At 37.6% G+C, this 144,179-nt stretch overlaps 7 protein-coding genes across 15 annotated transcripts in view; 5 read left to right on the top strand and 2 right to left on the bottom strand.

The window, feature by feature from the left end:
- The window catches only part of LOC115423686 (syntaxin-binding protein 4), a 129,838-nt gene extending 112,976 nt beyond the window's left edge, over positions 1–16,862 (bottom strand). The window contains exon 1 of the mRNA XM_030140632.1: positions 16,414–16,862. Within this exon, the coding sequence (XP_029996492.1) occupies positions 16,414–16,478 (65 nt within the window). The 5' untranslated portion in view covers positions 16,479–16,862. The remainder of the gene's footprint in view (positions 1–16,413) is intronic.
- Positions 16,863–52,553: 35,691 nt separating this feature from the next.
- ppl (periplakin) lies at positions 52,554–78,404 on the top strand. Its single transcript, XM_030142409.1, has 22 exons — positions 52,554–52,784; positions 59,106–59,205; positions 59,452–59,606; positions 60,725–60,845; positions 60,936–61,061; positions 61,247–61,288; positions 61,700–61,861; positions 61,957–62,064; positions 63,944–64,039; positions 64,136–64,258; positions 64,787–64,933; positions 67,272–67,423; positions 67,544–67,647; positions 69,076–69,233; positions 69,322–69,500; positions 70,154–70,292; positions 70,913–71,106; positions 73,260–73,410; positions 73,504–73,587; positions 73,672–73,788; positions 75,108–75,200; positions 75,286–78,404. Exons 1-22 carry the CDS (start codon positions 52,735–52,737, stop codon positions 77,956–77,958), a joined length of 5,274 nt encoding a protein of 1,757 aa, XP_029998269.1. The 5' UTR covers positions 52,554–52,734; the 3' UTR covers positions 77,959–78,404.
- Positions 78,405–84,434: 6,030 nt separating this feature from the next.
- Positions 84,435–104,309, top strand: glyr1 (glyoxylate reductase 1 homolog (Arabidopsis)). 2 transcript variants are annotated; one of them, XM_030142412.1, is made up of 16 exons: positions 84,435–84,548; positions 86,873–86,909; positions 87,037–87,116; positions 87,207–87,345; positions 89,867–89,977; positions 90,814–90,897; positions 93,183–93,236; positions 94,283–94,333; positions 95,545–95,618; positions 96,252–96,351; positions 97,990–98,100; positions 98,432–98,533; positions 98,616–98,778; positions 99,856–100,035; positions 100,151–100,275; positions 101,839–104,309. In XM_030142412.1, the coding sequence occupies exons 1-16, from the start codon at positions 84,511–84,513 to the stop codon at positions 101,911–101,913; spliced, it is 1,524 nt and encodes a 507-aa protein (XP_029998272.1). In that variant the 5' UTR covers positions 84,435–84,510; the 3' UTR covers positions 101,914–104,309. The 2 variants fall into 2 exon arrangements, with proteins under 2 accessions (XP_029998272.1, XP_029998273.1); XM_030142413.1 differs by lacking the exon at positions 90,814–90,897 and having other exon boundaries at positions 84,442–84,548.
- Positions 104,310–107,033: 2,724 nt separating this feature from the next.
- Positions 107,034–116,633, top strand: rogdi (rogdi atypical leucine zipper). Of its 2 annotated transcripts, none has more exons than XM_030142414.1 (11): positions 107,034–107,220; positions 110,921–110,992; positions 111,105–111,187; positions 111,456–111,510; positions 111,631–111,711; positions 111,892–111,987; positions 112,646–112,744; positions 112,916–113,029; positions 113,116–113,165; positions 114,176–114,302; positions 115,409–116,633. In XM_030142414.1, the coding sequence occupies exons 1-11, from the start codon at positions 107,146–107,148 to the stop codon at positions 115,448–115,450; spliced, it is 894 nt and encodes a 297-aa protein (XP_029998274.1). In that variant the 5' UTR covers positions 107,034–107,145; the 3' UTR covers positions 115,451–116,633. The 2 variants fall into 2 exon arrangements, with proteins under 2 accessions (XP_029998274.1, XP_029998275.1); XM_030142415.1 differs by lacking the exon at positions 107,034–107,220 and adding an exon at positions 109,341–109,556.
- A 3,988-nt stretch (positions 116,634–120,621) lies between these two features.
- Positions 120,622–124,275, top strand: LOC115424985 (E3 ubiquitin-protein ligase TRIM39-like). 2 transcript variants are annotated; one of them, XM_030142410.1, is made up of 2 exons: positions 120,622–120,896; positions 121,929–124,274. In XM_030142410.1, exon 2 carries the CDS (start codon positions 121,931–121,933, stop codon positions 123,569–123,571), a length of 1,641 nt encoding a protein of 546 aa, XP_029998270.1. In that variant the 5' UTR covers positions 120,622–120,896; positions 121,929–121,930; the 3' UTR covers positions 123,572–124,274. The 2 variants fall into 2 exon arrangements, with proteins under 2 accessions (XP_029998270.1, XP_029998271.1); XM_030142411.1 differs by lacking the exon at positions 120,622–120,896 and adding an exon at positions 121,729–121,843 and having other exon boundaries at positions 121,929–124,275.
- Positions 124,276–125,617: 1,342 nt separating this feature from the next.
- Positions 125,618–134,860, bottom strand: smim22 (small integral membrane protein 22). Its single transcript, XM_030141547.1, has 5 exons — positions 134,762–134,860; positions 134,523–134,580; positions 130,150–130,287; positions 128,368–128,438; positions 125,618–126,429 (listed from the first exon to the last, which is right to left on the bottom strand). Exons 3-5 carry the CDS (start codon positions 130,277–130,279, stop codon positions 126,382–126,384), a joined length of 249 nt encoding a protein of 82 aa, XP_029997407.1. The 5' UTR covers positions 130,280–130,287; positions 134,523–134,580; positions 134,762–134,860; the 3' UTR covers positions 125,618–126,381.
- Positions 134,861–143,406: 8,546 nt separating this feature from the next.
- cog1 (component of oligomeric golgi complex 1) overlaps positions 143,407–144,179 on the top strand; it is a 19,793-nt gene continuing 19,020 nt past the window's right edge. For all 6 annotated transcript variants that reach the window (XM_030141511.1, XM_030141510.1, XM_030141509.1 and 3 more), the window contains exon 1: positions 143,407–143,770. In XM_030141511.1, the coding sequence (XP_029997371.1) occupies positions 143,465–143,770 (306 nt within the window). In that variant the 5' untranslated portion in view covers positions 143,407–143,464. The remainder of the gene's footprint in view (positions 143,771–144,179) is intronic.

Below are 144,179 nucleotides of genomic sequence, written 5' to 3'. Positions count from 1 at the left end.
AATCTCTCAGATGCACTGATATAACAGAAACAAAGGGCATATGCCCATCATGACCACAGCAGGTCCCACATAAGAAGACAGAAGCTAAAGCTAGGTGACTTAATGAGAGCACGCAGTTTTCCTTTGTCACAGTACAACTGAAGTGATGTTTGTTGCCACCAGAGGCCTGAATTCCACCAGACACAGGGCGAGTAAATAAACTGTCAGAGTGCATCCACTCACACCTAGTGCCACTGTCACAGCCTGTGGTCAGATTCACAGTAAACAGTCTGGTCAAGACACAGACACAAAGGCAAACACTGGCAAATAGTGGAACTGATGTTCTAGACAAGGTTGTAAATGTATGGCAAAATACAATGAGTGCAGAAAATAGCAACACTACCTCTACTGTGTTCCGGCTCCGCCCACAAACAGAGGTCACAGACGTTGGGAGAAACGCAGCAGGAAGCTAGTGACGCTGAAAGCTGGGTTGGCACACTCTCCTGCCACTTTGTTCATAGACACCGTGTTGGCATAGTGTCATTATGTGGCGCTCCTCAGCTCCTCCTCCATCATCTGGTTCCTGTGACTGGCGTGGATAAGGGTTAACAGAACCATCTATCTCCTGACATCCGTGAGTGAACTTTGTTAGACTGGTTTAGGTCCTACCTAACAGAGAAAAGTGTTTATGTCTGTCATGGAGTTACTGATTGCCTGTCATTGTGCCTCAGGTTTCAGTTCTTGGGCCTCTTCTCTTCTCCCTGTAGTTACTTCTTCTTGGATCACTTCTCTGGAAACATCACATCTCTTTCTGTTTTTCTGCCAGTTACAGTCGAATCTATGTGCCTTTAAAACTGGAGAATGTATACTGTGTCAATGAACTGCTAGAGTGCATTGAAGAAATTTCGATGAATTTTTTTGCACTTAAATGAAAAGAAGATGGAGGTCATGCTGTTGGGCCTAATAATTCCTCCAGAGATGAAGGAGACCAGGCTTTTTTTAACTAAATGTTTGAAACCTGCACCAGAAAATCTGGGTCTGAGACTAGAGAGAGATTTTAAACTCGATGCACAGATAAGCTCAGTGGTCAAGTCCAGCTTTTTTCAATTGTGATGACTGGCCAAAGCTAAATCACTTTTTTGCTGTATCACTTTGAGATTTTAATCCATGCTTTTGTCACAACTCAATTATTCCCCGTTTCCACTCCATGGTATTGGCCCGACTCGACTCAACTCGGCCTTTTTGCGTTTCCATTACGAAAAAGGTCCTGGAATCTGGTTCCCGGAACTAGTTTTTTGGTATTGCCTCCGCCGAGGTTCCAGGACTGGGGACCAGATACTAAAACGTGACGTGTAAACACTGCAGACCACTGATTGGTCAGACAGTCGTCTGGGCCATTATTGTAGCAATATTATTTGCAAATGCTTGTGGAGAGTTGAGTGTCCGTATTTCAATCTGTCTGTGTGCAGTCGGATTTGCAAATGTGTAAATGAATCTGTAAATGCGTGATGAGATTTGTGTGTCTGCACAACAATCTGCAAATGTGTAAGCCAACTTGTGTGTGTGTAATCAGATTTGAAAAGTCAAAGTACTTTCACTACAAGACCCAGAAATACAGACAAATCACTGGTTACAAGTCAAGTGGCTTCTCGATTGGCTCTCTTTACACACGTGAATTTTGATACACTTCTGCCGTGAGAGATCCACAAATGCGTAGCGGGATTTGTCTGTAAAACCAGGGTTTGTGTGCCTGGGCTCAGGCTGCCCTGGGCTCAGGCTCACAGGCTCCCTCATTCCGGCTGCGTTTGGCTTTGCTCATTCTTGGGTAAATCGCTTACCCATGGATTATTCGTAGCCCCAAACGTCTGACCCGTCTCTTCGTTTGCAGCCATCTTTCCTTGCCCAGGTGAATCTTCTCCTTCTTCTTCTTCGATTTTTAGTGGCAGTTGGTGAACCTTGCAAGCACAACTCACGTAAACTCATGTCAGGTACAAGAACGAGCAAAGCCGAACGCAGCCGGAATGAGGGAGCCTGTGAGCCTGAGCCCAGGGCAGCCTGAGCCCAGGCACACAAACCCTGGTTTTACAGACAAATCCCGCTGCGCATTTGTGGATCTCTCTCGGCAGAAGTGTAGCAAAATTCACGTGTGTAAAGAGAGCCAATCGAGAAGCCGCTTGACTTGTAACCAATGATTTGTCTGTATTTCTGGGTCTTGTAGTGAAAATACTTTGACTTTTCAAATCTGATTACACACACACAAGTTGGTTTACACATTTGCAGATTGTTGTACAGACACAAATCTCATCACGCATTTACAGATTCATTTACACATTTGCAAATCCGACTGCACACAGATTGAAATACGGACACTCAACTCTCCACACGCATTTGCAAATAATATTGCTACAATAATGGCCCCATAGTCGTCTCTGTGATCCGCCATTTTACAAAAAACAGATGCAGAAGTTTACAGTAAATATAGAGGTACATTAATCCACATGATGACAGCCCGCAAAACTACACCATGGTTTGTCAAGGAGGTTCAGATGTAAAAATTCAGCATGAACTTGATGAGACAACACGCAATGAGCGAGTTTATCAGCAACTCTCTGAGCAGACGACACGGAAGTAACGCGCCACATCGCTATGACGTCCAGGTACGGTAAAGTTGGTAGTATGCTGTAATGGAAATGGTCTCCAGAAATAGGACCTGGTACCCGAGTTGAGTCGAGTCAAGCCGAGTCGAGTTGGTTCCATGTAGTGGAAACGCGGCATTAGATTATTGCAATGAACTTTATGTTGGGTTTAGCCAGATGTCACTTGCCCAACTGAAGGGGTTTCAAAATGCAACTGCTCTGCTTTTAACTGGTGCAAAAAAACAAGAGCACGACTCCAATTTTAGTGTCACTTCTTTGGCTCCCAGCTGGCTTTCACAGTGATCTTAACATTTTTCTGTTTTTAAATGTCTTCATGGTCTCATCTCACAGTATGTGTCCAACCTGCCCCGGCCCTATTCTCCCTCCAGCTCTCTCAGGTCGGCAGATCAGTCATCACAGCACTTCTGTTCCGGGAATATTTCACCTTTATTCTGGAACGACGTCAGTGTTAACGAAATGGTGGGATCATTTGGTCCCACCTCTGTCACAGCTCTGTAACACCTCTGGAGGTAGTCACAGAGCCGTGATAAAGGTGGAATCATGATTCTGGAATGCTATATAAAAAAGAACACCTCTCGTTCCACAACCAAGGCGTGACGTTATGATGATGAATTGTGTGTGCGACCCAGTACAGTAAACAAGCATATCAACGTGACCAGAAAGATGTCATACTGGGGAGATGCCAAGATCCGCGAGCTGTTGTCATTTTGGGCAGATGATTCAATCCATGCCAACATTTGTGGAATGGTGAAAGACAAGCCAACTCCAGAGAGGTTAGCAACACCGCTATGCTTGGAGTATTTCCGACACGCAAGTTAGCCTATACGTCACACTATATGCTGCGCTACATCACCACCCCTTTGATTCCGGAACACAGGTCCACTGCATAAAAGACCAGCCTGTCTCACCTCTCTCTGGCAAAAAGGTGGGATCACCATCTCACCTTTGTTCAGGGATCTCTGTGTAAAAGTGGCTATTGTTAGTCGTCCTCAAGATAAAGAGAAAACTGGAAAAACCCTTGAATCACCTGACAGAAAACTAATGCTAACATGTTGCTGTCACAGTCAGTTTTAGTGGTGAATCAGAGTGACAGTTTGATATTTCAAAGGCCTGCTTCCTCTGCATAACCCTTACATCCACAGCCAAATGCAAAATGTGAAACTCAAGTAGAAGAGACAGAGATAGGAAAAGAAAAGAACAGCTTTATACTCCGCAGAGCACTGTCTGTCTGACTGATCTCTGTTGACACTTGCATCATATGATTTATGGCCCACAGTTCAAACAGTTCAGAAACTACTTTTTAAGATTATTTGTTGAGGCATTTTATGACTTTATCTAAAATTGGACAGAGATGGCAAAGAATGACAGGTATCAAACCCTGTATATGCCCTTAGCTATCAGGTCACCCCAAATGTTCTAGGCACTTACAATGGTAATTGAGAACTACTGGTGTCAAAAGTGAACAGCCAGTACCAGAAATAATGTTCAAACCAGCTTTATATCGCTTTACAGTATATCTTGTAGATTGGATAGGATTAGGACAGGGCAGTGGTTTTGGTTTTAAGTAGACAGTTTCAAAATCAGATGAGATAGTTGCTTATCTTGCTTAAAATAAGAAAGTTACAGCCTTTGCTTTTTTTTTTATTCCACTACATTCATCCTCAACCAGCTTTTTGCAAGGTTTGTTCCTAGATACATTACAAATATATTAAAGCTGCAGTGCTTGTTGATAAAAAATTCCATATCATCACCTTCCTAAAATAATTGATATTTTTTCAGATTTTTCAGGAGACACAAAAAACTTAACTAGAAACTGAGTATTTGATGATTTAGGCAAAAAAATCTTTTTTGTCAAAAAATAAAATTTACTTAGGTAATTATTTTAGAAAGGTGACAGTATGATGTTTTATCAACAGGTCTGAGAGGACACAAAGCATGCATCTATCACCTGTCTGTGTTCTCAGTATATAGAAAATCTACCCAGTGATCTAGAGTTTGGTTAATCACATCACAGGGGTTTTATGACTAGAGGTAGACCGATATATTGGTTGACCAATATATTGTGCCAATATATTGATTTTTTTCAATATCGGCCATCGGCCTTAATTTTTTTTTTTGAAAGCCGATATTTGATCAATAGTAAAAATGTTATGAGACATTTGATCAGGCACCTGTGTGGGCAGCACTTCAAGTTCAGTAAATGTTAAGAGTACTATGTGTATGTGCATTAATAATTTCATTTACATTGCTGCATAAAAATCTTAATTATCTGAGTGTTTTAATTGTATTTTACAGTCAATGTGCTGTAAAAAAAAAAAAAAAAAAAAGAAAGAAAAAGAAACAGCTGTAGACATCAGCCATCAGCTGACCAAATTAAAAAAAAAAAAAAAAAATCAGCCTTAGAAAAACCCATATCGCTCTACCTCTATTTTAGACAGTTCAAGAACAAACATCAAATGGGGGACCAGATACAGACTGATAAGAGTGACAGCAACATCAGGAAGAAGGAATATGAGAAACTCGACAAATATCAAGAGCTGAAGGAGAAGACAGAGAAAATGTGGGGTGAGGGCAAGAATGGTGTCAGTAGTGATCATGGCACTAGGGGCAGAAACCCCCAAGCTGGGTGGATGGCTCCAGCAGATACCAGGAACAACATCTGAGATCTCATTCTAAAAGACAGTCCTAGAACCACCTAAGATCCTGCACAAAGCCCTCGGCTGTGTACGTGTGTACGTGTGTGTGTGTGTGTGTGTGTGTGTGTGTGTGTGTGTGTGTGTGTGTGTGTGTGTGTGTACATGCATGTGTGATTTCACTGATGGTATCAGCTCAGGTCACCTCTACTGGAATTTACTTGGCTCTGTTTGGCCAGCCGCATGCTTCATTTCCACCAGAGGTATAGTACTACTTCAGGATGGTAGGTCATCTTGGCCAGTGCAGCGTAAACCAATTGTGATATCTTCAGTTACAAGCAACACAACAATGGAGAAGCATAAAGCTTAAAACTAAGTTATAATTCTCAAAATAAAATGTCATTTCTAATGCAAGAATATAATTGTTAGAGAGTATAGAGTATAGTAGTTGTTGTTACATATAGTTGTTCAGGCACAACTTTGCAGGTAAATAACCTTCCAAACAAGACAGAGCTGACTTGACAGTTTGCTCCAACATTTTCAGAGATATCCCACTGGCTGGGCTTGATACCCCCCACAACATGTCAACACACATAGGAACTGATATACCATCGCTTGAGGATTGACCAATCTGTGATCTCTGTGACTTGATGTCAGGTTTAGTTACTTTGGCTCATCTACTTTGGAAACTCAGCAAAGGTGGTACAAGGAGTAGTATCTGATGGTACCTGGTGGTCCCTGCTTTCATGCAGCAGAAGTGCCAAAAAATCTGACAGTATCAGCTTGACTCACTTTGACACAGCAGTATCAAAGGCCTTAGACTCCAATAGCTTTTGCAAAGCAGTTGCTATTTTTCCTGGAGTCATACAGTTTATATGGTAACAACACAAAATATACATCATTACTCATCCCAATACAATATCATAACACAGTACCATCAGTACCATGTGAAGAACACAAACAACAAAAGGTAATTTGTAATAGGTACTGAGAGCTGATCAGATAATATGGACACAATTCTAGTGCTCTACTCCAGGTGGGGAGAGCTGAAGAACACATCTATGCATTCTCAAATTCTTGCATTTTCCTCTTGATTTCAGCTCGTGCAGCTTTAATGTCACTTGATCTACACCTACATTTTCATTTTTCCTACATTAATTTACATTTTCACACAACAAGAAGTTGCCAAATGACCACAGGGCACATAAATATTACACAATCTAATCTGCTTCCTTTATTTGCCCTTAGGCTGCTGTGTCCCTGATCTGCTGTCAATCACATGCATTTCATTCTAGTAAACACAGATCACTGATAATGTTAGATGAAAGCCAAAAAAATAAAAAAGTTAAGTGTTTACCTCTATTTGTGGTGAGTGTATACAACCACAACAGAAAGAACTGTTGGATTCTTAACAAAGAGGTAACAAAGTGAGCTTTTAATGATGATACTGTATGTTAGAGGATCCAAAGTATTGGCATTTCAATTAGTCTGAGCTGAGGCGCTCCATCAATAGGATCAATACATGATAATGGAACAAATAATGTCCAGTTTACGCAAGCCATAAGCTGTAAACCATATATTTTTCGATACTACTTAAAATGATTTGAATCATTAAGTGAAAATGAAATACATATGAATGCGATTTTAGTTATGCATTTCCTGTACATCCTGTGTAATATGACACATGATTCTCCATGTACACTACACTACAAGTCAGGGATATTAATTCATGTTACCAGGTACAGATTGTTTTGATTTAGTTGACTTTATACTTGCTTAAAGTTGTCACCGTAGGAAATGTCACTTTCCTCCCACCCAGAGTTCAACCTGCTCTAAAAGACTGAAGTATTGGTTCATTAGGATATGTCTTATTTTACTTTTTATTTTTCTTTTTGAGCTTTCCCTCCTTTTTCATGATGTGGAGTCACACTTTAACAACTGTTTTAGTATAATATCATGAAATGAAAATGGAAAAAAAAAAAAAATTTGTGTTGCCACCTTAAATCAGAGCAGTTCAGTGTACCTGTCCTTCAGTCAGATTCTGCCAGATCTCATTAATTTTCCAACAGTTCAATCTCCAGGTTAGTTTTATCGGGATACAAAATCATTCAAATTTAAGATTTAGACTTTTTAACTTGACACATTCAAGTGGTAAGGAGTAAATGGTTGTTTTAAGGTTACACAGCATAACCGGCCCAACTTGAAGGACCTCTTAATACAAGAAGAGACAATAATTAAGTGTAAGACTAATGAGGTTAAATTTAAGAAAGTCCTGGTTATTATTAATATTGTTTTTGCTGTTAATGTTATTGTTATTTAGACTTAAGCCTAGTTCAGACCATAGATTCAAGATGAGAAGAAACCATTTTTGTCATTAATTCATTATCACTGTTCTGATGCTGTATTTTTAATGCTTCAACATACAGTGGAACCTTACAGTACAAGTGCACCGTAGAATGAGAAATTTGTTTTATGAGCAAGGTTATTATCGTTAATGAAAACTAACGAAATGACGAAAACTAGAATTGTAAAAACATTTTTGTTAACTGAAATAAATAAAAATTATAATTAAAAGAAAAAACGATAACTAACTGAAACTGTATTGTGTGCTTACAAACGTAATTAAAACGGATAAAAATTATGGATAAAATTCCCTTCGTTTTCATCTTTGTCAATGTCGGATTGATATGAAATTGATTTATTTCACTTGAGCAATTTTAGCTAGCGGCACCGTACGACACTCCACGGTCCATCAATTCTCGTCACATGTCATTTAGAGTCGTCTTCTCGTTCCCACTCTACCTGGAAACATGGAGACTAAAGTTGGGAGAAAGCAGCAGAGTCCTGTTTGGGATTTATTTGAATACAACAGCGAGGAAGACAAAAGATATGACGAAACTAAAACTAATACTAAAACTAAACCAAAACTAAGCATTTAGAAGAAAATGAAATCTAATAAAAACTAGCAAACCTGCTCTAAAAACTAATTAAAACTAACTGAATAAGAGAAAAAAAAGTCAAAACTAAATGAAAACTAAACTATAATGAAAAATCCAACCTATTATAACCTTGTTTATGAGCCGAGGCTCTCGCACATTTTTGTCTCAAAATATGAGAGGAAATCCACAGTACAAGCAGATACTCCTCCAGCACCAGCATTCAAATGCGGTGGAGATTATGAAATTCCAAAACGAGGACAGTGTGGTTGAGAAGGCTTTCTCTACGAGTAAATAAAAGATGTGTTGGCAGAAGTGGCAAGAGGTTTCTGATTTTGTTGAAAAAAATTAAGTTCACATTGTGCAGCTGCTTTATTTAATAACAATGGTCTGGTGCACTTTCTGAACATTTAAAAAAACATAACAAAGCAGATTTCTCCAGATAGGTTTTAAAGAAACGACTTGCAAGTGTGAACAGTGATGAAAGAAAGGCCAGAAAGAACAAATTCAGTGAAGAGAGAAAGAAAACCTTCCTCTACTGTCTTCCTCGCTCACAGATTATCTCATTTTAAAGGTAAATAAGTTAATTTATTTGTTTTTGTAATTGTTATTGTCCTCATAACTGCACATTTTCTGTTTTAAAAACCCTTAAAAAGGATTTCTGGGTGATTTTTGGGGATGGAATGGATTCATTATATTTCAATTAATTTCAATGGGGAAAACTGATTATTAAAACAAGTAAATTGCAAAATGAGCATGGTCATGGAAGAAAATTAAATTTGTATTGCAAGGTTCTACTGTATATCCACCTACACAGAAGCAGAGAGTGGTCACTCCACCTGCACTTGTGTCATCCCTTTGCATTGCTCTGAGCTGACAGGTTTCAGAAGGTTGTTCAAGAGGTTTCACTCAACAGCCTTGTTCCTCTACAGGGGTAGTATCCAAGTCACTGTTCAAATTTGCTAGGTTAAATCAAGCTCAACATTAGCTGGACTTAATTCGTAGTTGAAGGATTGGGGAATATCTGCCGTCCATGTTCCTGCTTCCTGAATTTTAACAATGAGAAAGCATTATGAACTGGATTGAAATAAACTGATCTTTCCCTGTGTGAGAAACCAGTAACTTTTGAACTTAACCCCTAGCTCAAAGTCAAATCAACACATGTAAGACTGAACATCAAACAGTACAAATTCAAGACTGCTGTCATTTATATTATTTTCCTTCAGTATTTTCAGTTTAGAGCATTAATTTACGTTTTCCATCATCTACTATTGGCAGTGATTAATTGGCCAAACTGATTAATTTGTCCATCTCTAGCTGGAATATCTTATCAAAGACACATCCTGCTAAAATGTGATTATCAAACAACAGCTCTACAAAATGTATAGGTCTCAAAATCTTTTTTATACCCCATAAATGATTTTTTAATCACACTATTTCTTAATTATACTCCATAAGACATGTGACTACCTTAACCTCCAACAAGCCAGTGTTCAAGCACAAAAACCAACGCTCTCCTAAGAATGAGTCCTAAACCTCAGCCTCCAAAAGCCACGGCGGATTATTCAGCATCACCAAATAAACCCCTACTCCTTTCCTGTTTGTCCCTGTGTCCCTGCACCTACCTGGGCTTTATGGTAGGGTTCATCCTGAGAGGAAACAGTCCCAGGTCTATGTCTTTGCAGTCAGGATTAAACTCTAGGGCTCCAGAAACATACATCAGAAAGTAGTCCCAGAGCTCTGGCAACTTCTTGGAGGAAAGAATCATTGTTTAGGCTTTAATAAGTGCTTCTAATTGTCAGCGAGAGATGCTGTTGAGAGATGGGGGGCACCCAGCAGTGTTCTATCATCTCCCTTCAGCCTGCCTTTAAGCACTCCCTGCTGACCCAGCCTCAACAGTAAACTCAGCACCTACATTTAGCTGACTGACTCCTCCCTCCATGAAGAAAAGTACAAGCACAAAACAACTGGCCTCCATCAAACTGGCCCACTTTCCCAAGGGATTTCAAACATCTCCTCTCAGTTTGTTTGCTTTTACAAAGAGTGGATCCATTTCTTACATTTTAAATTCTGCAGAAAACCAATTTCAATTTAAAAAAAAAAAAAAAAAAAAAAAAAAAAAAAAGCCCTAACTGTGTTAAATGAGTTTTATCAAAGTATATTTGTACAGCTCATTTATCAGATTAAAAAAAAAAGTTTGGATCTGAAAAGACACCATAACCAATTAATCATCCACTATCAACCCTGCCCCTCCTCAAAAACATTGTGATCCTGAAAGCACATTATGAAGGTATGACAACAACTATCTTTAAACTTTTTAGACACTTGATCACTGCTAAACTGAATATCTATATCAATCAGCCAATCAGAATCACCTGTGTCACTATACAAACGGCAGCAGCTGTTGAGTTTCCCTCATAACAAGCAGTCATACAGAGGCTTCTGAGGGGAAAGAGGGTAAGAGACATCACAAAAAGCTCTTGACCAATGTGGAAGAATCTGTTTGACACACTGATACATTTTTGTCCAAAAATAGTGAAAAATGAGCTGTTCATTGCAAGTTAGAAAAACCCAAAGTATTTTGCTCCAAGGTATCAGATACCAAACAAGTGGTGTCAGGCACAACAAACCCCACTCCTCACATGTATCTATATTATTAAAGCCAAGTGGCCTCTGTGTGTGTGCATGTATGTGTGTCCGAGGATTCACACAAAATTGGGAAAGAGCTGACTGCTGCAGTTTGGCCTACTTATGTATTTTTGGTCAAGTAAGAGACTAGTGAAAACAGCAAGTTGATAGGACCAATATTTTGGGAGATATTAGTAATTCTGTAATACAAGGGCCTTACAGTCATGTTGCTATGGCCAGAACGCTTTGGCTGTGACTGGTGGACAAATGCAGTACAGCATGCACGAATACACAAAAACTACCACATCTAGAACCCATGGATCCCCACGGGTCAACGCACTAGTTCCCCTGCCCCCCGAAGGGGAGGCAAGGGTTATTGTTTTTGGTTCAGTTAGTTCTTTGGTTGTTAACACTTGAGCAGCAAAACTGTTGGTTGAATTTATACCGAATTGGGTTTATAGATTGCCAGTGACCCAGAATACATGTCATTACATTTTGGGAAAAGTAGGTCAAATTTCACAGTTTGTATGAATTTTGTTAAATCTTTTTTTTCTCAATATAATGGGTGAAATTTCATATGTCTTTAAAAACATCAATTTTGTTTAAATTTACATCAAACTTGGCACATGTATAGAGGCAATTGATATACTGACATCAGCACACGTATAGACATGATGACATCAGCTGGATCAATGCCAAAATAAGAAAAGCACTCAGAGAGCGCAGACCTCCACCAAAACAGATCTGCCCCTGTTTGTTGTGCCTGGCACCACTTGTTGTAGCTTATTTTGGCACTGATCCAGCTGATGTCATCATGTCTACACATGTGCTGATGCCATTATATCAACTGCCTCTATATACAGTACAGGCCAAAAGTTTGGACACACCTTCTCATTCTTCGCATTTTCTTTATTTTCATGACTATTTCCATTGTAGATTCTCACTGAAGGCATCAAAACTATGAATGAACACATGTGGAATTATGTACTTAACAAAAAAGTGTGAAATAACTGAAAACATCTCTTATATTCTAGTTTCTTCAAAGTAGCCACCCTTAGCTCTGATGACTGCCTTGCACACCCTTGGCATTCTCTTGATGAGCATCAAGAGGTAGTCACCTGAAATGGTTTTCACTTCATAGCTGTGCCTTGTCAGGGTTACTTAGTGGAATTTCTTGCCTTATTGATGGGGTTGGGACCATCAGTTGTGTTGTGCAGAAGTCAGGTTGATGCACAGCTGACAGCCCTATTGGACAACTGTTAGAATACATATTATGGCGAGAACCAATCAGCTAAGTAAAGACAAACGAGTGGCCATCATTACTTTAAGAAATGAAGGTCAGTCAGTCTAGAAAATTTCAAAAACTTTGAATGTGTCCCCAAGTGCAGTCGCAAAAACCATCAAGCGTTCCAACGAAACTGGCTCACATGAGGACCGCCCCAGGAAAGGAAGACCAAGAGTCACCTCTGATGCTGAAGATAAGTTCATCTGAGTCACCAGCCTCAGAAATCGCAAATTAACAGCAGCTCAGATTAGAGACCAGATGAATACCACACAGAGCTCTAGCAGCAGACACATCTCTACAACAACTGTTAAGAGGAGACTGCGTGAATCAGGCCTTCATGGTCAAATAGCTGCTAGGAACCACTGCTCAGGAGAGGCAACAAACACAAGAGATTTATTTGGGCCAAGAAACCCAAGGAATGGACATTAGACCAGTGGAAATCTGTGCTTTGGTCTGATGAGTCCAAATTTGAGATCTTTGGATCCAACCGCCGTGTCTTTGTGCGACGCAGAAAAGGTGAACGGATGGATGCTACATGCCTGGTTCCCACCGTGAAGCATGGAGGGGGAGGTGTGATGGTGTGGGGGTGCTTTGCTGGTGACGCTGTTGGGGATTTACTCAAGATTGAAGGCAACCTGAATCAGCATGGCTACCACAGCATCCTGAAGTGACATGCCATTCCATCCGGTTTGCGTTTAGTTGGACCATCATTTATGTTTCAACAGGACAATGACCCCAAACACACCTCCAGGCTGTGTGAGGGATATTTGACCAAGAAGGAGAGTGATGGGGTGCTGCGCCAGATGACCTGGCCTCCACAGTCACCGGACCCAATCGAGATGGTTTGGGGTGAGCTGGACCGCAGAGTGAAGGCAAAAGGGCCAACAAGTGCTAAGCATCTCTGGGAACTTCTTCAAGACTGTTAGGAAACCATTTCAGGTGACTACCTCTGGAAGCTCATCAAGAGAATGGCAAGAGTGTGCAAAACAGTCATCAGAGCTAAGGGTGGCTACTTTGAAGAAACTAGAATATAAGAGATGTTTTCAGTTATTTCACACTTTTTTGTTAAGTACATAATTCCACACGTGTTCATTCATAGTTTTGATGCCTTCAGTGAGAATCTACAATGTAAATAGTCATGAAAATAAAGAAAATGCAAAGAATGAGAAGGTGTGTCCAAACTTTTGGCCTGTACTGTATGTGGCAAGTTTGAATTAAATTGAAATAAAATTGATGTTTTTATAGACATTTGAAATTTTGCTCATTATAAGTAAATGGGAGAAAAAAAAGATTTTAAAAATTCTAAAGAAATTTTAACTTTGACCTACTTTTCCGAAAATGTAATCACATCTATTCTGGGTGACTGGAAATCTATAACCCAATTTGGTATGAATTCGACCAATAGTTTTGCTGCTACAAAGTTAACAAACAAAGAAACTAACCAAACCAAAACAATACCCCTTGCCTCCCCTTCAGAGGTCGGGGTAATAATATTAGAGTGAAAGGGACAGGTGAAGGGACTACTTGAATCACACAGCTTTAAAAAGAATACTTAGTGAAAGAGCATAAATTTATCTACAGTTTTAGTGTAGAAGTGAAAATTGTGAATGTTGTAAGATTTTTAGTGGGAAATTTAACAGCTGAAAGCATCAGTGATGATGTCCTCCATTGTGGGTGCTGAAGATTCCATGCCATAGACTCCCATTAAAAACTGAGAAAAAGTCAGAAGAAAGTATAAAACTTCAACTGTGATAGTTTAAAAAGCATAAAAGATATCAAAAAGTTAAATAGAAGTGTAATAGTATAACATGTTGTGATTTATTTAAAGTTTAAATGAAGTTTCAATTAGGGGTAGTTTGAACCTCAAACTTCTATCTCTTTCTGTTGAATGGGAAGAAAGTTGGAACAAATGTAATTTTTAAAAAGTAAAAAAGTTGAATAGAAGTATAAATATGCTTACTACTCTTAGTAAGCACAAATAATGTACAGAAAGTGGAACAATAAATAAAGAAACTAATAACTAAAGAAATTAATAAAGAAATGAAACATGAGAAGAACAATACATCTGAATACTTCACACATCACACTCATTGTAATTAATCACTGAAAAAGCTGAATCTAGGAGGTATTTGTTTAATTTTTTTTTTTGAGTCATTATCTTTGACAATCTGTGCCAACATCTGCCAATAACATTAGTTTTTAAAAATGTCACTGCCAATCCAACAATCTATCTGTACATGTTTTTCATTTGAAAAGGAATTTCACTGAATGCACATATGACCATCTCTTAATTTGGCAGCTAACACTAAACTGGATTTAACTAGTTTCCAGCTAAAAGAATGGTTTCCATAATATTGTTCAGCTATTGCTGGGTAGGCATATTTATGTCTTTTTTCCTTCATTCTATAAACCTTTCTCTGTGATTTGTGTAACAGCATACAGGATGTCAACTAGGACAAAGTAAATTCACAGCAAATATGCCCGCTGTCAATGCATTATGTTGCTTGTTTGCATATGATGTAATTCAAATGAGACTGAATATATAAATATAACCTTTGATTTAGTCTGTTATACTTAACCTTTCAGCTAGGTGCAATTAATTTAGTAATTAATACAACACATTTTAACATCAGTTAACACAGTAATAAGCATAAGCATCAAGCACTAACAGTTAAATATGTTTATTAACTATTATATAACTATACTATACCATATATATATATATATATATATATATATATATATATATATATATATGTGTGTGTATGTATATATATATATATATATATATATATATATATATATATATATATATATACCTTTTCATTTACAATTTACAGCATTAATCAGCTGTTTTCTGGCCGAGTGAATGGAAAGACAAAACGTGATTCTACAATACTATTTATTTTCTAAATCTGCTCTATACAACTGGAGAAACACATTCACAATAATAATACAAATAAAGGATAAGATGCAAACAGGTTGCATTTTGAATTTCTGTTAAGCAAGGAAGGTCTCTAGAATAATGATCTCAGCACTGGAATTAACATTTTTCAGCACCAAAACAACAGTTTATCAAATTAATTTCATGCTGCCTGATTAAAGGGTCACGGGCCAGATTAAATATCTATTAAATACTAGATAATCCTTGTTACTACATTAAACCACAGTTAAAATAACCTTATCCATTTGGATATAGTTATCCTAGTAGAGCTCTTGTTTTGTGATATGGTGAAAATAAAACTGAAAATCCATTTTGACTTTGCTAGTGTCACTACAAATCCAGTAGAGGATCACCTCAAATGACCAAATCTCCAGCAGCAGCATCACATAAAACCACACACGCCTGCCTTTGTCATTTGAAATGGAATAGTTAATAAAAATAATTACATTTTTAAAAATACTTTTCTTAACCCTTTCATGCACAGTGGTCACTACAGTGGACAGCTGTTCAAAGGTGTTCTCTTGTATAGTCATGGATTTTGTTGTTTTAGTTCCATTTCAGCCAACACAGTGGACACTTATGCATCACCCCATACACTGCAATTCATACCAGTACTGTAACTTTGCTGTTCATGATAAACCTGATCTGCAGTAACATGTTTGAACGTTAAAAAAAAAATAAAAATAAAAAATCCTAATTCCTAATTTTAAACAAAAGTTGGGGGTTTCTTTGCATATTATCTCCATGAAGTGATTAATAACTGGTATTAGAGTATGTTAAAATGTGAGAAAACATCAGATTAGCAGCTTTAAAAATGTTTTTATTTCATAGTTCTCTCACAGTATAATCAGTAAAATGAATGTTTCTTTGCTTCTAAAATTAAACGCATGATGTGCAGATGGGTGGACGTTTTTGTAACTCCGTGAAAAATAGGATCATAAAAAAAAAAAAAACAAGAAAAAAACAATCACATTGTTTTTTGTTGTTTTCTTTCCATGCCTACAGAAGAATAAAAACACTCAGAAAAAAAAAAAAATCTTGATAACTGTTCTCATAATTCATACATGAAAGGGTTTATATACAGAATTTACACATGCAGGTAAATGAGAATGTTTGACTTTAGTCTAGAAGGTGAGGTGATAAATGTTAAAAATGAATGAATGAACGTCATAAGGTACACATGAGATTTTTTGTGCTGGTATTTGATTATGACATCAAAATGTATTGATCAATAATCAGTGTGTTATTGATCTGATTAAACTGATTTAAAACATCTCCGGGTGAATCCAGCTGCATGTTATGACTTTACGTTTGGATAAACTTTAGCTTGTCATTCTCTCTGTTTACATACCAGTAAATAAGCGACAGTCCGTCGAAACGCTCGAGCTCTCTCCCCCGCTGTTTGAGAAGGGACATATTACTATCCAAAGACGGTCCCTGACTTCAGCCCCCTCGCTGCTTCAGCCGGTCCTGCTCCGTTTGCGCTTTCTCCAGAAGTTTCCAGTGAAGCCCCCTGTCCCACAAACGCATCACTTTGGCCGCTCCTCAGCTGGCCTCGAGCTGCGCCGTGGCTGAGCCGCGTGCCTTCGCTGACTGCGTGGATGTGTCAGCACTCATCCGCCTTCAAATCAATGAGACGGACAGTGTTCGCGGGCGGATCCGCCTCTCCTCTCCTCTGTGTGTCGGCCCGATTCTAATCTGACCGACACGTGGGCTTTTTCCTGCTGACTTACCTTAACTCATCTGTTAGACCAAACTTCAATGTGTCTCGCGCCGCAGCCCACTTCTGACAGTTGGCATCACGAGAGCCCTGACCTGTCTGCTGGGGCGACCGCGTGCGTCTGACTCCTGATCAGTGGCGCGTGCAGGTTTAAATGAAGGGAGAAAAAAAACAACAGAGTCCTGATCGGTGGCGCGTGCAGGTTTACATGAAAGAAAGAAAGAAAGAAAGAAAGAAAGAAAGAAAAGTAGATAGATAGATAGATAGATAGATAGATAGATAGATAGATAGATAGATAGATAGATAGATAGATAGATAGATAGATAGATAGATAGATAGATAGATAGATAGATAGATAGATAGATAGATAGATATTAATAATCATTTCTCCTGCTTGCACTGATATTAACTGCTATCTTTTCCGAGGTTATATTAACTCATAAAGACCTAAACAGCCATGGTAACACAAACCATCTACAGACACACACTGTTTAATACCTGTTGATCCACTAATCCGCTTTGGAAAGCGTCTGCCAAATGCATAAACATAAATAATTGGTGTAAAATGCAGTTGGTCATCTTTTCATGGCCATCAGATATGACCCATTTGTACGTTCAGCGGGTCTGTACACTGTAAAAAAAAAAAAAAAAGATCTGTAATTTAACAGAATTTTCACTGTTTATTTTACAGATCTTTCCTGTATTTTTAAGATAAAGGAAAATATCAATGAAATTACAAAAATAGACTGTGATTTTACTTGTCAAAAGTAAAAACATGAAAAAAAAACTGTAACTGTGAATAATAATAAAATTTCCATTTTTTACCAGATTTTTTTTTTTCTTTTTTCACAGAAAAATACAGTTAAAATACATTTGCAACTGCATTTGTTGTAATTTCACAAATATTTCTTTTCAATTTATGAGATTAAACTGTCAATTTAAAGTTTAATACTGTAAAAAAAATAAATAAAACAAGATGAAATCAGTCATTATCAGGCATCTGCAGCATGTGATGATGCTCATCATTTGAATCAGGTGTGTTGGAAGAGGGATACATCTAAAACATGCAGGATAGTAGATCTGGAGGACCAGGGATACAGATATGCATTTGAAGTTGATGACTGCATGAATAAAAGTGACTAAGGTTTGTAGCACTGACTTTATGTGCAAAACAAAACATACAAAACATAAAAACAGCTGCGTTTTAAACAGGAATACACCAATTATGAACCATGAACTGAAGTAAGGATTTTGTGAGGATATTTACAAGCATGAATTGTACCAAAAAGAAAGAAAGGATAAAATAATACTGCAAATTAATTAAATGAAGCAATGAAGTGATCACTATTTTGTGTATAACACAGCATATGGGCATATTTTGGTGTTTTTTGATGCTTTTTTCTGCTGCTGTTTTCACTCCACTTCCTAGGTCTTCATCCATCTCACAGATACATAATGTCCAAGAGCATCCTGGGTCAAGCCTCCCTGGAAAGCAACGACTGCCCTCAAAGTAGATGTGTTTCCTTGGAGCACCAGAGTGGAGGGACATTCACTCAAAGGGAATTCTCTCTGCAGCTCTAAATCATCATCAGAACATACTGTTGAGTCAGTTTTCTGTCATAAGGTCTTGTATACATGCATTTGTGTTTGACTCCAGTAGTGATAGAAAAACTGCAGTCCAGTGTCTTTAATGCTCCCACTATGAGGTGCACTGGATTTTAACAACAGCAATGACAAAATGAGATCTTTGTCACCTAACTCCTAATCATTTCTCTCTTGTTTTGCTTTGTGTAGTGTGGCCAAATTAGGTCGATGGCTTGGTTCGGATCTCCAAAGTCCATCAGTTTCTTGCCTGCCGTACATGGGGTTCCATCCTGCCTTCACATATTTCTCTGGCAATCTGCACAAGCATATTTCCAGACATGAAACGCTTTGAACAGCCAGTGTGCAGGAGTCACCAGCGTTGTTGATGCAACATTTGAACACCATTGGGCTGTTAATTGCTGGCTCTATCTCACATGTTATGTCAAGATGACCATGGCGCTCTTTACAGTAGCTGCTGACTTCAGTGTAATTGTGATTGATGGATAGCCCTTGGCTCTTTTATAAATGTATGTGCAATGACTTTTGACTGCTTACCAAATCTGGTCATTTATGACATGAGTCCAGGTGCCAGGCTTCAAATGGTCTATTCTCTTTTTTTTTTTTTTTTAGTTTTAGAAAATTTGTCAGACTCAGCCTTTTCTGGAATAAATTCTCTCCATTTGTCAAAAGGGTTACTTTAATACATGAGCAATATTTTGTGAGCAATTTTTGAGTCAATATTCTGCTAACTTAGTTTTAAAACATTTGATTTACATTGGCCAGAAATCAGATTTTGCAGAGGGTTGTAAATCCTATCCTGAGAAGCTAAAACTTGTTAAAACGTGCAATATTAGATGTGAAATTCCTGCAGCACTTACTTTTTTTCCACAGGTGTACTTCAGGTTCAAACCTGTCCACCTCCCACTAGTGGTAAAATTGTGAAGTCTCGTGATGCTCCATTTACAATAATTCGGGAACAAAACTACCGAACAAAACATTTACTTTGCATTGCTTTTTCATTGAAATTTCAAACATTGCTGACAGGACAACTTTACCAGGTAAACAAGGAAGAGGCATCAAGAGGTTCTGATCAGGTAAGACCATCGTGACAGCTGTGATGAACAGAGTAAGAACAATGTGGAATCCAGTGCAAATGTAGCTCCTGTAAAAATACATTAAAGACCATTTTGGGGGAATTTGTCGCCGGGGGGTGGGGGGGGTCGGGTCATCGGCTGAAAAGTGTAATATCTATAAAACCATAACAGCATAAACGAAACTTTAAACAGCACTAACTAGCACAAACAAACGCAACACAAACATTTCCACTCAATTTAGAGGAAGTGGGGGGCTTATATGACATCATAGCTGAAGATAAATCTTGTAATCTCTATAAAACCATAATAGCACAAACGAAAATTTTAACTGCACTAACTAGCACAAACGAAGCACAAACAAGCACATCCATTTCCACTCAATTTAGAGGAAGTGGGGGGCTGTGTGACGTCATCGGCTGAAAATAAATCTTATATCTATAAAACCATAATAGCACAAATGACAATTTTAATTGCACAAACCAGCACTAATGAAGCACAAACAAACACCAAAATTTTGGTTAAATTTGGAGTAAGTGGGAGGCTGGGTGACCTCTGAATGACCCATAAAAGAATTGTTAATAACTCAATAACTATAATAGCACAAACGAAAATTTTAATTGCACTAACGAAGCACAAACAAACACCACTATTTCGGTTGATTTTGAAGCAAGTGGGGGGCTGGGTGACCTCAGAATGACCTTTCAAAGAATTGTTAATAACTCAATAACCATAATAGCACAAACAAAATTTTTAATGGCACTAACCAGCACTAACGACGCATAAACAAACGCAACCATTTCCGCTCGATTTAGAGGAAGTGGGGGGCTGTGTGACGTCATCGGCTGAAAATAAATCTTATAATATCTATAAAACTATAATCAATCAATCAACCAAACAATGTGTTTTATATCTAATAAGAGATATACACTTGTACATTTATCCAACTGACTGCATTATTGTAAAAGAATATTTGGTTGCTGTGGAAAATGAGGTTACACAAGTTGATCTTAGAATCTTACCTGAATCTGGCACTTTTTTTATTTTTTGAAAAAAACAAAAACAAACAAAAAAACAAACAAAAAAAAAAAAACAATCGTACGTTCATGATGAGGCTGGCTGTCTGCGCATGCACACACGCACACACAGTCAGATAAAGTCAGTCTGTCCTTGTCTTTAATCTGAACACATGCACAGAAACAACAGCAGCTTCTCTCAGTTCAGTTCAGAGTTTGACTGAACCACATGGAACATTTCCTAGACAGAAAAAACATCAGCTAACTCCCACCTAACAGCATAAACAGAGATCTATGTTTCAATGCAGCAAAAATTGGGACTGGTGATGATAATAATGTGTTGGTATTACGTGGCTGAAGTAAATAAATGTGTCACATGTCCTGGTTTACACCGAGTACTTCCACCACTACCATGTCCCAACTCTGGAAGGTAGCACCTGTGTGCACTGCTCTACACAGGTGGAGCGCTCAGAACCTGAATCGAGGAAAGGGGGGAGGGATGGGGAGAATCAAACCATTTTCGAGACAAGGTGGGGGGGTGCTATATTGTTGTTATTAAAATATTATGTTTCAGCCATGTACTGCGTATGGTTTTGACATTTTTCTAGCATGTTAAGAATGGACATGAAGTAAACAAGAAAAAGGAAAATTTTCAGCAATGTTAAACTATTTTAGGGGTGCCGGGAATCAATTTAGGGGTACTTCAGCACCCCCAAAAATGGGCTAAAAACACCCATGAATCAGATAAAAAAGGTAGAACTTGAGAAAAATTCATTTTGGAACTGCCACAAAAGTAGCACTGGGTCTTTATGGGTTAAATGTTATTTAAAGTTACTTGTTAATTATTAATATCAAATCAAATTTATTAATTTATTGGGAAAAAAGTCTTTAAACTTTTAAGTTGTATGGACAATGCGTCTTAAACACTTATTAGAGTGTGTGTGATGCAAGAGTGCCTCCTATTCCCGACCCAAACCTTTGTAAGGGCTCATTTAAAGTCATATTTAAATAGTCAGTGTTGTGCGGTGTAGGTGGTGTCGCGCCAAATGTCCAGTGTTTGTGATTCAAAGTGTTGTTTTAGTGCAGTTTTTGACAGGTCTCTGGGATGGACCTGGGGCAGTCATTTTCCCATTAACCCTGTAAAGCCTGAGCCATTAAATCAGTGTTTTTCAACCTTGGGGTCGAGACCCCACATGGGTCGCCTAGAATTCAAATGGGGTCACCTGAAATTTCTAGTAATTGATAAAAATTTAAAAACACTTACTAACAAAAAATATATTGTGAGTTGAGAGAGACAATCATAATACATGAAAGACATGACAAACTCTGAAGCTGAAACTGAAGCACTGTGGTTCTGTTTATCTGTCAAATGTTCATTGTGGTCGGTTTCAGATGCTGCAGCTCTTTCATAATTCATAGTTTGAGTTCTTGTTTGTTCAGTATTAATTGTCAGCCTTGTAAATACAAGCTGGACTGACTGTACATATCCTGACCAAGGAAAATCAAATTAATTTTAGCAAACAAAAAAATGTCTCCGTTTTGAATGTCTGGGGTCGCCAGAAATTTGTGATGTTAAAATGGGGTCACGAGCCAAAAAAGGTTGGAAACCACAGCATTAAATCACTGACAGAAAATTCCAGTTCTTTGAAACTGGAGCCTTTATTGGTCCTTCTGAACAACCAAAAATGTATTTTTCAAATATCAGTTTCCATGGATGAGTTTCAGTTTTGTTTCATATTTGATACATCAGGTCTCAATGCTCAAATATTAATTTTAAAAGAACAAAAACATAATATAACACAAACATGTCTAACAAATTGGTAATTTCTTTTCAAAATTGTCAAAGTTCTGCCTCCTTCCTCATTATTGACAGTCTTGTAGCGTCACTGGAAAGGCCTCTGGTGAACAAATTCCTCCCCCTGGTGGATTATCTGTGTACTGCATGTATCTAATTGTATACATCAGGTTTTTCAAGAAAGAAAATATCACACTGATCATGTAGAGGGCTTTAAAACTCATGTATCAAATATGATACGTTTGGTGTCATGGGTTAAATGCTTGTTCATGTGCAGGACAGCTATTATTCTGTCGTCCTTGGTCAATGGGTCCTGCTTAAGGTTTAGTTTGGTTTGTGTGGGCAGTGGCTAGACTTCATATATTAGTCTAGATTTGAGAAATGAGGTGACTCCTTCCCGTCACCAGCCTTTGTAGACACTGGTGTGTATGTGGTAGAAACCTTTTTGCCAAAGTAAGTTCTGTCGTGGTCCTGGGTGGCACCAAGTTGACAGTCTGGAGCAACAATAGCTTGCTTTGCGTCGAGGTCACTTGCTGTTTGGTTGACAGTGTTGTACGTTTTGAGCCATATAAGCCTTTGTTCATACCCAAGTTCCCCCGCTGTTTTGGTGTTCCCCTGCCCAAAGCATTATAAGTCTCCAGCTAAATTTGAATGAACAACAACAGAAAACATATTTGACAATAATAAATAACTAATAATAAATGAGGAATGGCTGATGTTGAAAAATAATGTAGAAACTAGGTCTGGGCAGTGTATCGAAGATTTTTGAGTAAAGAGGGTTTTGCTCTCTGAAAATTGGGACAAAAGCCTAAATCACAAAATCCAGGTTGTTCCTCTCACTCAACAAATATTCTAAATGTAATCTGTTTGCTGCTGTAATTTAGGAACTCTTAATGTTTTATAAGCAAATAGTTTGAGTAGAATGTTGAGTTGAGTATTGAGTCTGAGTATTGATGATTCATGTTTGGTCCTCTGTTTATGTAGAAAAAAATACTTAATTAAAAGCAAAAAATAAAAGTTAAAAGTGCTTTTGTTTTGGTCATAGCCCATTAATACTAGAAACAACTAATTTTCAACAAACAGAACATCGTATGGTCTGAAGGAGTTTTTGTGCAAAAATAAAATAAAATAAAATAAAATAAAATAATGCAAATATTTACGTTAACAAACTATCCTTTAACAATGTTAATAACCTGAACAAATATGTAACACCAGCCTGGAATGTCTGAAGAAAATTAAGTGCGATTTAGCAATATTCTGCCTGTTACTAAATGTTTTGTGCCTTTGTAGGTCTGATCCATAATGCACATGTATAAATGATAAGCTGAGACGTAATATTAATAAAATTGCACTTATTTTTCTTAAGAATTTTTTCAGGTTATTCACATCTTTTTTGTTTGGAATAATTTATAAATGTAAATATTTTACATTTTAATATGTAAAAAATAACATTAAATTGTTATTTTTTTCTGCATTAAAACAAGAGAACTATTTGGAGTTGTCCTTATTTATAGGTTATTATTTTATTGTTTTACTGCTCCAGCCCACTTGAGATCAAATTGAGCTGAATGAGGCCCCTGAAAGAAAGGAGTTTGACACCTCTGCTGTAAACCCAACTCTAACATGTCGTATAAATGTATGTAGAGAAACATTACAGACTCATTTTATGCACAAAATTAAAGAAAGCAAGAATATGACATTTTCCAAACAATCTGTTTTCATGGTTTCTAGGCCTTACATCAAACATGCAGTGAACCAAGTGACGACTGAAGCTCCTGAAACGTGATTCTAATGTCTGAATAGGTCATTGGAGGAGTGCTGGATGGATTAAACATGAATAACCTGTAGATTTAGAGGATGTTTACTTTCCGGCTCCAGTTATTAGAGGATGACGATGTTGACATAATGTTCTATATAACTCCCCTCAGTCACAATGACCTGGAATATTTTCGAGAGGAGATGGTTGGGACCAAAAGGGAAAAGCATAGGGTTTACTTTGATGCTGATGCTTCAGACCAATTAGAGAAAAACAAGATGGAAGTCGCAGATAGAAATGAACAAAGAGAAAGACTTGGATGCAAAAAAGATAAACGTGTTAGTTGTATGGTGATGTAAACACTCACACTGACTAAAACATTTGCTCTTTGTCCACTAGAAATGTTTCCAATTGGTGTATTTTTCAGTGTTAATTGATGTGATAAAGTTTTGACTGATTCTCCTCACATAGTCAGTTTTCTGTTACTGAATGTGGCTGCATTTTCCGTTAATACAAGCAGGTGGGCGACACGGTGGTGCAGTGGTTAGCACTCATGCCTCACAGCAAGAAGGTCCTGGGTTTGAGACCTTTCTGTGTGGAGTTTGCATGTTCTCCCCGTGTCTGCGTGGGTTCTCTCCGGGTACTCCAGCTTCCTCCCACCATCCAAAGACATGCACTGATAGGTTAACTGGTTAATCTAAATTGTCCATAGGTGTGAATGTGAGAGTGATTATTTGTCTCTATATGTTCAGCCCTGTGATGAACTGGCGAAATGTCCAGGGTGAACCCCACCTTCGTCCAAAAGTAGCTGGGATAGGCTCCAAGTGACCCTAGTGAGGATAAAGGGGGTTCAGAAAATGAATGAATGAATGAACAAGCAGTCAGTAAAAATGAATTTGCTTTTCATTAAAAACTGGGTTCAATAGGCTGCAACGGAAACAGAAACAGAAGAAATCCATCCCCACAGAGCTGAGAACATCCAAGAAATATCTGACATCAACTGATAAAACTCTTGTATTCTCTTATATTAAATGATGTAAAGCTGATAAACACACTGGAATTGTCTAATATACTGTTACTAGTGCGTTGACCTGTGGGGATTCACAGGTGCTAGATGTGGTAGTTTTTATGTTGTGTATTTGTGCATACTGTACCGCATTTGTCCAGCAGTCACCACCAAATCGTTCTGGCCAAAGGCAACGGGATTGTAAGGCTATTGCATTCCAAAATTACAAACATCTCCCAAAATATTGGTCCTACCAACTTGCCGTTTTCGCCAGTCTGTTCTTTGACCAAAAATACATAAGTATGCCAAACTGCAGCAGTCAGCTCTGTACGGATTTTGTGTGAATCCCCAGACACACATACACACACAGAGGCCACTTGGCTTTTATAATATAGACTAGTATCCTGCAGCTCTAACACAGACAGATGTAGAACTGGTAACCACAAAAACTAGAATACAAAAAGAATAAAAAACAAATATGTAACTGTAACTCAATGTTCTTCATGCCCAGTTTTATATCCTTGAATCGCTCGCTTCACTGTTGGTTTTACAGGAAACGAACATGCTCATCACATTTGTTCTGACTTTACAACAAACTGAAGCTGTTTCTGGAATAAAATTCACAAACTACTGATGGTGATTTGTGTCATCTGAGGATGAGACTTTACCGCTGTGTTTCCTGCTCCGATGACTAAAGAAGTAAATGTAAAGACTCTACAAATATAGAAACCATGTAGAAAAATAAAGGTGTGTCCAAAGTTTGGTCATTATAGGAGTTTGCTTTGTTCTTATAAAATACTGATAATGTACAGATTTGGAATCATCTGTGATTTTTGCTACAACCTCCTTCAGACCTGTGATGTTCTGTTTAGAGAATTTTAATTGTTTCTAGTATGAAAGCTATACCGTACGATCTGGCATTTTTACACTTTTCTTTTGTAATCATCACACAGTCACAATCATCGACTGAAAAAATGAAGATTACGAGGCTGTTAGCAAGCTACTTAGCTAACGACTGTGTGGTGCGCAGACATATGCCCACAAGACAATTGCCCACAACCTTAATGAAAAAAGAGACAAATGCACACAACTTTATTTCATAATATTTTATTAGCAACAAAAGTAACAAAATTATATACATTGTTAGGGTTAGGGGTTAGGGGCTAGGGTTGGGGTTAGGGGTTAGTATTTGCATGCTTCATATAGTTACCCCATTGGAATAATGCCATACTACAAATCGTGGGCATTTGTCTCTTTTTTTCATTAAGGTTGTGTACATTTGTCTTGTGGGCATTTGTCATGGAATCGACTGTGTGCTAGTTAGCATTAGCATCTGACCTTCGAACACACATAGTAGTTTCACAGTAGCTGCGAGTGAGGTGTTCCACATGTTGAATCCATATTCAACAGGTGTCCAGTTGTGTTTGTGGTTTTGGGATGGTGAAAAACACAACATGAGCCTGCATGTCCCACAGAGGTGATAAGTAGTGAGACTCACAGAAGGTGGAGGCATGGAACCAGGCATTTAACAAAATGTCAGATGCACTCATGGAAACTTTCTATTAATCCATCCATTTTCTGAACTGCTTTATTTACAGTTGCAGGGGTGCTGGAGCCTAGCCCCGCACCTATTGGCAAAGGCGTGGTACACTCTGGACGTGTCATCAGTTCTTCGCAGGGCTGACATGAACAATCCATCACTCTCACATTAACATCTATGAGCATCTTTTTACATTAACCAATGAACCTAGTACAACAGGGGTGTCAAACTCATTTTAGTTCAGGGGCCACATACACCCGAATAGGGTCTAAAGTGGGCCAGACTAGTAAAATAATATAAATAACAGGATAAAAGGTCATAAATAATGTAAACTCCAAAGTATTCTCTGTTTTTGAATTAAAAAAAAGTCAAATTCTGTAATGAAAATGTTGACATCTACAAACTGCACATGAACATAACATGAACAAATAGGAACAACCTAAAAATTCTAAAGAAAAATAAGTGCAATTTTAACAATACTCTGCCTCAGTTTATCATTTACACATGTACATTACAACTTAAAGGTCACAGTGGATCTACAAATGCACCAAACATTTAATAACAGGCAGAATATTAGTAAAATTCCACATACTTCTCTTTAGACCAGTGTTTTTCAACCTTGGGGTCGGGACCCCACGTGGGGTCGCCTGGAATTCAGATGGGGTCATCTGAAATTTCTAGTAATTGATACAAAAAAAAAAAAAAAAAAAAAAAAACAACTTACTAATAAAAAATATATGGTGAGTTGAGAGACACAATCACAATCCATAAAAGACATGACAAACTCTGAAGCTGAAACTGAAGCACTGTGGTTCTGTTTATCTGTCAAATATTCATTGTGGTCGGTTTAAGATGCTGCAGGTCTTTCATAATTCATAGTTTGAGTTATTGTTTGTTTAGTATCCATCCATAATAATGTATGTTATATAGCCTAAATGTTGTCTAAAATTAACGTTTATTTGCCGCATAGTATAGCAAACTATTACATGATCAAAAACAAATTAATTTGAGGAAAAAAATGTTTTTATTTTGAATGTCTGAGATCGCCAGAAATTTGTGATGTTAAAATGGGGTCACGAGCCAAAAAAGGTTGGGAACCACTGCTTTAGACATTTCAGGTTGTTCATATTTGTTCACATTTTTTGTAAAAGGACTAGTCTAAATGTAAACATTTTTGTGTATTTGACTTTTTTACACTAAAACAAAGAGGAAAACCCTCCGGTATCTGGGTGCGCCTTTTAGGCACACTTTGCACTTCGCTTTAAAAAACGTCATAATATTTTTCACAATTTAAATAAGGTTAGAATTCAAAAGTTGTTCATTTTTGCATGATCTTTAAAATTCTGGCCACCAACTAAAATTTGCACATTGTAAACAAAAGAAAATTACAAGACTAGCATCTGTCTCCCAAGTGTGCCTAAAACACATTATTTCTTCCATTTGATATGTATGATTAGGGCTGACTTTGATTTACAAAAATAAAATCAAATTAGAGCAGAAAAATAAATGAATATATAATATTTAATAGTTTGATTTATAGGTGTGCATTTTATACACACTTGGTGACAGATGCTAGTATTTCTGAACATTTGACCTAGCGCCTAAAATAATAATGCAAATTAACTGATGTTGGAGTTAATCACTGACATATGCCAGGATGAAAAAATCAAATAATATGTGACCCACTTTTTATGTAGTGTATTGAAAAAAATAAGTTTTTTTTTTTGTGTTTTTTGCATCCAATAAAATGGTTTGTTTACATTACCAACATGGCATTTAAAGGGTTAAAAAATGTGGCAATTATTGAGTATTTGGTATTTTTATTTACGGCTCAAGTTGATGAAATAGAAAAAAGTGTAAAAGAATTTTAAAAAAACTGTATGAAAAATTTTTTGACGTTATTCCACAAGTGTGCAAAAAAGGCACACTTGGTGCTTAGTAAGGGCCTTGGTGGACGGGATACTGGAGGGTTAACATGACTTCAGATTGAGGAACACTGTTATTGTTATTGTACTACTTGTGCAGTGGTTTATTGTTGTGCTCCATGTGAGGGAGTAGATGAGCTGGTCATGTAGCGCCCTCTGCTGTACAGTCTCCTAACCCCAGCTCAGCTTTTCTTGACCCTCAGGCTCCTGTTGTCATTCATCACTTCCTAACAACAGCCTGGCAACAAACTCCATAATGATATTCCAGGGACAGGAGACATGATAATAATACACTATTAAATATATTTAAAATCGATGAATAGGTGGTGAAATAGCATGACAAGGTGAAAAACACAAGTAAATTATTGTCTTTATTATTATGTTGCAGAATCAAATTTTCCTCTGGGTACTATTAAAGTTTATTATGTTTGTATCTGTTTATGGCATATATAACAGCAACAATGTTTTTCATGGTCTGTTTGTTGTCTGTGAATGGATGCAGTCGTACGTAACCCTGTGTTTTTGGTCTTTGAAGAAATAACATGACATGTTAGGTAATTGTGTTAAACCCTAAAACACAGGCGTCAAACATGCAGCCCGGGGGCCAAATCCGGCCCATTAAAGGGTCCAGTACGGTCCTTTGGATGAATTTGTGAAATGCAAAAATTACACTGTAGATATTAACAATCCTTTTAGTTCAGGTTCCACATTCAGACTAATTCAATCTCAGGTGGGCAGGACCTGTAAAATACTATCATATCAACATATAAATAATGACAACTCCAAATGTTTCTCTTTGTAAATGTAAATATTTTCATGTATTTACACAAAAACAAAGTATAATTTTGCAAAAAATGTGAATAACCTGAAATGTCTTAAGAGACATAAGAACAGTTTTAACAATATTCTGCCTGTTACTCAATGTTTTGTGTATTTGTAGAACCACTGTGATCCGCAAGTTATAATGAACATGTATAAATGATAAACTGAAGAAAATAGTGTTAAAATTACACTTATTTTTTCAGTTGTTCATGTTAGTCACATCTTTTGAAAGGATAGTTTGTAGATGTAAACCTTTTCATAATGTAAATTTACGTTTTTTGCTCTAAAACATAGAGAAAAGTTTGGAGTTGACATTATTTATATATTATTCTGTTATTATTTTACTAGTTCGGCCCACTTCAGATCAAATTTAGCTGAATATGGCCCCTGAACTAAAATGAGTTTGACACCCCTGTCCTAAAACAATGAGAAGGAGCACTATATGTCAATGACGCCTGTTTTAACAACAAAAACAACAACAAAAATCTTTGCATACAGTTACAGGAGGTGATCATTTCATTTATGCCAAGTGGAATGTTCAAAGAGTGTTTTGTTTTTTTTGTTTAGTTTATTTCGAATATGCAACAAGACAAAGTAATCTTACTTAGTCCTTAGAAATAAAACCGGTATTAAGAAGTCATGGAAGAGAACAAAAAACACAAAAAAAACCCCCCAAAACTTACATATATACATGACTTCATTTGCACTTTCGAAAAGGAGTGGGAGGAACTACAATTTATTTAATCCCACCCCTTCTCCACACAACAGTCTATCCTTTAGCTTCCTATCAACAGAATATATGAAAAATCAAGACAATTCGATCTTTTGTAAGTAATTAACCTCACTTATCATCTTCACATACACATACTTACACACCCATATTGACAAGCCAGAAAAGTAAATAAGTACATACATACATACTTAAGTCCTTGAAGGCAACACAAATGAATACACAATAAAGTAAACAATAAGACAAAGTAAACAACAGCAATCGAACAAAACATAACAATCAGCAAACACGCAAAAAACACAGAACAAACAAAATCAGACAAGATGGAATATTAAAGTAACAAAAGTATTAGGACCCTCTATCTTTGTACTGGGACCAGACCATCTGTTTATAGAACAGTTTAAATCGGTGGATATTTTGGCATTGCTTGCGTTGGATATCCAGACTGTTCCAAAGTACTAATAGTCTTTAAAGGTATACTGTACGATCTGGCATTTGTACACTTTTCTATTGGAATCTTAAAATGCTCCTAATAAGCATGTGGCAAACTAAAATGTAAAAGAAACTCAAAAATATTTAATTCTCATATATTTCTGATAAAAGTCTGACCAATCATTTTATTTGGACTGAATAACATGATTGGCTGAGTTTTCTGTCGGTCATCCATTGCCACATCCCACATCAGTTACTTACCGTTGTTACCGCGTATGAGTTGCGCGCCTCTGCGGCAGAGTGGCAGCTTTTTATATTTGAGAGATATCAAGAATTGCAAAGAACTTTCAATGACCGAACAAGGTGAACCACCACTTCCAGCCCCAGCTGCTCACACAGAATAAGATGCACAAAAAGACTGTAGCACAGGCGTGTCCAAGTCATTTTAGTTCAGGGGCCACATATACCCTAATATGATCTAAAGTGGTAAAGTAATATAAAGTAAAATAATATAAATAACAGGATAAAAACTCATAAATAATGTAAAAGTATTCCAAAGTATTCTTTGTTTTTGAGTAAAAAAGTCAAATTCTGTAATGAAAATGTTGACATCTACGAACTGTACACGAACATAACATGAACAAATAGGAACAACCTGAATATTCTAAAGAAAAATAAGTGTAATTTTAAAAAGAGTCTGCCTCAGTTTATCATTTACACACATACATTACAACTTACAGATCACAGTGGATCTACAAATGCACCAAACATTTAATAACAGGCAGAATATTAGTAAAATTCAACATACTTCTCTTTAGACATTTCAGGTTGTTCATATTTGTTCACATTTTTTGTAAAAGGACTAGTCGAAATGTAAACATTTTTGTGTATTTTACTTTTTTTTTTTACACTAAAACAAAGAGGAAAAAATGTGTTTTTCACTATTTATAGGTTATTATGATAGTATTTTACTGGTCTGACCCAATTTTGGTTGAATTGACCTAAAATTATTTTTACATCCTTGATTGTTAATATATTCAGTATAATTTTTGCATTTCACACATTCATCCCACAGGCTGGATTGGACCCTTTGGTGGGCCAGTTTTGGCCCCCGGACTGCATGTTTGACACTTGTGCTGTAGCAGAAAAAGCTGCCCAAAAGAGAATTCTTGATGTGGCAAAAGGCAAAACACGTATATACGTTGGGTCTGCGTTCGAGCGAAGGCAGAGGCTAAAATGGCTTCTTCCGAAACTGAAAAGAGAGAAATAAGAGATAAGACAGATGAGACCAGATGGTACGTGTGAATAAAGAACACAATCTCGTGTGTCATGATTTAGTAGATATTATTGTTATTATTATTGTAATGGACTTTATGTGGGGGCCAGTGGTTCCTCCGTCGCCCGTCTTCAGATGGTGCAAAATGCTGCTGCACGTCCTTTAACCGGCACAAGTAAACACCAGCACATTTCTCCCATTTTAACCTCACTCCACTGGCTGCCCGTACATTTTAGGGTCCATTTTAAAATTCTTTTATTTACTTTTAAATCCCTAAATGGCCTCTCCCCGCCCTACCTCTCTGAGCTGCTGCAGCTTTATACCCCCCCACCACCACCACCACCCTCTCAGGTCAGCTGACCAACTGCTCCTGAGTTTACCAAAAACTACACACAAGTTCAGGGGTGAGTGTTCCTTTGAGCAGCAGCTCCTAAACTATGGAACCATCTGCCTCTGCATCTGACAGACCTCCTCTGTCTGTTTTTAAATCCCTTCTTCAAACCCATCTTTTCTCCTTGGCTTTTGAAACCATCTGAGATGTTTGAAGGTACTATCTTTATTCTATTGTTTTTATTTGGTAGTGGTTTATTGTTCTTATTTATCTATTTTATTGATTTATTTTGTTGTTTTTAATTGTGTGTCTTTTTAATCTATCTTGTATTTTATTCTTTTATTTGGGTTTTATTTATTCTACTGTATAGCACTTTTTGTTTTTTGTACACTTCCTATGTCTTTAAATTTATTCTGTGTTTTATTCTTCTATTTTGGTTTTAATTATTCTTCTGTACAGCACTGTGGTCCATTACAGTTGTTTTAAAGTGCTTTACAAATAAAGTTGGATTGGATTATTACAGCAGACTGAATCAAATGATCACTAAAGTTCTAATCCTGGATAAATGTTTTCCCACAAGCACCTGTAAGTGTGCACACACACATGTCATACCAGTGTGAGGTGTGGTGTTTTGTCACTTTCAGGTTTCAGACCATGAAATGACAAGTGAAGCAATATGACCTTTAACACACACACACACACACACACACACACACACACACACACACACACACACACACACACACACACACACACACACACACACACACACACTACTTCAAACCTCTGAACAGAGGGAGGCAGGAAATATGCAGAAATGAAAAGGAGCCTGCTGCCCTTGAGCAAGGCATCAAACCCTTAAATGGATAGAGACACTAAGGGACCAAAAGTACAATCATATTTTCTGCTTTTTATTGTTCGCACTTCTGCAACACAAAAACAAGTAGTGTGTCGCATGGTTATGTTCAAGGATGAAATCTCTTACAATTATTGGGAAAACACATCTACACAAAACATGTTGTATATTGCACTAAAAAATTTAAGAGACATGGATCAAAATACAACAAACGATGCAGGTGAGACTCAGATCCCCAAGAGGTTTATAAAATTATCTCAAATCAGTATATACACTAATAAAAATAATTAATGACTAAATAAACTTGAGTCATTAAAAAAAAAAAAATACAGGAAGTGCCTATGGAGTGCCTTTTTAAGGATGTCTATCACATCCTGTCTGGTTGTTGGATATGACGAGGTTTGTACAATACATAAATTCAACAAAAGCTACAACCAAATCATTTATATGAACTGAAAACAATAATAGCCCTAATACTGAGCTTTGAGGGACTCCATATTGGATCTAAATGATTCACAGGATATAAGGATTTTGTGATGATTGAGTCTTCAAACACTTAATAAATGTTTATGAATATTTATCCTATTGTTGGTGTTCTCACAGAGCAAAGAGTGTCCAAAAGTGTCCTTTCGATCCCCCCAGGCAGTACTACATGTACGAAACACTAGTGTTGGACACTGACTTTCACTTAGACATCTTCAGCTGAGTATTCAGTCCTTCAGTCCAACCCAGGACACGATCCTGTTCAGACTGAGAATTCAGATGAATGCATCCCAGATAACTGATAACATGTTCTGGATGTATTTGCATCCTCAAGGTGTCCTGTGAGTATTAGGGTTGTCAAAAAAATGATGAGAGGTGGAAAAGCGACTACAGTAGAACTTCACAGTACGAATTTAAATTGTTCCATGACTGTGCCCATTTTGCGATTTACTTGTTTTACGAATCAGTTTTCCCATTTGAAATGAATTGAAATATAAATAATCTGTTCCAGCCCCCCAAAAATCCCTTTTTAAGGGTTTTTAAAATAGAAAAAAGCTCACTTTCATCAGTGTCCACACTTGCAGGTTGTTTCATTTTAAACCTATCCACAGAAATCTGTTTTTTTTAAAAAAAGCTATGAAATGCTCCAGACCATTGTCATTAAATAAAGCAGCTGCACATCATGAACTTAATTTGTCTGGCTGATTTTTTTCAACAAAATCAGAAAATTCTTGCCACTTTACCAACACTTCTTTAAATTTCCTGGTAAAGCTAGCCTCATCCACTACACTGTTGTCATAATCTGAAGTGAACCTTGAACAGGCTGTACCTGTTGGAAAGAGCGCCTGCTCGTACTATGGGTTTACACTCATATTTTGAGCCAAAAGTTCTCAAGAGCCATAGCATGTAAAGCAAATTTCTCATGCTATAGTGGATACATTCATATTGCAAGGTTCCACTGTAGTTCTCAAATACAAAGACTCTTCATTTGTATCTCTGGGTGGGCTCGAACCAGCAACCTCTCTGTTAACAGCCCAAATTCGCAAACTGTATTGTGTAGGTGCAGGGCAGAGACAAATGATATTGCGTGAGTGTGTGTGTGTGTGTGTGTGTGTGTGTGTGTGTGGGTGTGTGTGTGTGTGTGTGTGTGTGTGTGTGTGTGTGTTCCTAGCAACACACAAAGTGATATATTTACCTCCTCCAAGTGAAACGGTGGAGGTTTTATTTTCATCGAGGTTTGTCTGTTTGTCCGTCTGTCTGTATGCAAGATAACTCAAAAAGTTAAGGAAGGATTTGGATGAAATTTTCAGCAAATGTTAATACTGGCACAAGGAACAAATGATTACATTTTGGTGGTGATGGGGGAGGCTGATCTGCCTTGGCGGAGGTCTGCGCTCTCCGAGTGCTTTTCTAGTTGTTCATAACTCTTCTCTCTGTCAGTACAGAGATAATTCTGCCATGCTGATTAAAAGTATTCACTTAACTCCCTTTTAGAACAGTGCAGAACTCTTTAGCTCTTTGATGTAACTGCTTGTTCTCATTGATCTGAATAAACGCATGTATATATACCTTTATTTTAAAAGGGCCAAATCCTTTCCTATAACTCCAAAACAAATTACATAATTACATAATTGTATAATTTTGATATTCTACCTTTTATAGTGCAGAAAAGAGTCAAAGAAACTGGATGTAGTTCAGTGTTTAGAGGGCAAGGGCTCAAGTCCATAGATGGTAGAGGTTTCTATTATTTGTACTAACTGATCTAATAGTAGTACATCCACTGTTAGTACTTGTATTTGTAGTAGTAGTATTAACAGTCATGGACCTTTGTTCTGGTTTCTAGTAATTATACTAACACCAGCTGATCTACTTTTGACAGTTCTAGTTCAGTTATCTGTGCATCAAATGCATCCATGTGTCTCCCCCTACTTCCCTCCTTCTCCCCCAGTCTCTCTCTCTCTCTCTCTCTCTCTCTCTTTTTCTCTCCTTTACCCTCTATCTCTAACCCCCACTGGTTCTGTCAGAAGCCCATCCTCCAGGAGTCTGGGTCTGCTCCAGATTTCTGCTGTTAAAAGGAGGTTTTTCCTTCCACTGTCACCAGTCACAGATGTTTGCTCCTGGAGGATTCTGTTGGGTTTCTGTAAATTGGGTTGAGAGTCTGGTTTCAACCAAATCAATATGTAAAGTGTGATGAGAAAACTTTTGTTATGATTTGGCGATATATAAATAAAATTTGATCGATATATTGATTGAAGTCTAAACTGCACACCATGATTTCTGCACACTGCACCAAGACCTGTTATTCATCCAGTGTTGATAGAACCAAACGGACCAGGATTACTGTGAAGAACCTTTGTCAAGCCCTACGATACCGAGTTACAGACACCACCGCCAGTTTAAGTTAGCCATAAGGAATCCTTATTTTAAATGTGTCTGGAAGCACTGAGGACTTCTCTGAGCACAGAGGCATCTGAGATGGACCAGAACTCAGTGGAAGCATGGACTGGGCTCAGACCATTCAGTTATTCAGGTATCCCATTGTTTTTTGAAGAAATCCGTGTATGCTCTTCTTCAAAGATAAAAGTTATCAGCAGCAGGTTCGGAAGCCAGGATATGTCTGTGAAGCCTCATTAATACTGAGAAGTCCATTGAGACTTTGAAGCAAAACATGTTGTCCTTGCATTGGAGTTGTCAGCAAGACAACATAAAACCTGACTGTGAATGCATCCCAGACGACTGGCAGACACAGAAGAGGATATAGATCCTGGACTGACTCGATTTGTCTCTAACAGAGAATGTGTCAAACATTTTTAGACTCAAAATGAGAAAATAAAGATGTATTGTTGCATACATTAACAAAGGAAACATTTCATCCCTTTTTGAGACAAAAGTCCAAGAGTATTTAATGAGAAATGACATGTTTACCTCTTTAGTCTTCAAGCTAAGGCATTGGTTCTTACTTCTAAACAGGTAACAAAGATTCAAGATTCAAAAGATTCAAAGCTTTATTTTATTGTCAGTTCACTTGATGCACAGAACTTACAGAGAACTGAGATACCATTTCTCTCTCACCATGTTATTAAATGCCATGCAATGAAAATAAAAAAAAGAAAGTGGTAAAAATAGAAAAATAATACAAAAAAGTGATGTAAAGAATAAACCATAATAGAGTGTAAAGTGTACATGAAGTGAAACGTTTGTTTTCCTAAGGATCAGGTCACTGTTGGTTGACAATAAGAAAAGTATAGACTATTGCCAGACTTATCCAGACTCCAGGTTAATGACACTAATAAACTGTAGGAGTGTTGCATGAGCCCGTGCACATCAAAAGGCCAATCATGCAGCCCAGCTGGAATCTGCAGGAGTGTTCAGTGAATGGCTGACATTTTTTGGAGGGGTGGAGTCACCCAGGTGCCAACAGATCATTTTAATAATGTCATGCAGCTATGGGTTGATCATGGTTTTAGCCTGTGCTTTGTTGTGGTCCAGAAGGCATATCTGATGGAAGAGAAGTGTTTGTTTTAAACCTGTAGAGTAGGACACTCCTGTCATTGAAAAGCTGCACACACCCTCCACAGATGAAGTATTCTGTTGTATATGACTCCCAGAAACTCATACCACAATGCTTAACTAGTCGACACGACATCAAACATGGATGAGGTCCTTTTAGGGTGATTTTATTTCCATGTGTAAAATTCTTTGGTTTAAAGCATTACATTTATTTACAATTTATTTACACTACATACATGTGAAATTTACAGTAAAAATGTTAAAATGTGTTGAAATAATGTTAGTAGCAAATACTTACAGTAAATGTAAGTGGCACACACAAGACTGTAGCCTATTTTTTTCCAAAAGAAAGTCCTGTTAAGCAAAATAATGAATTGGTGTTTGAGAATGGCGGCTTGATATTGATAGGTAAGTAAGTAAATAAATAAATAGTTTTCAACACTGAGGGCACAGAAAAGTTCATGATATTTAACAAATCTTAAAGACATAAAGGAGAGAAAAAAAGATATCATTCATTAGCTTTATGAAGCAGTGAATTTCTTCAGCATATAGAGGGGTGATACATAATAATAATATAATAACTTTATTTGTATAGCACCTTTAAAAACAAAGTTTACAAAGTGCTTTGACAGAGGGCACAACAGCAGGATACAAGAAGCAAGTAAAAACACTGAAACAGAAGCAACACAATGAGAGAGATGTGTGAAACAAATTAATAATCAAACAGGATAAAAATCACATTCAAAAAATTAAAATTAAAAAAATAACAAGTTAAAAAGGGACAGACATCAAATAAAAGCAAGTCTAAAAAAATGTGTTTTAAGAAGTAATTTAAAAGATGTCACTGATTCTGCAAGCCTTATCTCCTCGGCAGGCCGTTCCAAAGTCGAGGGGCCCTGATGGAAAAGGCCTAGTCACCTTTCGATTTAAGTCTCGACATGTGATATATTTTCATGTTGTGATAATTCCATATCATGATGTATGTTTAATTTTTGTCTTTATGGTTTGCGCTGTTTTCTGTGTCAGATAAATCACTTAATATGAACTCAGATTGCGTTCATATTTATTTTGATCTAATGCTGTTCTAAGTCACAGAATACAGGTGTTTTTGCTTTGCTTAGTTTTTTTCTTATTTCTTGTGTGTGTGTGTGTGTGTGTGTGTGTGTGTGTGTGTGTGTGTGTGTGTGTGTGTTTGTTTTGTTTTGTTTTTTAGCCTCCTCAGAGCCAGCTATGGCTTTTCTGTCCACATTTGTGGACAAGACTTTCACAACTTTATACAAAAAAAACCAAAACTGTCCACCACAAAGGACATTCCATAAATATTTTAAAAACTGCATCTAAAAAAACTGTTGCATCATGATGTTTCCAATATAGATACTCATTTAAAATAAAAAAACAAAAAAAGCTTGTACTTTGCTGACATTTCCTGGGTCTCAGGAGGTTAAATAACATTTTAATTTTGTTTCATTTCATATTTTCTGAATGATTTGAAAGCCCAGAATGCTGTCTGATTTCTAGAACTTTCACTCTGGCTCACTCAGCTGTGACCCAGAAGGTTTGAGAATCAGCTCGTGACCAAAGAGTCAACGGTTCTGTTACCTGGACCATCAGAGAAAATGTTGGCTGATGTGCTCTTGAGCAAGGCACCTAACCCCCCCATTTGCTTCCTTTGCACCTGACATGGATGTCCACTGCTCTTACTCTGCAGTGTGTGCTGTGTTTCTGCACGTTCAGCCAGTGATGGGGTAAATGCAGAGGGTCAGTTTCAGTGTGGGTTTCGTCCAATCCAATCCAATCCAATCCAATCCAATCCAATCCAACTTTATTTATAAAGCACTTTAAAACAACCACAGTGGACCAAAGTGCTGTACAGTGTCCAGTCATGTCCAATATATACTGACAAGTACAGATTTAAAATGTTGAAACAATACATGATTATCACTATTGGCTGATATGTATAGTTTCAACATTTTTCCCTGTATAGAACAGTTTTACGTTTGTGTATTTGTGCATATCTGACTTATAACAGGTGACATTACATGAACCACAGGTGACTAACCTCCTAAGACCGTGCATCCTCATGTGATGGTTCCCTCCAGGTGCTCTGACTTCCTGAGTAGTCGAGGCAGATGGAGTTGGTCCTCAGGTGATGTCGGTGGCCTGTTGATCCTTTATGGGTGATATGCAGGGGTTGGATTTTCCTACAAGGGCAAAAGAAATACATTTTACTTTATTTGAAATTTGATATCACATGCAGCTTTAACTCTTTATTGTTCACTCGTAGAAATACTCTGAAATTCAAAATTTCAACCTTGGTGTGTTATTGGAGGACATAACAAGACTATTAATTTAGTGAAATTTTTCAAAAATGTGTATTGTTATGTAGAAAATCAGGGTCAATAAAGTTACTGTATTAGGTTATCCATAAGTAGCACCAAAAAATAAATAAATAAATAAAAATCCAAGACGCAGATATAAAAAAAAAAAAAATACAAGAAAAACACATGTTAGATGGGAGGAACATGTATTTTAGAACATAAGAACATCACTTTTAGAGCATTACAACAACATAAGTGCTGATCCAGACACCTGTCCACATCCACATTATCCCTTTGAACATCATTCCTTACATTAGTACCATTACTTCATGGTACCGAACAAAGCAGGTCCACTCACTGTTCATGCAGAGGTGGACCTTACAGACCCTGTAGACCACATTGGACCTGAGATTGCTGACTAACTGTCCTCACTGTAATTGTTGCTGTCACAGTCTTGTAATGTATTCAGAAATTACCAAAAGTAGTCACTTGGGTTGACAACTTACAACAGTTACAAACCAGAACTGAACTTACTTACTATTCTTTGACGACCTTGACTTGAATCATCATGAAGGTGTAGAAAACATATTGAACACTCCAGTAAGTTAAACAGAAATCGCTCTTCTGGATAAATCAAGAAATGTGTTCCTATTCTTAGAAAAAAAAAAAAAAAACTGACACACTTAACTACATTTATTTTCACACAGGCTGATCTTACAGCCTGAGGAACAGTCCCTTGTGTGGAGTACAGGTCCAGGAAATGTATAAAATAACAACATTCTTGAACCAATCTTATTTCGCAATGGAGCCAGCCAACACAGACATGTTCAGACATTATAATAATCCTCATACTTTGTTTTACAATGAAGCATGAGGATTTTATTAGTTAAAAAATGGTTATGATGTTTTACAGATTTCAAATACTCTAGAGAAGAATTCTAAGCTTTGGATTTAAAATATTAAAATGTAACCTCTGCACCTAAAGAGGAAACAATGGGTTTTTTTATTGTGCTGCTGTCTCAGTTTGGTTTGTATGTCAGTAGAAGTCAGTGTGTCTGGGCCACACCTGTGCACAGCCTGCAGCCACATCCACACCCTGTTCACTTCACCGTCTGCTGCCTCTTTAACAGGTTAGTATTGAGGCAACATTAATAGTTTACCTCATATCAGGACAGGTTCCTTATGGATACAGAGCCTTGTGGGTTCAAGTGGGTTTATTTGTTAACAACTGGTCAAATCAACCATCACTGAGCATCCAGTTGTGTAGATGAGTGTGTGAAGTACTGCAACACACTGCATCACTACAAGACAATAGCAGTGCTTACCTTAAAATATCCTCGAACCACGCGACACCGCCCTCAGAAACAATGTTTCTGTAGTGCCATGTGTCATATTTGTCATTCCAGCGGTAATCAACTCCAGTTACATCCAGACACACCTTCAAGTTACCCAGGTCACACCTCCCAGGGGAATGTGGACTACAGGCCCAACAAAGGCAAGAATGCACATTTCTTCCACATTCAAGTGCATTGTGTCAGTGCAACATAAACACTCGTGCACATTTTCAGCGTTTCAATCACCTGGATATGTTGCTATGGAGCAACAAGCCTGACATAAAAGGGTCCAATCCCAGTCTCCACCCTAAACACTGAGTCCTTACAGACTAAACAGATGTTGACTGGTCAGTGGCTGAGTGAAACATGCTGAAAGGGTTCAAAAGTTATGAAATGGAATGGGGCTGAACGATATGGACAAAATTTCATATCTCGATATTCATGCCAGGTATCTCGATATCGACACGATATGTTATGACTACAGGTTCGGTGAAAACCAAGCATTTTTCAGAAAAATACAAACATCATAATAGAAAAGAATGTGGAAAGTGCAGTTTTATTTATAAGAACTCACTCCCAGTCATCAACATTAACATAAAGTACGAATAAATAAATTACAAATCAAACGTTTTACTGCAGCTCTGCTTTACCAGTAAATGACAAATATATGCAGCGGCTGGTGGAAGGTGAAACACTGAAAGTGCATTGAAGTGCAACATGTTATATTCTTCTAAAGACAACATAACTGTTTGCAGAAAATGCATTTGCTACTCACAGAACAGAAGTAGTTACAGCACAACTTCTACAGAATCTTTGCCAGGAACACTGGCTTGTTAACCATGTCTGGCTTCAGACAGGACCTCTCACAACTCACAATGTTGCCTGATGCACTAAAGGGAGAACTGGTGGCCTGCATGCACAAGCATTTTCTTGCCATGTTGATAAGCCGGGGAAAGTTGACTTTGAGAGCTCTCCACCACAGAAGGGGGTCCTCTTCGTTGTCAGTTGTGGAGGACTGCATGTAAGCGCTCAGCTCAGCTTCTATGGCAGCAGTGGGATCGATATATTGATATATCGTTGCTTTTTTGATATTAATATCTTGAATGTTCATATCTAGATATAGATACGATAACGATATATCTTTCAGCCCTAAAATGGAATGGGACTAAACTTAAATATTTAAATATTCTACACATTCCAACTCCCAGCTCATCACATACTAAGTGTATCCAAATGTGACTTTTCCATGGCTGGACTCAACTGGACTCTGCACTGCTTTGCATGACAATAGCGACCACCTGGTACCATCAGATAATATCTGTAATACCAACTTTGCTGAAGTTCCAGTTGAGCCAAAGTGATATTAAACATGATGTAAAATACTGTAGTTGAAGATTCAACAAGGTGCCTGTTGACAACATAGCATACAGTTACTGGAGATTTGTGGGTGACATCCATGACACAAATCGTTCCACCACATCCCAAATGTAATTTATTTGATTGAGCTCTGGTGACTCTGAGGTCATTTAAGTACACTGAACTCATTATCATGTTCAAGAAGACAGCTGAGGTGATGTAAGCTTTGTGGAATAGCATGTTATCTTACACGAAGTAGCCATCAGAAGATGGGTACACTGTGGTGGCAAATGGATGGATGTGATCAGCAATATTCAGGTGGTTCAGTGGTTCCAAGGCCCAAGAAAAATATTCCTCACACCATTATTCCACCTCCAGCAGCCTGGCCTGGATTCATGTTTTCACGGTCTTTATGCCATATTACTGCCAGTGTTTTCCCAGTCTTCTATTGTGTGATTTTGGTGAGGTCTTATGAATTCTAGCCTCAGTTTCCTGTTCTTGGCTGACAGAATCGATACCTGATGTGGTCATCTGCTGCTGTACACCTCTGCGACAAGGTTCAATGTGTTGTGCGTCCTGAGATGCTCTTCTTCTGTAGAATGCATTAGTGAGGAGTACTTATTTGAGTTAATGTTTCCTTTCAATCAGTTGCCCATCAGATCTATCAAATCTATCCATCAAATCTCGACACATTAACAGTTTCTGAAATACTCAGATTCGCCCATCTGGCACCAACAGCCATGCAAAGTTCAAAGTCACTTCCATCACATTTGTTTCTCATCCTGGTGATTGGTTTGAACCTCATCAGATCATCTTGACCACATCTATATGCCCTAATGCACTGGGTTGCTGCTATGTAATGTGCCTGTTAGAAACATTATGCAATAATGAACAGTTGAAGCTGTGTACATAATAAATAAACAGCAGTGTGCTCTTGTTTAAGGCTTGTATAATGTTTATATGTTTCTTTGCTTTAACCTGATTATTTTCTTTCCTATACCACAGTCTTGTATGCAAAAGGTCATTGTCTCTCCATTCCTCTCTGTATTTTAACTTTTCATAAAAGCCCATCTAGGGACCGGTGCTGCAAATTAGCTTTTGATATAAGCACTATGATGCATGCATGGGATTGTTGTTTTACAGTTGGTCTACATCTTTTGTATCTGTCCCTATCAAATAAACCAAATAAATAAATATAGCCTTTATTTCATTTTTTAAGCTTTTGTTCTCAGTCCCAGGTTAATACTGATTATTCAGAGCCCATTATGCCTTTGTGATTATGGAAAACATGTGTTTGCCGCCAGGATGAGGGCAACTCAAACCATTTCTATTTACATATCCATAAATTATGTACTAAACACAAATTTCCATTTAACCCATTAAGACCCAAGCATCCATCACTGACCAAAACCATCTACTGATCTAAAACGTTTAATACCTGTTGATCCACTAATCCTATTAATACATGTAAATAACTGGTGTAAAATACAGTTCTTCATCTTTTCATGGTCATCAGATATGACCCATTTGGACGTTCAGAGGCTCCGTAGTGAATATGGAAAGTCTGTCATCTTCTACAACATTGATTCACCAGTAAAACCCATGGAGTTTGATGAATGACTGTGGATGGACACACTTGGTTTATATTCAGTCAATGATATATTTTACTGAAAAATTGACTTTTTCTTCAGTTTTCTCTGTTTCTGGTATAATAACCCTTAACTTTAATCTGAGATTTTATAAACATCCTCATGATCAGTGAATTAAATATAGGAAAATACCTGATTTATACTGATAAAATACAAAATACAGAGGATAATATTATAAATAAATGGTGACAATTCACTTATGAAAGGTTAGATGTAGAGAAAATGTCATTTGGGAACTGACATAAAAGTAGCACTGGGTCTTTATGGAATAATGCCTCATGAATTCAGAGGCAGTACCATTGTGGGCTTTTTTTCACTCTGTATGTCTATTAATAGTTGGATAAGAGTAGTTTATTTTGTATAGATCAGTCTTGAACTAAAAAAGCAAATAATAATAATAATAATAATAATAATAATAATAATAATAATAATAATAATAATAATAATAATAATAATAATAACAATAATAATAATAATAATAATTTATGAAGTACAAGTTTTTTTAAAAAAAACTATGCGTAGGTGGGTATACTGCATGAGAATTATATCTAGACAAATAAATAATTCAAGTGAAAACCAGAGCAGCAACTGACCATCAAAGGGAATAGGAAATGTGTATAAAAATCATTAAAACAAAGAAAAAAATTAGAATCGAGTGGCAGACAAAAGGACACCTGAGTAAATAACAAGAACCATAAGTTAACAAAAAAACATCCAAATACGTTCCTGCAGATTATTGAATTACTAGCAGCCATGGCCAAAATCTTTACTGACTCACTACAACCTTGACCTTTGACCTTTGGCTGCTGAAATGTAACCAGTCCATTAATGCAAATGCCCTCAATGTTGTTCCTGAGATATGACAATACAACACAATGGACCGACAGGACATCACAGTCAATTTGACAGTTGGTCGTTGGCCACCAAGTTCATTTCCACTGATCCCTCATCCATGTCATATTTTGTGACTGTCAAATTATAATTGACATATGTTTGGTTGTTAAAAAAGGACTACTGCAACTGGACCAATAAAAGTTAACATACATTAGTTAAAAAGAAGCACAAAAAAGGATTGGTAAAATCAAAAAGTCTAAAAAATGGACCTTGAAACAAAATCTTTCCAATTTCAAAACCTTTTTTTTTCCATAAAACAAAGACTTTCCCTTTAACCTTTTGTCACACAGGCTCATTACACTATACCATTTCTTACCACTGTTTCTAAAACTGTGGGGTGGGCCCCCTAGGGGAGGCATGGGGGGGGGGGGGGGGGGCATTGGATCACTCCTGGGTGTGTTTTTATTTTTTTTTTTTCTTCACTTTAGAACATGTAGCAGGTGGAACTAATGTTTTAGCATTGGAGCACTCTGGAGTAATTTTAGTGACGTACACCAAACTAATCTACTGTCATGATGATCTGTCACTAAACTAGACAAAGAGTTTAGGTTTGGACAATGATTTGACTGGAAAAGAAAAATTTGCAATGTATCTGTTTTTGCACAGTTTGCACTTTAATGTTCTGAGATGTGCAATGGAAAATGACTGATTGACCCACTGATATTCTTAAAATGTTAATCTTTGTTACCAAAATGTGTTTGTTGTTCTAAAAAAAAAAAAGTAACTTTATTATCATAGTTGTAGGACTATTGCACATTTCCCATTTTTAATTGAAAAAAATATTGTCTCGGGGGGCAGTCTGTTTGAGTTTATTTGTATTGTTGTATTGTAAATTGTTTTTAATTTGAACAAAAAATTACTCAAGAAAAAGCAAAAAGTGTTGTTACAATATTGATGCTTCTTTCAAGAAAAATTATGATTGCACCACTGTTATAATGTTGTTGGGGTTGAGGGGGGCCTGGAGATTTTTCGTCCTCCACAGGGGGGCCCCACAGAAAAAGACTGAGAACCACTGCCATAGATCGGAAGGTAAAGATAGATGCTATGGTAGCCCTGATAAAGTGAAGCCAAAGCATGTCTATCTCCCCCTGATATTTGTTGTAAGGGCCATAGACCCCACCCCATTCTTTTTGCTCAGTGAGACTTTTGGACCCAAAATACTTGTTTAGTCAATTTCAAGAATGAAACCAGTGAAACCTGTGAGTGATAGTGTCAGTGTGGCCATGTCTTTTTTCATACAGTCTATCTAAAACACTCAGATATGTATGAAATATCAGTCAGTGAATACCAGTTATTGTTGTGTCATGTTGTACATCAGGAGGTAGTGATGCTAAAAATATTCAAAGTAGAACAAGAGTAGAAACATGAAACCATTGCAAATATACTGAGAAATGAAATCATTGTGCATCGAAAGTATTTTGCTATAATCTTTTTTGAGATGGAAGGTTGGAATCCCCAAGGCCTGTAGCCCATGCTTATGTAAGTATTTGATTCGTCAGAGTCTTCATTACCTCTGGCTGTCTGTCAGTTTGAGTCACCTCTGTGTTCACAGTCAGAATGCTGTCGGACCGGCTCTGCAGTCAGGACAGACATTCCAGTCACAGTACAGTACCTGGGTCTGCCCGTTCACCACAAACACAGACCAACTGCTTACCTGTGGAAGTCCCGGCTCTGATTATAACTGTTTTCAGGTAAAATTGCAGCAGCTCTGATGCCTGTTCTACACAGATGGGTCCAAGGGTTGCATTCTTTTATCACGGAGAGCAGACTGAGGACAGTGAACTATGATTAGTTGACCTCTGGCCCATCATGGATTATCCTCCCTGTCATTAGCATACACTCAGATCTGAGAAAACTAAGCACCGGTTTCATGTGAATATGCAAATTCAATTGACTTGTTGAAACAAATTAATAATAATATTGTGTTTATTTTCTGCACCGTGGAGGATTTCCAGCATGAGGACATGATCATCTGTAATACTTACACAAAACATTCCAGAGCTCTGAGTAAATCTATCTCTTACAACAAATTCACCCACGACTCTTTACACTTTACTTCTACCAGCAAATGTGATATGGGAGATTCAAGCAGCAAAGGTATTTGCAGTGAGGGTTTGGCATGCTGTTAATGTTTAAACAGAGACTGTACCCTTCATTGATATGTCCCTTCCACTGATTTCAGCCTCATATCAGTGAAAGAATGTAACAGTGAACAAACACTCACTTTACTGTCACTGTTCATTTCTGATCACATTAGCTACGTACATAAAAGATTAATAATAAATTTGACTTAACTTCACAACAACAAATTTTCAGACTTGAATGATCATCCTGTTTGTGTATGTGACTTGTGTTATAGTAGTCCAGATTGGTCTGGGTCTGGAGACTGGTTTTTGACAATCTTGGGTTTTGTCTCAGAATCAACTGTACTTTGAAGCATCCTTGTCTCAGAACACACGTTTTATTTCCAAATCAGGCAAGACACAGGTGCAAGGACATTCAGATGTATGCTTAAGTTTAATATCACAGATAGCCATTAGATCAGGGGTGTCAAATACACAGCCAAATCCAGCCCACCCAAGGTACCATTCCAGCCAGCAGGATGAAAGTGCAAAAATGACACTGAAGATATTAACAGTCCAGGCTGTCAAAAATCATTTTAGTTCAGGTTCCACTAATAGACCTCTGTGATCTCAAGTAAAATAACATAATAATCTTTAAAATAATAACAACTACAGATTTTCTTCTTGAAAAATTATGTGAAAAAAATGTCAGTGAAAAAAAAAAAAACATTACGCAATGAAAATATTTACATTTACAAACTATTCTTTCACAATAAAATGCAAATCAATACATAAATAAATATGAACATAAACATGAATATGAATATGAATAAAACAAATATGAACCTAAAATATGCAATTTTAACAATATTCTGCCTATTACTAAATGTTTTGTGTATTTATAGATCCACTGCAATCTATAAGTTGTGTTAATAATTAACTGAGATGTTATATTGAAGAAATTGGTCTAATTTTAGTTCCAAACTCCAAAATTTTTGACAATATTACACCTGTTACCAAATATTTGTGTAACATTGTGTGTAATCTAAATGTACAAATAATAATCTGAGGCATAATACTGTCAAAACTCATTTTTCTAATGAAAGTTCTTTTTTTTTAGGTTATTCAAATCTTTTTTGTAAAATGTCATTTATTTTGGTTTTTTTTTTTTGTTTTTTTTTTTGTACTAAAACAAAGACAAAACTTGGAGTTGTTGTTATTATGGGTTAAGTCATTATTTTACTGGTCCAGCCCACTTGAGCTTGAACTGGACTAAAAATGGCCCCTGAACCAAAATGAGTTTGACACCCCGTACTAGATATTTGTCCAAAAAGGCCTGAAATTGGCTCTGACCTGCTCCCACACCTCTACTTCCTATGTCCAAATATAGTAATTTCTCTGGCTTCAAAATACCTGTTAAAATCCAAGGTGGAAAGTCACAATGCATTCACCCACTAGTTAAATACAGTCTATGTTGTAAAGAATAGATAGGTTGAGATTGTACCTGTTGTGTGTAGTAGAAAAGTTAATTTTAATAAATGTATGAATGAATGAATCAATGAATGCATAATTTGCAGTAAATTATGTTTTACTGAAAGAAACGTTTTCAAAACCTATGAAAATCACAAAAGTCCATAGAAATTACACAAACAAATGTCTCTAAAATTGTTCCAGTACCAACCAGTTAGTGAAATCATATGAAGTTTTTTATGCTTTCCTCGTGTATTTCTTATCTCACAAGATTATGTGCCTTTGAGCATATTCTAAAATTCAACTATGAGAGAAACTTCTTTCCATATTTTATTAAGACTTCCACACAAAATTCCAGTGTCAAGAAAACGGCTTTTCAAAATTCCATATTTTTTAAGACTTTCAAGACCTGCACAAGCACCTTGTCTTTAATTCATAAAAAGCCTCATGTTTCTTCCTTTGTGTATGACATGAAGGGGCGCAATTGTTAAAATATCCAGATTTATAAGCAGAGTTTGGTGTATCTGTCAAAGCAACAGCACAATGACTTTTTCCACAGCACGATACTGTGTAGTTCCTATTTCATAATAAAAGCCTTGTTAAGAATGGAGGGATGTGTGTCACTGAAACACTAGAAGTATATTAACTTTACCAGTCTGAACAGATTGTCAAATGCCATTTGGTTATCTCTTCACATACATGCAGGGAAATCATACATTTTTTGCCCATACTCATTTGGGTGCCCTGAGCACAGTTGCTTAGGGCGCCCAAAATCATTTAGAGAGTCATTATTCTCAAAACCAAGGCAGTTAGAGAAGGTGCCTTACATGCACATTAATTATTAATACTTCTATGTTTCCTCATGTATGTCACATGTTTGGAGTGTGTGGGAGAGTGGGTGAGGTGAATTGGAATGAAGAAAGGTGACACTTGCGGCTGTTAAGTATGAGGTCTGACAAAAATGTGACTTCATATCAGATGATGAATCTGACAGGGATTGCATGTTTGCATGTTTGAACATTTTTTAGAGAGTGGAGTATATAGTGATTTCTGGCATTATGTCAAACCCATAATAATAAGAACCTAACTGAGAGGCTGTGCTGTTAGCACATGAACTGTCAAACACTTAAAAACAAGCCTTACACTTTGAATAAGATTTCCCTGCAACTACATGAATCATTTGAATAAGTTTTGGAACTTTGGTTGAGCTGCTTCAGCTGTTTCCATGAACCCAGAGGTGCCATGGAAACAGATTAAAGTTTATTGACTGGACATGGGAACATGGAAACACAATCACGCCATTGTTCAGGATCACATCCATAGCTGGTTCTTCCAGCTCTTCCTTTCAAGTGATAACAGCCTTCCTACCGTGGTTGAGAGGTTATGGCTGTCAGCCCAAATGCTGAATGGCAGTGCTTTCATTCTGACCACAGTTCTGAAAGAGAATAGCGATTTTTGAAGCCCAGTCTCTTCCTAGGAAGTCTTCAGAGAAAAAAAAGACATTATGCCCTGCTCAGTGTCACTAACCCTCCAGCAAAAGTAACATGTCTGCAGAGGTGCATGTTATCACAGGCATGAGGGGGATTAAGTGTAAGCCAGGAAATCTTTTTTAGACATGAATACTCTGCACAGCACTGCAGGGTTTTATCATTTGTCCCTGAAAAGTAGACCTGGCTATCACAGGAGCAATATGGTTTTCAAAGAAACAGTGATGAGTAAATTATATTTGACCTTTATTATAATGAAAATGATGCAACAAATCTTTTTTTAAATATAATTTTATTTAAGGATTTTCAACAGCATAACATGGATGCATGCATGGATACAGTGTGTACATTTGTGCAGTCCTTCTTAACGTAAGTCCCCACCCCCAACTTAGAGATAAAAATAAACATGTAAATTTATATACCAAAAGACATCAAGAATATAAACAGGAGGCACATAGCCAACAGATCGTTTTTTGATTTGTGTTATTTCACCAAAACAAATATTTATTTCAGTTTTGATTTGGACAAAACATTCAAATACAAGTTGGGACACTAGTCCATTTACCACTTTGTAATGTTGGACAGAAGACTCCAAATGATGAAATACTTCAGTGACATCTTGTCCCATTCTGTCATTGTCTAATCATAATCATAACTGTCTCTCTCCTAGATCTATTAAAAGTCACTGAAGCTGTCTCTACAGCTTCGACATGACCAGACTTGTAGTGATTTTCATCTCTTTTAATCCTTTTAACCTTATGCTTGAAGAACAAGGTGAAATGTGTCAAATAACAGTTGTTTTGCTGTTGGTGATATATATCATGTGTGATGAGAGATGCAGTCCACGAAGCTGTGTCACACAAAACTAGATGTTACTTTGCTATCTTTACTATACATTTTTCCTGGCTCCTAAACTTCTGTTTTAATTGACAAATATGACATGTGTAAATGGTGGGGGAAATGATCTCTCCCCTCTGATCATTGTTTATAATTTTTCTAAACCTAGGTCCGCTGGGGCACAGTGGTGGAGATCCAAAGGGGCCCATGGAACTCTATAATGAACCAAAGCATACTTGGGCCCAGTCCCAGTTCACCCCTTGGCCCTCCCCCTTACCCCTACATCCCTTGAACCCATTGAAACAGACTTGCAAAGTGTAGGAGTTGAAATATTCCCCTACGAAATGGGACAACCCTTTGAGACCTGTTATGTCATCAGCAGTCATCGATGCTGCTATAAACAGATGCGACAGCTGTGTTTGCAAAAGAGTTCACCATGCCATCAGCAGCTGTAACCGTCTCTGTTGCGTATGTTTTGGGCATCTCTTCGTGGCTATCAAGCACAAACTGCAGAAATGCAGTCTATAATATACTGAAACCGCATTAAACAGATGATCAAATGATTGAGTTATTTAGAAAGAAAATACTTACATTTGTGTGTTTCTTTCATCACACTGCTGCACTTTTTAGCTGTGTTTACCTCCATCTTGCCCTTGACTCAAACAGATATCTCTCATACCCACCGTTTGTAGTGTGGTCCTGAAGAATCTCTGTTTCAAGGGCCAAACAGCCCTGCCCCTTTGCTTTTCCCCTGCGACTCATCGAGAATTGGGACACCCCTACCCCTTCACATGAACCGCAGTTCTAATACTTTTAGATTTTTCATGACAGTTTCGTTTTAATCAGTTTTGACTTTCTTCTCTAATTCCATTAGTTTAAGTTCATTTTTAGAGCAGGTTTGCTAGTTTTTTTTAGTTTTCGGTATTTTCTAAATGCTTAGTTTTAGTTTAGTTTTACTTTGTTATATCTTTTATCTTCTTCACCGTTGAATTCAAATAAATCCCAGACAGGACTCCGCTGCTTTCTCCTAACTTTAGTCTCCATGTTTCCAGGTAGAGTGGGGACCAGAGGACGACTGGAAACGAGAAGTGACAGACCGTTAAATATCATATGGTGCCAGCAGCTATAATTGCTTGAGGGAAATAAATTGATTTCATATCAATCTGACATTGACAAAGACGAAAATCAAGGGAATTTTATCCAGAATTTTTATCCATTTTAGTTAGTTTTGTACATACACAGTACAGTTTCAGTTAGTTATGTTTTTTTCTTTTATTTATAGTTTTTATTTATTTCAGTTAACGAAAATGTTTTTACAATTCTAGTTTTCGTCATTTCGTTAGTTTTCGTTAACGATAATAACTTTGACATGAACACGAAAAATAAAGGGGTAGGGGTAGGGGGGAGGGCCAAGGGATGAATTGGGATTGGGCTTTTGTTTGATTATTTCAAATGATGCATGATAGACGTGTGTCAAAGAAGGGGGTACTACTTTTTTGTGGGATATAGGGGACACTACATGCAGACATGGACTAATTCTTCTGTTACAAGTTAAATATGAAATAAATATGATGGCATGTTCAAATAGTCAATAGCTACATATTGTTGAACAGTGTGAAGTGTAACACATTACAGATGATCTCAGCATCCAAGTCTTTATGTGTAACCTGGTTTAATGTCCCCTGACTTTGTAGTTGGGTTAGTGGATAGTATCAGTATCACACACCCCTGACAGTGATACATGTATTCACACAGAGAGAGCACACACTGTCAGACTGGTTCAGCCAGTGTAGTCCCTGCTGACACACACCCAGCTGCAGAGCAAACTCAACACACACACAAAAAACACACACACTTAAGTAAAGGCGTGTCCATGTTGTCAGATGGATTACACAGATGATCTCTGTTGAACAAAATATGTTATATGTCATTTGGTAGTATTTGTCTATAATTCAGTTAAATACAAAGTCAAAGCGAATAGACGAAGCCTTTTCTGTGTTTTTTCATGAACGTTTCAGATATATTTATTTATTTTTTAGTATATAGTGTAATTGCTTGAAGTATTGTTGGTCCTACTCGTGCATACCCAGAATGTGAGCTCAAGGGCGGGGCTTGATTTCATGACCCCGCCCTTTCTGCGCGAGCTGGCCGATAGACAGGTGGGCCGAGCGAAAAATTACAAGTGAACGTCCCCGCAGATGAGTGTGTCTAGGACGGACCTGTACCCGTGGGAGGGGAGCCTGTGACTTTGAGAAGGGCGTGTGTGATCAGAACCAAACACACCACAAGCGAACACACACCAGGAGCAGAGGACACACACTCACACGCGCAGACACACGTACCGCCGTGCTTCACCTGCTGGGACTGTTTTCTGACAGGTGAACTGTCACCATGTTCTCCAGGAAAAAGAAGTCCACCAATATAACGCAGCCAAAAGAGACGTAAGTTGACGGTTTTTTGCTTTGGCGTCTTGTAGAAGTGTTTTCTGTTTTCTCTGTCTTGTTGTCGTACTTGTATCGATCAGTTAAAAACTTCATTATAAAGGACTCGCGCTTGTTACGTCAACGTCTCGAGACCCAGTCATCCATTTTTGTCATCTGTAGGGGACAAGAGTTTCACAGCTTTACTTAAAGAAAATAATAATGATACAAAAAATATTAACAACGTTTTCTGCTGCTAAGGACATTCCATAAAAATAATATCTGGAAAAAAGTGAAAAACTTCATTATAAAGGACTTGCACTTATGACGTCAACGTCTCGAGACCCTGTAATGTATTTTTGTCCTCTGTATGTTCTGGTATATGTATATACAGTATTTTGTAGGTAAAGTATAAAAAAAAAAAAAAAAAAAAAAAGGAAGCCGGTGAAACTGCATCATACTTCAGCTGTGACAAGTACAACAACCCAGTACTCTTAAATAAAACCAGTGTCTTCACGGCGTTAAGGTACAGTCTATTATACTCACTGTCATATGCAAAAGCAGAAAAAAAAAAAAAATTGTCCTCAGTAGGGGACAAGAGTTTCACAGCTTCACCTTAAAAAAAAAAAAAAAATAACGTTTTCTGCTGCTAAGGACAATCCATAAATATAATATCTGGGAAAAAAAGTTGCATCATGTTGTTTCAAGACAATTATTTAATGTCAAAAAGCCAAAACCTTTACTTTCTGGGTCTCAGTCAGGAGGATATGTAAGTCTAGCTAATCCCTAAAACTGTGTCAGTTTCTGTAGAGCTAATGTTACTTATATGACATCAATATAGTGTGTTTTGTTTGGTTCACCTCTTCTGTAAACTTTCACTAAAGAGGTGATTTAAGAGAATGTAGTGATACCTCTGTGAATTGTTTGTGGATACTGAGTAAAATTGTAGCCTATAATGTGTGCTTTAACTGAGGGGAAGGTGTGGTTGATAGCCTGTGTAGTAAAGTACTAGTAACTGGTTTGATAAGTGTGTGGCTCTCCTTATAGACACACAGAGTGAGGAATTGCTTGCAGCCTCTCCCACTCTTTAATACCACACCAAGCCCAGTCTTTGATAGACTGATAGTCTTTGATATTTTTCATAGTTTCCTATCAAAATAGTAGGAGTGACTCTGCCCTGGGGATTATAAAGTGCGTAAATGTAATCATTCTGAATGTGGTTTATGAGATTATTATGTCTGATGATATATGCACCCAGGTGTCAGTAGAGAGCAAAGCTGTGTAGATCTGGAATGGCGTTTACCATGTGGCTATATACACCAAACAAGGTACATATAATGATAGAGATTATGTGTACTGTGTGCTTGTCCAATATACACCCTACATGCTGAATACGTTTTTTTTTGTTGTTTTGTTTTGGTTTTTTTTATTATTATTAGCAGAAAGAACACTCATAGTTAAAGTGACATGAGCAGAAATTAGTGTGAGAAACACCAGAACTGGAACGTGCACAGTTTTCACTTGTTGCTGTCTCCTCTCAGTCCAAATCAGGAGATAAAGTGTAGTAGTGCAACAGTCATGTGTGACTCAACAGTGATCTATAATTATAGTCACATATCACATATTAATTCCCCTACTTGTCTGATTATATCTAAGAGTGTCCGAAACCTGCTGTCATTGGGTTTTCTACCATCTCAGAATAGGGTCCAGAGAAGCTGTAATATGCTGTAAAACATGATGTTAGTTTGTCACTCAACAGGTATCGGGTGGGGGTTGACTCTGGAAGCCACTAATGTATAACTGCTGTTAAAGTTCTCAGGTATAACTACCAACACACCATGAAGGAATCTCAATAATGCAGCTCCACCCATCTTTTGTCTTTCAGTTGGTAGTTGGCATATGTTCTTCAGGTGGCTGTTCAACTGTCCTTTTAAATTAGACTAATGACAGCTTTGAGTTGAAATTGCAATGATGGCTAGATTACTGGTGCCTTGGAGCTAATAACAATACATAGATATAGTGGTTTGGGCCTGTTGCATGGTTTGGAACATCTAGTATGAGATCATGAGTGTAGCGTTCTGTGTTTGGGAGATCTTTAATATGCTTATCTCTCCCTTGGACATAGTGAAGGATAGCAGGGTGCTGACACAGAGCAGGGCTCTCTATGTTTGTTGGGATTCTTAGACCTCCACACCCTCGATTACATAGTGCTGGAGTGTTCTGGTTCTAATTTGACTCTATTCTTTTGGGAGCGTCTGAGCTGTGTTCTGCAGAATAATGCTCCAGTGCCAGTTCCTTCCCAGAACAAACACAACCACAGTGAAAAAAATTCACGTGACCCTTCCTGAAAACTATGGATATAGTTTAGGAGAGCAGGTGAAGCAGTATTCTGCAGACAAATACCTGAAGTATCTGTTTAAAATTATGTAACATAGGGCTATATGTAAAACTTTTTAAGGGGAAAGCACAGTGTTTTCATCTGTTTTCAATTTTGGCAAGAAAACTTCTCTGCTTACAAAACCATCATTTTCCTGCACATGTACAAACCAAAGGCATGTAAGGAAGTCCTATTGGGAACCTTGTTTATTTGCTTGCATTAGTCATCCCCTTGATGTCCTTTTTTCCATGCAGACTGCGTTGTTTCTGTCCCTTTTCCTCATGCATTGAGATGTATTAGGCCTGAATTTTGGTCTCTAAAGGACTGCTGTGCTTACACAAGGACCTGTTTGGAAGTTTCGGTGTTTTAGGTATTTGCTGTTGTGAATTTTTTATTTAACAGGAATCCCCTGAAGGGTGTTTTCATTTGAGTTTGCCCATCAGGCATAAAGCTCCTTCTTTAGAAGTGTCAAACTGCAAATTCTAGTTCAAACTTGTTCTGACGTTTCATATTAACGAAGCAGTAGCTTTGAAATGAAAGCATCCCATGTGCATTCAGCTGACATTATGTAATGTGCAGAAGTGATGAAGGGGTGTGGGAGTACATGTGGGTGTGAGGAGATGGGTGGTGGATTTCACATGAAAAACATGAACATTGTTTGCCACACACATGCACATAAATCACTGAAAACTGAAGATGCAAGGTTCAACAGATGTTTTTCTGATATGAGAACCTGCAGTTTATATCCAAGGATTCAAGGTGCTAAATGGGAATGATGTTGAAAGACCGACATAAGTACATGAGCAGATGTTTATAGATGTATGTAATAACAGTGTACATCAGAGTTTGACCAATGATATGAGGTAGTTGCAGATGTACAGAAGAAAAATAAAACCTGCAGTTCCTCCAGTGGCCACTTCAGGCTGGCTCCAAAAACAAATCTCCATATACCCCCATGTTAAAATTTCAATATTTTTACCAGATTTCCACATGCATGACATTTGGGGGTAAAATTTGTATATAATTTCATCTGTTTAAATTATATTTAGTTCAGTATATTTTACAAAGTTAAGGGTGTGACTGTCCTGATTGACATGTTGTCAAGTGTTGTCGGTGTCTGCTATGTGGACTTTGAGTGACAGCTCATTCATCAGCTGTGTCAGAATTTCAAACCTCCTGTTTATTAAATAAAACAGATTTCTTTACTGTACTTGTGGTCAGGTGGTTGGATTCCATCACAGAAGTGTTTCATGAAGTTTGCTGGTAGCCTTCTTCATTACAATGTTCACATTAAATAGCCACTTCAGCTAATTTTAGCATCAGTTCAGGTACTGCATCAAATGCTCTGTTAGCTAGCATAGTCAGCCTAGCTAGGATGAATTACTGTGTTTTTATACTGCACAAAGTTAACATTAATGATATCAAACACAACTGTCTGTGTAACATTTGTCAAGTAGCTCAAATTAATCAGTGGTGTTTATTGTAGTAGTGTTAGTTAACAGTGTGGGGTGTCTTTTGTAAATGGTAGCATTGGATTCAACGATTCAAGATTCAAAAAATGTGTTTTCCATTTGTGCATATACACATAGGAACTCTTGTGGAGCTTTGCAAATTAAAGCCACCCTCACCTTTACTTGGTTCCTTCCTCTTTTCAAAACACAATTATCTGACTCTTAAAAACAAGATTTTGATGGCTAGTGTCAAACTTGATGTTCAGTAGCAACTTTTGCAGGAACATCAAGACACATCCACTTATTTTGAGCAGCCTATTGTACTAGCACACAGGGTGTAGCACATAGAAGTGTCAAATGTGAAATAATACAGGCACTCCCTCTGGCAGATTAATCAAATGGAGAGACACTATACATGAAAATATGTGTAATTTCTAAGCTGCAGGGTTATCACAAATAAATCTAACAGGTTCCCATATAAATGCCATACAGTGAGTGATACTATACTTGACAAGAGCATTTGCACTTTGGTACACAATGATAGTTGAATGATAGTTGTCAGTGAATGGACAACCTCCATGATATGGGGCAAAAAACCTGCTTGGCCAGTTTACTGTAAGGAATGTTGTCAACCGTGTGTTAGAAATCTGCATATGTCTGGACTCCAGGTTTTCCAACAACTCTTACTGTAGTAATCATTTTATGATTGCATGATTGATGTTTTAAGAGTGTAATTGCTGTGTCCATGTAAACAGTAATTTTAAGTCTACCTTACATTTTCAGGCATAATCATATTATCTGTTTGTTTTTGGACATATTGTAGTTTATTTACATCAGTCAATCACACCAGATTTGGCTGTGGTGTATCATGTATTATTATGTGTTCGGCAAACTGAGTCATCTGCTTGATATGCAAAATCAAAAATCTCACAGGAAAATAGGTGTTGAGTGTTATCAGCTATAAAACCTACTCATAGCTGTAAAACTGTCTTTTAGGCCTACACGTGTGTAATTGTAGTCATATCTGCACAGTGAAAAACATATCAGAGTATGAGTCATAGTCATTTGGCTTTGGATGTCTTTTCTCATGAAAGAGACGTAACACACAGTGAATGATCAATAAAGGCATTTTGCACCCACAGAGTGATCAGGATGTTTGTCAGTTGGTAGCAGGCAGGGCTTGTCAGACTGCCAAAAAATTAGGCATTTATATTTGTGCTTGATAGACAACTTCAACAGCTGCCCTTTTTGCCGATTGTCACTAGCAGGTCAAGTTGGCATTGCTGGATTTCTGTTTTTAATCCAACCTACTGTTTGAATTAAATATCAACTATAGAAATAACCAGTGATATTAAAGCTGCAAGCAGTGACAACTGGGCCTTGAACTTTCATGCGTATCTGATCCAGGGGTTTTGTTGTGAGTATGGTCTCCTTTTAAATGTTGTACAAAGGAGTTAAATATCCCATCCTGTGTAGCACTGTAACAACCAATGAGTTACCAACTATTAAATTAAACACCACACATCTAGAGTTTGGTGAAAACCTTTTTTCACCACTTTTTGACATGTTATTGACCAAATAATTAGTTGATTAATTGAGAAAATAACTCTATAATATTAGTCAACACCGGAAGTACTCATTAAGTGCAGCTCTAATCCTGGTCAACTGTATGGCTGTAAATAACAAAAGTGAGGCAAAAATTACATTTTCAAAACCTGTTGGTTTCAGGGTATGGTTCCAAGAAGCTTTTTGTGTGTGTAGACCTGTTACATGAATCTACCAGATTTGGTCTGCCTATGTTTAACTAAACATAGGGGCTTGAGTTTCCGAAAATGTATAGGGCTTCACTGTTTCTGGAGAAAATTCAAAGTATACCAGAAAAAAATGACCATTTTGCTAACTTTTCACTCCAAAAGGTCTTTAGAATATGTTTATCTAGACATTTTCTGGTTAAGTTTGAGTTTGTTAATGTTCAAGGGCTGAAAATGACAAAAACAGGTTTGAAATAATATATTCAAGCCTAATTGGCAGGTGTCCTGTTCCTGCTGTTTGGTATGAATTCAATGTATTTTGTCCATTTGAATCTGAGACATGTGACAACCATATTTGGTAACTTTAGGTTAAATGTCATTAAATGAAAAGATAACACTTTTCCCCATTTCTAGTTTGTGTTTCATGAGTTTTCAACTATGTTAAGCCTCTCAAAATGTGATTCTTTTTTAAAAAGAAAAAGATTAAGACCCTCTTGTATCCTTTAAGGTACAAGAGGGTCTTTGCAGTGAACACTGTATCAATAACAAAAACTGTCACAATGTTCTTAATTGACTCTGATGTAAAAACTGTGTTTAGTACAGTCAAAAAGAGGGCCATTCATTTCAAATAAACAGAAAGTCTCTTAATTCCCAGCAGGTCTCACAGATTTAAATACTCTTGCACAATCAGCAAAGTACAGAATGTGTTTGTCCAAAAAAATGAAGTGAAAAAGTAAAGTAACAATGTTTGCTTGTGTGTCAGAACTCCCTCCACAGAACTGACTGTTCTGATTGAGAAGCTGCAGACCAATGCTGATAAAGTGGAGAAGAACATCTATGAAGTAGAACAGAACCTCAACAAGGTACAGAAATCTTACACAAGCCATAAGGGTTTAGCTGTAAACTGTAAGAACAAGTTTGTCTGTAAATGAATGCTCCTTCACAACATTGTGCAAATGTGTGAATTTTGATTTCAGAGAGGTTAAACTCTGCAACCTGTGTGGGATTTTTTCTTCTTATTATATATTGTCAAAGGTGTACTGTAGATATCAAGCTTACATTCAACTCTGTGTATCTGCTTTTTTTTGGTTTTGTTTTGTTGTCTTCAGGATGTAGCTAAAATCAATGAGGGAAAGCAGCCACTGTATCAGGATGACACCAACAAGCGAATCCTCAACTCTCTGGAGCTGCTCAGTGGCCTGGATGAGAACGCGGCCAATGCCAAGCGCCTCCAGCACCCACAGGCTGAGATGATAGAACAGGAGTGAGTGGTGCTCTCTTCAACTGTTATTATTGTCGGGCAAAATGAGGAACAATGTAACAACACTTACCAGAACACCCCCCAAAAGTTTTGTGTGTATGGTTTCATGTTTATGAGTGGCTAGCCTCTATATGTGCCTGCCTACATGTTTTTCTAATGACTACGTTTTATGTCTTTGAGGAGCGTAGTGGTAATTCATGTTTAGTCTAATCCTGTTTACATGCACACTAATAAACCAATCATTATCCAATTTCTGGAGTTATCAGATTATTCAAGTGGTCATGTAAACAGCATAATCTGATATGTTTTATCAGATAACAGCAGTAATGTGATTATCAGAAATCAGATTAACACACCTGGATTTCTCCTCAATACTTTAATGTCTTCATGCATGTATACAGGTTAATCAGATTTATTTTGTTCTTTTACATCAAGCATGTGTAAACACAGTTAAAACCATAGAAATCTGAAGTGACATAGTCAGAGGTGAGTGGAATACATAGAACCTGTTTACATGACTATAAAATTCTGATAAGTGGGAGTAATCAGATAATTGTAATAATCAGATTTGATGAGTTTACATGAAATTCAGAAATACAATAATCCCAAAACCCTGGTTTAGATGCTCCAGTCCATTATTGGATTTCTACGTACATATGTAGTGATGGTAGAATCAAACTTCCTATTGTCTTCCACTCACGTTTGACTGTGTAACTTATGTTTTCTATGATTTGAATTGTTTTTACACATGTGCAGATTAACCTGTATGCATGTATACATTGGAGTATTGAGGAGAAATCCAGGTGTGTTAATCTGATTTCTGATTATCAGATTACTACTGCTATCTGATAAAACATATCAGATTATACAGAAGTTTGAGTCCACCTTCCTTACATACATACATACTCCAAAATAAATCCAATAATGGACTGACACATCTACCAGGGTTTTCTGATTATCACTTTTCTTAAGCACATATAAATGCATAAAATCGGATTATTATAATTATCTGATTACTCCCAGTTACCAGATATTTTAGTAATGTAAACAGGCTCAATGTTACTTACATCCTAGGGGGAAAAAAATCGATCATTGGGTTTTGTTTTGTGTGATGTTTTCAGTATGAGGCAGCTGCGTGACAGAGTGATGAAGCTGAAAGAGGACCATGACCGTATCTACCACCTGCACCGCAGCGAGGGTGTGCCCACCATCAACTGGGGAAACATGATAGATGAGAAACTGGTAGGAAGCAGACAGTACATTCGTGTGTCTGGAAGAGTGTGTTTTCTTAAACCATTCAATTTCACTAAAAAATGTCGTGTCCATACTCAGGACAACCTGAACAACAAAGGCTATGCTCAGGATTTGCCGTCTGTGGAGAATGAGGTGGAGGAACACAACATCTTTCACAGTGAGGTTGAGGCTTTAGCTCCTTTCATCACCAAGAGTGGAGACAAGGTAAAACATGGTTATTATGGACTCAATGCGACTTTATGATATGATATTTCTGCTGCTGCAAAATGTACATAAAGGAAACCCTGTACTATTTACCATTTTGGTTTGCAGGGTTTTTTCTTTAACTTATCACATGGTATGTCTTGTATGTCTTGTTCTTTCTAACTTGGATTTCCCTGTTTATTTAGGTATATGTCAACAGCCTTCAGATTAAGTACAACAAACTAATGGTAAGAAGCCTTGTCTTGTCTTGTAATCTTTGACATTAGGCTCACACTAACATATATCTCTCGTCATCAGGCTGTTTTAAGCCCCTCATATCACCAGACCAACCTTCACTGCAGCTTTATATCTGTATAACAACTACACTTTGGTGTGTCTTTATCATCAAAATACTCAAAACATTTTTTTCCTCCATCCAGCTGCATTCACATCTTTACTTCAGTAAAAGTACAGCACACTGTGTCAATACTCTTCACATAAAAGTCTGCATCAAAAAATGAGTTAAAAATGATGTTTTTTCTAAATAGACATATTAACAATGTTGCTGCAAACAGGTGAACACACTGTGAACTGTTGTAATTAAATGTAATTAATGTTGCAAGTCTTCATTCTTTCTCTGTTTTCCCTCCCTTGGTTAGGATGCCTCCGCTGCTCGTCAGCGTAATCTGCTGAGCCTTCGCGACTACATGCAACGCTGCACCAATGAGCTGTACTGGATGGACCAGCAAGCTGAGGAGAGAATCAACTATGACTGGAGTGACACCAACCCGGACTACAATTCCCGCCAGAAGCAGTACGAGGTACCACATACTGTCGAAGAGCAAAGTGCATTGTTGCTTCCAGATAGTGAATCACATAGTCAAACAAAATCATCTGGTTATTCTCATTCCAACAGAACTTCATCAATAAATGTCTGGAGTCTAAGGAGGCCACCATCACCAAACTGAATGATGATGGAGAGAAGATGGTAGCTGCTGATCATCCAGGGAAGAATGTTATTGAGGTACAAGATCTCTTCATTTTAAATCAGTGTTGGTCAACCTTTTTTGAGCAAATGCCCCTTTACGTTATCATGATCCTCTTGCCAGTACCACCCCCATTGAGAAACACTGTTTTAGATGAAGGTTGACTTAAGCTTTAGCATTGTGTTTCACAGAAGAAACACCAAATAGCCAGCCAAGAATGTCCTTACCAACATCCTCACAAGAGATTAGACTAATAAAGAACTGATTCACGATTATCTTCTTGCTCCATTATTATTATAACATATCAGCTCTCTTCAGTTGCAATAAAATGTGTCTTCACTTGTTACACTGATAATACAGGGTTCCCGTGGGGTCTTAAAAAGTCTTAAAAGTCTTGAATTTATAAATCTGCATTTAATACCTTAAAAAACTCTTTAAAAGGTATTAAATTTGATATGGTAGGTTTTAAGTTATGTTGCCATAAACTTGTTGGCTGTATTGTGTTTAAATGTGTCTGTTAAATGTCAAAGCTGCAAAGAAAGTAACATTTGTCAACTCAGTTCCACCCTTTCCAACCCCACAATTTATATTGAAATCAGGAACCAGTTATCGTTAACTTTGCAGCCCCCGGTGAGAAATGATCACAGAACTTTCAGCCCAACACCCGTGCAGCTGTTAGTCTTTGTACGGTCGTGAAATAGGCTGGGAAAATGGGCATTAAATTTTGTTCTAAGTAGTCTAAAAAGGTCTTAAAAAGTCTTAAATTTAACTTGTAGAAACCTGTAATAGTCTTAATCTCTTCTCACAAATGTTAAAATGATTAAAGTCATAGTAGTATAGTATTATTACACACAGGCAGCACGGTGGTGCAGGGATTAGCACTGTTGCCTGGGTTTGATTCAGGCGCTGGGCTTTTCTTTGTCAGGTTTACAGGCTATGTCTGGGTGGGCTTCTCTATGGGTTCCTACCACCATCCAAAGACAGGCACCTTAATATGTTAATGTTACAGATAAATCACCAGTAGGTCTGAATGTGAGGATCAATGGTTGTTCACCTGCACATGTCAGCCCTGCAAGAAATGGAGACTTGTCCAGGGTGTACATGGCCTCTGGCTAACCCTGCTACCCTTTGTGGGGACTAAGCGGTTTGGAAACTGAATGAATGAATGAATGAATGAATGAATTGCCTACTTAATTTTATTAACTGAAATGAAAAAAAGAACAACTTTCATATAAAATACCAAAAAGCTGTAATGGACAATGAACTGAAACGAATTAGAATGTCAACTAAAGCAGCTTCATTTTGGTTTTTCCTCTAGTGGTGAACAAAAATAAATGTTATTCAGTGATATGGAACCATGGCCTGTTTATATTTTGCTAAAACATATCACAATTGTGTTTTGCAGCTTTAAACTAGAAATACTGCAAATAACTCCTTCAGTGATTTACTTAAATATGTGCAGCACAGTATGTTGTGCTTTAACCTTTATATTCCCATCCAGTTACCATTTTTTATTAAATACATTTGTTTCTACAATAAAATGTTTGTCAGTATAGGCATGCTAGACTTTCATCTTCATATCTGAGACACCAAGTTTATTTTACAGTATTCCTTAGCATATAATTAGTGGAAGAATCACCCAAATAGTGACTGAACTTAATGGAACCAGTGTGTATGTAGCTCAGGTTGTATTTTAGCCATGCACTAAATAATGTAGCTCCTGAAACTAGAGGTTATTGCCTTTCAAATGAGATATAATTGATTATTTTCGGTCTTGTGATTCCTCAGTTATAAGCTTTGGAACTTGGTTTGGTAAATAGGGGAAAATGAACACAAATTGGGTGGGAAAGAACAGATTAATGTATTCTCCAGCGAAGATGAGCTAATCAGAGCTAATCAGCATTAATGTTTATTCAGGCTCACATGGAGGCAGTCCATGCTGACTGGAAGGAGTACCTGAACCTGCTCATTTGTGAAGAAAACCACCTCAAACACATGGATGAGTACCACAAGGTCAGACACAAAGAGCAGATGCACATTACCATGATGTTCCTCTGCATGTTCCAGCTGTGATTCTCATCTGTGTCTGTGTATTATGTGTGTGTCCAGTACCACAAGGAAGCACGCGACACCGCTGACCTGCTGAGGCGTATAGACACAGAGGTCACCCAGAAGTACAACCCAGAGTTCAAAGATGTGTATCAGGTGGAGGGGATGATACGAGACCTCGATGTGAGTATTTCTTTATAATCTTCCTAGATCAGGTGTGTCAAACATATGCCTGACAGGACAAAAGTGGCCCGCCAAAGGTTCCAATCTGGCCTGCGGGATGAATTTGCACTGAAAAATATACTGAAGATATTGACAGTCAAGGGTGTCTAAGTCATCGTAGTTCCTAACTCCAGGCTTTTAACAATATTCTGCCTGTTCCTAAATGTTTGTGCTTTTGTAGATCGACTGTGATGTGTAATGCACATGTATAAATGATAAGCTGAGTCATAATATTGTTAAAATTGCACTTTTCTTAAGAAATTTCAGGTTTTTCAGGTTATTCACATTGTTTGTGAAGGGGTAGTTTGCAAATATAAACCTTTATATGAAGTTTTTTCTTTTTTTTAACTAAAACAAAGCTAAATTTTTGGAGTGGTCATTATTTATAGGTTATTATGCTGTATTTTACTGGTCTGGCCTGTTTGAGATCACATTGGATAACGCACACAAAAATATTGGAAAATATACTTTTTTGTTTGTTGGGTGCAGGACCAGTCCAAGGCCATAGAGCACTTTGATGAACGGGTCAAGGCACTGCAGAAGCGAAGCCTGCAGGTTTTGCCCCTGCCCTACCGCAGAGAAACCCCATTAAAGCCATTGCCCATTCAGGCCCTATGTGAGCTGGACACAGATGAGGTATGTTCACTGGCGTGGTAAATATTTTTAAAGATTCAATATGAAACGTACATGATGAAATTTGCATGCATTAAACACTTCTTTATTTCCACTGTGTGATTGGATTGTGACATTAGCTACCATCAAAAATTGGTAGTGTAGCAGTTTCCTTCACCTGATCCCTAAGAAAACAAAAATCCTTCTAATTGGACCAGATAACATTGTTACTTCCATTGATCAGTTTGTTTGTTTCTTTCTCTCAAACATCACACACTCTCCCATAAATCTTAGAGTTATCTTTGACCGTCCCACAGTATCTTCTCTCCACATAAATAAGTTTGTCAAGTCCTCTTTCCTGTAGCTTGGAAATAAGGTGAAAATCAGATACATACTTTGTCAACCTGATCTCAAGATCTTAATCCACACTTTCATTTTTTTCCATTTGGATTACTGTAACTCCTTCTAGACCTGCCTCAGTCAATATACTCTAAATCTTGTACAATTTGTCCAAAATTTAGCTACCAGGTTATTAACCTCAACCAGTCAACTTGCAACCCTCCACTGGTTGACATTAAAATGTTGAATTCAGTTGAAAAGCATGATTACCTGAACCTTACCTGAACCACTGGATAATGTTACTGTGGTTTATTTTCTTTGTACCTTAGGTATTATATGGCACTGCGATAAAACTTGTTATTCACCTGGACTTACCAGAAAACTAGATAGTTTTTCACTCATCACCAGTAGGGTGCATCCATCTTGAAACAAGCGATCTGATGATGCCACTCAGTGAGTTCATCTCTGCTGTTAGCTTGTTTACCAGTAGGAGTCACTGAAGTAATCATATGATTACTAGGGATAGTGGACAGAGGAGAAAGAAAAGAATATTTTAGAGAGAACTACAAACAAACAATACAGACACTTATATATTTTTTTAATTGTGTGGGGAACACTGTTGTTCCTCAACAGTTGCATGGTGCTCATGTTTAAGCACTTGAAGATGCTGCAAACAATTGAGTTAAATGTTTTCTACATCATATTTAACTCTTAAACATTTACATTTACATTTATGCATTTGGCAGATGCTTTTTTCAAAGCAGCTTACGGGGGAAAACCAATCAAATCAATCAATCAATCAATCAATCAAATTTTATTTATAAAGCGCCAAATCACAACAAAAGTTATCTCATGACACTTTACATATAGAGTTGGTCAAAACCAGATTCTAAGCCAATTTACAGAAACCCAACAGAATCCTCCAGGAGCAAACACTTGTGACTGGTGACAGTGACGAGGAAAAACTTCCCTTTAACAGCAGAAACCTGGAGCAGACCCAGACTCCTGGAGGATGGTCATCTGCCTTGACCAGTTGGGGTTACAGAGAGAGGGTAAAGGAGGAGAAAAGAGAGAGCGACAGAGATAGAGACTGGGGGAGAGGGGGAGAAGGGGGGAAGTAGGGGGAGACACATGGATGCAGATGAGGTTAAGTGAGTGATGACGATGAAGGCAGGAGAGAGGCAGGACCACAGCAGCAGGTCCAGAGATGATCCTGGGAAAACCTGTGATGATCCAGGGAAAACTTTATGAATATATTTAAAATGGAATGTCAGAAAGTGCTAGGAAAGGAGGTGCTCTCGGAAGAGCTGGGTCTTCAGGAGCCTCTTGAAGATAGACAGGGACGCCTCGTGTTAAAGACCCACAATTATTTTTGTCACAACATCCAAATGATTTTTTTGTTGTCTTTCCCAAGTCATTTATCACCATTTATTATAATATTATCCTCTGCATTTTGCGTTTTTCAATGAAAATCTGGTATCTTTCCATATTCAATGTACTGATCATGTAGATGGTCATAAAACCTCAGAGTAAATTCAAAGGTTATTAGATCAAATCAGAAGAAACTGAGGAAAAAGTGAGTTTTTCAACGAAATAGATAATTAAGTGAACATAGAAACAAGTGTGTCCATCCACTGTCATTTATCAAACTCCACTGGTTTTACTGGTGAATCAATGTTGTAGAAGATGACGGTGTTTCCACGTTCACTACAGAGCCTCTGAGCGTCCAAATGGGTCATATCTGATGACCATGAAAAGATGAAAAACTGTATTTTACCAAAATTATTTACATGTATTGATAGGATTAGTTGATCAACAGGTATTAAATATTTTATATCAAAAGGTCTTTACACTTCACTTGTGTCATGAATGTGGTTGTACTCCTTTGATCACAGGTGTTTGGATATTTATTGATTCCTCATGCTGTGACAACAGCTGTTCATGGATAGTTGTAACAGTAGTAGTATTATAGTTTTACATGGGGCTGTATTTGTGGTTGGTACTAACTGTTGGATCCACACAGGGGCAGATTATGCGTGGGGAGAGGTACACTCTGCTCCGGAACAATGGCTCCAAGTGGGATGTGAAGGATGCAGCTGGACATAAAATCACTGCTCCAGCCGTCTGTTTCATGACCCTCCCTACTGACCCCGAGGCTGTGGCCATCTCTGACAAGTGAGTTTTGAAACAATAACAGGCACATGTAAAGAAACACACAACTTTCTCATCAGTTTCAGGATGACAGACTGCGATACCTTTTATTCCTGTGTAACCATTGTTGTGTATGAATTGTAGTCTGGCCAGCCAGCAAAAAGCTCTCATGCAGAAGATGACGAACAGAAAGGGCAATCTGGTAAAACGCTTTGATGAGCTGAAGAAAGAGAGTGGTACTGGCACAGGTACAGGACACATTTACTTTTGCTATGTTAATGTCTTTCATGTTAAATGACTTATTAGGTTTCTGTAGCAGTCTGGGCTGGAATTTGATGTAGCATCATGAAACGGTTTTTGTCCAACCTGCACCACAATTAACATGTAGGATAAGAGTCTTGCTCTGAACAACTCACATGCACTTATAGCAGGGTGCTTGCGCATGTCTAGAAAGTCTTAAAAAGTATGGAATTTTGATACGCTGTTTTCCAGACCATGAAAAGTCTGGAATTTTGTGTGAAAGTCTTAATAAAGTATGGAAAAACATTTCTCTTATAGCCGAATTTTAGAGAACGCTCCTAAGATAAGAAATACACGAGGAAAGCTCTAAAAAAACTCAATATTTCACTAACCAGTTGGTACTGGAATGTTTCTAGTGAAACTTGTTTGTGTGATATCCATGCACTTTTGTGATTTCCATATTTTCTTTCAGTAAAGCATAATTTACTGTGAATTATGTATTCATTCATTCATTCATACATTATTTAAAATGAACTCTTCTACTACACACAACAGGTACAATCTTGACCAAAAAAGAAGGCACCTTACGTGTAAAGGTACATAAAGTCAAGGTCCTGGGGGGAAAAAAATAGTAGTTTTGAAAAAGCTCTGGCATAAGTCTGGAATTTTTATTTGGATAAAGAGCAAGCACCCTGTTATAGTCTGCATGAAATGGAAAGCCTTACCATCCTCTACTCTAAGCAGGATGAACATACCCACTTCAAATTTGGTCTGAAAAGGATCAATGAGTTGATGACCCAATATATCAACATATTACACAAAAAATATGCAATTTAGCCTATTGGTGTTAATGCAGGTATTTCAGTCACCGAAAGATAACCGCATTAAATGCACTCTTTATGTAAAATATTTTGACTATTTTGCATCAGATATTCTGATGAAGAATTGAAGTTTTGATGCTGTCTCTAAAGCCACCAGGCTCCTTCAACAAAAATGGTAATTTTACCTCAAACAACAGATGAGGCTTACTGCCGTGTCAATCAGTTTGTTGTAGATTTCAGGTTTTAACGTGTTATCTGCAAGTTTATTTGCTGAGAACTGCATATTCTATGAAATAAAATTGCTATTATTGTCAAAGATGTCAGGTGGATGTGAAGACAGTGATGCAGCAGTTTTGTTTTGTTGGAATATTTAACATATAATTAAAAGGATAATGACTGTTTGAAGTGGAAAAATGTTTTGTTGCTGCCTCTGAAGAATACAAACTAGAAGACCTTGCTTAGTGTCAATACTACTATCTTTTCTGGACTCATTGTATCAGACTTGATTTTCGAGCTGAATTTTGTACAGTTAGTTAAAACTCAAAAATGCAGCTTGAAATTAAGTGTGGTGTCACTAAAGATGAATGAAGACTATTTGTGATTATGTGACCTCAGACAAGCAGGAGCAGCAGTGCCGCCAGCTGATGGCCGGTCTGGATAAAGTTGTCAGTGACCTGGACAAACAGGAGAAGGCCATTTATTCACGAGTCCGCCCACCGCTGGAGCAGAACAGGCCACTGCAGGACAGCTCTGAACGCCTGCAGGACATGAAGGTGTGAGGCTCATGTTTCTGTTAGATCTAAAACACACATTCACATCCACAAAAAAAGAACCTGAGAGCATGTGTCATATTTTTTCCAGGACATTGCCACAGCTGTCAGGAAAATTGAACCGGAGAAGTCCACTAAAGTGCAGGAGGCCAAGAACTTCCTAGTGTCAAACCCAAACTGTGCCAGCGCCCCTCAGTTGCACAGCAAGACGGATGAAACTAACAACAAGTACAACAAGATTGAGCAGCTTCTGCAGTTGTCTCAGGACAAGTATGCACCACTGTTCATCCTTTGTTGGACCTTTAAGTGTTTCTATGTCTTTTTCAGTGTTGTATTCAGTGCTGTTCCTGCACAATTGTGGATATTTTAAAAACCATCTGTTCTCACTATAGACTTAAAATTGTGATCAGATAATATTGAACACAGAGTTTTAAAGGTTTTAGGCAAAGGATTTAGTGTTTCATGAAAGTGAAGGGCCTCCACATTACATAGATTTCACTAAACATTGGTATGTGTTTCCATCTCCTAAATGTGTCTGTGCTGACTGCAGTCTATAATAATACAATGGCAGAAAAAATACAAATTATCTCTTTGTAATGGCAAAGACTTACCAAAACTAAAGGAACCCATATATTCTATAAATCTGCCATTGTTGTTGTTTCAGACATACTGTATACAGGGGAATGATCATTACACACAGCAGTAATGGACAGGTGTGAATTGAGTGTGTAGTTTACGTAAGTTTATCAAAAATCTTCACTTTGAGAGCATCATTTTAGTAACCGAAAATGTTATCTAGGTATGAGTCCCAGATGTAGAGAAAAATGTGTTTTCTACAAAATATCCAACAATAAGTATGGACAGGGCATATACCTGCTATAAAATGGTTCAGTTCTAATCACTGAATGTGTGCTTTGTTTTAGACTGAAGAATTCCAACCAGCTGGAGAATTCTCTCCAAAATGTCAAATCTCAGTTGTCGACCTATGAGAACAGGCTGGCCAGGGAAGAGGTGGCTCCATCTGACCTCTCCTCACTGGAGAAAACACAGCAGGAGCTTGCAGTAAGTGGCTCCGTTCATTCTCTAGCCTCAAATATAATGTTTTCCCACTCTGACTGAAATATGCATGATATAGATAAGATAAGTTAAGATAAGATTTTTTTTTTTATGCCAAGATGGTGGCGCCAAGATCTATTCTATTCTATTCTATTCTATTCTATTCTATTCTATTCTATTCTATTCTATTCTAAGACTTTATTAATCCCACCATGGGGAAAGTTCACAGTTGGTAGCAGCTAATTACAAAAATAAAGTGCAGGGAGGGCAGGCTGAAACATGAAGTATAAAGAGAAAAAAAAACCTGCTATATTATTATAGTAAATAATATATACGTATTTAGAATATAGATGCAGATGGTGTGATATGGGGTGGGGGAGTAATGAATTTTACATGTCTATAGAGATTTTCCTTTTTGACACAGGTCAAAAACCAGCATTAGAGGGATAAAATTCATAGCATTTTTATGCTAATATAAGGGAACCTTTTTTAAATGAGTTCCAAAGGTTGATGAGATAAATGCTCCAGCTGTTTTAGAACTCTTATTCACTTTACTTTTTATTTCGTTATTTTTGGTAGCAATAATACTGTGTGGATTTAGTTTATCTTTCTTGGTACCTTGGCAGGATATGGCAACAGATTTGAGGGCCAAGAGGGCAGCGATAGCTGAGACTGAGCAAAACCTGCGCTCGGCCAAAAGCAGCTGTGACAACATGGCCACCAAATTCCAGGAGCACTGTCCTGACATAGAGAGGCAGGAAGCTGATGTTTCCAAGCTCAACAAGCGCTACAACAACTTAATGAGGCAGATTGACAGCAGGTAAGAGGATCATGACATTAACTGTAGTCTGTAAATCAATAATTACTGAAATAAGAGCACAACAGAAACACTGCTGCATAAATCTACACACAAAAGAGGAGCTTAAGTAGAAATAGTTAGATATATAAATAAATATCATAATAACTTTAATAATAATGCAATTAAAACATATCCTATTGTACTGCAGTATAAAGGACAGGTTGAACATACCCACGTCAAATGAAGGTACAAAACAAAGAAGCTGAAGAAGAATCTTTATAGTTTAGAGAGGGTAAGTCAGTGCTGAGGAATGAAATGTCTGGAATAATACTATATTTTTACATAATGGAAAACCAACAGTAAATAATTAAATTTAACCTGAGATTTAGAAATATAACATAAAGCAGAAAAACAGGAAATGTGTAAATTAAATGTAAAAAGAGAATGAATTGATTTAAAAATATATATATAGGTATTTAAAAGAGTAACTCCATATTATGTTTGCATGTATTTCCAATTCATAATTAATTAATTCATTAATGTCTATTTAGATCATGTTGTTGAATTTTATATCATTATTTGTGATGCTACTGCACCACCATACTGCAAAGCATTAATAATATACAAATGAACTGGACAATATGACACAAGTCAGTATTTTGTATTAATAAACACTAATAACCACTACAGAAATAAAAAAAAACTGAAATAATATATTTATAATAATTATTAATGATGGGGGCAATTAAAACCACAGTAAGTTCAGGTCTGAAATTCACGATAAACATTTGTATTTTAAACATTTACAGAATTATTTCTTCGTGCAGTGGTTACGGAATTGTAGTTATTCATAAAGTTATATACACTGTATGGACAAATGTATTGGGACACATAAAAACCAATAATAACAAATGTCATAATATACTTTTATATCAGTATTTTATCAATATAAATATTTTACTTTGTTTCCAAGGTTAATTTTGTTTATATTGCCATGCACACCTACGAAATGCTTCAGAGTTTGTTTTTGTTAATTTCATTTCATTTAATTAATAATTGTATTAATTGTTCTACCTCTAGATTCCTAAAATAACTGTCATGTTGTGACCATAAATAATGATATTAAGAGCATAAGTAACCATCTGGTTTCTGCAACTCTCGCTCAGGAAGAAAAATCAACTTTAAACCACAGAAGAAATATTGATTAGACATCTATCATGATAACTACTGACAGCAGGGCAGGAACATTTTATGTTATTAACTTACTGCCTGGCTAAAAAAGAGTCACAATCTAGGTTTAACACAGTAAATGCACTATTGCTCATGAAGCTGGAATAATTTTGTTTTCAGACACATTTCTCTTTTTTATTTCTATTTATACATATCAGTAATGACATTTGACCAGGTGCAATGGTAACATACTGAGTCCCAGTTACACTTTACACTTTAGGATAAATCACATTGTTACAATTATTTCATGAGAAGAGGTAAAAGTATTTTATTCCAACTTGATGGGCAAAAGTGTACTTCAGATCCTTCCATTGGCTGCAGTGATTAGTATGTTTCAGCTGCAACAATTTCTTCAACCCTAACTGATACAGTTAGTAGGTTCTCATTTCTACAACCATCAGTTTGATTGAGGTCATAAAGATTGGACTGTGTTTCAGTGGAAAAAGGCCAAGGCCACGTGGATGGATGTATCTAAACTGACCCTATTCCAGAGTGATGGGCGTATCAGGGTGAGAAGAGAGGCGGATGAAGTGATTACCCATCATGCCTAGTGCCTACAGTACAACCTCGTGGGGGTAGTGTTTTAATCTGGGGTTGCTACAGTTGGTCATGTTTAAGTTCAGCAACGTTATGTGCCCATAAAATGACAGAAATAAATGTTGTGACATTACATAAGTATGTCTAAACCATAGTATGGGGAATGGATGCTGTAATCAAAGCCAAAGGTGGTCCAACAAAATATGAGTGTGCCAAGATTTTTTGACCAGGCTGTGTGTTTCTAATCAGCGGGAATCCTACAAGCTGTTGGTGGGATATGTCCCGATATTTTTGTCCATATAATGTCTTTTGTAATGTTTGACTTTTGAAATTGTATCTGACAAAAAACAAACACTTTATGAATTTGTCTTCTATTCTGAATTTGTTTTTTTACATTTCTGTGGCAGGGGTCAGAGCTTGCATAGGGCCAATACGGCGTACAAAAATTACCGCAACGGTTACGACGGCCTGAACAAGTGGATGTCTCACATTCCCAACTATGACCCCCGTGAAACAGATAATGCCCTGCAGGTGGAGACCAAGATGAGGAGCCAGAAGGTAAAAATGTTATTCATATGAACATATGCTCTAGTTTGGTCAAAAGGAATATTCTGTCAGGAGACAGTGTTAAAAGATCCCTGTTTTCCACAGAACCTGCTGTCTGATATCGCAAGAAAGGAATCCGACTTGAACAATGTCTCCAAAAATGCCCAGCTTTATCAACAAGCTGTCAGAGTAAGACATTCAGATCCACAGCACTGGCTTTAAATAGTAGGTGTCATCAAATGAATGTGTAAGCTGACTGATTCATCTTTGTAGGACTATGAGAATGAAACAGAGAAGTTCAGATCTTTTCTTGAGCTTGAAGATGGCCTTGTACCTCAGACATACAAGAGGAGCAGAATGGAGTCACCTGCACACACTGTCAAAGCAGAAGTAAGAAGCAACACCTCATATTACTTCAGTCACAGTCACCTTTAAAAATCTGTATGATGATATGGAAGGATACCAAAATTTGATTTCAAGGGTTCATTATTGTACCCCTATTGTACCCCTCCAGTTTCTGGTATTAAGACTAGAAACTGGTATTTCCTTCACATTCTGTTATGTACCTGTTGTTCTGATGGAGGCTTTATCTCTGTGTTTCCCAGTCATGAGTTTAGACCACCAACCATCAATGGAATTGCGAAATATACCCAAGTTGTTACGAGTAGTGGTGCGCCAAAAATCTTCTCACAATAAATATTTTTTATATCAGAAATCAGTAATTATAGTGACAAACATCAAGTTGTTATTTCTTTCCAAACTGCTTTGTTTTTCTGGGTGGAAGTTGAACAATTCAAATAGCTTTAATTAGAAAACATTCGAGAATGGTACAAAAGATAAACAAAAGATGGAAAAAGATGAAAATTACAAAAAGATGCAACTTGAAGAAAATCATATTAAATCCCCACAAAAATCAAAATTTAAAAACAAATCAAGGAAAACGTCAGTAACTATGACAGCAAATATAAATACATGGCATTATTTCTTTCAAGTTTGAAGGCTGATTTTAGATCCTAAAAAACTGTATCATTACTTAATGTCAGAGACATAATGACACAAACATCCCTGATTTTGTCATTACATATTTTGTTCAGATGAAACTCATTTTCAGGAATGAATGAGTCTAATTTCTATTCATTCATTAACATAGGTCTATAGCCCTTTAGCTCTCTTTTATAGTCAAAACATGATAGGTTCCCAAAGCACTGCTAAATAACAGAATATTTTACAAGCCTAATTAGAACATTCAAAAATGTTACTATATATATATATATATATATATATATATATATATATATATATATATGTATAGTAGAATTAAGTTAAACATTGAAATTTTTAATGTTGTAACTGCATAGACCCCAAAGGCAATGAAAGGTGTAAGGTGTATATTCCAGTTAGTAAAATTATCACAACAGAGAAATATGTCATGATAAGTGTTTTTTTTTGTCTAATAATTAAGTTATTAACAAGATAGAAAATAATTTTAAAAAAGCCACTGGCCTGTTGTATAGCAGGAGTAAAATTGACCAGTGATGAATGTCTGCCACTCAGATTTCTCTCCTTTTACTTTATTATTGTTTCTCAAAGCAAAAGCCCAAAAACAATTATAACATATAAAAGAAAAAGATGGTTGTAATCCAAAAATATAATGAGCTGCTACAAATGATCTGTGTTCTCACCATGACATTAATTGGCATTGTTTACAGGAAGCTGCCATTGAGGCTAAGTTTACAGAGGTGAATGCTGTGAACCAACAAAGGCTTCAAAACCTTGAGTATGCCCACAGCCTTCTCAAACAGGTGACATATTTTCAAGTAATATTATTTATACTGTACTATTACATTTTCATAAACATCTGTAATAATAATGATTTTCCCTCTATAGCAAAATGAGATCCCGGTAATCCAGGCTTCTCATGTCCAGTCAGTCCAAGCTACTGCCAAAGGAGAAGAACCTTGGAGAATCAGGAAGCAGCTGGATGATGAAATTCAGAGGAGGGAACAGCTAGAGAAAGAAGTTGAATCTATCCAGACTGAGATTTACATCCTTGAAGGAGAGAAGCCTCAAGATACAGTTGTTAAAAAGGAATTGTACAAAACAGTTCCAGATCCCCAACTAGATGAGGAAGTTCACAGGGTCCAGCAGAAACTCTCAGAGGAGCGTCGCACCACTCATGTCCTGGAGAATGACCTTGAGGTACTGAAGTTAAAATTGCATGGTCTTGAGACAGAGGTTAAAGAAGGGGCACAGCAGTATACAGTGAAGGAGGTCCTGCGGATTGAAAGAGACCGTGGTCAGGAGGAGGAGCTGCGTAAGCTTAGAGAAGATCTGGAAGAACTACGTAGGCAGAAGTTGATGAAAGATAATGAGCTGATTCAGATACAGGAGCAGGTGACACTCCTGGCTGAGGAGAAAAACAAGGAACAGGAAGTAATCACCGAGGAGGAGGTGATCAAAGTCCAGAATGACCCCCAACTTGAATCAGAGTACCGGCTGCTCTTAGATAGGAAGCAGAAGGAACTGGATAGCAGGAAGCAGCTGGAGGATGAACTGAACTTTCTTCAGGAGAAACTCCGAAGACTGGAGAAAGAAAAGGCGATGGCAGAAGAGAAGATTTCCATCAAGGAAGTGCTGAAAGTAGAGAAAGACATAGCCTTTGAAAGGGAAGTTGAAAACCTCCGGAGGCAGTATGAGGATGAAAAGTCCAAGAGAAGATTATCACAGCGGGAAAAGGTTGACCTCCAGAGGAAGATCAGCAGCCTAGAAGAAGAGAGGTCCAAGGTTGTTGTGCAGGAAAAGGTGCGTGAGATTGTCCGCCCTGACCCAAAAGCTGAGAATGAAGTTGCCAATCTTCGCCTGGAACTTTTAGAGCAGCAGAGACGCTATAAAGATACAGAACTTCAGTTGACATCCCTCCAGGATGAGCTCCTTATGCTGAGGAACAGAGGACCTCAAGTGGAGGTTAAAGAGATCATCAAAGAAGTCATCAAATATAAGACAGATCCCCAGACTGAAAGAGAGCTAGAGCAACTCCGCAATGACATAGTAGATAAAACACACCAGACCGAGAAATCTGAGATGGAAATTCGGCAGCTCCGTGATGAAATTCAAAGATGGAAGGAGATGAAACCCCAAGTGCAGACTAAAGAGGTGGTTAATGAAGTGTTGCAGTACAAGGAAGACCCCAAGACTAAGGAAGAGATAGACACCCTCAAAAGGAAACTAGCTGAGGAACAGGCAAAGCACCTTGACCTTGAGAGAGAACGGGCAGCCCAAGAAGAGAGAATCAGACTGAGAAAGATAGATCTGTCACAGGTCCGTGAAAAGATTGTTCAGCAAGAGGTGGTCAAGATGGAGGAGGATCCTCTTCTCAAATCAGAATGTGATATGTTCTCACAAAATATCAGCAGTGAGCAGAAACAAAAAGAGAGTCTGAAAACTGAGCTCTATCAGCTACAGAGAAAGAAGGCTGACCTGGATCTGCAGTTAGAAGAAATCGATCATGAGCGCAGAGCAAGGCGCGATGCTGAATTGGAAATCCAACGTCTTCGGATCAGACTTCACGAGTTGGAGATCCGGGACAAAGAGAACCGTGAGAAGGTGACTGTCAAGCAGAAGGTTGTTTTGCAGCAGGATCCCCAACAGGAGAAGGAACACTCCATGCTCAAACTTCAGCTGGATGAAGAGAAGCACAAACGTACTCTCCTCGAGAAAGAGTTGAATGCCCTCGTCCAGCAGCAAATGACCCTGGAAAAGATGGATGTCAAGGAAAGGGTGGTCCGCACTGAGAAAGTCCAAGTCGAGAGGGACCCAGAAGCTGAAATTGAGATTGAGAACATGAAGAGGACTCTGGAAGAAGAGAAAAGAAGAAGGCGAGACCTTGATCAAGAGCTGGCCATTCTCACTCGCAAATTTTCTGATATGGAATTCTCTAACACTAAGTCTAGTAAAGAACTGGACTACATTCGAGATGAAAGTAATCGCTTGCAGCAAGAAAATCAAAGGCTGATGAATGAGATCCGTAAGCTTCGATCCGAGATCGAAATCACCAGCAAAGAGACTCGGCTCATCACAGAGTCTGCACCAAGGGAGGATGGAAAGAACCTGGAGCTGAGGCTCGATTCACTACAGAGAGAGCTAGCAGAGTTGAGAGGCATAACTCTCCAGAAAGATGATGAAATACAGAAGCTTCAGAAGAACTTGTCAGCAGTGAGAATGAAGAGGGAACAAAGAGAGAGCCATATGCGCAGGTCCATCGTGGTCATCGACCCAGACACAGGCAAAGAGATGCGACCGGAAGAAGCCTACAGGCTCGGCCTTATCGATTGGAAGATGTTTGTGAATCTGCAGAGCCAGGAGTGTGACTGGGAGGAGATCACAGTCAAGGGCCCCAAGGGAGAATCCTCTGTTCTTCATGACAGAAAATCTGGTAAAAAGTTCTCCATTGACGATGCGTTGCGTCTTGGGCACATTACAAATCATCAGCTTCAGCAGTACATAAACAAAGAAATCTCCATCCAGGAGTTTGGTGTATTGGTGTCGGGCAAGAACAAGTAAAAGCATACATTCAAAACACGTGTTCTTTTTAATTTTATCCTCGATGTAACTTTGTCATCTTCATGTTTAAAAGTGTCTTTATGCTTCACTTCCATTCTGACTGCCATATTTTGGTGAAATGGCTTTGTCTTTTTTTTTTCATCTGTGATTTTAAAACGCACTGCATATTTATTTCCTTATGCACATTCGACTTTGTGTTACTACCATGATATATGGATTGTTTTAAGTGTCATTATAGGCAACTACTAAACATCTCATGGGATAGGAGTGCTGTTGCAGAGCTGATCTTTGGTTAGTCTAACAGGGTACGAGGGTACAGGAAATGTCATTTTTGCCATATTTTTGCTGCTGAAATTCACAGTAAAGTTGCAATGTGATTGTGGTTTTCCTCCTGTTGTTCTTATATGTGCTGTGGAAGCTTTAATAAAACATCAATCAAGCTTGGACTTTTGTGTTCAATCCTATTTTTGGAAAACATGTACATTTCTGTAACACTGATGAAAAAAATAGCATCTAGGCTCTATGTCCACAATTACATGGAATAATAATTGAACTAGTAAACTGTTTCCAGTTGATGAACCAACCTCGGTTTGACTGGAGTCATATCACTAAATGAAAACAGACCATAATAAGATAAGATAAGATAAGAAATCCTTTATTTGTCCCACAATGGGGAAATTCCAGTGTTGCAACACTCATTATAGGACAGTGCAGAAAAAGTTCACACAGAAGGTTTTAAAAAATAAAGATGTGCATGCATTAAAAAATATGTAATACAGCAACGTCTTACTTAAACATTTGACCACATGCAGATCCTCTTTTTGACAACTTACTCTTGGTAACTTTTTAAATGTATTTCTTCTTGCATTCAATTGAAACCAGTCTGTTTACATTTTTCTGTGCTACTTTCTAGCTTTACCTTAATTTTAGTAAATAATTTTATCCCTTCCAAGCACTAGTTCAGTCTGCAGTTATTGTACATCCTTATAAATTGTTCTTGTCTCCATTCTGTCTTTTCAACCTGAAGAATACAACAGACTCACAACAGTTCAGGCTGAAGGTCATGGTAAAACCTGATATGTTTTGTTTCTAGTGAGGAACAATGGTTTGAGTGTTTCAGGCAAAACGGCTCAAAATTAGGCTTGGTACTGGTCTAATGTTGGTGGAAGCAGCCTATAAGTGCAATATGGTCGCAGAATAGTAAAATATAGTTTTATGTGTTGGTGTATTTGGACAAAACGTCGTCAATAAAGGCTTTAAAGATTGACATCTAATTACAAATGCTGATAATAATAGTTAAAACAATCTGTCCCACATGAAATCACAAGGCGCACGATGAACTATTGACATTTATAACATATCATAGTGAAAATATTGCCCATTGAAATGTCTGCAAGATACATGGAAATCATCCGTTCAGTATTACATTAAAATTATTGATCAAACAAAACCAAATAAAGAGCAGACCGCAGCATAGATGAACACATGTGCCACCACGGAGTAGAAAAACACACAGCATCAGAGTGTCTGCAAAACAAACAACTAATGTTGAGCATTGTAATGCCCCCTCAGACACCCCTTTTGACAATGAGGGCCGCCCTGCACCTACGCCTTTCTTGCTCCCTACTCCCTGCAGGGTACAACAGTAACCCATTACACAGTGCTTTGAGTACCACTGAGGTAGAAAGGCTTAGAAAAAGAAAAAAAAAAAAAGCTGAAGTCCAATCTTTTATTTATTTATTTATTGTTTGTTTGTTTGTTTGTTATTATTTTCTAATCAGGATGTGTCTATGATAGGCTATCTTTGTTCATCCAAAATTATTATATACTTTACGGGGGAAATGTACATTTTTTTGCAGCCGGATAGCTGTAAGAATTTTTTTTAAATCAGGGATGATTTTCAGGATAAATATCAGTTTTAAAAGATATCAATGAAATAATAAACAAACAAACAAATAAATGGTGGTGCAACACGGGCGATACAGTGGTGCAGTGGATAGCACTCGTGCCTCACAGCAAGAAGGTCCTGGGTTTGATTCCAACACCAGTCGACGGGGGGTGGGACCTTTCTGTGTGGAGTTTGCATGTTCTCCCCGTGTCTGCGTGGGTTCTGTCTGGGTACTCCAGCTTCCTCCCACCATCCAAAGACATGCACTAATAAGTTAATTGGTTAATCGAAATTGCCCATAGGTGTGAATGTGAGAGTGTTTGTTTGTCTCTATATGTTCAGCCCTGCGATGAACTGGCGACTTGTCCAGGGTGTACTCCGCCTTTGCCCCTGTGTAGCTGGGATAGGCTCCAAGCGACCCCCGTGACCCTAGTGAGGATAAAGCGGGTTCAGAAAACGAGTGAATGAATGAATTAATAAATAAATAAATGAATAAATAAAACTGAAATTCAAATATTCATGATGATCTTCCCACTTTCATTCTATTGATGTTATTGAATAAATCAGTGGAATTAATTAATAAGATGATAATGATGGATTAGGGAAATGAATTAGTGGAATATACTACTCGTCTTGTTACAGTAATAACACAAAGAAGTAAAATGCCTTGACAGCATTACAAGTCAGCATTTAACCATAGACCTTTCAGCCTCATATTATATTTAGTCTATTTTGTCTTTGAGTTTGTTTAGAATATCTGAAAATTCACGGCGACAGTAAGTGTGTAGCAATAAATGTGAAACACAAAAAAAATGTAGTAATGTACTCTGACAGTTAATTTTGTTTTATTTCTATAGACTTATTTTAAAAGGCTGAAGCTTCTGAGTCATTTTCATCCTGCACTTCATATTGAAAATTATGAACAAATGACCTATTGTCATTTAATTAGAAAAGAATAGCCTATTTTTAAACTAAAGCAAATGTCTTTTTTATAACAAAAGAAACTTAGCTGTTTTTAATAATCAAACTGTTGGGTATTCGGTTGAAATGTGTGCATTTTCACATGGTTTTTGGTGTTTGCATTTCTCTGTAAATTGACTTCCTGCTCGCCTAACTGGTCCAAGATGGCAGCCCTGCTGACGTATTGTATTAGCGGCCATTATGGGGAATTCGATTCTTTTGGCCGACTCACGTTGACTCACCAAAAAGAATAATTTTTTGAGTCGGTTGTGTCAATGAGTCGGTCACTCAGTGTTTGGAAATCCATATGCACATGCAAACTCCACTCACTCCCAGTTCCCACTGATTCATACCGCTAAAACTACTATTTACCTTAATGAGATAAACATAACATGTAAAGTGAATAATTTATTTGTATTGTTTCATGGAACTCAAAGACACTTTACCTACAGCAGATTAAAAACAGAAAACAAACACATTAAAAACAGATAAAAGGCAGGTGTAAAAGTTTTATATGAATTTAAAACAAACATAAATAAATAAATAAAAATATAATATAATATAATATAATATAAAAAAATATAATATACAGTGAATAATTCATTTCCATGGCCACTCAGAGAATGTCGGGCAGAGCAGCAGACTTTCAGCTCAGGTAGGGGAGCAGCTCTCCTACTGGTAAAAGTGGGATATGCTGGGTGTAAGTGAGTGTTTTCATTCATTTTGTGACTTTGACGGGGCTACTGTGAGCTACTGGGTGATTCGTTGGTTCAGGGCTCATATCAGGGAGGGAAAGGGGGAGTTGAGTTGAAACAGGAAACCAGAGTTGATGCTTTTCCCGAAAATGGGAGAGTGCAATAAGGTTCTCTGCATTTTTCTGAGAGAAACAAGAATAATAGATAAGATATAAATTCTAATGTATATAGTATTATGTTGATGATAATAATGTTACTTACGGGGGGCTGAAAAGTTCATAACCTGACAAAGAAGGAGTTATTGTACAGCAAGGAAACTTGGCATACATTAAATTCAACCTTTCCTGACACTAACTGCATGGTTTCCTTCCAGATAAACCCACACTGGATAAATAATTTAGGATTTTGAAAAGCAGTACTACAGACATTTCATGAAAATGCTTGCTTCTCACCCCTCCCTCGTCTTCCCTACCCCTCTTGAATTCAGCTTCCCAGTTTTGCACAGTTGATAAAGCTGGAGCATCATCCCCTATAGCAACCATGTCAGCATGAATGTCCTTGGGGGGTAACCCCCTTTTTCCTGCAGACATTTGATAAGACCACGGTGCCACGGATGGTTCACCAAATGTCTCTGGTACTACTTTTCACAGTCCTAATTTATTTATCCAGTCTGGGTTTATCTGGAAGGAAACCATGCAATTAGTATCAGGAGAGGCTGAATTTAATGTATACCAAGGTTCATTACTGTGGAATAACTCCTTCTTAGTCAGGCTATGAAGTTTTCAGCCCTCCCTCATATAGTTCTACCTCTGTATTTATTTATTTATTTATTTATTTATTCATTTATTTATTTATATATGTATAATAATAATAATAATAATAATAATAATAATAATAATAATAATAATAATAATAATAATAATAATAATACATTTTATTTATAGGCACCTTTCTTGGCACTCCAGGGCACCGTACAATAAAACAGTAAAACAGGAAGTATAAAACAAGCAATAAAGCAGAGTAAAAAATAAAAGGCAGGTTAAAAAAATTGGACAATGCAATTGTGTTCACAAACAGAAAGAGGTCCTAAACAGATGTGTTTTGAGTCTGGATTTGAAGACAGGGAGTGAAGTGGTGGTAGTGGTGTAATAATAATAATAATAATAATAATAATAATAATAATAATAATAGTATATATTATATATGTAGATTGTAACCTGAAGTATTAAACCCTGATTTGCACACCCCGGTACAGTAGGTGGCAGTATGCACCTTAACGTTGGTTGTAATCCGCCATTTAAATGAGGGGAAGAAGAAGAAGAAGAAGAAGAAGAAGAAGAAGAAGAAGAAGAAGAAGAAGAAGAAGAAGAAGAAGAAGAAGAAGAAGAAGAAGAAGAAGAAGAAGAAGAAGAAGAAGAAGAAGAAGAAGAAGAAGAAGAAGAAGAAGAAGAAGAAGAAGAAGAAGAAGAAGAAGAAGAAGAAGAAGAAGAAGAAGAAGAAGAAACCTTTCCCACAGGGCGAATACAGGGATTCACTACATGTTTATAGAAACACAGTGACTTCTATGCAGTTAGCTATAGTAACATGATGGAGTATTGATGACAGATCCAACAGGATTGGATATGAAGGATATGTGATAAATGCTCCATGGGCTTACCATAAACGAGTTATTAGAGAGGAGGAATCATGACTCAGGAGTCAGTAAAATGACTCACGGGTTTTGAATGATTCGTTCAGGACTCGCACGAAACTAGCGGCCAATGCATTATCAACATGTACAACCCTTATTATGAAATACAAAATACTGTTAATGCATACACTTGTATACACTGTAAGGTTATATGTATGTCATAATCTCGAATCATATTAACAAATGGCATACAATAAAAACATCTCTTGAGTATTTATTTAGTTGTTTTTTTTTATTATTATTATTATTCGTTAAGTTTTGTTACATAAAATTCAAAATCGATTACAGTATGTTTTGAATCTTTTTTTTTTCATACGTTATTTACAAAATACCATATACACATAGACCAGAACATGGCATGGGGACAAAACAAAACATAATGCTCGAGGTGAGGCAGGAAGAAATTAAATACAATTACATAAATAGGTAAGTAAATAAAATAAAAATAAAGGAATAAACAAGAAGAGAAAAAAGAAAAATGAATAACAACTTAAATTCGTCACATAAGGCTTTAGTCTTCACAGCTTTAGGGTTAGTGCAAAAGTTAAGTGTGTCTAGATAGGATTTCAGATAAGATTTAAAGACCACAAAGCTGAGTTTCTATTGGCAAATTTGCTTGTATGTACATGAAATTTAGCTCATGAGGAAATGAGATTAAGAATAAACAATTTCCGAACAGGAAAATCAGTAATAAAGAAACCAAATAAAATATCTTCAATTTTTAAGTTAAAAGAAATATCCAACTTTCTATTAAAAAAAAAAAAGATTGATATCACACCAAAAAAAATTGACAAAAGGCACATTCCCAAAACAAATGAGTTAATGTTTCATCCAAATTATGACAAACTGAGCAAAAAGGGTCGACATTGATCTTATACTTAATCAGAGCTGAAGTAGTTGGATAACACCTATGTAACAGTTTTAAAGATACCTCTCTCACTTTATAAGAAATAATAAAAAAAAAAACTATCTTGGTAATAACCATACCTTTTCCCATTCCACATCAGAATATAAATTACTCCAAAAAAAGATGGAAGCTGGTTTACAAATTGTATCCCTTTGAATCACTTCTCTAATGCATTTATTATTAGTTTGTTTGTTTCTTTTTTTTACTCAAGAATGGATCTACATTTCCTATGTATAATTCTGACTGCGCAATTTGAGGGGTGTATGTTTTGAATCTTTTTTGTAATAGTGCATGAAGTAATTACAAAGTAGCGGATGTTACATAAAGAGGAAGGGCTTTCCCTCACGTGTGATCAGTGGGTGTGTGTTGTCTTTTCCTCTCATTCAGTGCGACGTTTTATTAAAGTTGTAAGATGGCGACGGTGCATCTGAGAATCGGGGACCTAGTTTGGTGAGATAACCTTTAAATATCTCTATTATGCGTTATTTTAGTCCAACACATTTTTGCAACCCACACGGTAGTTGATTGTAAGTTAGTTTAAAGTGAATTGGCCGTGGCTGTGCTTCTGTAGTTCATCCCAGAAGTGTTCACGTACTAGGTTAGTTGATGGTCAACCCCAAACAAATTGCTAACTGAGCTGACTCAGCCAACAGCCGCCGTTAGCTGCTAGCTAGCGAATAAGCTTCAGAAAACGTGACGAATGGGACCACGCAGTTCACAAAGCTGTGTTTGGTCATTTTAAAATTTGTCCCGTTCCATTTAAAGCCTCGCAAAACATTTCAGTTATATTTTGGAGTAAGTGTACTCAATGTCGAGGTTTGCTAGCACCTTAGCTTAAGCGGATACCTAACGCTACTCTAACCCGAGGGGATTTGCATCTACTCTGCTTCCGTGTTAACCACAGCATCGCTTGTTTATGGTTTCGTACGTTACGGTTAGTCGGAAAATTTAGAGAAATTACATCAAATAGTCACACACTTTTATTGTGAGGAAAAAGTTGCAGCAATCCTATAATGTAGCGTAGTTGCAGCAGGATGTGTTCCCCACAAAGCATCACTATCAGCTGCGAAAATGTAATGACACAAGTCACCGAGTGTTCCCATCCAGTATTTACACCTAGAAACGGCTGTATTTTCCTTCAGCCCCGCAGTGGTTTTGTTCTTATGCTACTTTCTTGTAGTGTTTTTAATTTCTAATGTGAGATTTAGTCCGTTTGGATACATGGGTTTTCCTTATCGACATCCAGCTGAACTTAAATGGGATAGAAACTGGATCAATCCCAGTTGTGTTTTTTGACACACACTACGCAGTCATGTGAAACGGTCATGTTCTGCAACTTGTAAACAGGAGCCCTTTCCTGTGACGGTCTAAGAATAGACTGGTCATATTCTGAACAGTAAAGCCCCTTGAGGCAGAGCTGAGATGCAAAATGAAAAACTTTGCTTGCACTGAGCTGTGAGATGTGGCCTGATGTAGACCAGCACAGATGAGCTCTACTATTTACAAGATTTCACCTGTTTCCTGTAGGTCTGCTTTGGGAAGAGGCAACAACAAAACGAGAAGCAACTATCAATTATTTTTGCAATCTATTAAGCTATTGGTTATTGTCTTTGATTCAATGCAGCTATCATTTGAATAGGTGAAAACATGTTTTTAAAAAAAGTGAAAGACATGTAAGTGACAAGCAACTCACTAGCTTAAACAACAACCACAAAAAATATAAAAGTAAAAAGATAAATATGTATATCGACATGAGAATAACAACAGTATAAAAGCACATCTAAAAATATCTATGAATATAAACAACAAAGAAGTCAAATGACATCTACAAACACTGTGCACTACAGTCTTCAACACATTTGGATCCAACTTACTAACAACTTAAGATGGCACTAACATACAACTGAAAAAATAGACAAATATTTGTATTGTTTGTGTGAAAGCTTAACAATTTAAAGGAGCAAGTGAAGGTTCCAATGTAGGAAAGTGAACATAAACATTTTCTGCTGTTTTGTCCTTGTCTATTCTGAGCTACGCTCCATAATGTTTGTGTGAATCCTGGCATCATGTCTTTCACAAGAAGCGTCCGTGTGAAACACAACAGTGGAACCAATGTTTAGCAGCAGCGAAATTAAGGGAACAAAGCATTGATTCAGGAATATTTTAATCAAATATTTTTTTAAATTAATTTCACTTGATTGATCTAATCGATAAATCATTTCAGCTCTACACAGAACTTAGGTGTCACTAGTGTTTTTGTAATGGTATTGGGATAATATGCACAAACCCTATCAGTCGAACAGGAACTCCAAACCTAAGATTAGAACTAACAATTATTTTCATTGTCAGTAATTCTTATGTGCTGATACTGATATACTGACATCAATGTCTGGCCTCTACAGAGGTGCGTCCCAATGTTTTTTGGTTTTTTTTTTTGTTGTTTTTCTTCTCAACTTTGGTTTGGCAGCAAGTGTCTGACTTTCACTCAAGATACAATTCTACTATTTATTTGATTATTTGTAACACATCATTTTCTGTGTAGTATGCACAAGTTCCTTGTATTGTGAAAACCATATCTAGCAACAAACCAGGTGCTGATGAGACATTTGAAGACATCATCTTGGACCTTCGGAAAAACTGATCACATTTTTCACCATGTCTTCAATTTTATTGGTCAAGCAATTAATTGATGAATCAAGAAAGTCATCACAAGATGAATCAACCCTAAAAGTAATCAGTAGTTTCCAGCTCTAATTTTTTTACTGTCATTTCAGGGGGAAGCTTGGTCGTTACCCACCATGGCCAGGAAAGGTAAGCACAAATGTATATTATCTCTAAACACATATGAAAAAGAATTGTGCACTTATTTGACAAGTAATTCTCTAATGTTGCAAATATGTTAATGTTGCAAATATGCTAATGTTGCTTCATATTTCAGATAGTCAGCCCTCCAAAGGATCTGAAAAAGCCAAGAGGCAAAAAGTGCCATTTTGTGAAATTTTTTGGAACTGAAGACCAGTAAGTAGGACTGTAAGGGACCTGCTGGCACGGCACTTTAATGTTTATGTCTGTCAAATGTCTAAAAGCTCTGTTTGTGTGTACATGTAGTGCCTGGATCAAAGTAGAACAGCTAAAGCCCTACCATCCCCACAAAGAGGAGATGATCAAGATCAACAAAGGAAAGCGCTTCCAGCAGGCTGTAGATGCGGTGGAAGACTTCTTAAAGAAAGCAAAGGGCAAAGAACAGGTGAGAGCAGTGTCTGGGTACCCTGCATGCACCACTTTGCCATTTGTGTCACTCTTCTTACTTGTGTCCTCCTGTATAATCCAGTTGTCTTGCATGTCAGTGTTTCTATAGGTTTGAGTTTTGGTTTTTTTGTAATGGGGTTAAAGCGTTGATTCAGACACTGGATAAAACAGGCTTCAAAACATTACAAATAATGAAGAGAGGTGTTTGAAATGAACTAAGACAAGGGTGACTAGGAAGAAACTATGCACGGCTAAAACACTGATCACAGAGCTCTCTTCCCGACCCTGACATCATGTTATTGGTACTTAATGGACTTGGTGGTAGTTCTGATGTGGTTTAATTTTGTCCTCTGTGGGGTTCATGCCACACTGGGAGCATTTCAGAAGCTGAGCATCATGTGCCTCTGATTTCATTCAGTGACTATAGTCTATTTGTCTGTAAGCGGCATCTGCTGTTGTGCTATAACGTAGACAATAATGCAGCAAAATTCACTTGTGAACATGGATCAAATATTTGTGGTTGTGTTTTTAGCTGTTAAATTATTCATCGTAAATGTATTTTTAACGTTGGTGTTCATTATTGACATTGACGTAGTTATTGCATACATTTAACCCCAACTGGTCCAGGCAGACGGCCATCCTCCAGGAGTCTGGGTCTCCTCGAGGTTTCTGCCTGTTAAAGGGAAGTTTTTCCTCGCCACTGTCACCAGTCACAAGTGTTGACTCCTGGAGGATTCTGTTGGGTTTCTGTAAATTGGTTTAGAGTCTGGTTTTGACAAACTCAGTGTCATGAGATAACTTTTGTTGTGATCTGGCGCTATATAAATAAAATTTGATTGACTGATTGATTTGATTGGTTTTCCCTCGTAAGTCGCTTTGGAAAAAAGCATCTGCCAAACGCATAAATGTAGATTTGACAGACTGTTTTTGTTTTGAAATTGACAAGATGTGGTTCCTGTGCTTCCTTCTTGTCTGAATCATCTATTTAATCAAAAATAGACTTGGCATGTATTTTGTGAAACAAGGTGCAGAGCCAGTTTAGGACACCTCTGGTGGAAACGCAAGCATTTTGTAGAACAACCATAATAAGCTTGTGTTATGGCCATGGTGTACCAGGACCCAGTTGACACCAGGGGTAATAAACAGGGAAGACACAAAATGTAGAGATAAGATGTTCACCAGGAGAACAGCCAATAAGAACACCGCAGTTAGAAGTGATGTGTGAACTACAGTCCATAAATATAGAGGAAAAACATACACTACATGTTTCCATTATGCTCTAGAACCAGTCTCTGGTGAGTGTTGCTCAGGGATTCAGCCATTCAAATGTAGCTGTTAAGTCAAAGCATCGACAACAGAGCTCCAAACTAAACTCTTCTGTCTTAAACAAAGGGCCATTCTGACAGAAATAGAAATATAAAGGAAGGCATTACAGTACTGACAGCCTAATGGGAACTACACCGCTGAGACACTTGGCTGTACGTTAGGTCGAAATATTGCAATATTATTTGGAAGCAAATGTTCCTTATCTGCAAGTTCATCACATGGTGGCAAATCAAAGATACAGTTTTTTAAAGTGATACTAAACACTGAAATATGTTATTTATTAGCTGTAAACTGAATTGTATGTCTTAGTGGGAATGAAATGCACATAATGTGATAACACACACAAAAATCTACACATTTATGACTGTATTTTATAGGTGAACACAGCTTAACACACCATTTCCTGTTGCCAAAACTCTCTTGAGCTTTTCCATTGTGATGCTCGTATACTGTCAGCCATTTCATGTCGTTGTCTTTTGTATAAAAAAAATGGACTGTCCTTTAATCAGGGGCGTTCCATCCACATTTCTTTCAATGGAAGTCTTGACAGGGAGTGGAGGTTGACGTGTCTCAATTTGGAACCAGTGGCTACATTAAAAAAAAAAATCCACACATTTTCGCCTTTACCACTGACCGGGTCATCTAGTTTGTTTGGATCTGAACTAAATTGTTTAAACATCAAAGTTGTACATTAACACGGTGGTCTGGATGATCAAGGCGGACTCAGAATTACTGTCGTTGGTAGTGGATCTGGTTGGTTTGATGAGACTTCACAGCTTCAGTTCCCTGAAAAGTTTTTGTTCAAATACAGTATACATCTAAAGTGATATGTTTTTATTTCACTCTTTCAGAGCCTCTTATGGTTCTAAATAGGTGTGTTGGGATTCTTGGTCCTGCGGCTGTGCTAGTGATTATGCATGTAGCTACAATCACTGTGTGTATTTGTTGGGATGATTGAAGTTTGAGGAGAGCTGGATGTGAGGCAGCCTCCAGAGCTGTCAGTCAGCCAACACGAGTGAACAGGAATTTAGCCTCCATGACCACAGTTGCGGGTCAGGTGTCAAGTTTATTCAAGAAGACACATGGGTTCTGTAGAGGCCAGCTGTCCACCAACATATTTGGAAAGTCTATTTTCCTCTTTTGCTCCTTTGATGCATTTGAACTGAGACCCAGGTATATGTGTTTTTGAACAGAACTCAGACAGCAAAGGTGACTCAAAAGGAAAGAAGACGCCTAACAAGCCGCTGAAAATCCTGGAGGAGGACGATGAAGATCTCAGTGCACTCAAGGACCCCTCTGAGAAGGTTGGTGGAACTGTTTGAAAAAAGTTAACAACTCCCCTCTGCCAGCTGGATTGGTACACCAGCTATTTCCCATAACCATTACAATGATTATAATGTAATTTAGAGCGCCTCTCACAAACACATACACCACAATGAAGACTAGAAATGGTGATCCACTTTTAAAAGGACCAAATATTTAACCTCCCCCATAGAGCATGACGCTGTGCACAGAACCACACTGTCTGCTTCAGTTCTGTTCAGCCTTCGTTGTACATGTCATAGGATTTAAAGCCATCGCATCACTGCAGACTCCTTTTCCTGCATATAGTTTGAGCAACCAAAGTGGATAGCAGCACTAGGTGAATATGATAGCCTTTCTACCATAAACCCTGAGCTGAAGATTCAAAAGGCCCTTTTCCATGGCAGGTGTTTCATGTAATGCAATATGGAAACTGTGTCAGTTTTCTGTTCTCAGCTCACATGGAATTGTAAATGCAAGTTACAGTACGACACGCAATTAATACCACCCCTAAAGATGTTTCCGCTTTATTTTGGAGTCAAAGTCTTTTTCCCTTGATTCAAATACAGGTGAAATACAGCCTAAGTAATTAGTTAAAGTTGTGCCAGTGGAAAAGGGCCAACTTTCTTTGAGAGCAGTTTTCCTTTGAGTTCTGCAGTTAATTTAAATACAACATATTTGAGATTTGGTTCTGAGATTTCTGGCCCTCCATCCTAATCTAAAGGTGGTAAAGGAGTTCAATCCACTCCGTCCGCTGTGGGAATGCAGTGTCCCTCTACAGCACACATGGACCTCCGACGTCTCATTCAGGTCAATATGTTTCTGTTTCCTCCTTAAGGACTTAACTGACTCTGACCCCGAGCCGTCCACTATTGAGAGGCTGGGGGCTGGACCTGGCTCAGGATTCAAATGGGAAAGCAGTGTAGGTGAACCCCGACCCCCCCTGCCCCCCCTATCCCAGCACCCTTCCTGTTCCCTCCAAGCCTGCCTTGCCTTGCTGTTTCCCACCTGACCTTTTCTAACCTTTGGCTTCAACCAAACAACAACTGCAGACCTTTTCCCTTTTGACCTATGTTGTGCTCACTGTGACTCCTGAAGCTGTGTGTTTTAATTTGTTCGGTGTGATGTGTGCTGCTCAGATGACATGGTCACAGCTCTGTCTGCAGAGGTTCAGCTTCAACAGTAAAAGAAAATGTGTGAATTCCTGCTTGGCTGCATCTTTTTCTTCCTCGGTGCAATTTGCACCTTAGGAACAGGGTTAGTGACAACTCTTAAGAGAACATGCTCTCAAACTAGAATGACCAACAAGAAATAATATACTCCTAACAAAAGCTGACTCATTAACTGTTCATCTCTATGTCAGTGGAAATGTTTTGACTTTCCGGAGCAGAGTCCAACAGAAAGATCGCACTACCAGCTGCCTTTCTTAACACTCAATGAGTGATGAATGCTTTGGGCTCATTTCCTCATTTCAGTTGTGAGTCTGTGCAAGATATTACCATTTCCTCTAACCAGCATGTTGTATCAGAGTGAAAACGGTCTGTTCCTGTAAATTATAGTGATGCTTTGCAGCTTTTGGTTTGTAGTACAGTAGGTAACATTTCCTCATTAAAATATCAAGAAATGACTAGGCTTGTGTTAAATACATTTGGGACGTATTTACTTGTATTACACCATGTTTTCAATAATGTTTGAATTCAGAGAAACTTTTACTCATTGTAATAATCCCTATTTTGGGTTTTAATGTTGATAATCATAAGCATTTATTGTCTCAGTTCCTGGGCAGTGTGTCCTCTATGTGGTGATAGGTAACAGGGTATAGCAGATAGAGGACATATTATCCAGTTTATGCAGCTTAGCAATGGACACTGTCAAAACTTTCTTGTAAAACTCTGTGCCTGCTACTGATTGTAGGGTTCAATTTTCATATCTTAAAGTTGTTAATCATAAGTGTTTTAATGCTGATGGAGGCTTTCAAAGCATCTTAATATGTTTTTGGACATGCACAAATTTCAATTGTATCCACTGACACAGGTAGGAACAGTTAGTGACAGGATCACACTATTGTGCCACAGATGGTATCAGCTCAACTCCCTTTGACTTGGCTCTGGCTTTTTATGCATTTCCATTATGTGGTAGCTGACTCTATCAGGTCCTATATTTAGTACCACCTTCACTGAAGTTCAGACTGGGCAAAAGCAATACTAAACATGACATGAAACCGTACAGATCATAGATTGATTAAACCAGACTTGTCACTGCACCAGTATGTGATGCACATGTCTACACTCAATAGCCAAGTCACACTAGCAGGAAGTCAAAAACACACTAGCAGGAAAGCAAAAACATCAGAGCAAATTTTCAGGTACACTAAGATGTGAAGTCTAAACTAAATAAATAAATAAATAAGTAAATAAATAAATAATTTTTTTTTAAATTTATTTTTTAAAGTAGCTTTTGTAACTGCCTCCCATTATATTCATGTTGCACTGGCTATGACAACCAGCCACACTGATGGGGACTATAGCATTTATGGAAATTTCATGCACTGGTGTAGTTACTGAGATGAGCTGACTCCATCAGTGGAAAAGTGGCGGCGAGGTTCTGAATGCAAAGCATTCATACTGTCTGGTATTAAGGCGCTCATACTCCTGTTTACATCCACTCTGATTTCCTTAAAAAAAGTAAACTCACTTGTTCACTTGCAGAGTGACAGACATTACAAAAAGAACAAAGACAGAGAACTGAAGGGGTTCTAATCCAGGCTCCATCTCTCTTCCACATAGCTGATCAGTTAAAGCCTGACATGACTGCCAACATCTGACTGTCTTAACTGACTATGATGTCATCTAGGCCGTTAGTTTACGTACCAAAAGCCTGTCCAATTAGACTCTACCAGTGTAATGTTGGAGTCAACAGGCTGCCGTTTCTGTCACTAAATAATTTTGTTTCAACACATGCAGGAGTTTCTGTAGAGTGGAGGGGATGCTATGTTTATTATGTCTGCCCTTTGACCACTAACACACCAGGAGAGAATCACAGTTTTCAACAGAAACTCTGTGAACAACTGGTAGCTTGTACTGGGACCATAACCTGTTTCTGAGTGCAGTGTGAATTAGACTCTCTGTCGGCTTGGGACATAAACTCAGGAAAAAAAAAAAAAAAAAAAAAAAACTGACTGTAACACTCAACTCTCCTCTGTTGCAGCCTGTAAAGGATGACCCACATTTCCATCACTTCCTCCTCAGCCAGTCAGAGAAGGTAAGAGGAAGCATGCTGCTCTGGATCCTGTTGTTTTTCTCCTCCTGATGGTTGTACAAGTAGCTATGCAGTAGTTCTTCACATTTTTGGTTCTCTGTATTTGTCAGATGTGATGGATGAGGTGGTTACATTGCACTTTATGGTATCATTTTCAAGCCTTTGTGGACACACCCAGGCTGAGGCAGTCCCTCAACCCCCCCCCTGCAGCTCTAACAGTTCAACTGAAAGTGCCTGTGGCTTCACTGATAACTCCTGCTTTATGGTTAGCCTCCGAGGGACTTTCACACTGACATGTCCACATTCAGCATAAAATGTTTGTTTGCATCAGTACATTTCTGCAGCATTAAAACTAGGTGATTATAATCATTTTAATACCTTTTTTTTTCTCCTGGGTAAGTGAACATAAACACAAAGGAGTTATTCGAAAGACTTCTTAGCTGTTTTCACCGTGTTGGTTTTTCCTCCTTTTTTCCAATCGCATGCGTGAGTAATATTATCCACACCTGTTATACATAACCACCACGCACTTGTTGTGGCCAATAGTGACATAATGAGCAAACTAAAGTTAACCATTTCATCCATGTTTGTTGTTTATAGAGTGTAATTTTGATCTGGTTAGTTTTGATTTGTCACTTCAATTTTGGGAGCAAATAACTGACAAAAAATGTGAACCTGGCTGACTACTTTTACCCCTAATCCAAACTACTGGTCTGGGTGATGTGACAATATGGGTTTTGTATGTGTAAACATGCAAATACAAGAAGCTGGTTGGAGATGCACCTTATGTACCAGCGCTAAATGCAACATTTGGCTCGGCAGCAGAGAGGAGGATAGAGGGCAGAGGAAGGACTAATTCTTTCTGTGCTGTCTAAACAGCACTCTCGATTGCATATACTTAATAATAATAGTTTTAATATAGTTCATTTTCCTGAAATATTACATTTGTTTTGAGTTATTGAGTACATTGCATGTTCGTGAAGTTCTGCTATGTAAAGTGGTTGTTATGGTTTGAGCCATCCATAGTGATGTGTTCTTTCTCTCCACAGCCAGCCTCATCTATGGAACCCATTAGCAAGCGCTTGAAGATCATTGAAGAGGTGAAGTAGAAGCTGACTGTAATAAAATGAAATATAGCTGCAAGTAGTAGTTAAAACTGCAAACAGTGATGAATGGGGCCTCACTCCCCCATGCAACTCAGGTTTGGCTGCCACTGGTGGGTTCTACAAAATTCTGGGTGGGTGATAGTATGCGGGTTTTTATGGTGGTTATGCAGACATCCTGATCCAGTTATGCAGAGACCTTAACTGACTGACTGTGTCCCTTATTTGGTGCCATACAACACCCACCAGTTATTCCATATCATTGTATAAATATCTGATGTAGATAATGTATGGTAAATGTCCACTCAATACAGCAGTGTTTGTTCTGTAAGAGAAAGAATGAGAATGAAAAAGGTAAAGATCATGAATCCCTTCCATGAAATTCATAAACCTTAAAGCCTTGATAATTGTACCCAGAAGTCTCACTTTCTATTACCAGTAGGTGGCACTATGACAGTATTGTTATGCAAATGTGGTCAGGTCTGGACTGTTAAAACATGAGAAATCTGGACAGGATTGGATAGTGTTGTTGGGAGTTATAATGACTTTGCCTTTTTTTAATGGCAAAAAGGTTAAAATTGAGCATCACCCACACTGCAAGAATTCATCACAAAGGACTCTAGATGACACTAACCGAGTTTGAAGGTGCTCTGACAAAATCCAAAGGAGCAGTGTTCCTGTTTATTTCGGATTCAGATCTAGATTATGACTTGATGTGTAACCCTGTCAGATTTGGTAGGTCTGGGTTAATCCTGTGCAGGGGCTGAATTTTTTAAAAGTTGTAGCTGCTTCTTGTTATTGTTGTTATTGTTCTTCTCTAGATTTGTGTTACAGCATGGATCCTACTATGTTTTTCCCTATATTTCTTTAGGGATGGAATTATGATAAAGTGTGCTTTGCCATAATATTTTTCCCACATGTTTTGTTAGATTGAGCTTTTTGCATCTTTGCATTATTTGTGTGTCATTGCAGCTTTTAAACCACTTTTGTCTTATGTCACAATTCAGCCATTTAAATGGAAAACAATAATAATTTGAAATTTATCATGATAATTATAGGTAAGAACCAAAATGCAAAACCTTTGCACCATATCATCAGCACTACCCTAATGATAGTTTTCTGTTAGAAAATACAGAAAAGTGAGAGAAGAGACGTAAGAGTTCCTGCTGCATGATACTGACAGTTGTTTTGTGTGTGTGTGTATGTAGGACACAGGGTCGACATCCATCCAAGCAGCCGACAGCACAGCCATCAACGGCAGCATCACACCTACAGACAAAAGGTATTAACAGCCCCACTTAATCTCAATGACTCGATGAGTAAAGCTACAGAACAGCTCAGAAGATGAAGCCCTGTGGTTTAATCTGGTTTTAAACTACAACAGATACAAAAAAAAAAATTAATGTATTGATATAGTTCTTTGGCAGCACGGTGGCGTGGTTGTTCGCACTGTCACCTCGCAGAAAGAAGGACTAGGGTTCAGTTTGGCACTGGCCGGTGGGGGCCCTTCAGTATGGAGAAGCACGTTCTCTCCAGATATACTGGCTTCCACTATCCAAAAAAGTTAATTGGTCATTCTAAATCATGTGTAGGTGTAAGTGTGACAGTGTTGTAAGTCAGCCCTGTGATGTCAAGGTGTACCCAACTGTCATCACCACCATTGTCTTTCATGTGAAATATTTTATGAAAACACATCTTTACTATGTGTACACTAAAATTTGGAGATTGTAGATTGATTACCCAATTTGTTTTCTTCACAAAAGTAGTGTGGCATATAAAAAACAGTCAAATAAATAGATAAATGCCTAAAATAAAATACTCTATAGGCATTTTTTGAGTAAAATTTTTTTTGCTTTACTTTAAAAAATATGTGTTGTTTGCTCATGTTTTTTTTTTCTTGCATTGTGCTCTCTAGAATAGGCTTCCTGGGTCTGGGGCTGATGGGTAGCGGCATAGTTTCCAACCTCTTAAAAATGGGTCACATCGTCACAGTGTGGAACCGCACAGCAGAAAAGGTATGGTACCTTTACCCGCTATACATGGCCTTTTACAGATGAAACTGAAGTCTCATGAATGAAATGCGTTTGTCACATATGTACCTGAGGAACTAGACAAGAATGTCAGGAATGTTGAACTGGTCAAAAACCTGTTGAGATCCAACACACAGAAACTTAACAGCTTTTTCAGTTTGATGTATTATCGACATATTATAAGTGACGATCAGCCAAACTAAGCGCCTGAAAGTTCTAGAAGATGCAGGACTAGTTCAGCAGTAACTGTGCTTATCAGTATTGGTTAATGTGACCTAGGGGTGTCGCAACTTAAAAAAATAAAATCCCAAACGTCCTGTCTCCTCAAATTAAAGTTTCCGAAGGTAGGGAAAAGGAAACTGAGCTGCACAACAGCAGAAGAATTAAGTCTTAAGTTTCACTTTCACTTTGTATGGTTGTATGGTGTGCGCTTACTCATTGTGGGGTACGTACGGCATGGAATGCACCTCCCCCCCATAAACTCCTCCGAATCCACAATCTCTCTGCTTTGTTGGATCGTCGATATGTTCTAATCCTTCACGATCTAATATGGTCATATCACACACTCCTAATATGACCCATAGAGAATGTTCCAGGTGGATGGAGACATTATTCTTACTTGAAACTCCAGCTTCAACCAAAAATTAACATTCTTGTAGTCCTGTATATGTACAGAATTGCACCTTTTCAAAATAAGTCACTCATATTTTCAGGTATAACCCAGAAGAATTTAAACTACACTTCAGAATATTGACATGACATAAATATAATGACAGAAGTAGTGCTTTGTGCTTAAACACAGGGCATAAGAAAAAAATCCTGTTGTAGGCTCATAGCTGAAATTAAATATACCAAATTAAAAAATTTTTTTTACCATCCATACTGTTTGAAGGACTCTAAAGCATAATGACAAATGATGCAGTGACAACTAAATTAACAATAGAGTAGAATATAGCCATTTCCTATTATAATGAAACAGCCACGGACTATACCACACCATATTGTCTGCATTTTATGTCTTGTTTGAAGTAATAGTGATATGATACTACATAGACATAGCACAGAAGAATTTTTTTATTTTTTTTTAACCAGGGACCAGTTCCAGTGTAAATGCTGATCTCTGCCCTGAGCTTCAAACACTTTACTGGCATATAGTACATATTAGTGAAAAAGCATGTTGTCTTTAAAGTCACAGCAGTGACAGCATTTTTATCTTTAAGCCCATGACATACTCCAGAGAGACCTAGTATTTAAGACGTAGGATTTAAGTAAAACCATTCAGGTTTAATTGGTTTGTTCCAAAGTGTGCATGGCCTATTGTGTGTATGTATGTGGGAGAGTCAAGTTTTCAGACTAGCGCTGTCACTGGCTATGAAACTTGGATCTACCAGTTTTGACCAGGGCAAAATTAAATCAAGAGTGTCATCCAAAAGGAGCAGCTGAACCTGTGAAGTTCAAGGCACAGAGGTCTGTTAAATAAATAAATAAAATAAAGTTTTTATTACATTTGTCTAAGAACTTTTTGACTCTCCCTTGTACAGTATAATCTACAGACATGACTCCTATGCACAGTAATAGTGTTGTGAAACGGTGTGATGAATGTGCACTGTTGGTGTGTTCCAGTGTGACCTGTTCATACAAGAGGGGGCCCGGTTAGGACGGACTCCTGCAGAAGTGGCCTCCATGTGTGACATCACTTTCTCCTGTGTCTCAGACCCAAAAGCAGCCAGAGATGTGAGTGACACATGGACTACAGATAACCATAACCATAATACAGTTCCCAAAGGCTTGATTATGTTTCAACTTCAAGCTAGTAAGAAAGTTAAAAGATAGACAGACAGACAGGGTTGAATAATTGTGACATGACCATCTTAATGAAATACACTTGCACAAATACTACATTCACCCTTGCAAAAACTCATCCAAAGCAGAATTTTGCTCTTAAATTGATAAATTCTTAATATCTTTGGGGTGGTTGAATATTTCTGATCGTAACTGTAGCTCACTGCCAGTCTACCTTAGTTTGTGGCTTAATGTGCTCTGTATATTTTTTGTTGTTGTCAAGTTGGTGTTGGGGCCCAGTGGAGTTCTGCAGGGAATCAGGCCGGGTAAATGCTACGTAGAGATGTCCACTGTCGACCCAGAGACGATCACTGAACTTGCACAGGTATGAAAAGATGGTCAAGTGTAAAAGGTGTATAACTGCGGATCAAGTTATTTTTCTTCCTCAATAATTGTGTAAATGTCAGGTGATCACATCGCGGGGCGGCCGTTTCCTGGAAGCTCCAGTGGCAGGAAGCCAGCAGCTGTCCAACGACGGGATGCTTGTGATCCTAGCAGCTGGGGACCGGTCAGTGTATGAGGACTGCAGCAGCTGCTTCCAGGCCATGGGAAAGACCTCATTCTTCCTGGGTATGTAAGATCATAGCTTCTGTATCGGTGTCATACTGGCTCTACCGGTGGATGCGCTCAGGATGGTCAGAACAAAGACCAGACTTGTACTGGCAGGTCAAGTCAAGGTTGAGTGTTTGACACATCATTGGTATAGTACTGACCTTTTTCGAGGCTGGTGCCATAGAACAGGAAACACAATGCACTTTGTGTGTTACGTTGTTAATAATTCAATTACCACAGTGTAAAAATACTATTGTTGACAGCTCATTAGACACTAGCAGCTTTGTTAGCCTGTAGTTTGTTTGCTTGTTGTTGACAGCAGGTATATTATTATGTTTATTGTGGTGTTCTGTTGGTTATTATTAACGCAGAATAAACTGGATTTAGTGCTATGACTGTGTCTGCACTGGTTGTTGATGTAGGGCTCTTAAATGTGTATACAACCTAACATAATGACAAACCATTGGCATATGTGCTCAGGTGGAGGACATCAAATATAGTACATTCTATATTTTGCTCGACATTAACTTTGGGAAAGGAAAACATTTAGCAAATTTATATTGAGAAGTAAAATTTTTTTATGGGGGAATGATGCATCTCAGTGGCGATGCCAGGCTAACATGTCTTTGTTTTGTTTGGTCGGCGGCATCTGTCGTCCATTACAAAACTTTCAATCGTCGTCTTCTCCGAAACTACAATTCCGATTGACTTCAAACTTGGTATACAACTTCTTTATGATGATGTCAACAAAAGTTAGTGAAATTATTTGGATCCGGATCTGATTCTGGATTTGATGCGACTTTGAAAAATTTCCCCATTGTAAGAGATAGGAAGTGGATTGATCCAATAAATCAGTAAGTATCGATGATATCAAGTTGGAATTTGAATTTTTTACAGATCTGATTGGAATATGACCAAAACATGGGCTATTTCTGTAATATAATAAATACACAGAACTGGGTGATAATAAATGGCATCTGGATAAATTTCCCAAGCTTTTAATTTGGCCGGTATGCTATAGGGCCATTGGTCCTATTTTTTTGTTTTACATGTGACCGTCTGTGTACGACCCTCTGTGTGTGTTTTTATGTACAGGTGAAGCAGGGAACGCAGCACGGATGATGCTGATCCTCAACATGGTGCAAGGCAGTTTCATGGCAACTATCGCAGAGGGGCTAACCCTGGCCCAGGCCACGGGCCAGTCACAGCAGACGTTCCTGGACATCCTATGCCAGGGCCAGATGGCCAGCACGTTTGTGGACCAGAAATGTCAAAGTAGGTCATTGCACTGGAAAGGCTCCTTGTCTGTTTGTTCATTCACTTAACTTTAACTGATCAGCTGAAAACTGAAAACTGTCCTCATTACCTAAAGTGCTTGGTGTCTTTGTAGATATTTTACAGGGCAACTTTAAGCCAGACTACTATTTGAAACATATCCAGAAGGACCTGAGGCTGGCCATCTCCATGGGTGACATGGCCAACCATCCGACCCCAATGGCTGCAGCTGCCAATGAGGTAACTGTGGAGGCTTTTTACTTGTATAACTCAAACTTCTGTAAACCTGTTTTGCAGAACGAAGTTCTATTCACACAGGGCTAGGCTGCAACAACTAGTCCAATAATAGTTGACGCCAAAATTAGTCGACAGCTAATTTAGTAGTTGATGGGTTGTTAGCGAAGTCATTGCATGTAATTCACAGCATGTAATCCCATGATAAACAACGTTTCACCGTAACCAGCTGAAGTATCTCAGGGTGAGGAATCTCACTTTTCCCAAATCTTTGATGCACTGACAGCACATACACACTTATGACCGGGAACAGAACGGGCAGCAGTAAAAGCCGACTAAAGTGAGGCTACGAGAAACAAACGGTCTAAAGTTTGGGAACTTCTTGTATGTGACGCAACAAAGAAACTGTCACATGTCAGATCTGCAGCTGAGCCTGGCAGAGCATTGGACCGCTTCAGCTATGAATGAACATTTAAAGAGGAAACGTTATGGAAGATTCAGATGCGCCTCGTAAAATGATTAGCTTCCATGCTAGTAGCGAATCTATTACTGTATGTGCATGTGTGAAGGGCCGTGACAGTTTAAGGAGTGATGTTATCATTTTCTCTGTCAATTTCATGATAAATTTTATGCAGCATTAAGAAGAGTATGGGAGCCATGGATTTTACAGAAAAAGCAGATGTGCACTTGTTTTAGTACATGAGGTGACAGATCTTTTAAAGCTGTGGCGCTGGAACAGTCTCCCTCTATACCCTCTATCGGTCTATGGACTTTGAGTCTTTTAAAAAACATCTTAAAACATTCCTGTTCAAGCAGGCTTATTAATCTAAACTGACTCAGGGCTGCTACAATTTAATGCATTTATCGTATTGTAAGTCTACTAGCGGCATCGTACCCGTGGTTCCATTGTACGATAGTGCCCTCCCATGCTGCAACAGCAGCACTGCACCCGTATGCTCTCCCGTGCTGCAACGCATCGGACAAAGACGCATAGAACATCCATTATAGTAGGATTTGAATTGTATTTTGCACTGTAAAGCACTTTGTGACTCCCTGTCTGTGAAAGCGATCTATAAATAAAATTTACTTACATGTACTCCACAACACGCTACTGCTCTGACAGAGTCAATTCTGTACAGGAAACATGAAATATAATGTATCGATCCTGCAGTAATTGTTCTGTTAATGTTACAGTTTGAAAGGTTAAAGTCTGCTCATAAATTATTGAGAAGCCATTTCAAACTTTTACCGCCCGATGTGATCAGCAGACAGTAGGCAGCTTATTGGATTTTACTGGACTCCTCCCATATTCTTTCATATTCGTTCCCTGAGTTTGAGCGTCTCCCCTCAGGATGCAGACTTTGCTGTCCAGCTCCTAAATGCTGAACGCTGACTCTGCTATAATTGAAGCTTTTTATAAAATACTCATGTTTTGTATGTGACAGTTGTCTGTTGAACTTAATGTGTGTGTTGACTTTGCGCTTTTAACGCACTTTCATAGCCTTTTAATTACCCCTTGGAAACAAGTGCAAGTGATAATTGAAGCTAATGTTTTGTCTCCTTGTACAGGTTTACAAGAGGGCTAAGGCACTGGACCAGTCGGACAACGATATCTCTGCAGTGTACAGGGCCTACATTCACTAGAGTGCAATGTGACCTCCCCTCTGGACCACACAGTCTTTAACCTTCCAGTACTTCTCCCTGTCACCTAATAAGTTTTCTTCTTTTAATTATAGTCGTTTTTACGACACTCCACCACCCACCCACCCAACCAGTCCTACTGGCCCAACCAACCTTCCCTGGATTTAATTTTCTTTGTCAAGAGGCAACCTTTGAGCATTGCACTGACTTGAACTGAGGGAAACGATGCTGTGAGAGTGCTCTACATGAAGTTGTACTACGACACCTGGCAGTCTGCTTCAGGGTTTGGTGAAACCTAAATAAAGGCGGTGGAAGCAATGCAGCAGCAGTGTTCAGTCCAGTGGCACTGTGAGGAGTTGAGTGTCGGCTCCAGACACATGAAATACTGTTGGATTTTGTGGATGCATTATTATTCCCCTCTTTTGTTCATGTGCAAATGATAAGTTTATTTAATTCAGTGTGATATTTGCTCTTTTTTTTTTTTTTTAATCTCCAGGATTCCTTGGGAAAAAAAACACCAAGAACATGCCACTGCATTGCCTTATTGTAGCCCCTCAATTCTTTCAAGAATAGATGTATTTATTTATGTTTCTTCCTCGGTCTTCATGGTGCCGTTCGGTCATGGCTTGTTTCTCTGTTAGACCAGATGATTTATGCTTTTATGTTATTGATGTCTCTTGAAAAGGTTAAGGACAGAGCAACAGACGCGTTGAGGCCTTAAATGCAGTAAATATTGTTACTTCACATTAAGACTTGAGATTTCCACGTTCAAAACCTTTCATTCTGTTCAGAGTTCTCCTTTCCATTTCCTTTTTATTTTTGATAGGTTGTTCTGGAACTATTTTAACTGAAGTTGATTTAGAAACAGTCTCACAGTTCAACTTTTATTTACAGTAAATGACACATATAATCCATTAAAAGCAAACTAATGAAGCTGTTTTTGACATTTTTAGCTCCATCTGTGCTGTTATATCAGTCTAACCCTATTTTAATATAAACCCAACTTCACTTTAGCTAAATAGCTTGTTACATTTCAAGGGCCCCAAACCAACTGTGAATATATTGTTTTACCCTTTTGTCTTTGAACACTAACCTTTAAAATATTCCAGGTTTATAGAAGTGGGAGGAGCAGCAGACAGTCGCATGACAGTAGAGGAGAATGTTACCAGTTTTACCGAGGGCACATCACAGATCAATCAAAAAAATTGAAGAGCAGTTGATAAGAATACTGATGTTAAAAATAACAGTTTGACCTACAGTCGATACCATTTGTTTGGTTCTTTTGTCACGGTGAATAAATTATGTATGTTCTTGAGTTGCTTGTGTACCCCTAGTCATAATCCTGGGTATCTGACTGGTTTATTTTGCTACAAACCCATTCACAGAAACGTACAATTAAGTTTTGTTCTTTAAATTTCAAAATTTCATTCCAGAATCACTTGACTTTTTTTGGAAATGTGGTGGGTGGTTGGTTTTGTTTTGGCAGTGTTTGACTTCTACTGCAGCATAAACACTACATTTCATAAACTGAGACAGGAAATGTAAAAGTAAAGGGTTTTATCTTCGTCCTCAAATTTGTATTTGCACTAGGGATCCCTATTTAAACATAAGGTATTCAAACACAGGATATGGCAAACCAGAGAATCAAACTGGTTTGTTGGGGGGGGGGAAAAAAAAGCACAAAACAGACAGCTTGTTCGACTTTGTTTGCTGCCTCCCTACTCTCACTGCCTTGGATGGAGCTTTGAGCTGTCATTCCAAGCGATGAGTCCTGCTGTTCTGCTCTTTACCCAGTGCAGACGGATAATAGAAGCTCAAAGGATGGAGTGTGCACCATCAGACAATTGGTTGTTAAAGGCCCAGAGATTTATTTTTTTTTTTTTTTTTTTTTTTTTTTTGGTTTTGTTTTTTTGTCAGCTTTCAACTGTAGATGGTTTCTCTACCCTTAGATCTGAGTTGCATGTTAAAGTTTTCTGTTGATGAATGGCAGTTTTTAATTTCCAATCCCCTTTCATACTAAAGTGTAAAGAGCTGTTTTTAGAAGACGGATGTAAATAGCACATTATGTTGAGTAGAATTTCTTTTATATCTACAATGTCCAGGATTAATGAACATTAGTATTTTTTTTTTTCCCTTTTTTTTTTTTTTTTTTCATTTTTGACTAAAGAGCGACTGTCTAACATTGTGTCTTAATACTGTAGATCGTTGAGTTCAAGTGTAAATGGTTTATTAATCTGTGGCTTATATAATCAGGCTTCTTCACAATGAAATGACAATGACTTGGATCATGTTTAAGGAATGAGGGTGTAACTTTGTTTTGGGGGATATTTATGATTTTGTGTACATGTGGAAATATCAAGACTTTTGTGCTGTTTAATAAATCCTCACCTGATTACTGACACGTCGGCCTTTTGAATAACTGACTCAACTACATTTTCCTCATTTAAATTATTATGCATCTGTAATGGTTGTTGTAGAAAATTGTGCTGGAAGTTAATTTTACCTCATACCTGCTTTTCACCTATTTGTCAAACTAAAAATGATCATAGTCACATCAGTGTGTCACCTGTACACTGCTACAAATGCTTAATGGATTCACTGAAGAGCTAAAATTAGACAACGTACAGTTACAAGATACTGATCTTGTAATTTCAAGGATACATCATCTTACATCAATATCACATTACGTGGAATCTATTGGAAAATGTATTCAATTGTCAATATAAAATAGAAGAAGCACTAGAGTCCAACAAAGTGAGGAGGGGCAATGAAGGAATAATAGTCATGTATAAATTTTATCTTGTGAATATTATACTTAGTGTTATATCTTTTTCTAAATCACAAAATCAAGCACTACCTGAGTTTTTTTTTCCAGTTTCATTTTCATCTTGTTGCATCTTTGAATAATTTAACGCTGCAAAATACCACCTAATTTCTGAAACTTTCACCCAGGACCAAAAATCAATTTAAACCGAACAAAAAAATAAAAGATCTGACATTCATCCTGATAATTATTGATATCAACAGATACGAAAATGTTTGTTGTGAGTACATTTTTTGGCCATAATGACCAGCTCCACACATACAACCACCCTAAAATTCAATAACTTGAGAACTTCTTATTTGTTTTGTGATACAATCTGGTAGGTATTTTTAGTCGCTGGATGTTATTAGATATTGAACCTAATGCTGTTGTAATACATTTATTTCACAAGTTTTTGATTGCTGATGTGACAGATACAATTACTAACCTGGACAGAAAAGACACACCTGTTATCAGTTTATTTGGCAGGGACAATGCAGAGGTATCTGCTATGCCACAATTAGCTACAACCTAATTTATATCTTTCGTCACTGGGCTGGAGACTTGGATAATATGTCTGGATATTGGAAACCACTTCACATTTATTCTTTCATTGTGTGCATTCTTCTGACTTCTGGTCTAAAATGGAAAACTATCTCATATCTAAATGTAAAAAAAATATAGCTATAACATCTCAAAATGTACTTACATATTTTGAACATGACATACGTAATTTGAATTTATTGTTAATTTGATCATTTTATTTGGACAATTTCACACAAATGTAAATATACCATAACACGCCCAAATTTTACAGACTTTATTATTGAATTTGAAAAATGTATTAACCCTTTCATGCATGAATTATGAGAGCATTAATTAAGATTTTTTTTCTTTATTCCTCTTTTATGAAGCTATTTTTCATGGAATTGCAGAAATGTGTGTTTAATTTTTGAAGCAAAGAAATGTGTATTTACTGATATACTGTGTGAAAACTATGAAATAAAAACATTAAATGCTGCTAATTTGATGTTTTCTTACATTTTAACATAAACTACAAAAAAAGTTAAGGATATTTAAAATTTTGGGGATAATTTTTTCAGTTGGGATTCTTGCACAATGCTTTTTACTTTTTTGTGTGTATTAAATTGAAACACATTTTTTTAATGACCAGACATAGTTTTATTTACAAATGGCAAAAATGACCCAAAAAAAAGAGATATATCCTTAACTTTTTGTTTGTAGTATACTCTAATCCTAGTCATTATTCACTTCATGGAGATAAAATTAAAAAAAAAACCTTTTGTCATTAATTACAGTCTAATAACAATGACAAGGAATTAATTTACACTCAAACATGTTAGATCAGGTTTATCAAGAACATCAAAGTTACAGTAATGTTATCAATTGCGGTGTATTGTGATGGCTGATATAAAACTAAAACGACTAAATCCATGAACATGTAAGAGAACAGCTGTAGAATAGCTGTCCACTGTAGTGACCACTATGCATGAAAGGGTTAAATCACTGGAATTTATCTTTAACAAGATAAACACAAGCACTCTGATAATTTATGAAGAATTATTTAAAATGGACTGAATTTACTCTCTGATGTATTTTTTTTCTTAGCTCTTTATATTTCAAGTTATTATCATTATTTGTCTTTTCTTTTTCATGTCTGTAAGCCTTTGCATTATGTTAATTTATTTGTTTGAGTGATTTTTCCTTTTGATATCTTGATGTTTGTTCAAAATTTCTTGATGTTTTCTATACAAATATTTCCAATAAAGTTGGGGGGTGGGGGGGGGGCTGGATATTGGACAGAGTTTCTTCTATGTTAAAATCAGCATTTTTTTCTCCAATTTTTTTCCATTTTATGTGATGGTGATTTATAACAATGCTCTCATAATCACTAGATCTTCATGTTCTTTGTTTTCTGCAAACATGGATAGTATTTCAGTTAAATATGTTTAAAATACAGTATAGCACCATACTGAGCTCATCTCAGAATCACAACATTTATATAGGTGAGCGGAAGTGTGGTTACCAAATAAGGAAGTGGGTGGACCACGTTAACAATGAACGTGTGACCAACCTAATGGTACGTTCTCGTGAGCCTAGTAAAGACCAAAATTGTTTCTCTAATTCTATGTTTTGGTTTATTTCAATTTTATATATAAATGCATAAAACATATAAACCATCTGTATTTGAAAACAGCGTAATTTCTATTTCTTATTATGTTCATGAAACAAACGTCTTTTTAAATTAACACATAGTATGAGTAACGAGTTGCGTCGTTCTTGTTGGTGTGGATGTTTTCAGTAGTACCTGAAGGCACCATATCCTACGCTAAGCTAGCGGGTAGTTGAACACCTTTATTCCCACTAGAGGACAGCGTTCATCGGGGGGTTGTATATTATCACTGGCTAAAATGTTGAACCCACAAAGATCTCTGTCTGAACTGCCTAAGATGTCCGCGGCCAACCAAGTGGAAAGAGCGGTGTTGGTAAGATGTCTGAGCCGTGGGTCTGCTGGGGACCTGGGCTGCCTGGCTGTGTAGCTGGCTAGCCGCTTTTGCCGACGAACTCCTTGTTTTCCATAACGTGTTAATATTTGTGAACTGACGCTTTTAACAAATGCTGGAGGACTTCAGTTACTAGTGGGGTCTGTACTGCTGGTTAGCAGGAAGGGACGGTAGCATGCACGTGCAGCCGTGCAGGTGCTGTCGCAGAGCTCGAGCCGTCCTCAGTACGTGTTGTCATGGTTTCAGAGGGCCGTGAGCCCCCAGACTGTTGATGAGAGGGCATCAACAGACTAATGCTGACCAGGACAAACCATTTGCTACATATTTTAGCCCATTTACTGCAATGTACGCCAAACTGAACTGTCACTGAACCCTTATTTGAAATCCCTTTATGACTATATAGCTGTAAGTGTGATGTTATTACTGCTGTAAAAGTGTGGACATAGCTGTGTCATGGCTGTCAGACATTGTGCAAGTGTGTCTGTTGTCAGTCATGCTGTTCGCACTTGGGTGATGTAGCGTATTAGCATGATGTATTCAAGATAGCAATAATAATCAGAATGATTTCATTTTGTGTCGAGTATTATATTCAGTGATATACCTTTTCCTAAATTACAAAATCAAGAACTATCTGTGTGTTAGTGTGTGTTCCAGTGTGATTTTCAACTTGTTGCTTCTTTAAATGAATAATGATACAACGATGCTCTAAAACTTTTATTGAAAAAGCCCAGATGGACCAGTGCCAGCGAATTGTTTATGTCTAATCATGTAAATTCATTGCGTGCTGTGCTGCGAAATCTGATGTTTAAATATATGTGTCGCCTGAATCACTCGGAAAATACTGTAATTTTATTGCTGACAAATCTTGCATATAATGCTGTACGTTACACATCTCTGTTCTGGAAGCACTGGTATGACTGCGTCTTGAAAGTATAGAGCTTTTTTTTTTTTATCTATCTATCTATCTATCTATCTATCTATCTATCTATCTATCTATCTATCTATCTATCTATCTATCTATCTATCTATCTATATATCTATCTATCTAATAATTTAAAACTGTAAACAACCACCTGGTTTCTCAAACTTTCATCAGGACCAAAAATCCGGCCGATATGGACATTTTTATTGTGAGAACATTTTTGTTCATAATGATCAGCTCCACACATACAACCACACTAAAATCCAATGAAACTAGAACTTATTTGTTTTGTGATAGAATATGGTATGAGCTTGTAGTCGTTGGTTAAATTGGATTTTCAACCAACTGCAAATATAATACATTTATTTCACAAGTTTTGATTGCCAGTGTGACAGATACAATTACTAAACTGGACAAGTAAGACACATCTGCTTTGTTTGTTTGTTTACTTGTTTGTTTGACAGGGACAATGCACAGGTATTTGCTATACCACAGTTAGCTACAAGCTAATGAATGTCTGTCGTCACTGGGCAGGAGACTGAGATAACGTGTGTGGATATTGGACTTCAGGGTTTTTTCTATGTTAAAAACAGCCCCCCTCCCCCGCCCCAACTAATTCCATTTATGTGATGGTGATTTATAACAAGGTTCTCATAATTACTAGATTTTCATGTTCTTTTTGTTCTTTAGAGATAGGTAGTATTTCAAGTAAATATGGAATATTTTCAGAGTATTACTATCCCAACATGGTTTGGCAGAGGGTTAGAATCTATTTTCATATATTGATGCATTTTGCAAAGATCGGTATTTTGTTGTATATGATTCATCAATTCTGCGTTGTGTTGAACTCCCCTTTCCAATGAATTGCACCGTTTGTTTTCGCTGAGCGGAAGTGTAGTTACCAAATAAGGAAGTGGGTGGTCCACGTTAACAACAAACGTGTGACCAACCTAATGGTGCGTTCTCTTGAGCCTTGTAAAGCCCAAAATCGTATATCTAATCCTGTATTTTGGTCCGTTAAAATTTAATATCAAAACGAACAAAAATATATAAACCATCTGTACCAGAAATTGGCGTAATTTAGGTTTCTGATGATGCCCACGATGCAAACGTCTTAAAAAAAAAAAAAAAAAAAAAAAAAAACAGCCAACGTTTATGAGTAAGGAGTTGCGATGTTCTTGTTGTTGCCGATACTTTCAGCAGAACGTGAAGGCACCATATCCTACACTAAGCTAGCGGGTAGTTAAAACCATAATACCTTTACTCTTACTAGGGGGCAGCGTTTGTAAGAGCCGGGGTCTGGGTGTATCTTTCCACTAAAATGCTGAACCCACAAAGATCTCTATCTGAAGGGCCTACTATGTCTGCTGCCAGCCAAGTGGAGAGAACGGTGTTGGTAAGATGTCTGAGCCGTGGGTCTGCTGGGGACCTGGGGCTGCCTGGATGTAGCTACTGTTTACAGTGTGCACTAAACCGAACTGTCACTGAAGACCTGTTTGAAATACCTTTATGACTATATTTCTGTACGCGCGATGATTTTACTGCTCTAAGTCAGTTAAAGTTTAGACATAGCTTAGTCATGGAAGAAGTACATGTCATGGCTGTCACAGAGATTGTGCAAGTGTGTCTGTTGTCAGTCATGCTGTTCGCACTTGGGTGATGTAGAGTATGAACATGATCTATTCAAGATGGCAATTATAATCATAATGATTTCATTTTGTGTTGAGTATTACCAAATAATCAGTGATATACCCTTTTGTTTGTACCCTTGTATGTGTTTGTGTGTTTTCCATTGTCATTTTCATCTTGTTGCTTCTTTGAATGAATAATTTAAAACTGCAAACAACCACCTGATTTCTGAAACCTTCATCCAGGACCAAAAATGGAAAAAAAATATTTTACATTTATCCTGACAATTGTTGATATTGGCAGATATGAAGATATTTCTTGTGAGAACACTTTTGGCCACAACGACCAGCTCCTCTCTCAATCCAAATCAAAAGACTAAATATAAAGATAGATGAACCTGATGCTGTTTCCCTTTGCTGTCAGTCATGTATTTAAGCTCCTCAGAAGGTGGAAGAGATCATGTTTTATCTCAGACCACTTGAATTACAATATGATGAAAGGCTGAAATGCAATAACCAGAAAAGAGACAAGAAAATGTATTACTGTTTGATTTTTGTCACTTTTGACTTGAGCAAAAGCCATCAAATTTTGGGCTGTAAAAAAAAAAAAAAAAGTTTTGTTTTTTTTTTTTTTTGAAAAAAAGTTTTTTTTGTTTTTTTTTTGTGTCAAACTTGACCTAAATCTACCGCGAGTTATGCAAAGACAGAAAAGTGAAGACTGCATATGATGTAGTGTAGGAGCTTTGACTTATGCTACCATCATCATTGTATCCACAATGAGAAGAATGCTAGCATGCTGAACAGGCATAGTTGATTGTGTTAGCGTGCTAAAACCATGTTGTTGTTACAAATAAACACAGGAATTTTCATTAGTTTTCCAAGTAATTGACTGCAAACAAAAGGACAGTACAAACATACTGTTGCTAAATTCCATGGAAATCCATTCAATAGACTAAATTTAATTCAGAACCATTTAGGGGCAGTGTACAATATGAGATGAAAGCGTTGCATTGTTTCTTTGTGCCTGAAGTGACTTGAAGTCATGAAGAAACGTACAAACAGTATCTGTATCTCACTGTGAGTATGTATGTGTTATGAGAAATCTCACAGGATAATATTTTCTTTATGGCAGGAGGAGGAATTCAACTGGCTGCTCAAAGAAGAAGTACACGCTGTGCTGAAGCAGCTGCAAGATGTCCTGAAGGTAAATTTAGAGACTTTAAAACAGAAGTCCACTAACAGCATAGTGAATTCAAGATTTCTTTCTGTAATATAATTGGGCTTGTGTTATTGAGATTTCATTGTGTTGTTGACAGGAGGCCTCCAGACGCTTCTCCATGCCCTCACCAGGCCTCGAGAGTCAACTCAAACAGGAAAACTTCATCCTTGGCAGTTCTACGTAAAGCCACGCACAACGAACATTTGAAATCCAATTCTATACAACTCATTCTAAAAAGATCAGAATACATATTTACCTTGTGTGTAGTATTTTGGTGACTGCCCTTATGGGAAGTGTCTGCCATGTATTCACTGTTGGATGTTTAAAATGGATTTTCCATCATGTCCAACTTGTCATCTGAGCTGCTCTCTTTCCTTGCTGTTATCTATCTGTCTTCTTGTTCCTGAACTGTGATGTTCTAATTCAAATGTGTTGTGTCATCGTGCAGGATGGATCAGGTGAAGGGGGTGCTGACTCTGCAGGGAGAGGTTCTGACCCAGGCTGTGAGTTGGTCCATCTCTGATTACACCCATATATATGTTCATATACACTGCCTTTTATATATGAACATGAATTCTATTGCTGAACTTAATCCTGGTCCTGCCTATGTTTTGTCTTAATAGGACATAAACCTAAAGGTTGCAAAGAGCAGCCAGGTGCTGCACTTCCAGTTCAGAGAGGACAAGCAGTGGAAGCTGCAGCAGGTATAGTGTGACGGTTTGGAAAGAAACCAGAATTCAGGGAGAAAACCAGTGAGGTTTGGCTGTAGCTGCAGTACTTATTACATTCCTACCTGACCAAAAAAATCATATAACTCTATATGTTTGGTTTCAGTTTTAGCACTTTGTACTTTCCAGTACTAAAAATATTCATGTGTGCACCAGATCCAGGATGCTAGGAACCATGTGAACCAGGCCCTGCTACTGCTCAGCAGTCGGGACAGCAGCTACCACTTTAAGACTGGTGCTGAGGTCAATAAGGTCAGTCCCTCCTCATCATAACATAGTGTGTGCAGAGTAACTGGAAGCCTTTGAAAAATGCAGCAATGGTCTACGCCCATTTGACGTTTTTTTTTTTTCTCTATTGCGTAAAACTTGCTTTAGTACTTCTTCTGTGATGCAGAGTTCCTGGTTTGACACTCATATGAACTACCTCATGTTTTAAACATTGCAAAATTATCATCAGTGTGAAGATTGAACAGTTTTGACTTTGTCAAAGATGCTAATACATTTCAAAGACATCTACAGTAGTTAACATGCTAATGAGCTAGCCTCCCTTCATTTGGTCTTGTCATTTGATTTGCAACATTAGAATGAGTAGTAAGTTACTGTAGAATCCTGATGTTAGCATTAATTCAGGATTGGATGATATGGTCTGTCAGTTACCCCGCTAAACAGGTACTGCATTATGTGATGTTGACATTAGTGTTACCAAGCAAACTTGTATATCTATCATTCTATAAAGTCTGAAACATCTTAATACTGTTTAACACCACAGTGTGAGTCTCTATTTTCAGTAAATAAGATAACCGCTTGGTGAGTTTCATCCCTCACTCATAATTTGGTCAAGGGCTCCAAATGCAGAGCTGCAGCTGTGTCGCTTCCATGAAATAACCTCAGGTTTGTGTTTGTGCTGTAGCTCATGGATGCTGTGATGCTGCAGTTGACACGAGCCAGAAACCGCCTCACCACCCCGGCCTCCCTCACACTGCCTGAGCTGGCCACCAGTGGCCTAATGGTACACACAGCATGCACTGTGGACTTCAATCCTACAACATTTGATAAAACACACCAAAGCCTTATCTACACTCTATAGAACTGTTCATCTTCTCTTCTCTTCTCTTCTCTTCTCTTCTCTTCTCTTCTCTTCTCTTCTCTTCTCTTCTCTTCTCTTCTCTTCTGTCTGCAGAAAATGTTCTCCCCTCCTATGCCTGGGGACGTGATGGTGAATTTTTATATCAACTTGAGTAAACTGTGTCTGACGGTTTATCAGCTTCATGTGCTGCCTCCCAATACGACTAAGGTGAGATTCCCTGACTCTTTACTGTTGTATGTGAACAGACACTGTGTCACATGACTCATCTTAGTGTTTATCTGTAATCTTGACAGAATTTCAAGCCAGCAGGAAGCTCAGTGTTGCACAATCCTGGAGCTATGTTGTAAGTCCTGCATTGTCTTTTCTTTTTTCTTGTTACATTTTTGTTTATTACCTCCACCAAGTGTAACGGTGGAGGTTATGTTTTCATCGGGGTTTGTCTGTCTGTTTCTCTGTTAGCAAGATAACTCAAAAAGTTATGGACAGATTTTCATGATGGACATGTTGATACTGGCACAAGGAACAAATGATTACATTTTGGTGGAGATCGTGTGTGTGTGTGTGTGTGTGGGGGGGGGGGTGTTGATGAAATTTTCAGGAAATGTTGATTCTGGCACAAGGAACAACTGATTAAATTTTGGTGGTGATTGGGGGGGGACTTATCTGCTTTGGTGGAGGTCTGCGCTCTTTGAGTGCTTTTCTAGTTTTTAGTTTGTTTTCTTTACATTATGGTTTATTTTTTTCTGTTGCTGTTTCCATTTTGCATTTTTTTTCTTTTTGTTTCATTTTCCTTTTTGCCTTGATTTTTGTTGTGGCTCTTGTAGAATTTAACAAATCATTAAGCAAGTAGTGATAATGAGCATGTCCCTGTTCCTGTCCTTGTGCAGCGTGAATGCCAAACACACTGAGAGCAGATAAATGACTTCTGTCTGCTCATCATCACATGTCAAGGACGCCTAGCTCTTTATTTGAGTCCTTTAAACAGCTGTCACTTTCAAAATCTTAGTTGTCACCCTTGTATGGATTTATACTATTCACACAGTGGTATTGTAGCGTAGTCGTGGGATTCAGGTTACAGCTGTCAAAAACAAAAAACCTGTCAAAAAAATCCTACCCTTCAGCTTTTATGCCTGGCTTCATAAACCACATATAAAACTTAGATTAACCGGTAAATATTAATTGAAACCCTCTAGGCTTGCTGCAATGAGGTTGTGTAAGAGATGTACACTGTCTGAAGTCCAGTGTGAAGTGCTGGACACTGAATTCATGGTGTGTATGTTGAACATCATATGAAGCTGTGATGGTCTTTGTTTTTTTTGTTTGTTTTTTTCTGTGGACATCCTGCACACTTAGTGAGCTCAACAACAACCGCTTTGAAGTAAGCCATGTTCATAAGGTGGAGTGTGTGGTGCCGTGGCTCAACGACACACTGGTGTTCTTTACCATCTCCCTCCAGCTCTGTCAGCAGCTCAAAGACAAGGTGAGTAATACTGTAATATTTTAATACTAATACTGTCCAGGGCTGTCAGATTAAATGACAGCACTGGGGTCAGCATTAACAAATATAGGCCAGTCCCCAAGTATAGGTCTGATAAAAATGATATGGTCATATAATGTGTTATATAAGTGCAATGCACGTTAATACTGGTTGAATTTAACACATTCAACAATATAATGGAACTATTTTACACATTTTGTCAATCTAGATTAGTCATCGGAAATGCTATTTTGTGTTGTATTGTTATTGTGCTACAGAGTTTGGATAAGCAATAATCTGTTATGCAAGTGGCACATCTCTTCATTACCCCACCCACCGAAGGGGAGATAAGGGGTTTTGTCTTTGGTTTGTTTGTTTGTTAACACTCTAGCAGCAAAACTATTAGTTTAATTCAGACCAAATTGGGTTTTTATATTGCCCAGAATAGGTCTGATGACATTTTGGGAACAGTAGGTCAAAGTTCAATTTTTTAATGAATTTTTAAAATCTTTTTTTTCCCTTCTACTTATAATGGGCGAAAATTCAAATGTCTGTTGCAGTAAAACTATTGGTTGAATTCCTACCAAATTGGGTTTATAGATTGCCAGTGACCCAGAATAGATGTGATTACATTTTGGAAAAAGTAGGTCAAATTTAAATTTTTTTAATAAATTTCTGAAATCTTTTTTTCTTCTCCCATTTACTTATAATGGGAAATTCCAAATGTCTATAAAAACGTTAATTTTGTTTGAATTTACTTCAAACTTGACACATATATAGAGGCATAGACATAATGGCATCAGCTGGATACATGCCAAACAGGCTACAATATGTGCAAGGGGCGGGGTTTGTTGTGCCTGGTACCACTTGTTGAATCTGTAGATCCAATTTATTGCCTCGTAGAACGATGCTTTAACTATTATGCAGATTCTAAATTGTACCATGGATCTTTATATCCAGAAAGACTGATAGTATATAGTTTTTCTTAAAGCAATCAATGTCAACAAAAGTTTTAGTTAGCTCAGTACAGGCTCCACCTCTGAGCTCACTGCTTTATTTCAGGTTGTTTGATATTTCTATCCTGTATGTGTGTGTCTCTCTTCCTTCAGATATCCGTCTTCTCCAGTTTCTGGAACTACAGACCGTTCTAGTCCATCCTCCAGAGACCAGTCAGACCAACACACAGTCAGAGAAAAAAACCACACGAGTGTAAGGGACATCCTGGGAAGCATTATTTTATTTTAATGTATTTACACATTAAATTTTCAGTCATTCTGTTCCAAGTGTTGCACGATTAGCCCAAGAAGCCAGTCAAATCCCGACAGATCAATGTTAGCTGTTTCCTCCAGTCCCCTGATGTGAGGGTTTATATCTCACAGCACTGACTTGAACTTTGTGTATGAATGAATGACACTAACATTTACTCTTAATATTATTTTTTATGTTCAAAGAAACTTAGCTTTTATTTAGTATGGTGCTCATTCCAACATCACCCAATGACATTGTCTTAAATAATTACTCAGGACTGGAACACAGTGGTATGAGGTCATAGTTTCTCTTTTCTTTTGGATTATGTTTTGTTCTTTTTTTTTTTTTCGTGGTTTAAATCCCTTCACTGGATGATTTTTGCCTTGAAGGCTTTAAAAGACACTCCAAATAGTTGAACATGTGAATATACTACAGATGTTGTTGCATTATGGGAGATCCAGGAAAAAAAAGAAACAGACACCTCTGTTGTTTCCACTTCATTATTTGCCAGTCTCTTCATGGGTGTGACGACATTCCCACAGCACATGGGGTCTCACATGGATGGGGTTTTTTTTGTAGACCACTGGCAGGTGACGCAGTGAGCTGTGGCATTAAAATGACTATATCCATCTCCACGAGAGAAAGCACCCCATAAAGTCTGTGTCAAAACCATTGTCATCATTTCGTTTCAGTTCCGAGGTTGTTGTTCTTCCTCATAGCAAAGTATACCTTAAATATGATGTAGGGGGCACCCAGGTAGATGGAGGGGGGACTTGTTTTCCTGCCTTTTGGTATAAAATCCCTGATGACTCACATTCCCTGTTTGTTACTGCATTGATATGTATAAATTATAATCTACTCGTTACTTGTGTGAATGTAATTGTGTTTAATTCAAAGTGTTGTTTATGTTGATATTTATTTACGTGTTTTGCACATTGATCTTTGACTCAATGAACACTAGTCCAGTCATGAACAAATAGACTTCTTTATTCCAGGAAGTGTTAATCTATTTTAAAAAGCTGCTTATCCTATCAAATGTGGAAATTATTTATCAGTGCAATAAAGAAATAATGAATGAAAAAGTGACCTTTATTTTATTTATTTTTAAAAATTATTTTCCGTTCATTTTTAATGACTGAATGATTTATTGACATCCCATTGCAAACACTAGCTGCTCCTAAAATGTTTGCTCATATTATTGTCACATGCTGAGGCACTCAATAATCTGAACACACTGTACTGCCTTATCACCTTGAAATGAGTGCAGCTCTGCTCCTGCGTCTTTACTTGGTGAACTCAAAATCAACAGCACTTTTCAACTTGAAGTACGTCTTCATATCTCAGTCGTCCTCAAAGTGAAGATGGTCCAGATGTGGATACAGATCCTCCAATTTCAATTCACTGGACAATAGTGGTCTTTTTGCATGTTTTATTTATTCATTGCCCTTATTGTAATTTTCACAAAAATGAAATCAATTCTCATTGGCTGAAAAACTAATCTAGTAATTATTAACATGATTAATTTCCTACTGATACAGGAGATGATCCAGATCTGAGAGTGTATTGTCCTATCTGTAGATGCCATATTAGACAGGAGCTCCTGGCACACGTGGAATTACTCAGGAGCTGAAATGGGGGGAATTTGCTGGAATAATAATAATAAAAAAAACAAAAAAAACGTGGTGCCAGGCAAAACAAACCCTGCTCCCTGCACATATTGTACCTTACTTTGACATGGATCCATCTGATGTCATCATGTCTATGCATGCGTTGATGTCAGCACATCAATGGGCCCTATGCACAGCCCCACTACTTCCTGAACTTCACGTGGGTCATTTATTTCCTGTCTTTCATTACTGGACATACTGATTAACCCAGGTGTGTCTACTGCTTCTTGTTGTGACTACTGATTAATTAGGCACACCTGGATTAATCAGTGTGTCCATTAATGAAAAACAGGAAATAAAGGACCCACCTGAAGTTCAGGAAGTAGTGGGACTGTGCATAGAACCATTACCTCTATTGAGGTTGTGCACATACGTCACATGATCACGTGGTTTGCTTTTTACGACGCCATATTGGTAGGCAAGTTTTCCTTGGGTCGTACAGCGTGTTAAACGATGGACCTGCTAAACTCCTGTGTGCCGTTTATTACTTAGCTTTCACCAATGATAAATTAGGCATACAGACCGCTGGGTTCCATTGGTGGCAGCGGTGGTTCTGTTCTGCCGACCACTGTTTATAGTTATTACCGCGGTTAGCCTAGCTTCTCAGTATAGTTAGCCTGCGAGTCTGTTGCGCTTAGTGGCGTGGAAAAAAAGAATTGTCATCATGTGGTGCGGTGATGAAGACCCCTTTAAACCTACCAGGAGGGCTTCCCCTGGACTACCACCCTATAGAGACAGAGTGATTGTGGATCTACCTGCTCCCTTTGCCGGCGATGGCAGCCAGAGTTTCCTCAGCTGGAAGTGGCAGTCGGAGCTACGGCGGACGACACCAGTGAGTTCAGCTGGAGCTGGTGACAATACCCCCCACCTGTCTGTGACAGTCTGCTTTTCTACTGTGGGACAGCCTTCCCCATGCGGTCAAGTCAAATTATGCGGCCGTGAAAGAGAAGATGGGATCGGCTTTTGGACAGACACAGTTAATGGACCGTTGTACAGCTAACATACCGGCTCGTTCACAAGTTCCGGGGCAGAGCCTGGAGGTGTACGGCTGATGTGAGCCGGCTGGAGCTGGTGCTGGTGTTTTTAACTCAGAGTATGCGCGCATCACTGTTGTTAGTAAACATTGAAACTCATGTATGGTGCCAAACACGAGTCCAAAGAAAAACACGATATAAAGCAACAGTTCTGACTTTCTGGATCCAGATAGTGTGCCTACCAATATGGCGGTGTAAACAACAATCACATGACCAGTGACGTCAGCTGCAAGTCCTCAATATATGTGCCAAGTTTGAAGTAAATTGAAACAATATGAACTTTGACCTACTTTTTCCAAAATGCAATCACATCTATTCTGGGTCACAGGCAATCTATAAACCCAGTTTGGTATGAATTCAACCAAGAGTTTTACTGCTACAGTGTAAACAAAGAAACAAATCGAACCAAAAACAATACCCCTTGCCTCCCCTTTGGGTGGTGGGGTAATTCCCTTTCCTTCAAATACCCCTTCAAACACCCCTCCCAAACCTCTTGCTTTTTCTGCAGAACAAACAGTTCAAATCTGCAGAACAAATGTAATTCTAAATGACCTGAAGTCATTTCATGCAATTCAAGTGCCAGTGTTTTTCAGTGGATGGCAGTTATCTTGGTAAAGTAGACATTTGAAAGATGTATATAGGTAATTATATGACCCTGAGTGTGGTAAATATGTTTTTACAAGCAGACAAGGTGTGTGCAAAATGTCAGAACATATTTTCACTTAATGTGTGTTAGGTGAACACAGATCGTTTTGTAAGTATTATATTGAGAACAAAATGTGTTCACTTAGTTTATTGTAAGAGTCGTGTTCACATTTTGGGGTGGCTGTGGCTCATGAGGTAGAGCAGGTGGTCCAATAACCAGAGGGTTGGCGCTCTGTCCTAGTCACATGTCCTTGGGCAAGACACTTCACCTGCCTTACCTCCAGTGTCACACAGGTGTATGAATGTGTATGAATGTTTGTTGGTAGACAGAACAGTTGTTGGTGTGGGTTGGTAGCCACGCCTCCATCAGTCCTGGGGCAGACTGTGAATGTGAGAATGAATGAATAATGGATCCAATGTAAGCCCTTGAGTGTGCAAAGTAGAAAAGCATGACATAAATCCAGTACATCATTATGTATTATTATTTTACCTTAGAAGAAGCTCACAGTGACATTGAACATTTTTTTATGTCTGTTTTTGAAAAATATGTTTCTTTGGTTGAATTGTATAAATGTGAACTACAAATTTAGGACAGAGGAAAACTAAAGCCAGACCAGTAGAGAACCACTGACATTCTGCAGATAGAACATGAAAAATTAAAATGTTTTTTTTTTTTGTTTTTTTACTTTTTCATGTACCTCAATTTTCACTAGGTTCCACAAAATTATTTGACACTACATTTCAAGGGAGTAGGTTTGATTTGGATATTGGTGGGGACACTAAAGTGCTCCAAGGTAGCACTCCTGAAAGTTGATGTTTTTTTGCATTTGTAATCATCATTTCACGTCATGTAGAGCTGATCAAACAAGCAAACAATCATAATCAGGAAAAATAATTCAGTAATTGACATGTTTATAATGAATATCTGAATATTTAAAGACAATACAAGAATTTAATGCATTCTGCAAAGTTATTCTAATGACTAACATATCCATCATTATTTAACCTCAACTGTGAATTTACAGCCTCTCCTCCTCTACCTCTTCCTCTACCTCCTCCTCTTCCTCCTCCTCCTCTCTACTGTCTGTCACCTGACACAAATATGTTGATTCATGACATATGCACAGATTCTGTATACAATGGTCATAGAGTTTGATGGTCCAGTTATTGCAAAGGCTTTTACTTTCAATCATTATTATTATTATTTATTCCCCAAAAATATGGATAAAATCACACGAGCATCTAGAATCTGAGGTTTTATTGTATTTTTCCCACAAATTTTCTTTATTTGTGTTTTTTATACAGTTGCTCTCTTCTATACAATCATATAAAAATAATAAGTAACTAGAAGCACTCGGAGAGCGCAGACCTCCGCCAAGGCTGATCAGTGGGCCGCCCCGTGGGCCCCCCCGCCCCCGAATACCACCAAAATTTAATCATTTCTTCCTTATCCCATTTCCAACAAACCCTGAAAATTTCATCCAAATCTGTCCATAACTTTTTGAGTTATGTTGCACACTAACGGACAGACAAACAAACAGACAGACAAACAAACAAACAAACAAACAAACAAACCCTGGCAAAAACATAACCTCCTTGGTGGAGGTAAAAATAACTTTAAAAAAGCGTATCTGTTTGGTATTAAATATTGTCTTTTATTCAGTATCTGTGTTGTTGAGCCTCTACACTTTTATAACGCTCTTCCTGCTGTTTCTAAACATCCCAACTTCCATACCTGTATTTACAGAACCAGAACCCTTCTACATGTCATCTGTGCTCTGTGATAAAACAACACACACTTGGATTTCACCATCACATCAAAGAGGAAACAGATCAGAGGTGGAGACACATTCAACAGAACAAAGATCACTTCCCAGAAATGACAGTGAAAGTTGTTTCTAGTGTGAGCAGAGCTGCAGACGTGTCTGTGGAATCGTCCAACAAACCTTAAACCCACTTCATCAGATCTGTTTCCAGTCTCAGCAGAGTCTCTACAAACAGCGGTGAGTCCAACTGAGCTGATCTACAGCTTCAACACCACACTGCAACTCCAAACACACAAATACAAGTTACTCGGTTCATTTCACACCAACTCTCCTGAAATGGTTCCTATCACTGAACCACATGGAGAAACCAACAGGATTTACATGGATTCTAGATTATTCCAGCCCATGTCCTTTAGATGGTCTGGGCTTGGACTGTTCGTCTCTTCCTGGTTTTGTCACCACTAACATTTCTGCAGTTACACTTCAATGAACTTCCTGAATATTTCAAAGTCAAATGGCCTGATTTACTAAGATCGCACAAACCTTGAGTAAATCAGACCCAAAGTATTGGACTGACGTCATGGATTTGAAACATTGCTGTGGAGTCATGTGACTGACCAATCACACTTATATGAAGACCGACATGACTTTTATGTAAATGATCACATTATGATAAAAACTGATAATATAATTAAAAATATTTCAAAGTTCAAGGTTCACTTTATTTTCTCCCATGGGAGAAATGTGGCTGAGACAAAGACAAAAACAAGCTGCAACTGCAACATAAAACAGAACACATGCTGCAAAAAATACGTAAAATATGTGACATATATTAAATAAGTTAAAATATTTTAAAGAAAAAAAACCCCTCAAATACACACATACATACATGCATATATATATATACATACACACATACATACATGCATATATACATACATTTGTACAAATCATTTGACTTCCTCCTTTTGGTAGCTCCAGCTAACTGCTCATTATTGACCTTGATTTAAAGGGGGATAAAAGAATGTTTAAACGGTTGAACCTGCACAGCAGGACTCTGTACCTTCTGCCTGAAGTCAACAGAACATACTCTGGAAACAGGACATGTGATGGTGGTCTGTATTTAAGTCTTGCGTCATGAGTGGACCAGGGGTCCCCATGATCTTCCTTTCCATCTTCACCAGGTTATGAATGTGAGTTTTGGATTTGACTGTCAGAGCCCAAACCAGCAGATGATTTCAGTGATGTGTATGTTCTGTTGGTCCATAGATATGGCTGCTGCCGGTCGGGTCCGATCTGAAGATCAGTTCCTGTGTTCCATCTGTCTGGATGTCTTCACTGATCCAGTCACCACACCATGTGGACACAACTTCTGCAAATCCTGCATCTTTGAACACTGGAGGGTTAATGTCCCATATAAGTGTCCCATGTGTAAAGAGGTTTTCAACACAAAACCTCAGCTGAAGATCAACACTTTCATCTCAGAGATGATGGCTCAGTTCAGACATGAAGCTCAACATGAACCAAACATCTCCAGCTCAGACCAACAAGCTGCCAAACCAGGAGAAGTTCCCTGTGACGTCTGCACTGAACCCAAACTGAAGGCCCTGAAGTCCTGCCTGGTGTGTCTGACCTCCTACTGTCAGACTCATCTGGAACCTCATCTGACAGTTCCAGTACTGAAAAGACATCAGCTGATCCACCCTGTGGAGAACCTGGAGGACAGGATGTGTAGGAAACACGACAAACCTCTGGAGCTGTTCTGTAAAACCGACCACACATGTATCTGTAACCACTGCACCTACTCAGACCACAGAAGTCATGACGTTACTCCTCTGAAAGAAGAACATGAAGAACAGAAGCCAGAGCTGAAGAAGACAGAGGCTGAAATTCAGCAGATGATCCAGGAGAGACGACTGAAGATCCAGGAGATCCAACGGTCAGTGGAGCTCAGTAAGAACGCTGCAGAAAGAAAGACAGCAGAAGGTGTTGAGGTCTACACTGCTCTGATGGACTCTGTTCAGAGAAGTCTGGACCAGTTCTTAGAGGAGATCCAAGAAAAGCAGAGGAGCACCGAGAAACAGGCTGAAGACTTCATCAAAGAGCTGGACCAGGAAATCTGTGAGCTGGAGAAGAGAAGCACTGAGGTGAAGCAGCTCTCAGGCTCTGAGGACCACCTCCACTTTGTCCAGAGGTTCACATGTGTCAAAGCTGCTCCATCCATGAAGACCTGGACAAAGGTCAGCGTCCGTCCACCATCATATGAGGGGACTGTGGTGAGAGCTGTGTCTGAGCTGGAGGACAAACTCACAGAAGACATGAAGAAGGTGTTTGAAGCTGAGCTGAAGAGAGTCCGACAGTATGAGGTGGATCTGACTCTGGATCCAGATACAGCAAATCCTTATCTCATCCTGTCTGATGATGGAAAAAAGGTTCATGATGGTGATAAAAAGAAGAAACTTCCAGACAAACCACAGAGGTTTTCTGAATGTGTTTCCATCTTAGCGAAGCAGAGGTTCTCTTCAGGCAGGTTTTACTTCGAGGTTCAGGTCAAAGGAAAGACTGCCTGGACTTTAGGAGTGACCACAGAGTCCAGCAACAGGAAAGGATCGATCATCTATAGTCCTCAGAACGGATACTGGACCATCAGGTTGAGAAATGGAAATGAGTACACAGCTTGTGCTGGTCCTTCTGTCCTTCTGTCTGTGAAGTCTGGTCTTCAGAAGGTGGGGGTGTTTGTGGATTATGAGGAGGGTCTGGTCTCCTTTTATGACGTAGGTTCTTCAGTTCTCATCTACTCCTTCACTGGCTGCTGCTTCAATCACAAACTCCTCCCATACTTCAGTCCAAAGTTGAATGCTGGAGGTACAAACTCTGCTCCTCTGATCATCACTCCTGTCGACACTGAGTAAGAAATTCATCAAATGGACAGATTTTCTCTGATTTACTGGAGTCACTAAACTTAGTGATGATGTAAACTGTTTGAACGTGTCTGAATCTGGATCCAAATGCACTGAAATACTAACATTTGTGCTGAGAATAATCCTGGTTTGACACATTCTGATGCCTGTGATTTAATCCAATGATAATGATGGTGTTTGAATGTGAACATGAATTCAAATGTTGGGATTGTGAACGTGTTTCCATGATGGGATTGATTTTATACATTTAAATGATAGAAGTGTTCAGGAGAATTCAATATTCAATAATAACGGTAAAGATTCTGTTCATCAGCTGTAATAAATACAGTCATATACTGTCTTCATTCAAAATCAGAAAAACCATTAAATATTAAATGTTTGCTGAGTTGTTTTCTATTTGTTCACAGACAAACACATGTAATTATTGTAAACACTGTAATTCTTTTCACATCAGCTCAGACGGAGGTTATACAGTAATATTTAAGACCAAATATATTGAAATGATTCATCAGTTCTTCAAATGTTTTCTGATTAAATTGACTGACGTTGAAATCCAGTCAATCCATTTGATAAATCACAAACCTTCAACTTCTGTGGATGATTCTGCTCAAATATCTGAACTATGGATTTACATGGAAACTATGAAGAAATAGATGAAAATATTCCCATTATTTCCTCTTTGTCTGTGAAATGTCAAACTTCAATAAATATATTAAACTGTAAACAGATTTGTTTGGAGTTTCTTCTGTTTTATCTAAAACTGTAATTCTCTAGTAAATAGTATAGAGTAAATAATAGAGAAAATTATGCAAAAATGCAGAGTTTTACAGCCGGATAAAAGCATTGTCTGAATAAATCCAGGTTGTTGATTGTGAATGTGCTTCAACAGATCATCATGTGTCCTTTAGTCCAGATCACCCAGCCTCAGAAGAACAAATGGAAGAACTAGGAACATCTGAAGAGTTTAGACATGGGACATCTGTGGAAAAGGCTCTTTTTCAGTCCAGTCTGTCATTAACTGAACACAAACCCAGTGTGTCCAGTGTGTTCACTGGTCAATCAGTATTTACTTTTTTTTTTTTTTTTAATTTAATTTCATTGATTACTTTTTTTTTTTTTTTTTTCATTTTGGCGCTTATTTTCTTCATGTTATTTACTTTTGTGACTATTTTTTTATCCACTTTTGTTCATTATTTAATTAATTAATTTATATATTTAATTTCTTCAAATTACTTCAGTTTGTGGCTTATTTTGTTCTTGTTACTCATTGTGTTGTTATTTATTAACAATTTTTTGTTCATTTTATTCATTGTTTTGAGTGTTTTTGCTTATTTTGTTGCTTACTTTCTTCATGTTATTTATTTTTTGTGACTATTTTTTATCCACTTTTGTTCATTATTTTACTTTTTTATTTCTTCAAATTGCTTCAGTTTGTGGCTTATTTTGTTCATGGTACTTATTGTTTTATTGATTTATTAATAATTTTTGTTCATTTAATTCATTATTTTGGATTTTTTTGATCATTTTGTTACTTTTTTCTTCATGTTATTTAATTTTTTTAAAAAACTATTTTCATTCTCTTTTGTTTATTTCATTCATTATTTTACTTAATTTGTTGTTGTTTTTTCCCTTCAAATTACTTCAGTTTGTGGCTTATTTTGTTCATGTGTCTTATTTTGTTTATTTATTAATCATTTTTGTTCATTTTATTTATTACTTTGGGTGTTTTGCTCATTTTGTTGCTTATTTCATCTTTTTTTTTTTTACTTTAGAAATGTTTTTCACTTAATTTTTCTCATTTATTATTTTTCAAGTCCTTTTTAAAATTCATTTTTGTTCATTTTACTTATTAACATAAACAAATCCAGCATGTCCATCCACTGTCACTGATCCAACTCCATGGGTTTTACTGGTGAATCAATGTTGTAGAAGATGACGGTGTTTCCATGGTAACTACATGGTACTGAATGTCCAAATGGGTCATATCTGACGACCATGAAAAGATGGACTGTATTTTACACCAATTATTGACATGGACTGATAAGATTAGTGAATCAACAGGTATATTTGTTCATCAAATTTGAAAATCCACACACAATGGAGTGGACTTTGGGTTTTGCACATTTTGTGGGAAAAACATGAGGGGGTTGTGTGACTGTAAAGTTATTAAATGTACAACATACCATTCATTAGTTATTCACCCAAGCATATCACACTATAAACATGTTCAGTTCCTGTCTTCTACTATATGTTACCTTTGGATTATATCCCATAATTGCTTTTATTGTCAGAAAACTGTATCATAATAAAAAATAGGGGTCAAAATACAAAAAGAGCAATCTGAGGTGCTTTGTAAAATATAGTTACCAGGAGTCCAAGTACCCTGTTTGGACTTAATCAGATTTATGTTCAGTGTTCTCCCAGCTGACACAGCAGAACTTTGATCGAACCTTTAAATCCAACTCACAGCACCATAAACACATCTGTTTTCTGTTTTACCATTTGTACTTTTATATAGTTTTCCAAACTTTGTCTCTACAAAGGTCAAGTACATAAAAACAGAACATTTTATACTTTCATTCACAGTAAAAGAAAGTCCTACTTAAATATGCAGAGGCTAAACAGACAGCTCAGCGTGGTATCCTAGGAATTAACGTCATATAGCAGTAGTGCAAGTCAACAAGATCATGTGATTGAGATTTCCAGACGTGGTTTTCAGGGCTGATCAGTCTAAGTGCAGGTCGGCTCTGTGGCTTGTTTCCCTGCTTTGGCACAGGAGTTGGAAGGTTAGCTCAGAGCACTCAGGGATCCAGAGCCATGTTGTCGATTCCAATCTTGTGTCTCCGAGGCTGTACAGGAAGCACAAAGCAGTGAATGTCAGTCAGCATCAACAGTTTGTCTTAAAGTGACTGAGCCTGTTTACATGACTATAAAAATCTGATATGTGGAAGTAATCAGATAATTGTGATCATCAGATCTGAGGCGTTCACATGCACTTAAGAAATGCAATCATCGAAAAACCCTGGTTTAGACATTCGTTATCGGATTTCTGTCAGAGTACGTACATATATAGTGATGGTCAGTGGCGGCTGCTCGTCTTTCAGACAGGGGAAGCTTATTGTCGGCTTACATCAACAAAAAGTCAAGTTATTTCAACATAAATTCAGCTCTCTATTCCTTTTTAAGAAAGTGGTCAGTGACCTCATGGTACCAAGTAAACAAGAAAATGTTGAAATTATGTTAAATTGAAACACGGAAGTACAATGAGTGTGTTTTATTTACAGTGCAAGAAATGAACAAGTAATTTCATAGTGGTTTCTCTCTTGATTTCACAGCAGAATGCACGACGGTATTAAACTGAACTGTGTCAAGTGAGGGAGTAGATCTCAAACTAGCTGTCAGTCAAATGGGATTCAGCCTTTGGACTGATCCTACAATCAGCATGTGGAATCCTGGCGTCCAGCCCGGCCGAGCTCTGCCCACAGCTCCATTCACCCCCAGAGACACCGGGCGTCTGGGGGCGGGACAACATCGTGACATTTATCCAATTACCGTCCAGTTTTGAAGCAATGAAAAAAACTTCCACTCAGTCCCACTGAAGTGCATGGACGCTGAGCGTCTACGGACAAATGCACTGAGCAGAGATCGAATGAGAAAACAGCACAACGGGAATGGAGGAGAAGTGAACAACATCGAGTCTGTTGATTTGTGATAAAGCTGATTCTGAACGAACTCATCTGTGAGATGAACGTGTTCGAACACATTTGTAGCCAATAAAATGTCAACACAACCGAACAGATTTAACCATTTAATTTTCATAATTTTAGGGGAAGTCGGGCTTCCCCTGCAGTCTGTGAGAAATTGCCTCTGGTGATGATGGACTCAAACTTCGTCTTATTTCCTCCGCCAGGGGGTATTGTGATCACTTTGCTTTGTGTGTTTGTTTGTTTGTTTGTTCATAACTTTACAGGAAAACTATTCCAACCATCTTTACCAAATTGTCCCCACAGATAGGCCTAGGCCCTGGGACCAACCCATTCAATTTTGGGCCAAGTAGGCCAAAGTTCAAGGTCACAGCAAGGTCACAAAATCTACAATTTTCCTATCTCTCATCATTGAGCAATTTTCGAAAATTCATAAAAAATTCAAAATGACTCCGATTAGCCTCCAATTTGATCCACCTGCAGCTTAGAACAATATCTTGTATCTGGCACAAAATTGTCCACATCCACTGTGGAATGTGGACTCTGTGGACATTTCAATTTAACATTGAAAATTCCATTTACAACACATTTTTCATTATAACTCAACAAACATTGATTGGAATTTAATATAATTTGACATACACATGACTGGTACCACGCTTCAACTTTTTTTGCTGTATGGAACAACCTTGAAACTTTAATTTAAAAAGAAATAGTCGATCCACACATGCACACCGTTCAGGGTGCTTGGTGAAGGTTTGCGTTCTCTGAACACTTGTTTTCTCCTCACATTTATTTTCTAATAGTTTTTTATGCATGTGCAGATGTAAAAAGAATGAAATACATCAGATTAACCTGTATACATGCAGGAAGATATCAGAGTATTGAGGAGAAAGCCAGGTGTGTTAATGTGATTTCTCATAATCAGATTACTGCTGTTATCTGATAAAACCTCAGATTGTTTTGTAAACATGATCCCTTGAATAATCTGATAATGATCAGATAATGATCAGAGTTAGTGTGCATGGAAACGGGCTCATTGTGACACAGAGTCTATCAGATCTATCTGTCGTTTATGTTTACCTTGTCATCGTCACAGCAACAGCAGCAGCAGCAGCGGATCAGGACCAGGATGACCATCATCAAGACCATACCTGGTACAATACAGCCCGTTAACAGGACATCAACACACATCACACATCAGCACTGTTCACTGTGGAAACACCACTCCCACAGCTGTAAGCAGAACATCACATCACACATAAGAAATAAACATGTCATGACTTTTCCCGCATAGGAGTGAACTCGCAACATGGCTCGAAAATTACATCAAAGTGCCAAAGAAGTGTAAAAATCTGCAGCTTCCAAAATGACCACTATGGTCTGTGTCAGAAAAGTGAAAGAATCCATGAGGATAAAGAGGAGATGTAAACTTTGAACTAAAGCCAGTTCAGTTCAGGCTCTCATAAAGTGTAATACCACTGACGGCCACTAGATGTTGCACCAAAAAGGCAACTTATGTTTTTCTCCAGGAGTCATTCTGGTCTCATTTGGTTTTAATTGGACCCTCTAGGTTCTAGAGCAGGGGTGTCAAACATGTGGCCCGGGGGCCAAATGCAGCCCGCCAATGGGTCCAGTTCGGCCCCTGGGATGTTTTTGCAAAGTGCAAAAATTCCACAGTCTTGGATTGAATTAAGCAAAAAAAAAAATTATCTTGAATTGAGGAAAAAATCTTGAATTAAGCAAAAAAAAAAAAAAAAAAAATCTTCAATTAAGTAAAAAAAAATTTCAATTAAGCCCAAAAAAAAAATTCTAATTTAGCATAAAATATTGAATTAAGCCAAAAAAATCTTCAATTAAGTAAAAAAAAATCTTCAATTAAGCCAAATAAAAATTTCAAATTTAGCAACAAATCTTGACTTACGCAAAAAAAGTCTTCAATTAAGTAAAAAAAATCTTCAATTAAGCCAAAAAAATCTCAAATTTAGCAACAAATCTTGAATTAAGCCAAAAAATAAAAAAAATCTTCAATTAAGTAAAAAAAAATCTTGAATTAAGCCAAAAAAACATCTTCACTTAAGTAAAAAAAATCTTGAATTAAGCAAAAAAAATTCTTCAAATAAGTAAAAAAAATCTTGAATTAAACCAAAAAAAGATCTAGAATTAACAACCTAATTTTTTTTTCGTTTTAGTGCAAAAAATAACATTAAATTAAGCAAATATTTACATTTACAAACCATCCTGTAACAATAAAATGTGAATAACCTGAACAAATATGAAGAACCTGAAATGTCTAAAGAAAATCAAGCACAATTTTAACAATTTTTCTGCCTGTTCCTCAGTGTTTAGTGTCTTTGTAGATCTGATCCATAATGCACATGTAGAAATGATAAATTGAGGAATAATATTTTTTAAAACTGCACTAAACTTTCTTACGTTTTTTAATTTAAATTTCAGTTTTTTTTTCAGTTTTTTTTTTTGGTTTGGATAGTTTAGAAAAGTAAGTATTTTCATAATTTCATGGTTTTTTTTTTTTTTTTACACTAAAACAAAGACAAAAATTTGGAGTTGTCATTATTTCTAGGTTATTATGTTATTGTTTTTCTGGTCCGGCCCACTGCAGATCAAATTTAGCTGAATATGGCCCCTGAACTAAAATGAGTTTGACGCCCCTGTTCTAGAGCATCTTCAACTCATTGTTTAGTTAATAAAATTTTACAACAAAAAGAAGCTTTGACATCTGCTGTGCCAGGCTTTGATTGACAGATGTGATTGACGGCTCACTCGCCTACTGAGATGGATTTTCATAACTGTTAAAGATTACAATGTTATTTTAGCTGCATATTTTCCACCACCTTCACTCACCAATAAAGATGAAAAAGATGGCGAACGAGGCTATGTCCCAGTCTGACTGGAACAGCTGCTTGGACTGGAGTCTGGAGACCACGTCGTTGAACTGGTCCTCAAACTCCTGCTGCAGGTTGCTGTCGGCCATGGCTCTGTCTGCGCTCGAGGACACAGAAGAGGACGTGTCAAGAAGTGTGTCAGAAAAACCCACGGTCTGTCTGTAGTCAGTGTGTCCAACTTTTCCACTTTGTTGGTTTATTTTGTGATTTTTCAGACCCCTCTAGAGACTCTTTATCAAAAAAAGTGACTAGTGACAAATCCATCCCCTTTTTCTGGTGTTACTGGAGACTTTTGGAGACTCCGACATGAAAGCACGTATCGTTGTTTGTCTAAAACAAATCACTGAATATAAATCAGTCCCATTGACATTGACAGTTTTCTCTATTTTCTCTTTTTGGTCCATTTAGATTGTTAATGTAGACTGAAAATTAAAATGTTATAGTTAAAAATGTTCATGTATTACTGTGACCTGTTGTAGGCTACTGTGGACCGGAAGGTTAAACATAACGTGCCCACACTTGAAAACCCTCCACCTTCAGTCCACACCAAAGTTTTTGCACATACAGACGGACAGACGGACAACGAACTGATGACAATACCCTGCAGCGAGGACCGAGTGTAAAAACCAAACTACACTGAAGAAAATGAAGAAAAAAATGAACAAATAAATAACTAACTAGGGATGTCCGATAATATCTGCCCACCGATATTATCGGCCCGATATTGGCATAAAAATGTAATATCGGTGAATATCGTCATTGTTTTTTTTTGCCTATCATTAAAACCGATAAAATAATGCCTTGATTTTGCCGGCATTTACCGACATGTAAATGAAGCATTGTTTGTAGCTGAAAGAAATGTGCAGTTTTCAAAATTGTACAGTAGAGTTGCCACACTGTAATAGACTCATGGAGGGAGGGAGAGAAAAGAAATAAATATGGCATTTTTTCCACAACTTAAGTTGAAGTATGTATTCTTTGCACAGACAGTGTTTACATTTTGAAAGCCTTGTTGCATTTGAGAATGCATCCAATGGGGCATCACTATAAAATTAGGCATGATGTGTTAATTCCATGACAGGAGATATGTGATGTTACCTAAAATTAGTTTAATATCCCACATATATCGGCAGCGGTATCGGTAGATATCAGAATCGGAAATTAAGCGTTGGACAATATCAGCATATTGGTTTTTGGCAAAAAAGCCAATATCGGACATCCCTATAACTAACCTAAAACTCCTCCAGAGTGTCTCTGTTGGGTCCCTTTAACTCAGGCATGTCCAAAGTCCGGCCCGGGGGCCGATCACGGCCCGCGGTCAGATTTTACACGGCCCACAGCTTGGGTTTTATATTATATTATTTATGGCCCGCTTGGACTGTTGAACCGAGTACATGAATCATAAAAGGTTCAAAATGCAGTTTCTCCTTTCACCTCATGGTGGCAGCACCACTCTAACTCTATCTGGCTCTGTGACTTTGCCGTGAACCTTTTTCGTTAATTTCAAACCACGGCGCCTGTAAATAAAAAAAGGAAAGTTGACAGTGAGGGCCGCCGCTTCCAGGAGAGATGGGAATTACAATTTTTTTTCACTGAAAATCAAGGCAATTATGTTTGCTTAATTTGTCAAGAGACTGTTGCCTTGTTTAAGGAATTCAATGTAAAGAGACACGAGCAGACAAAACATGCTAACACATACGACAAGCTAGCAGGGAGTGAGCGCTCTGAAAAAGTGAAGCAAATTCAAGCTGCTTTAAACTCACAGCAGTGACTCTTCTTGTGAACCTGGGAGTTCAGTGAATTCACCACCAAGGCAGGATACCAAGTTGCCAGGTTAGTTGCCTCTAACTGCTGGTGTTATGTACTTGTAGATGTGACACAAAATATTACTTTCTGAATGATTTTGTGAAAGACAAGAGTAGTGGTCATATGTTTTCATCTTAAACGTTAACAGACTTTGCATTACTGAGTAATATATGAGTAATGATTACTCATATAAGTCATGTTTAAAATGAATGTGGGGTTAAGATTTTTATCAACTTGGACGTTTAAGATACTCTATACAGTTTGTTCTATGTTATCTGACTCCAGATGTGAAAGGAAGAATTGTTTTTTTTGCGTGTGTGTTTTTTTTTAATTTGTTCACACCTGAGTGGCTTAGATTTGGTTACATTGCCATTTAAAAAAATGATATTGTGACAATGAAAATAAAATTGTTGTAGAACAGCGCATTTAGATGTAATTTTTACTGTTTAAAAAACGTCCGAAGGGACCACTGGCCCCTGGCAATGTCCACATTAACAGATCTGGCCCTCTTGAAAAAAAGTTTGGACACCCCTGCTTTAGCCGGTCCCCAAGCCCAGATAAAGGAGGAGATTTGGAATTGGGACAATAAAAAAAATGACAGAGTATAGTTCATTCATAGTTCCAAACAAATTGAGGTGTTTATACCAACTTTTTTGTCTCTAACACAATGTTATTCCGCTCTCCAACTTTGTTCATTACAATTACATACACATTTATAAATATGCAAATTAGGTGATGACATAATTTACCAACTTCTATAGATTTAACACATTTGGATGTTGGTTCAGAGGCTCTGTAGTTACCATGGAAACACCGTCACCTTCTACAATATTGATTCACCAGTAAAACTGATGGAGTTTTTATGTTCAGATAATTATATATTTTGCTGAAAAAGTCACTTTTTTTTTCTGTTTTCTCTGTTTTGATATTACAACCTTTGAATTTACTCTGAGCTTTTATGAACATCTACATGATCAGTGAATTAAATATTGGAAAATACATGATTTTCACTGAAAAATGGAAAATACAGATGAGAAATGGTAATAAATGACATGAAAGTAAATGTAGAGAAAGTCGCCACAAAAATACTGAATGGTTAAAATATAGAAGTGAGGGAAAAATTAAAAGATTGCAGAGTAAAACTTTAATTGCTTTTCAGATTAATTGAAGTGTAAAAAAGTTATTATCAGTGCTTTTAACAACAGTAGAAGCACTTTTTATGCTCAAAAACTCATAAAAAAAAAGTTAAATATTTTTAATGTGAAAAGTTAATTCTATTTAATACTATGGTAAATGGTAAAAATGGACTGCACTTATATAGCACATTTCTACACCTTCATGGTGCCCAAAGCGCTTTACAAAGCCTCACATTCACCCATTCACACACACACTCATACACCACTAGGCTATTTGGAGTATGGTGTCAAAACACCATCATCTTCTATAACTTACTTATAATATTTATATTTTTATACTTTGTCTATTTTGTGTGTATTTATACTTTAATCTGCTGTGACAGGGATTACTGTCAAACAAAATTTCGTTGTATAATCATGAGCAATGACTATCTATCTATCTATTTATCTATCTATCTATCTATCTATCTATCTATCTATCTATCTATCTATCTATCTATCTATCTATCTATCTATCTATCTATCTATCTATCTATCTATCTATCTATTGTGGGGGGTTTTTCCTTACCATTGTTGGTATGTAATTATTGCTGTTCTTTACCACTTGTGGTATTGTAGTTTTTTGTTTTTTACCATTGTTGGTATGTAATTATTATCATGTAAGTTGATGGTTAACTGTTACCTGTGGTAACACCACCAGGAATGTACTTTGTTTCTATTTTTTTTTTTTTTTTTTTACACACATTTAGGTTATACAATGTAAATGCTGTCAAATGAGTTCATTCTAATTTAGTTTAGGCCTATTTTGTTCATTGTTCTGGCTTTAAGTCATAGGACAGGAGTGAGTATTTAAAATGTTATTATGTTCAGTTATTTGATGATGAGAATGGGGGTGGGATTAAATAAGTTTTTCTTCTTCCTTCTCCTTTTCGAGTATAGATGAATGATTTTTTTTTTTTTTTTAATTTTGAATTTGCATGTATTCTGTAAATGCTCGAAATAAACAAACAAATGAATGAATGAAATATCTATCTATCTATCTATCTATCTATCTATCTATCTATCTATCTATCTATCTGTCTATCTGTCTATCTGTCTAAATGACTGGATGGAGACACTTGTTTTATGTTTAGTTGATGACATATTTTACTTTAAAAGTCCATTTGTTTTCTCTATTTGATATAATAACCTTTGCATTTACTCTGAGCTTATAAGAACATCTACATAATCAGTGAATTAAATGTAAGAAATTTTTTACTTTGGAAAAATACAAAATACAGAGGATATTATAATAAATGTTTAAGTCAGATTTTAGACTATATAGCAGTAGTAGTTCAGTAGTAGCTGTGGTTCTTTAAGGGTTAAATATCTGTAAACATTCGACACTTACGTATAAAAGTGGATGCCTCTCAGTCTCTTCTGCTCAGTTTGAGAACATGGACCAGGAACTGTAAAATAATAAATGCGTAGTGACAAATCCGCTCCTATTCAACAGTCTTTCGGATGTTCAGTCAGTTATGCGCAATTCTGAACCTATTTGACGACACGTAACTGGTTTAAAGTCAAACTGTTTAAACTTAAGCTTAACCTTGTGTTTGTCTTATTATTTGGAGAGCAGCAGGTGTTTACCTGAACCTGGACCAGGGCTGTTGGTTTGATTCCGTCTCTTCCGGGTCTGAAGTCCCTGCTGTTATTGTCTCACCTGCTTCCTCCTAAACACACTCACTCATTTTCAGGGGCTGTTTGTCGCTAAAAGTTGCTACATGACGTTGCGATGCCAATGCGTGATAGGAGGGATGGACTGATGTTAAATATTTAAGCATAACAATATATATATATATATATATATATATATATATATATATATATATATATATATATATATATATATATATATATACCCTAGACTTCCAAATTTATATATATATATATATATATATATATATATATATATATATATATATATATATATATATATACATATATACACACACACACAAAATTCAAAATTAGAAGAGAAGACACTAATATCTCAAACCTTATATTAGATATGAAAAAAACATGAGGTCACACAGACCTTTCAGTCTTTGGCAGAATCACTTTATCTAAAGCGGAAGGTATTTCTAAACTCATTTATCCTTGTATTTATTTCCTCTGAAAATATTCGTCAAACTAACACAATTATTTTCCAGTTTCTGTGGAGAAATAAAACCCGCCACACAAAAAGGTCTGAGCTTGTAAAGGACGACAAAGGTGGTGTTAAAGCCCCAGATTTAGAATGTATGCACATTTAGAATTAACTGGATTAAAGTCTGTCAATCACAACCAAACTCCATGTGGTTCCACATTCCAAGGTCTTTGTTAAAGAAAATGAGAGGTTTAAATTTTATTTTGAAATGGGATTTTCATGTGAACAGGATGTCCACTTTTTATAAACAGGTCCTTCAGTTTTGGAAAATTATATTTACCCACAATTTTTCTCCTCATAATTCAACCTTATAGAATAATCAAGTAATTACAATTAATAGAAAATCAGTATTTATAAATGATTGGTACCAAAGGAACATTATATTTGTCATGGATTTAATGGATTGTGATGGTAACCTTCTAAGATATGCAGGTTTTGTGGAAAAATACAATTTAGATTGTTCTCTGAGAAAATATAACAAAATTTGTAAAGTGATCCCTTTACCTTTGCACTATTTGATTCAAAACATCTTAGTTTGTAATACATTTGTACCAACATTACCAAAAATATTGATCGGTGAATGTAATCTGTCTGAAAGGAAATGTAACAATAGATTCATTAGTACTGTTTTGAAGTCCAGGTTGTATCATGATTATTGCAGAGAGCTCAAATGACAGAGATCCACCTCGCTAACATCTTCCACATTGATCAAAGCACACTCTAAATGTATGAAATGGTCAATCTTACAAAAGGTTAAAGAAACACACTTTAAAATCATAAACAGGATTTATCCTGTGGCAGAGTGTCTTAAGAAAAAAATTAAGTTTGAGGTGGATCAATGCTCCCTCTGCAGTGGTAGTGATGAAACCTTAGAACACTTATTTTTCCTATATGCCCTGCATCACACTGTTTTTAGTCAGTCATGAAAAAAAAAAAGGATTTCATTAAAAATGAATGATGTTCCATGTTTTGAACTATCTCATATTATCTTTTATATGGATAATTTGGCCTAATCTGTTTCAGATATCATCAACCTAGTTTTATAATTGGGTAAGTATCATATCCACTGTGTGAAATGGACAAAAAACAAGCCCTCCTTTTCAGGATTTACCAACAAATTTATAGTTGTGTGCCTTGTCCCTAAAACAATTAGAAGAAAAAAACAAAACTGCAATGAAACTACGCCAGAACATTGCTCATTATTTGTTATTTTAATTCAAAGAGTCTTCTCTGCTGCATCCCTGCTCCTATACGTGACTTTAACATGCCTGATTATTTGCACTATATTGTATTTGAATGTAAATTTTGCCCTTGCCTTTATATGTCTGCACAACTTTTATACTTCCTTATTTTTATACTTCTTTTCATTTGTATTACTGTATGACCTCGTTAAGAGTTTGTATTTTTCATTGGTTCAGTTTTAAAAAAGTCCTCTGCTGGCAATGAAACAATGAAATTCAATTTGTCCCAATACTTCTGTCCCTATAGTGTATCAGCATTTTTATGTTGTAAGCCTTTAAATATAGTTAAAGAGAACTTAAAGTTATTTATACCATAATAATTGTTCTTAAACATTCTTGTGTTTTATCCACCTGTGAGAATGTCACTTTATATGTACTGTGCAATGTTGGCAATAAAAAAGTTTTAGATAGAGAAATCTTTGCAAACGTTTACCTGCTATGTTTATTTATGAATGTTTTTTTTTTTTTTTATTGATTTAGTCAATGTTTTTTTTTTATTATTTCAGACAAGTGTGTTTTAATACAGATTTGTAGCCTACTAGTAGCATCTAATAAATACTGTTAAAGACTATTAAAATTAAAAAAAAAAAAAAAAAAAATGCGTCAATGGAACCGCCATCTTGGTCCGGGGTGGCGCTCCTTTTAAGGCGTAAACACGCCAAATCGACTACCGACGCTCTGCGCTTGCGCGAAACGTAATACCTCCACATCAGCAGGCGGCGCTAATCTGTGTTGTAGCCCAAAAAACAAAAACCGGAAATGACGGATTATTTCTCCAAACCAAAACACAGAGCTCGCTGTCCTCAGTCATTGTTGTCAGTAGACTGTAGTGAGTAGTCAAGGATTGTACTCGTTGAACAGATGGCTAGTAAGAAGAACATACTGTCGTTGTCAGCTCTCGGGCTTCTTTTAGTGGAAGACCAAAGATGTCGCAGGTGAAAACTACAGAGAACTCGCAGTAAGTGGGTGAAGTTTTGGACACAGCAGTGACAGGCTCAAGGAGCTTTCCCGAATTTGTGTCGTGAACTGGGGATGGATTTCAAAAATGTCGCTCGGCTTTGGCCATCGACTTCACTACAGCAGTTGTTTCTGAGTGTCCCAGGGTAAATGCAGGCCTTTGTTGGTGTTATTGTGTAGGCTGATACTGGTGTGTTGAGACAAGACAAGACGCTTAAATGGCATGGAGTGGACATGCAAAAATGAAAAGATTATTCAACTCTTAAGTGTAACGTTTTCAGAGAAAGAGCTGAGAAAAAAAATGTGAGTCCCTGAGAACACAGTTCACCTGCTTCTGAAAGCTCCCTCCTGGAAGTGCAGGGACAAAGAAGACAGAGGAAACAGTGGGTTTTGTGGAGGCTTAACTCTGGAGCCACACACGAGGAGGTAACAACTTTCAACATCAATATGAACGTAATAAGCAAATGAAACAACATATGAAACATCATTTCTTTTCAGTGTCTAGTTTTTGTTCAGAAGTGGAGAACTGTCTGAAGTGTACTCAGTCTACCCAACTCATTTGTCATCTGAATGAAGCCTAAGTAGAGTTCACTATGGACTTCACACAGATTCTTAAGTATTTAAAGGTTTGTTTTGCCTAACTCAGTGTTTTTCAACCTTGGGGTCGGGACCCCATGTGGGGTCGCCTGGAATTCACATGGGGTCACCTGAAATTTCTAGTAATTGATAAAAATAAAAAATATATGTTGAGTTGAGAGAGACAATCACAATCCATAAGACATGACAAACTCTGAAGCTGAAACGGAAGCACTGTGGTTCTGTTTATCTGTCAAATGTTCATTGTGGTCGGTTTCAGATGCTGCAGCTCTTTCATAATTCATAATTTGAGTTCTTGTTTGTTCAGTATTAATTGTCAGCCTTGTAAATTCAAGCTGGACTGACTGTACATATCCTGACCAAGGAAAATCAAATTCTCACTGTGTGCAGTAATCTACACCTGGCTTTTCTGCCTCCGTCCATTCTAATATAGATTATATAGATTAAATGTCATCTAAAATTAATGTTTATTTGCAACATAGTATAGCAAACTATTACATGATCAAAAACAAGTTTTAGCAAAAAAAAAAAAAAAGTCTCTGTTTTGAATGTGTGGGGTCGCCAGAAATTTTGTGATATTAAAATGGGGACACGAACCAAAAAAGGTTGGGAACCACTGGCCTAACTGACAAAAATGTGCTGCAGTTATGAATGTTTAGATTCTATGATATTTAATCAACTCTTGTGATGTTTTTCAGGATCCCACAGCGCCTACTGACACCAGTACAGGTGCCAGTGTCAGTGCCAGGTTTGATGGCCACAGCCAGGAAGAGACTGATACTGAGGCTTCATATCAGCTGTTGCCACTCACAGAATCCATAATATGTGGCATGGACACATCCAGTTCGACGTCCCATTCAGAAAGGCCTCCTGCTAAGCGCAGCAGGTCACACCAGAATGATGTCGTGGCCAAGACGTCAATGAACCTCATGTGCACAATAGGGGCTGCGCTTGACAGGATGTCGGCAGAGTAGTGGCCCCCGGAGGACTTCATTGCGGTGGCCTGCAAAGGCATTGAGCATAAATTTAGGATGGTGTCACCACGTCTCGTGCCTCACCTTGAAAACTGTGTTCAGAACCTGATTTTTAATTTCTTTGAAGAACACAACCTGACACAGATACGTGATGACTCTTGGCTGGATCCTTGAGATTTGTATTTTGTTATTGTAAGCTATTTTTTGTATTTTGGTGTTGCATGCCTTTTATTTTACACACTTTATATTTCTTGTAATAAAATCATCTTTGATAAAGGGAATGTCCCAGTATTTGTCCACTGTCCTGATGATGATAATACAAATGATGTGGAACTTGCAGGTTAAACACAATCCATTATCCACTGTAACATCAAAATTTCAACAAGAATGTCTTGCTTCTGTGTGACCTTCACCCTATTTCAACATCGTCTACATGTGAATCCAGCTATGCCAAGGTACTTCACACTGCTATTGTCTTCTACAATAGGCCATGCACTGCTCATATTGCATCGGAATGAGGTCCATTCAGTGTTGTCTGTGGACTTCATCCATTCCATGAAGTGAACACTGACGGCATGGTCGTCTGGTCCTCCATTCACATGTAAGCTCAGGATTACCCCACACATTGAGCTGACACAATTAACTACTGATAAATGCTGAGAACATTTATGTGACATTTGAACTTTAAGCATTCCATTATCCCCTGACCAAAAACTGCAGCATGTTTACAACATCTATGACTTTAGTGGTGACTTCGCAGTGATAATGATACATGAGGCCATTATAATTTATATGATTTTTATTGATCCTCATGACAAGTGAAACTCAAAACAGTTATCCTCCTTTACACCAGGTCAGTCTGTCCTATGTTTTGCCCAATTAAAAAGGCACTGCACCAGCATCAGACATGAAATAACAACATAGTTCACCCCTAATCTGTTTGGCCCTTTCTGCTGTGTTGGTGGTTTGTGGTGGGGAGGCTTGTTGTGAGGCAGGGTCTTGTCTCCATCTTCCTGGAACAATGTCTCTATCTGGTCCAGAATATCTGCCATGTATACATCACTGTCCTCACTCCATTGGAAGTTATGTAGAGCTCAACAAGCCAGGACCATGTACTCCACTTTGACCATGTCTTTGATGCTGATGGTGGTCAGGAGGACACGGAAGAGAGCGGCCATGATTTATTTAACAAAGACATTGGACATTGATTCACATTGCTGGAAATGCACCAGAATTAGCCCATGGCTATTTTTCATCTGCAATCCTGGACAGATGTTAAATTGTCACACTAAAAGGAAGCACAAGGTTATAAACACACAACTTAAAACAAAATGTAAAATACCCAAAAACAGACAAGTACAACACAAGTTCTGCAATTCAAAATTTACAATTAATAACACGTCTGTGAATGTAAATGAAAAAATATATTAGGATACACTTGGCACTTAGACATATTAAAAAAACACAACAGAGACAGGACTAGAACATTTCTAATGTTGACAGCTCCAATTATTAATGTTACAGTTTTTTTTAGGTGCATTTTGAACTCATTAAAAGATGACATTTCTCTAATTGTAGTTCTCTGGAACAGAGTTCCACTCATATGCAGCTGTAACTGCAAATGAGGCCTGAACACGTGCTCTTTTTCTCAGTGGAACTATGCCGTCCCCTCTGGCTGCTCCTCTTGTATAAGGCTGTTCTTATGTTTACAAACTGTCTGAGTGGATATCAAAGATGAAGATCCATTTACCTGCTTTTTTGAGGGAAAACAACTATAGACAGGGCAGGTCCATACACACAGGCGTCTTGAATGGATTTGTAGAGAACTATAGACTTTGAACTGTACACAGTACATTTTTCTGTCAAGGAAACACTTTTCAAATACATTTATAGACATTTAATATCAAAGATATCAACTGTACGCAGTGCAAAAGTCCGGTATCTTTGCTGATACTGAATCACTTTTTAAAAGTAGCTAAATTTGTTGATAGGTGGTTTTTGAAAAAAACAACAAACAAACAAAACAGTTCCTAGCCTTGTCTGAAAAGTTGCTTAATCTAGTCATAAAAATGCTAAATTGACATTAATGTCCATGACTTGACCTCCAAAGTTATTCAATAGAATAGATTCACATACAGTTTATGGTCTATGGTAAGAAAAAGCTTGTATGTAAATTGCATATATTCTGACATTGTAGTCAGTATGAAAACAAGCATTTACCACCTTAATGTTCTCATTTCTTTTTTTAACAAGGGGAGAAGACAACAAGGGATGCAGTGTTTCAGGTTATTTTAGTTTCCTCTCTACACGTGCATCAGTCTTGATTCTACACTGTCACATTTTATCTTTCAAGATGCTCCACATAGTCTTTATTTTGGACAAGTAGGGACTGAATCAGGCCAGTCCAGGACCTGCACCCTCTTCCTCCTCAGCTAGGCCTTTGGAACATATGCACAATGGGAGTTTTACATTGTGCTGCTGAAACACGAGGTCTTTGACAGCATTGTCATCTTGAAGGCAGCATGTGTTGTTATAAAACCAACTGTAATGTTAGACTCATGTGGTTAGAGACAGACATGTAGCTGGTAACAGTCTGGATGGTTGTTTCTTTTTTTTTTCTGGAGCCCTTAATTTCTTTTTCATTCATTCATTCATTCATTCATTATCTGAACCTTCTTTATCCTCGCTAGGGTCACGGCTTTGAACCTATCCCAGCTACTTATGAGTGAAGGCAGGGTTCATCCTGGACATGTCATCAGTTCATCACAAGGCTTAATTTCATTTTGTTAATATAGTTTGTCAAATTATTTGATAAATCTAAGATAATGAGTGGAGGTGAATTGATTGGTCTTAATCTTTTTTTTCTCTTTCAATAAATACATTGATGTATACATATATTTCACAAATGATCTCCTTATTCAATTAACACCATTATTTTACTGATTAACGTTTTTGTAATTTTCTTCCACAGCCTTTAAGCTGTGTAGTTGTTAGTGGCCTGAAGGTTTTAAAACCTTATATAATGTAGTTTTATAAAATAACTTCAGAAACAATAATTGTACTAAAGGGCTCATATTTTACTAATCCCATTTTCATTAATCTTTTTTTACATTTATTTGTGTATTTGGACCCTAACAGTTCAAAAAGCTTGAATATGAACCCTCTGGGTGTTCCAAAGCTATCTTTATATTCATTTTGGCAAAAATCGAGTGGAAGATGGGCCTTTAGAGTTTAATTACTGAAGAATTCAGACCCAAGCATGGCATTTTTACAGTTTAGACCACAGGAAAATATTTTAAAATGTACAATTCAATTTAAAAAGCAAAATATAACTCTTTTAATGTAAATATACTGCACAGTACTATGATGTTACATCTAATTTTTCATACACAAATAGAGAATTATGAAATTCACCCCAAATTTAGATTCAGATTCAGTAAAATATTTTCATCCCATATGGGCAATTCATTTGCAGCTTACCACAGACATCAGAACAGACATCAGCCCACATCCAAAGTGCAATGTGACAAACATAAATACATCAGTGCACAAATACAGGATTATTGAAAGCAACTATGAATAAATACATTTAAATAATCAACAATAAATAATCAATAAATATCAATGTAGACTAAAAGACTAAAAGACCCTATTGGTTCTGCTAAAAAGAAAATCATATAAAATGACTAAAATGGCTTCTGTCAGAGTCTAAAAGTGTGAAAGCTGAAGGAATAAAAGATTTTGAATATCTGTTGGTTCTCCTCTGAGGAACGTGGTAACGCTGGCCTGAAGGCATCAAAGCAAACTTCAGATGGAACCCATGGTGAAGGTCCCTGATGGTGGACTGGGCTTTTCTCACCACCTGAAGCTCCCAGAGGGAAGACAAGTCTCTGAGTCTGACTCCAGTGATCTTGGAGCATATTTTTATAAGAGCATGCAGACTGCTCTTGTCTTTCATAGTTAAAACATTGAACCAACAGATAAAAGAAAAAGTTAAAAGGCTTTCAATCAATGAACAATAAAAGTTCCATAAAATCTTATGTTCTTTGTATATGAAATTTAAAAGTACTAAAAATCTTTAACATTGGTAAAAAATGTTAAAGTAAAGATGATGTGATATCATATTATTTATTTGTTTATATGTTATCACTTGCCAGTGGTTTAGTTTGTACATTTTCCGACAGCAAAATAAAACCTGGATACAACGTGATTGTGATTGGCTCACCATTAGTCCTGACAGACAGTAACAGTGACCAATAAAAACACGCCACTCTGTTGTCGTCATGTTTGTGCTTACGTGGAGGCAGGAAGTGCTGCTTCCCCGGTCTTCCGGGTTGGAGGTTCTTCCAGTAGTTGAAGTTGTTTGGGGTGAACCATGGCCGAGGACCCCGCTCTGTCTCTCCGGGTCTCGGAGATCAAGGATCCGACGATTCTCTTCGAGCACTATAACACCGAGGAGATCCGGCGGATCGAGCGCAAGGTCCGCGGGGAGATCGAGCAGAAGAAGGAGGAGCTGCGGCAGATGGTGGGGGAGCGGTACCGGGACCTGATAGACGCCGCGGACACCATCGGGGAGATGAGGCAGTGCTCTGAAAGCGTCGTCCGGTCCATCCAGGACATGAACCAGTACTGCCACAGCCTGAAGCAGGTCCGAAGCACCGTGAGCAGCTCCACCCCACAGGTGAACTAAAGCTCCGTCCACACGCACGGCAGATCCACGCACCAGCCACCCGTGGAAACTGTCCACTGAAACAACTAACAACTCATGCTCACATCAGCTGACTGACAAAGCCAACAGTACTGTATGCTGACTGGGACTCAGAACAGGCTACAGCAGGGGTGGCAAACTCATTTTCTTCTGGGGGCCATATGTACCCCAATTTAATCTGAAGTATCAAATACTAACATGACAGCCAATAAATAATGACAACTCCAAATTGTTTAAGTGAATAATAATAATGGATTAGATTTATATAGTGCTTTTCTATGAACGTATACTCAAAGCGTGTACAGAGGATCCACCACTGAACATCCACACACATTCATACACCAGTGTGAGTGGCAGCACTGAGGCTAAGGGGGTGAAGTGT

This window comes from Sphaeramia orbicularis, chromosome 8, assembly GCF_902148855.1.
Source record: "Sphaeramia orbicularis chromosome 8, fSphaOr1.1, whole genome shotgun sequence".
NCBI classification, from domain to species: Eukaryota; Metazoa; Chordata; class Actinopteri; order Kurtiformes; family Apogonidae; genus Sphaeramia; species Sphaeramia orbicularis.
This window is presented reverse-complemented; position numbering and strand designations above follow the sequence as displayed.

Excerpts from the sequence above, each read along its gene's own strand:
- glyr1 (XM_030142412.1), top strand. The coding sequence starts at position 84,511 with ATGGCGACGGTGCATCTGAGAATCGGGGACCTAGTTTG. Across the intron at positions 93,237-94,282 it reads TCCTCAGCCAGTCAGAGAAG|CCAGCCTCATCTATGGAACC; the intron begins GTAAGAGGAAGC and ends TTCTCTCCACAG. Across the intron at positions 98,779-99,855 it reads AAAGACCTCATTCTTCCTGG|GTGAAGCAGGGAACGCAGCA; the intron begins GTATGTAAGATC and ends TTTTATGTACAG.
- rogdi (XM_030142414.1), top strand. The coding sequence starts at position 107,146 with ATGTTGAACCCACAAAGATCTCTGTCTGAACTGCCTAAGATGTCCGCG. Across the intron at positions 111,712-111,891 it reads AGCAGTGGAAGCTGCAGCAG|ATCCAGGATGCTAGGAACCA; the intron begins GTATAGTGTGAC and ends TGTGTGCACCAG. Across the intron at positions 112,745-112,915 it reads TGGCCACCAGTGGCCTAATG|AAAATGTTCTCCCCTCCTAT; the intron begins GTACACACAGCA and ends TTCTGTCTGCAG.
- smim22 (XM_030141547.1), bottom strand. The coding sequence starts at position 130,279 with ATGGCCGACAGCAACCTGCAGCAGGAGTTTGAGGACCAGTTCAACGAC. Across the intron at positions 128,439-130,149 it reads CATCTTTTTCATCTTTATTG|GTATGGTCTTGATGATGGTC; the intron begins GTGAGTGAAGGT and ends GTATTGTACCAG. Across the intron at positions 126,430-128,367 it reads GTTGCTGTGACGATGACAAG|CCTCGGAGACACAAGATTGG; the intron begins GTAAACATAAAC and ends CTTCCTGTACAG.
- ppl (XM_030142409.1), top strand. The coding sequence starts at position 52,735 with ATGTTCTCCAGGAAAAAGAAGTCCACCAATATAACGCAGCCAAAAGAG. Across the intron at positions 59,206-59,451 it reads TAGAACAGAACCTCAACAAG|GATGTAGCTAAAATCAATGA; the intron begins GTACAGAAATCT and ends TGTTGTCTTCAG. Across the intron at positions 61,062-61,246 it reads TCACCAAGAGTGGAGACAAG|GTATATGTCAACAGCCTTCA; the intron begins GTAAAACATGGT and ends CTGTTTATTTAG.
- LOC115424985 (XM_030142411.1), top strand. The coding sequence starts at position 121,931 with ATGGCTGCTGCCGGTCGGGTCCGATCTGAAGATCAGTTCCTGTGTTCC.